Source organism: Mustela erminea, chromosome 12 (genome assembly GCF_009829155.1).
Source record: "Mustela erminea isolate mMusErm1 chromosome 12, mMusErm1.Pri, whole genome shotgun sequence".
In the NCBI taxonomy this organism is placed as follows: Eukaryota; Metazoa; Chordata; class Mammalia; order Carnivora; family Mustelidae; genus Mustela; species Mustela erminea.
In genome coordinates, this window is record NC_045625.1 from 12081994 (window position 1) to 12226172 (window position 144179).

Sequence of the window (144179 nt, forward strand, 5' to 3'; positions counted from 1 at the left end):
AGAAAGAAAGTGGTTACATATCCTAAATGTACATGTTTTCTATATTTATCTGGCAAAATATGCCTCAAATATAAGAAAATATGAATGAAGACTTTTCTAAATCAAAAAGTCCTGTCTGTTATGCTCTTCACAGTGATCACTTTTTTATCCAGAAACATTCCACCTTTTCCTTTCAACTTACCCACTGGTCCCCTTCAGCTGATATACCAGCATGAGACTGGAGAACCAGAGCAACGTGTCCGAGTTCCTCCTCCTGGGGCTCCCCATCCGGCCAGAGCAGCAGGGAGTGTTCTTTGCCCTGTTCCTGGGCATGTACCTGACCACGGTGCTGGGGAACCTGCTCATCATCCTGCTCATCAGGCTGGACTCTCGCCTCCACACCCCCATGTACTTCTTCCTCAGCCACTTGGCTTTCACTGATATTGCATTCTCATCTGTCACTGTCCCAAAGATGCTGATGAACATGCATACGAAGTACAAATCCATTCCTTATTCAGGGTGCATTTCACAGACATATTTTTTCATATTCTTTGCTGATTTAGACAGTTTCCTAATCACTTCAATGGCCTATGACAGGTATGTGGCCATCTGTCACCCTCTGCATTATACCATCATCATGAGTCAGAGCATTTGTGTCATGCTGGTGGCTGGGTCCTGGGTCATTGCTTGTGCTTGTGCTCTTTTGCATACTCTCCTCCTAGCTCGGCTGTCCTTCTGTGCTGACCACACCATCCCCCACTTCTTCTGTGACCTTGCTGCCCTGCTCGAAATGTCCTGCTCAGACACCTCCCTCAACCAACTGGTAATCTTTACTGCAGGATTGACAGCTATTATGCTACCATTTTTATGCATTATGGTTTCTTATGGCCATATTGGGGCCACCATCCTCAAGGTTCCTTCTACCAAGGGCATCTGCAAAGCCTTATCCACTTGTGGATCACATCTCTCAGTGGTGACTCTCTATTATGGGGCAATTATTGGTCTCTATTTTCTTCCCTCATCCAACAACACCAACGACAAGAACATAATTGCTTCATTGATGTACACAGTGGTCACTCCCATGTTGAACCCCTTCATTTATAGCCTGAGAAATAAAGACATGAAAGGGGCCTTGAGAAAACTCTTGAGTAAGAAAACATATTCTTTCAACTGATATTTCTATTTTAAAACATCCATATGATCTTATTTCCTCAATTACATGTAAATACAAATTATTGTAAAAATAGCTCACTGTCTTCCTTCCACAATGTCACTCAGAAAAACTTTGCAAACATTATTCTTTCACCTGTTAGGGAGAATAGTAAAATGGAACGTGGTTTATAGGACTTAATTTGCTCTTTTCTTGGATGATAAGATCACAAAATACTTTGAAGATGCTGTATCACTTTGGCTGGTATTATCAAATGGAAGCCATTGATGTCAAGTAATTTATTCTGTTTCCATAGAACAAACTCTGGAGTCCCAATCTTGGACTTTGGAGTCCCAAATTTGGCCTTCTGCCAAATTTCCAGTTTGTTACAAAATGTATTTGGTCTTTCAAACATACATATATATTTGGAATCTCTAAATTCTACCTCTGAAACTTGTAACACACTCTATGTTAATTAAAATGAATTCAAATTTAAAAAATTTTTTAAATTATATTGATCAAAAGAAATGGTCTATAAGATACTTTATTTTTTTAATTAAATTTATTTATTTTCAGCATAACAGTATTCATTAATTTTTTCACCACACTCTGTGCTTCATGCAATCCATGCCCTCTATAATACCCACCACCTGGCACCCCAACCTCCCACCCCCCTGCCACTTCAAACCCCTCAGATTGTTTTTCAGAGTCCATAGTCTCTCATGATTTACCTCCCCTTCCAATTTCCCCCAACTCCCTTCTCCTCTCTAACTCCCCATGTCCTCCATGCTATTTGTTATGCTCCACAAGTGCCTTCTTAGCGCAGTAGGCAGCGCGTCAGTCTCATAATCTGAAGGTCCTGTTATGCTCCACAAATAAGTGAAACCATATGATAATTGACTCTCTCTGCTTGACTTATTTCACTCAGCATAATCTGTTCCAGTCCCGTTCATGTTGCTACAAAAGTTGGGTATTCATCCTTTCTGATGGAGGCATAATACTCCATAGTGTATATGGACCACATCTTCCTTATCCATTCGTCCGTTGAAGAGCATCTTGGTTCTTTCCATAGTTTGACGACCGTGGTCATTGCTGCTATAAACATTGGGGTATAGATGGCCCTTCTTTTCACTACATCTGTATCTTTGGGGTAAATACCCAGGAGTGCAATTGTGGGTCATAGGGAAATTCTATTTTTAATTTCTTGAGGAATATCCACACTGTTCTCCAAAGAGGCTGCACCAACCTGCATTCCCACCAAGAGTATAAGAGAGTTCCCCTTTCTCCACATCCCCTCCAACACATGCTGTTTCTTGTCTTGTTAATTTGGGCCATTCTAACTGGTGTAAGGTGATATCTCAATATGGTTTTAATTTGAATCTCCCTGAGGACTAGTGATGATGAATATTTTTTCATGTGTCTGATAGCCATTTGTATGTCTTCATTGGAGAAGTGTCTGTTCACATCTTCTGCCCATTTTTTGATATGTTTGCCTGTTTCATGTGTGTTGAGTTTGAGGAGTTCATTATAGATCCTGGATATCAACCTTTTTTTTTTTTTAAGATTTTTTCTTTATTTATCTGACAGAGATCACAAGTAGGCAGAGAGGCAGACAGAGAGAGAGGAGAAAGCAGGCTCCCTGCAGTGCAGAAAGCCCGATGTGGGGCTCGATCCCAGGACCCCGGGATCATGACCTGAGCTGAAGGCAGAGGCCTAACCCACTGAGCCACCCAGGTGCCCCTGGATATCAACCTTTTGTCTGTACTGTCATTTGCAAATAACTTCTCCCATTCCGTGGGTTGCCTCTTTGTTTGTTTGTTTTTTTTTTTTGACTGTTTCCTTTGCTGTACAGAAGCTTTTGATTTTGATGAAGTCCCAAAAGTTTATTTTCACTTTTGTTTCCTTTGCCTTTGAAGACATTTCTTGAAAGAAGTTGCTGTGGCTGATATTGAAGAGATTACTACCTATGTTCTCCTTTAGGATTCTGATGGATTCCTGTCTCACATTGAGGTCTTTTATCCATTTTGAGTTTATCTTTGTGTATGGTGTAAGAGAATGGTCGAGTTTCATTCTTCTACATATAGCTGTCCAGTTTTCCCAGCACCATTTATTGAGGAGACTGTTTTTTTTTTTTCCACTGTATATTTTTTCCTGTTTTGTCGAAGATTATTTGACCATAGAGTTGAGGGTCCATATCTGGGCTCTCTACTCTGTTCCACTGGTCTATGTGTCTGTTTTTATGCCAGTACCATGCTGTCTTGGTGACCACAGCTTTGTAATAAAGCTTGAAATCAGGTAACGTGATGCCCCCAGTTTTATTTTTGTTTTTCAACATTTCCTTAGTGATTCGAGGTCTCTTCTGATTCCATACAAATTTCTGGATTATTTGCTCCAGCTCTTTGAAGAATACTGGTTTAATTTATTTTTTATTTATTTTCAGCATAACAGTATTCGTTGTTTTTGTACCACACCCAGTGCTCCATGCAATCTGTGCCCTCTCTAATACCCACCACCTGGTTCCCCCAACGTCCCACCCCCCCACCACTTAAAACCCCTCATATTGTTTTTCAGAGTCCATAGTCTCTCATGGTTCACCTCCCCTTCCAATTTCCCCCAACTCCCTTCTCCTAACTCCCATGTCTACCATGCTATGCTCCACAAAAAGTGAAACCATATAATAATTGACTCCCTCTGCTTGACTTATTTCATGTACATCATGTTTTTGTTGTAGTGTTCAACAATTCATTAGTTGCATATAACTAAGGAATTTTACATTTTGGTGATGATAAGTCTCCTTCTTCACTCAGACATCAGGGACTTTGAGCCCTTCTAGAACTTCCAAGAAGAACATAGTAAATCTTACTTTCCTTACATAATAATTGACACACTACTTTCTTGTTCTTCTGGAATACAACCCACATGTCCTTTCTTCCCAAACACACACAGATATTCAGCAACAAAATAAATGCCACTTCAGTTGTCTCAGGTACTGGTCTAAGAGCCTAAGATACATTAAAATAGAGTCAATTATCGTATGGTTTCACTTATTTGTGGAGCATAAGGAATAACACAGAGGAGATGGGGAGATGAAGAGGAGAAGGAGTTGAGGGAAATTGGAGGGGGAAATGAACCATGAGAGACTGTGGACTCTGAAAAACAATCTGAGGGTTTTGGAGGGGCGGGGGGTGGGAGGTTGGGTGAACCTGGTGGTGGCTATTATGGAGGGCATGTATTGCATGGAGCACTGGGTGTGGTGTATAAACAATGAATTCTGGAAATTCATTGAAATGAAATTTCAATGAGAAATTTTAAAAATAAATAAAAATTAAAATAAATAAAAAATTAAAAATAATAAAATTTTTTAAAAATCACCTAATTTAATTCTGACAACAACCCTAAGAGATATTTTGAGAAAACTCATGCTCAAAAAAATATTTTGGCAAAACTCATGCTCAAAAAAAAATCTTAACATCAGAGTTAGTGAAGGAAGATTTGAATCTTAGCTGTCTGACTCCAGAGTGATTGAGCATGGCACAAACTATATAATTGTTTATATGAAACACTGTGTCCAGGAGAGGAATAATTAGCTCAGCCTAGTGGCAGAGTACATGAAAGACTTCCCAGAGAAGGTGTTGCTTTATCTTAAACTTAACAAATCAGAATTAATCAGACACATGAAGTTCTATCTTGTCCTGTGATCACAGGAAGAAGGAACAGCATGCTCAGGATATTAAACTGGAAGTTTCAACTGAGGTACCAAGATTTGATAGACACAAGATGCCAAAGTGAGTTGTAAGATTTAAAATGTAGATGTTTATAGGAAATGCCCAATGCTCAATTTCATAACAATTGAGCCTCTCAACATAGACATGGGTCTAAAAAAATGCTAAGAGCTAAATATGAGAGGTTCTCATAAAGTAGTGGGGGAGTTTTTTTGAGAAAGCTGCACAGTGAACCCCAAATCCTCTCAATGGACAAGGAGATGCTTTCTTCCTCACTTCAAGCTTAGTGGGAGAAACTTCAAAAAACCATTTAGAGAATTTGATATGTATCTCTTACTTTGATGAGAGCAAAAACAATAGGAAAGATGGCATGGGGAGGGCGGGGAGAGGGGGAATTGGAATTAGGGAATAGAACTATGTTTGAGAAATTCCTTCACTTCTTTTCATGGTGGGGCAATAAAAGCAAAAATGTTTCCTATGTGTGGAATCACTATGCTGTACACCTGAAACTAATGTAACATAATGTGTTAACAACATTTCAGTTTTAAAAAAAATAGTTTCCTATGGATTATAGGTGGGTTATGTCAGAAAGAGACCTGGTGGGAAGCCATGTTTACTTCTCCCCAATAAGACCATGAGGAAGTCTAGGGAACTCAGAGAGAGAATAAGATATCTTGGGGAATGCACCACCACAAAACCAGGGGCTCTAGGGAGAAGCAATCCCAGGAAGAAATATACTTTAGTTATATCCCAGAGGATGTGGGGGAAGGCAGCCTGGGAGTCTCTAAGACAGGGAAGTTCTTTTTTTTTTTTTAAAATCCAGACATATTTCATTTAAACCACCCCAAAATCACATGATTTACTAGCCAGTGCCAGTATAAAGCCCCAATGGGGGATAGAAATCTCCAAAGTGCTGTAAAAACTGGATCCTGCTGAATTGTTATCAAAGCAGATACTATAGATATTCTGCTTTTCTGTTCTGATGACATTTAGCTCAGCTTCTTTTTACACAATATTAATTGTGTATTAAATTAATTAAGTCAAGGGTATGGGTTTCCCTCTAGAAACTCAACTGGTTTTTTCCCCCCAAAGGTCACAAACCTCCCTCATACTTTGAACAATGCCTTACATATTAGCTGTCAGTCATAAAGTTGTGAATGTGTAATGATGATAATCTATTTGAGTTTGAAGGACTTTTACTCTGACACCGATACTATAGAACCATTATCAGTCTTATAGTTTATTTTGTTAAACAGCTCTATCTATCCTTTGAAAAAGAGTAAGGGTCAACCCACCTAACACTGAATTAACTGCAGTAAATGGTTCTAGAGGGGATTCGTACACTGGGGTATTCTTACTATTTATGTAAATTCAAGATGTTCCCTTTGACAAGAAATCTGAATCTACCATTCCACAGCCTCTGAACTTTTCCTGATGCCAAATCCCTTTCTCATTGTCTATAAAACAGATTGATTGCCATTTCAAGGTGATTTTCTCAAGGAAACACTTAAAGTCAAGGACATAAATCATAAAATAAGGCATTAATGACTTTAATCACATTAAAATTAAGACATTGATAGGTCATTTAAAAAGCTAACAAGCTTCCAATAATGGAAGACATTTGCAACATATACAACTGAAAAAGGGTTAATTTCCAGATTATTCCAGACAATGCAATAAATAGAAGAGAAAAAATCAAATAGAAAAGCAGGGAAAATACATAATTATGTATTTCATAAAAGAAATGTTGTACCAATAAGGATAATGATGGCTGCTCTAATGGTCCAATGTGGGTCTTCTAAAGGGTTGATGACATTTCACTATGCAGTAATTTGAGAATCAGGTTCAATTATCTATCAGGGCAGCAATTATTTTTTTCTCAGACAATAGAGGAGAAAGTACAGACATTTCTCTAAAATTTTGGCCAGGAAAGTATAGACATTTTCTTCTTCTGGGGAGAATGTGCCACATAGCAACACTTAGATCACTAGGAAATGTGGCAGCTCTCTCCCACTGAAAACTTCACACTTAAGAAGAAGGTCATGAATTTTTGGTGGATAGCCAGCCATCTCTGTCACAAATGTCCAATAAGTAGGTTAAGATGCTCTACCTCATAAATAGAGAACCTGGAAGTAAAACCACAATGAGATGTCATTTTCTACTCACCAGAGTCACAAAAATTAAGAAATCTCTAAGTACCAAGGGTTCATCAATATTGTTAGTTTTCTACTACTTAAGCCTAGAGATTGTTAAATGAATATTTCTTTTAATATTATTCTCTAAAATGTGATTATGTATGTCACATGTGTAAAACACATACACACATATTCACATGTACAACATACCATGTACATATACACATAAATTTAAGACATATGTATGCCATATATGCTTTTATGTATGCTACTTCAATATTTTTTAAAGTTTAAATAAAATTTTCAGTAAAATGGCTAAAAATACTATTCCAGATAGAAAAATATTCAAGTGATTTAAAGAACTCGAGATTTGACCTCATACATACAGCATTGTAAGTACCACCTCTACTAAACACTCCTAGTTTGTGTCACTGGGCTACCTACTAAGCGTCTCTTAATATGAATTTCCTCCTTTGTATCGATTACTAGGATTAAATTAAATAATGAATATGGAAATATTTGTCACAGTTATCAGTTTATAGCAGTGAAATTTCTTAGTTATATCTGCCTTGAGTAGAGAGAGGTAGTTTCTCAAGGACTGAAAGCAAAATGAGCATTTCAGATGAAAAATAGGACACTCTATTTACGTACGTGGGACAGGGATGTGGTTTTTTTAGAATTAATGAATATTTTATTTTTTTAAGACAAAAGAAACAATTTAATAATAGTGTTCTTAGAATTATAGTTGTGGTTTTTTTTTTTAATCAGATATATTTGGATTAAACTAGACTGAAGTGCTGCCTAAGTTCACTTCAGGTCTAGGTTCTTCCTGATGTTCTTCCTTCAAGAAAAGGTGATTGTACAGGTATGTTTTTTCCCTATGACTCTAAAATTAACAAGGAAACTAAATAGAGAAGAAACCTAAGCCCAAGCTAAAACAGAGACTGAAGAACACCACATAAAATTTATTAAAAAGGAGCTATTCAAAGAGGAAAGGTTGCTCACATTGCATGTGCAGAATGGAACAGGTCTTGTATCTAATTAGTAGGGAAAACAGTGTTCAATATGGTGAAAATATTCCTCTTCTGAGTAGGTGTCCCAGAGCTCCTTTCATATCCCGATTCCTCAGACTGTAGATAAAGGGATTTAGCATGGGGGTGACCAGAGTGTACAAAACGGCCACAATGACATCCTTGTCATTGGAGTTTTTGGATGAGGGGAAGAAGTACAGTCCAATAATTGCCCCATAGTACAGAGACACAACAGAGAGGTGAGATCCACAAGTAGACAAAGCTTTGCAGATTCCTTTGGTTGAGGGAACCCTCAGGATAGTGGCCCCAATGCGGCCATAAGAGACCAGGATGCATATGAATGGCAGGGTAATGACCACTCCCCCTACAGTGATGATAACCAGATCATTGACTGTGGTATCTGAGCTGGAGAGCTTAAGCAAGGCAGAAAGGTCACAGAAGAAGTGGGGGAGAGTGTTGTCTCCACAGAAAGAGAGACGAGCCAGGAGGAGGGTATGCAAAAGGGCACTAGCACAAGATAGGACGCAGGACACAATTACTAGCCGGAAACACAGGCTCTGACTCATGATGGTGGTATAGAGGAGGGGGTGACAGATGGCCACGTACCTGTCATAGGCCATTGATGTGAGAAGGAAGCTGTCAAGATCCCCCCAAAATAAGAAGAAATACACCTGGGAAATGCATCCACCATATGAGATGGATTGAGTCTGTGTCTGCATGTTTATGAGCATCTTTGGAGCTGTGACTGATGAGAAAGAGATGTCAGTGAAGGCCAAGTGGCTGAGGAAGAAGTACATAGGGGTGTGGAGGCGAGGGTCCAGCCTGATGAGCAGGATGATGAGCAGGTTCCCCAGCACCGTGGTCATGTATATGATCAGGAAAAGAGTGTAGTATATGCCCTGCTGCTCTGGCTGGATGGGGAGCCCCAGGAGGAGAAACTCAGACACACTGCTCTGATTATCCATCTTCATGCTCTTCTTCTCTTTTGCTGGTGGGGAGATGGATATGTGAAAGAATAAGAAATCATTGTGATTGTCACATTATGGAAACATGGTATTGAATTAACCAGTACATGAATTTTAACCTGAATAGTTCCTGCTTTTCACCTCACTAATGGGCTATTGATGGTCTGACTTCAGGCTATTATATGTCCACCAAGAAACCAACACAGTTTCTTTTGGAGGAAACTTCAACATCCAAATGGTAATCGGACCAGATCAGCCTCAAACTTGAGGATTCCAGTTCATGATAGAAATTTGAGATTAAGAAATTAGGGTGAAGGGAGTTGAGGGAAATTGGAAGGAGAAGCGAACCACAAGAAGACTATGGACTCTGAAAAACAATCTGAGGGTTTTGAAGGGACGGTGGGTAGGAGGTTGGGGGAGCCTGGTGGTGGGTATCAGGGAAGGCATGTATTGCATGGAGCACTGGGTGTGGTGCATAAACAATGAATTCTGTTACACTGCAAAGAAATTAAATTTAAAAAAAAAGAAATTAGGGTGCAAGTCTAGGTCAGTAGCCAGTTATTGGAAAGGCAAGTAGAGGCTCTCCAACTGGTCTCTTGGCCTTTCTTAACCATCCCCATGCCTCTCATATGTGCTTTGGCTAATATTTTATCTCCATGGATTGGATCAAGACAAGACAACCCTATGGGCTGCTCTGGATCTCCTGATACCAAGATCTGGAGGCTTGGTGGAAACATAACCTCTTCAAGGCAAGGACATTAAGGACAAGAATCTTTGTCAATAACATAGAAGATCTATGACATATCTAATAATATAGCCATTAGTCCTTTCTTTAAAAAAATATTCCTTCTTGTTCCTCAACATTTTCTGTCTACCATCTCTTTTGCTAAAGAAATGTTCATGCAGCAAGGTCCACAATAGCCAAACTGTGGAAGGAGCCTTCAGCAGATGAATGGGTAAAGAAGATGTGGTCCACTTACACAATGGAATATTACTCAGCCATCAGAATGGGTGAATACTCACTATTTGCATCGACATGGATGGAACTGGATGGGATTAGACTAATTGAAATAAATAAAGCAGAGAAAGACAATTATCATATGGTTTTACTCGTATGTGGAACATAAGCAATAACACAGAGGACCATAAGGGAAGGGAGGGAAATCTAAAGGGGGAGAAATAAGAGAGTGAGATGAACCATTAGAGCTATGTATGGGAAATGAACTGAGGGTCTCGTAAAGAGAGGCATGAGGGGAGGGGGCAAAAGGATGATGGATATTAAGGAGGGCTCGTGTTGTGATATGCACTGGGTGTTACACCTAACTAATAAATCATGAAACACTAAATCAAAAACTAATGATATATACAGTGGCTAACTGAATGTAATAAAAAAAATTAACAAAAAATATTTTTTTTCATGCAATGTGAAGGGTTAGGAGTCCATTTCTCTTCCAAAGTCTCACCTATTCCCTGAGTTCTAACCAGATCGCTTTTATGCCAGTTCTCAGAATGCCAGGAAATACTTTGGCTTTTCTAATCATATCCTGGATCTGTCAAAGAATAAGCTTTTTGTAAGTGTTTGTCCAACAGAGGTTACCAAATAACCTTCTTTTTCACAGTTCCTAACCTAGGTTTTAGGCCAGTGATTCCTTACCAATTTTTTCTTGTCATGTTCTAGCATGACAAGTGTTCTAGCACTTCTTACCCTTTGCTAACACTGTCATTTCTCCCTCTTTTTTCTTCAGGCCAGTCTTAGACCTGCCCATGTGAACATTCACAAAATGAAAGGGGAAGGGAAAATGATGGTCTGTCTACTAAAATAGAACTCACATACTACATAAATACTTATTCAATTTAAAGTTCTTTTTTTCTGAGAGCTAAGAAAGTGTCTCAATATAGGACCCACATTCATCCTAGGGCTTAACTGAAGTTTACATTATGTACCAATTCTCCCAGTGTGACTGAAATTATCTCAAAAATTTCTACATTCTTCAGTCCACTACATTAAAAGTCCTGTTTATTTAATATGTTACCTGAGATGAAGCACACATTCAGTATAGTCATTACCATGTTAATGATAAATCAGTTTATCACAATGAAAGTGCTAACTAGTTGTCTGCTGGGCATTTTGGTTGTTTCTAACATTTTTCTATTTCCATCAATGTTTTAATAATAACATTGTTCATATGTCATTTTTCACATTATTTTCACATTTCACAGCATATCTAAAACAGAAATGGATTTGGAGGACATATATTTTTCACCATTTTTTAATTATTATGTTCAGTTAGCCAACTATAGTACATCATTAGTTTTTTCACCATTTTGATAGACGCCATTGAGTTACAAGAGGCTAAACTGGTGAGGAAACCTGTTTTCCTGGGTTCTTTGAAGGATCCCTGAATTATAAGAGCTTGTCATGGGGACATTACCAAAGTGGACATTCTGTTTAAATATTTGGCAAATAAATAAATAAAGAATCTTTAAATATTTGGAGAGGACAGGCTATGGTATTTGAGGAACAGAGAAAATTCAGGAGCATGGTCAGCATGGGAAAATTAAGGAGTTGGAGAATTATCTAGGAACCAGATTGTATAAGTCCTTTTCTGTATAATGGAAAGTTTTGATTCTATCCTCAGAGCAACAGAACACCCATGGAAAAGTTAAAGTAAGGAAGTGAAAGAAAAATTTAAAATAGTATGCTGGCTATTACATAGAGAACAGATTATGGCAAGGCAGTATTGTCAGCAAGAATGTAACAGGAGGCTATTGGCATAGTTCAGGTACAAAATAACACCTACTTACACCTGAATCATGGCAGAGGAGATGAAGTTAATTGGGATAAAATTTGGAGGAAAAACCAGTAAGACTTAATGGGGAAATAAAGTATAAGCAGGAGGAGGTATGTATTTCACTATCCTCTCAAAATTGGGTAGAGGATCATCAGAGATAAATTATTCTACATGGGCTGTCTGTTACACTCTGGTGTGAGGGGGTAGGGCCATGTTGGGGATCAGTAGCACACACTGGACACACACACACACACACACACACACACACACACACAATTGTGCAACTGAATATAAATTCTATTCCTGCTCTGACATTGCCCCTTAATTGGTGAGCACATATACCTTCAGTCAGAAGGTCTGGGAAGGTTCTTTCTTTTCTCTCATAAGACACCGAATACAATGAAGCAGGTGGAGTCTCTGAGGGTCTCAAAGATACATTGCAATGTGGAGAAGAATTATCAGTTCAAAACCAAATCAAATATATATATATATATAGTGATATACACTTGTTCACAATCCCTGGGCAATGGGAATGGATTATAGCTTTACAAATCACAGAGAGGACCCAGGGAGTATGGGAGGGGGTAACTCCCCACTCCCATCTCCAAGTTAGAGACAAACAGGATATAATTGCTTCATTGCCTTTGATTCCCAGGAGGGAAGAACTGTTGCTAGCAGGGAATAGGAGAGTTCACATTGGAGGAATGACGATGATAAGCACAAAGCAGCTACTAGGAACTTGGTGACCCACAAAGCTTTTTGCCTTCTCCAGTTATATTGGGAAAAATGTAATTCCAAGTCCATAACAAGCCAAACTGGTGCTTGAGTGTATTAATCAAAGTCTCTTGTTTCTGATTTCCATGTTATTCTAAGAACACTGGAAACTAATACTTTCACTCTCGGAACAAAAGATCAAGGGACTTTGTATCCTATTGCCAAAACTGGACCCTGAGGAATGGAATGCAGTTTCTATAAACCTTGATGTGACCAAAAGCTGTGGAGTCAGCCTTCTCTTGGTGCAAGTTTCTTATAGTACCATAGAATAAATCATTCAAGAAATGGTTTCCATTAACTCTCTTACAAAACTGATTCCAATTGTATTTCACACATCTCCAACCCCGCTTATTTGAAGCCAGATAGGAGGTGAACCATGAGAGACTATGGACTCTGAAAAACAATCTGAGGGTTTTGAAGGGGCCGGGGGTGGGAGGTCGGGGTACCAGGTGGTGAGTATTATAGAGGGCACGGATTGCATGGAGCACTGGGTGTGGTGCAAAAATAATAAATACTGTTATGCTGAAAATAAAAAATAAACTAAAAAAAAGAAAATGAATATCATATGCTTGTTATCTGAGGTGAAGATATGTGAGTAATTGTAAGTGTTATTATTTGTTACGTTTTGCATTAAAAATCAATCTGTACTTGGGATAGCTATTTGAATGAAGAAGTCTTGTTAGACTTCAGAATGGTTTCTAGGTCCTATAGATCATGGTTGATAATATTGCATGGGCACCTCCTTGTTTCCTTATGTGCATGGAGTTAAAAATAAAATCAATGACTCTGCTTCATTCTTCTATATATAGCTGTCCAGTTTTTCCAGCACCATTTATTGAAGAGACTGTCTTTTTTCCACTGTATATTTTTTCCTGTTTTGTCGAAGATTAATTGACCATAGAGTTGAGGGTCCATATCTGGGTTCTCTACTCTGTTCCACTGGTCTATGTGTCTGTTTTTATGCCAGTACCATGCTGTCTTGGTGACCACAGCTTTGTAATAAAGCTTAAAATCAGGTAACATGATGCCCCCGTTTTATTTTTGTTTTTCAACATTTCCTTAGCGATTCGAGGTCTCTTCTGATTCCATACAAATTTCTGGATTATTTGCTCCAGCTCTTTGAAGAATACTGGTGGAATTTTGATCAGAATGTCATTAAAAGTATAGATTAAAATACTGGTGGAATTTTGATCAGAATGGCATTAAAAGTACTGCCTAGAGTATAGACATTTTAAGAATGTTTATTCTTCTGATCCAAGAGCATGGAATGGTCTTCCATCTTTTTGTGTCTTCTTCAGTTACCTTCATGAGTGTTCTGTAGTTCCGCAAGTACAGATCCTTTACCTCCTTGGTTAGGTTTATTCCCAGGTATCTTATGGTTCTTGGTGCTATAGTGAATGGAATCGATTCTCTAATTTCCCTTTCTGTATTTTCATTGTTAGTGTATAAGAAAGCCACTGATTTCTGCACATTGACTTTGTATCCTGCCACGTTGCTGAATTGCTGTATGAGTTCTAGTAGTTTGGGGGTGGAGTCTTTTGGGTTTTCCACATAAAGAATCATGTCGTCTGCGAAGAGAGAGAGTTTGACTTCTTCCTTGCCAATTTGGATACCTTTTATTTCTCTTTGTTGTCTGATTGCTGTTGCTAGGACTTCTAATACTATGTTGAACAAGAATGAAACTCGACCATTCTCTTACACCATACACAAAGATAAACTCAAAATGGATAAAAGACCTCAACGTGAGACAGGAATCCATCAGACTCCTAGAGGAGAACATAGGCAGTAATCTCTTCTATATCAACCACAGCAACTTCTTTCAAGATATGTCTCCAAAGGCAAAGGAAACAAAAGTGAAAATAAACTTTTGGGACTTCACCAAAATCAAAAGCCTCTGCACAGCAAAGGAAACAGTCAAGAAAACAAAGAGGCAACCCACGGAATGGGAGAAGATATTTGCAAATGACAGTACAGACAAAAGGTTGATATCCAGGATCTATAATGAACTCCTCAAACTCAAAACACACAAGACAGGCAATCATATAAAAAAATGGGCAGAAGATATGAACAGAGACTTCTCCAATGAAGACATACAAATGGCTATCAGACACATGAAAAAATGTTCATCATCACTAGCCCTCAGGGAGGTTCAAATTAAAACCACATTGAGATATCACCTTACACTAGTTAGAATGTCCAAAATTAACAAGACAGGAAACAACATGTGTTGGAGAGGATTTGGAGAAAGGGGAACCCTCTTATACTCTTGGTGGGAATGCAGGTTGGTGCAGCCACTTTGGAGAACAGTGCTACAAAAGTTGGGTATCCGTCCTTTCTGATGGAGGCATAATGCTCCATAGTGTATATGGACCACAAATTCCTTATCCATTCGTCCGTTGAAGGGCATCTTGGTTCTTTCCACAGTTTGGCGACCATGGCCATTGCTGCTATAAACACTGGGGTACAGATGGCCCTTCTTTTCACTACATCTGTATCTTTGGGCTAAATACCTGGTAGTGCAATGACAGGGTCATAGGGAAGTTCTATTTTTAATTTTTTGAGGAATCTCTACACCGTTCTCCAAAGAGACTGCACCAACTTGCATTCTCACCAACAGTGGAAGAGAGTTCCCCTTTCTCCACATCCCCTCCAACACATGCTGTTTCCTGTCTTGCTAATTTTGGCCATTCTAACTGGTGTAAGGTGATATCTCAATGTGGTCATCATTACTTTTTGATGTAGTGTTCAGTGATTCATTAGTTGTGTATAACACCCAGTGCTCCTTACAACATGTGCCCTCCTTAATACCCGTCACTGGGCCAACCCATCCCCTCACCTCAGTTTGTTTCTTGGAGTCCATAGTCTCTCATGGTTTGTCTTCTTCTCTGATTTCTTCCCCTTCAGTTTTCCCTTCCTTCCCCTAATGTTCTCCATGCTATTGCTTATGTCCCACATCTGAGTGAAACCATGATAATTGTCTTTCTCTGATTGACTTATATCACTGAGCATAATCCCCTCCAGTTCCATCCATGTCGGTGCAAATGATGGGTATTCATCCTTTATGATGGATGAATAATATTTCACTGTATAGTGGAACTATACTATAAAGTATAAACTATACTATAAAGAAGAACCACATCTTCTTTATCCGTTCATCTGTTGAAGGGCATCTTGGCTCTTTCCACAGTTTGGCTTTTGTGGACATCGCTGCTATTAACATTGAAGTGCATGTGCCCCACCCTTTTCACTAAATCTGTATCTTTGGTGTTTTTAAAAAAGATTTTATTTTTTTTCATTTATTTATTTTCAGCATAACAGTATCATTATTTTTTTCACCACACCCAGTGCTCCATGCAATCCGTGCCCTTATAATACCCACCACCTGGTACCCCAACCTCCCACCCCCCCGCCACTTCAAACCCCTCAGATTGTTTTTCAGAGTCCATAGTCTCTCATGATTTACCTCCCCTTCCAATTTCCCCTAACTCCCTTCTCCTCTCTAACTCCCCATGTCCTCCATGCTATTTGTTATGCTCCACAAAGAAGTGAAACCATATGATAATTGACTCTCTCTGCTTGACTTATTTCACTCAGCATAATCTCTTCCAGTCCCGTCCATGTTGCTACAAAAGTTGGGTATTCATCCTTTCTGATGGAGGCATAATACTCCATAGTGTATATGGACCACATCTTCCTTATCCATTCATCCATTGAAGGGCATCTTGGTTCTTTCCACAGTTTGGTGACCATGGCCATTGCTGCTATAAACATTGGGGTACAGATGGCCCTTCTTTTCACTACATCTGTATCTTTGGGGTAAATACCCAGTAGTGCAATGGCAGGGTCATAGGGAAGTTCTGTTTTTAATTTCTTGGGGAATCTCCACACTGTTCTCCAAAGAGGCTGCACCAACTTGCATTCCCACCAACAGTGGAAGAGGGTTCCCCTTTCTCCACATCCCCTCCAACACATGTTGTTTCCTGTCTTGCTAATTTTGGCCATTCTAATATAGTTTCACTTTTTATTTCCTCTTCAATTTATGTATTATTTTTAACTGTGTTACTGAGTCTCCAAATATATGGAGAATTTCCAGACATCTTTTTGTTATTGATTTTTAATTTAACTACATTGTGGTCAGAGAACTCTTTGTGTGATTTAAATCCATCTAAATTCATTGAGACTTGTTAGGTTGCTCAGAGTCCATTCATCATGGCCTCTAATGCTACCATGCTGACATGAAAGGACTAAATCTCTTGTCTATATTATTCCAATTACCTTATAACTTCCCTACTTTTACACTTGTCTTCTTCCAGGCTAGTCTCAACAAAAGAGCTAGAAGGATGCTTTTCAAACTCAAGACATGATCTTGAAATTGAAACAGATCAAATCACCTCTCTGTTGATGACCTTCTGTTGGTTTCTCAGATCACGTATAGTCAAATCAAAGGTCATACTTGCCTATAAAGCTTTACCCAAAGAGATCCCTTGTTACTTCTAACCTTTATCTCCTACCAGTCCCCACCATACTGCTCACTCCCTGATAGTCAGTTTAGCCTCCTTTCAGTTTCTCCAACATGCCAACCACTCTCCCATCTCAGACCCTTGGCAGTTTCTACACCTTCTGTATGAAATGTTCTTCCCCTCAGATAAAAACAGTAACTTCTTTTCCTATCCCCCTTAAGCTGTTTATGTAAATTATTCCTTTTTACTGAAGCCTACTCTGACCACAAGACCACTTGTAATTGCATGCAATCCTCAGCACCCTTTGTCCCCATCACCTTGCTTATAATATAAATAGAGATTTATGTATAATTTAATATAATTAAATAATATAAAACTAATTATCTTATAATGTACTATATGCTTTACATATTTATTTTTTTAATGACAGTGTCTTCCTTCTATTATGTCCACTCCTCAAAGGGAGAATGTTTGACTCATTTGTATATAAAAGTACCTGGCACATAGTAGTTATAGAACACAAATTTATTTAATGAATGATATCCCATGCATACATTTATCTGTGCTTCAACTAGAAATGGGTTGTCTCAGTCTGGGTAGAGACAATACATATTTTTCCAAACAAGAAGGAAGAGGAATAAAGACAATCCCAATAAGAAAAGTTCTGTAGAGGGAAAAGACTTAGAATGAAGAAATGTGTTAAGATCAATGATTGCCCTATGCATCTCTGTTGGGTTCTTTCTACCATGAGTACAATAAAATTAACTAGAGAGGTCAAAAGTTTTGCATTTTACTGAGGTTTTAGGAATCTGTAATAAAATACTTTATTAATCAGTTACCTCATTCAGAAAACAAACATTTAAACGTCCTTTCTCTGAAAACTAGAAATTACACTATGTTTTTATAGCTCTGGGGGAAAAATAAATTAAAATATAAATTATTAATTTGTATACAACTATTTTATGGCACCTTAACTTCTTCTTTCAAAATTTTATTTATTTCAGAGAGAGAGAAGGGGGAGGGGCAGAGTAAGAGGGAGAGAGAGACTCTGGAGCAGACTCCACATTAAGTGTGACTTGATCTCACGAACCTGAGATCATGACCTGAGACAAAATGAAGAGTTGGACAGTTAACCGACTATTCCATCCACATACCCCATGACACCTTAGTTTCTAAAGCAACTCAATTTTATAAACGTTGAAACTAACTCAAGTAAGAGCTTAAATGCACATTTCACTCTTGGTTTAAAAAGTATCGTCTCACAACACATTTGACAGTTTCAGTGTTCAACTTGGGAGTTAAGAGTTTAAAGAATGAGGAGAACCTTTTGAAATTATATTGCACACTTTTAAGGCCTGGGAGTATAGGGATCACAAACAGGAGGAACTATTCAAAAGAGAGTGTATGGAGCAAAAAGTGAGGTTAGTCACCTGAGTACAGTTTTTGAGAAGATCTCTGGGTCAATAGATCAGTAGGTTGGATAAGATCAAGAGTAGGGGACTGTCCTTTAGGCATCTGCCTTTGGCTCAGGTCATGGTCCCGGGGTCCTGGGATTGAGCCCTGCATCAGGCTCCCCACTCAGCGGGAGGTCTGCTTCTCCCTCTCCCACTCCCCCTGCTTGTGTTCCCTCTCTTGCTATGTCTTTGTCAAATAAATAAATAAAATCTTAAAACAAAACAAAACAAAAGAGTAGGGGACTGTCACTTGGAGAACAGAATCTCCCTTCTGAGAAGTTTCCCCATGGCCCCTTTCATATCTCTGTTCCTCAGGCTATAGATGAAGGGGTTCAGCATGGGAGTGACCACTGTGTACATCACTGAAGCAATTATGTCTTTGTCATTGGAGTTGCTCGATGATGGGAAAAAGTACAGATCCATGATTGTCCCATAGAAGAGAAATACCACAGAGAGGTGGGAGCCACAGGTGGACAAGGCTTTATATATCCCCTTGATTGAGGGAAACCTCAGGATGGTGGCCCCAATGCGGCCATAAGAGACTAGAACCCCAATAAATGAAAGGATAATGATTAATCCCCCAACAATGAAGATAAAAATCTCATTGAGGGAGGTGTCTGAGCAGGAGAGTTTAAGCAGGGCAGCAAGGTCACAGAAGAAGTGGGGGATGGTATTGTTAGCACAGAAGAGCAGTTGAGCCAGGAGGATGGTGTGGGACAGGGCACTTGCACAAGAGAGGAACCAGGATCCAGCCAAAAGAAATATGCACAGCTCCTCCCTCATGGTGGTGGTGTAATGTAAAGGGTGACAAATGGCCACATACCTGTCATATGCCATCACTGTGAGAAGCAGGTTATCAATGCAGCCAAAAAATATGAAAAAATACATCTGCGTTACACACCCTGCATAGGGAATGGATTGATCCTGAGTATGCATGTTTATCAGCATCTTAGGGACAGTGACAGATGAGAAACAGATGTCAGTGAAGGCCAACTGGCTGAGGAAGAAGTACATGGGGGTGTGGAGGCGAGGGTCCAACCTGATGAGCAGGATGATGAGCAGGTTCCCCAGCACCGTGGTCAGGTACATGCCCAGGAACAGGACGAAGAACACACCCTGCTGCTCTGGCCGGATGGGGAGCCCCAGGAGGAGGAACTCGGACACACTGCTCTGGTTCTCCCTTCTCATGCTGCTTTTCTCTCTGCTTAGATTGAAGGAATATTGAGAATGTTCCAGACGATAAATAGGAAGAGTGGCAATCACGGTATGGTTATCTACTTCCTACTGAGGTATTCCTCAGGGTATTCTCACCTTCTGTGGCCTGAATCCTCACCCCCCACCAAAGCTCCAATGACCAGGAAAATCCCCTACAATGTAAAGCAGACGAAATCTGTTTATTTACTGAACAATGTGTTGGACACGGTATTCTTTCCTGGAGAAACAAGAAATATGGGCCTTTCCTTCAGGGAGCTCGCATATTAAGGAGTAGCCCATTCAAACACTGGTTCAGAGCAGTGTATCCATGACTAGACTTCTGGTAGGTTCTGACCCCACTTTCTAGCTAGTCCCCACCGCATACTCTGTCTTAGCCTTGGTTTGTCCTTCTGCAGGGTAAGCATAGCAATGCCTGCCCATCCAGTCTACGGAATTAAGTGATTCAGTAGGAGATATTAGAACAGAGTTCTTCATATAGTAAACACACAGATCTGTCATCTGATGTCTTCATGCCAGTGTAAGTGTCCAGATAAACCCTGGGTTAATCTTTAGAAATCCAATATACCAGAAATGTGAGGTTGGCATTAGCAAGAAGCAGGTAGCTGCTCTGAAAGTTGTGTTAACTGTGTGGTCTCTCATGTTCTCAAGGGAAGTACAGAGACACACACCCCAGAGCCTGGGATCAACTTCCTGATGAAGCGTAGCTTGACATATGTTATTTATTTTGGAAAAAATAAATTACACTTCACTCATCTCTAGTTTTGTTCATTTCTCTGCTTTTCTCTTTAGTGAATCAAACTGGCAGCGAAGCACCTGAGCATTTGCCCTGGGATCTGAAAACTGGTAGATGATGTAAGATTGGTGATGCCTATTAGAAATAATTATGCAGCCATCAAAAGAAATGAAATCTTGCCATTTGCGACAACATGGATGGAACTAGAGCGTATCATGCTTAGCGAAATAAGTCAAGCAGAGAAAGACAACTATCATATGATCTCCCTGATATGAGGAAGTGGTGATGCAACATGGGGGCTTAAGTGGGTAGGAGAAGAATAAATGAAACAAGATGGGATTGGGGGGGAGACAAACCATAAGTGACTCTTAATCTCACAAAACAAACTGAGGGTTGCTGGGGGGAGGGGGGTTGGGAGAAGGGGGTGGGATTATGGACATTGGGGAGGGTTTGTGCTTTGGTGAGTGCTGTGAAGTGTGTAAACCTGGTGATTCACAGACCTGTACCCCTGGGGATAAAAATATATGTTTATAAAAAATAAAAAAAAATTAATTAAAAAAAAAAAGAAATAATATTTACCTGGTTGACATGACTATATTCCAATTGTGGTCTTAATATAATTGAGATTATTGAACAAGCATCCTAATAGGTACACACAAAATGAAGGGATTTTTGCACATATACATTGCATACACTGCATCCAGTGTGTGTGTGTGCATGAGCGTGTATGTTGAGGCTAAGAGATGTTAAAAAACCAGCCCAGGGTCACACAACCAGTAACTGCCGGAGCCACCATTCTTTGCTCATTTCTTTAATTCTCTGCTCCTATTGAACACACTTCCTCCCCCTTCTGTCATTGAGCAGAAGAGTCAGTTCTTCGAGACATGTTTCAGTGTTTGAAAGAGGATCTGTGCTCAGTATCTCCTTAGCTATCAGCTCAGCTATCCGCCGTCACTCCTTCCTACAGCCTACAGTTTGCAGATGACCATCCCATACTTTCAATTATAGGCAACCAATATTACTGTACCTAAAAAGGAGAGAAGACTTTTTCCTTTCATTGTCCTAATATGAGAAGTGAAGTCACTTCAGCTGAGTATGTGGTGGGGGAACTTGATCTCAGACCAAGTCTTCAGATGCTCTTGTCACAGACCCCATGCTCCCCATTGCTGTGGGGGAAAGCGGCTAACAGAGTTCAGATTTCTACACATCTGGAGGAGGAAACTGTATTAACATATAGGGCTGCATGTCCAGGAGTAGATTCTTATTCTAGACCAGGGGGTTTCTCAGGGACACCAGGACACTGGGGGGATGGAGGTGACCTCACTCCCCTACTGAGGCCTGCTGATCATTGACAGTTGCTGAGTGGGAATTCAGCCAAGACCTCTGGCTTCTCTGGGGTGAGCTGTAGGGGGAATGATGTGGGCGCAGTGTTGCGGCATCAGGGACAAGCCACCAGGACGAGTACCTACACCTTGTGTTTAAGTGGCACTGTAACCTATACCCAACAGTGAAGCTTTAACCTAAGGTTTGAGACAGAATCCATGCCTGGGCTTGCTGTTACAGCTGACATAACATACCCTCCCATTAAGAGTTACCTGAATGGAGAGTCAGTTTAAGTCAGCATCCACTGGGGGATAATTACACAGCAGGCTGCTGTTTACTGGGTTCTTACTATGTGTCTGAAACAGATAAAACTGTAAACAGTGTCTTACAAATGCTATTATTACCCTCTTTCACATTTAAGGCTGCTGGCCTCAGATCAAATGTAAGGCTGCGGAACTCTCGCGTGGCAACCACCAGATTCTGAGGACACCTGCACCTGAACACTTAACCAGACCACCCTGCTCCCAAAGTGTAAAGATGGACAATGTGGAAGGCCGGAGAGAGAAATATTTAGGGCTCTGGGTGCATTATCAGAACGCTCAGCTCACCTAGTCCAGTGGCCCCAGTGGCACTTAAGGAAGCTCAAACTTAAAGCGAGTGACTGGGCTCTGGTCTGAGTCAAGAGGAACATCAGGAAGCGAGACTGTTCATTCAAAGGTGTGCACATGTGTGCGCGCACACACACACACACTCCTACACACATATTGTTGGATGATTTGCTCTTCTCTCTTACATGCCCTAGATGTAGATTGTCACGATGCAAATCTATGTCACACAAAGTTCTCAAATAAACACACTGTCATATATACAAAGCACTAACAGTGCACAGGATCATTCAAAGCACTGACAAACAACATATAATAGAAATGCAGACATACAGGTACTTTCAGTCACAGATATTCAAATAAGAACACACAGAATCACACAAAAAATACACAGACAATATAGATGTAATCCCTAAAGCACACACATTGCTCAAAGATTTCTAGTCTTGCCTGATTGATGCACATCCAGGTAGAAATTTTCTGTGCGTGTCAGTGACACACAGGAATAGAAATATACAGAACACATGACCTAGTCTTATATTACACACACACACACACACACACACACACACACACACACACAGGGGCAGAATCCTGGCCCCTTCTGTCCTAATGCCAGCTCTCCCTAAGCTCAAATACCTTCTCTTCTGGGCTATTAGGTTAGCCCTTGCTTTCTGTCCAAGAGATCCAGGAGCCAAAGGATGAGATATTGCCTCCCAGGCCTGAGGACCTTTACAGACTGTCTATTTACCAGCAACAGAACCATGGGCAGAAGGTTATTATTTTAGAACAGAAAGAAAACACAGGGGGAAAGACACTCAGTATCTTCAATAAACAAACAGTCATCATGAGCTAATTGAAAAAATTCTTGCTGGCCTCCTGGGGAGAAGCCTGCACAGGGGCCAGAGGGGCTGAGCCCCTGGAGCACTGGGAACAATGTCTCAGATGTCAGTGACACTGTAGGCTCCCTTCTGTCTGATCTAGTGGTTCTCTTTGGCAGGAGGGCTGAAGTCATTCTGGGCCTCTTAAGTATAAACAGAGATAGGGGAAGTCTGTCCCTATATCACAGAGCAAGGCTCTCATGCAAGCCTCCTCTGAAGCTCACAGATCCCCCCACTACCTGGAGAAGCTCTGTTGGGCAATGGCTGTGCCTTGCTCAGAAGGTGGAATGGAAATATGGACCCCATGGGATCTTGACAAAGAATCCTAGAAACGAGTTTGGACTCTACCAATTACTTGTGAGCTCCTGAACAATTCTGTTCTACAACATTCAGTCTGTAAGTGTAAAGTGGGAATAGTGGGATTGGAATAGTACCTTCCTCATGAGGTTGTTGTGAGGATGAAATGAGGCAATCTGCTTAGAGTTCTTATCACTTGTTGATACATGAAAATGTTCAATATATGTGAGGGTTTGTCACCAATAACTATTTTTTTGTATGTGCCTTTTTTTTCCCCCCAGCTTCATTGTTTTTGCACCACACCCAGTGCCCCATGCAATTCGTGCCCTCTCCAATACCCACCACCTGGTCCCCCCAACCTCCCACCCCCCGCCCCTTCAAAACCCTCAGATTGTTTTTCAGAGTCCATAACTTTTTAAATTTCAGAGCACTTGAGCATCAGATTATTAAATCAATACATTCATTCATTCATTTGTTCTTTTTAAAAAATATTTATTAAAGACTTCATAAAGGTGACAATCTAGTCTATGGAACACAGCAATAAATAAAATAGGAATACATCATCTAGCAGGGCTTACATTTTAAGGACAGGAAGCAAACAAAACCCAAAACAAATTGGTGCACAACAAAACAAAAATCAAAATGGTAAAATCCATGACATGGTAATTGGTAGAAAGTGTCATGGAGTACAACAAAGCAAAGAAGGGGCATGGAGCAGTTTGGATTTATCTATCTATCATCTATCTATCTATCTATCTATGTATTTTAGTAATCTCTAAACCCAAGTGGGGCTCAAACTCACAACCCCAAGATTAAGAGTCACCTGCACTCTGACTGAACCAGCCAGGTATACTAGCTCAGATTTACATAGTGTGTCAAAGTGGGTGTCCAGGGAAGGTGAAATATGATTTTAAAAATAGTTGATTAGAATGGTAATGTTTCCATTAACCTTCCATTATCTGATGAAGAAACCTCACACATCAGCAAAGAATTTATTAATTCTATAGAAAATTGACTAATAATGCAAAATCCACATTTTGCCCTACTATTCTCAATGTCAACTCACATTTATAAATTTTCCAGCACTGTAATTGCTAAGATGGCTGCCTCGGATATTCTCTTTCTCTCAAAATGCACAATTTTCTAGGTCCCGCTCAAGACTCTCAGTCCAGAAGCTTCCTAAATCATTAATCTTTAAACACATACATCTGCCCCCAGATATGATAAGGCTCATTCACTCTACCCCCAAAAGTTGACTTTTCTCTTTGCCCAATTGTCTGGCATAGATCCGGACACAAAGAAGGGACTCAATAATCATTGAAATCAGTAGATCAGCTCCCTTCCTACAGAAAAGAGGGGAAAAACATTAAGCCAGAATCCAACGCTGGCAACACCAAATGCTGGCAAGATTGTGGAGCAATAGGAAGTCTCATTCATGGCTGGTGAGAATGCAAAATAGTATGGTCATTTAGGAAGACAGTTTGGCTCTTTCTTTTAAAAAATACACTCTTGTATGGTCCAGCAGTTACACTCCTTGGTATTTACCCAAGTGAATCAAAAACTTATATCCACACAAAACCCTGAACGGATGTGTATAGTAATTTTATTCATAATTGCCCAAACTTGGAAGCAAACAAGATGCCGTTCAGCAGGTGAATGAATGCCTTGGGGCATCTGGATGGAGAGTCACAGAGTGCCTAACTTGGTCTTTCCTGGCTGTTCTAACAGAATACCACAGACTGAGTGACTTATGAACAACAGAAATTTATTTGTCACACTTGGGTCGCTGGCAGATTGGGTGTGTAGTTTGGACCTGTTCCCTATTTCAGAGACAACCATCTTCTGGTTGTGTCCTCACGTGATGGAAGCAAGGGTACTCTCTGGGATCACTTTTATAATCCCACTCATGAGGGAACCAACATCATGACCTGATCACCTCCCAAAGGCTCCATCCCCAAATACCATCACATTGGTGACTAGGTTTCAACATATCAATTTTGGAGGACACATTCAGTCTATAGCATATATTTATGAAGCAGCAGATTAGAACAATTCTTCTGAGCATTTCACATTATTTCAGTTGTTTTGAATGGTTTCCCATTTCATGTTAAACTAGGTAATACTGCTACCAAGATGACTTATCTCGTTTTCCTTTTCTCTGAATTTTTTGGATGTGTTTTTAAAGGCTATTTTCTATAATTTTTTTTTTTCAAAATAAGAAACTTTAGAGTCCTTTCATCTCTTTCTCAGCATTATTTCAGCCTTAAGTTTTTTTGTTTCTAAGACTTCTGTATTCTGGTTTCTTGTTAGGTTAAGCCATGTGAAACCTGAGATCATGATTCTCTCCTCCCTCAGGTTAGAGCTTGATTTGCCTACATTCTTCTCTGTATGACTAGCTCATTCTAGTGGCCTCTGGCTCACAGCTAGAACACTCATGGCATGTCTAACAGTGCTTTTGCTTCTTCATAGTTTTGTTCAGAACTGTGGTTAGTAACTGTTTCTCACCATCTCAACATTCAGAACTCTATAAGTTCTATAAGCACCTAGAACTCTAAGTAATAAAATAATTGATACCAGGCATTGCCCTTAATACAGACTCTCAAAATAGAATCCTGGGATGGAGTTGCTCATATCTTTGAAAAACCTTATATCACTTTCATGACAAGAGGGACAATTGAAGACTGCTAATCTTCGGGATATAATAACATTCCATATCTTCAAATTCTCACTGGTTGTGGCTAGAAATGGAAAAAAGAGATGGAAGGCAAAGCATCAGAAGATCAAGTGCCATGGCAGAAAGACACTGAGACAATAACAATCATCACAGTGTTTAGTGTTTATGGAGTGGGATAGCCGATTCTTCTGTCCAAACAGTGTGACCAAACAATCAAAAAACCTAAGGTTTTAAATAAGGACAAGCATCAGAGGGCATCTAGGTCACCATAAATAGAAACCTTTCTCAGGGTGGCTGTGGTTGAGAATCAGGCCAAAAGCACATTGTAAAGGATTGTCATGTTAAAATATGAATTAAATGCTGACACCCCCAGTTTTCTCACACTAATATAAAGGTATTGGTTGTGAAGAATATTAATTCTTACCTCATAAAAATCTTGGAAGAAAGGCTTTTAAGTTATTTCATGTTATCATGATGTGGTGGTTTCCTTAGATTTTTTAAGTAGATGCTATTTATCAGATTTGGTTCCATTTTATGAGTGTTTTATTACAAGCAGGTGCTGAATATATTGAACAGATTTTTGCACTTGTTGAGATAATTATATAATCATAATAGTTTTGTGTTATTGTGATGAATTACATTGATTTTTCCCTAATATTTAGTCATCCCTACATAAGTAGAATGCATCCCACTTGATCATGTTATATTACTCTTTTTATGTATTGCTAGATTTTTCTAATATTTTGTTATGACATTTGCATTCATGTTCAAGAGACAAGTTTATCTGTAATTTTCCTTTGCCAAGGTTATGTTGGACTCATAAAACAAGCTGGAATCTATCTTTTTTTATTGATTTGTATGAGTTCTTCACATATTTTTGGAATTAACACCTTATCAGACATATGATTTGCAAATATTTTTCCCATTCAGTAGGTTGCCGTTCATTGTGTTGATGGTTTCCTTTGCTGTGCAGATGTTTTTTAGTTTGATGTATATTCTTATTTTCATTGCCTTTTCTTTTGGTGTCAAATCCAAAAAATTTATCACGAAGACCAATGTCCAAGAGCTTATCGCCAGGAGTTTTGTGGATTCATGTCTTATGTCTAAGTCTTATTTGAGTTAATTTTTGCATATGGTATAAGATAGTGATCCAGTTTCATTCTTTTGCATGTAGCTTCCCAGTGTTCCCAACACTGTATATTGAAAAGACTGTCCCTTCCCATCTTTTGGTCTTGGCTCCTTCATCATAATAACTGGTCATATATACATGGGTTAGTTTCCAGACTTTCTATTCTGTTCCATTGACCTGTGTCTGTTTTTAAAAATTTAAAATATATATATGTTTAAAAAACAAAAAAAAAACATATTGCTTTGGCAAGCATGGACATTTTAGCAATATTGATTCTTCCAATCCATGACCAGAAAATATCTTTCCATTTATTTGTGTCTTCTTAAATTTCTTACATCAGTGTCTTACAGTTTTCAGTGTACAGATCTTTCACCTTTTTGCTTAAATTTATTCCTAGGTATTTTATTCTTTTTGATGCAATTATAAATGGGTTTTTAAACAATTTTCTCTTTCCAATAACTTGCTATTAGTGTATAGAAACACAATATAGTTCTTGTATTTTTATTTTGTATCATGCACCCTTACCAAATTAATTTATTGGTTCTAACAGCTTTTGGGTAGAGTCCTTAGGGTTGTTTTTTTAAATTGTGTTATGTTAGTCACCATAAAATACATCATTAGGGATATATATATATATATATATATATATATATATATATACATACATACATATATATATATGTGTATATATATATTGTGTTATCTGTCAATAGTGACAGTTTTACTTTTTCTCTTGCAGTCTGGATGCCTTTTTCTTGCCTAATTGCTCTGGTTGGGACTTCCAATACTATATAAGTGGTGAGAGTTAGCATACTTGTCTTGTTCCTAGTCCTAAAGGAAGTTTTCAGCTTTTTCCTATTGAGTACGATGTTAGCTGTGGGTTTGTATATATGGCCTTTATTATGTTGAGGTGTGTTTTTTCTATACCTGCTTTATAAAGAGATTTTTTTAAATCATAAATTAATGTTGAACAATCTGAGGGGTTTGAAGTGGCGGGGGGGTGGGAGGTCGGGGTACCAAGTGGTGGGTATTATAGAGGGTACATATTGCATGGAGCACTGGGTGTGGTGAAAAAACAATGATACTGTTATGCTTAAAATAAATAAATTTTTAAAAAAAATATTAAGAAATAATAATATCATAAAAAAATTAATGTTGAATCTTGTCAAATGCCTTTTCTGCATCTATTGACATGATCAAATGATTTTATGCTTTATTTTATTAATGTGGTATGTCACATTGATTGATTTTTGAAGGTTGAATCATTCTTGTCTCCTTGGAATAAATGCCACTTTGATCACGGTTTATGATCCATTTCATGTATTGTTGAATTCACTTTGCTAATATTTTGTGTAGAATGGATTTGTGATCAAGACAGTATGATACTAACACAGAAATAGACACACAGATCAATAGAACAGAATAGAAAATCCAAAAGTGGACCCACAAATATGTGGGTTTTGACAAAGCAGGAAAGAATATCCAATGGGGGGGGGGAAGATGGTCTCTTCACAAATGGTACTAGGAAAACCAGACAGCAACATGCAAAAAAATGAAACTGGACTACTTACTTACACCATACAGAAAAATAAATTAAAAATGAATGAAAGATATAACTGTGAGACAGGAAGGCATCAAAATTCTAGAGAAGAGCAGAATTTTGACATCAGCCTTAGCAACTTCTTACTAGATCTGTATCCTGAGGCAAAGGAAACAAAAGCAAAGGTAAACTATTGGGACTATATCAGAATAAAAAGCTTCTTCACAGTGAAGAAAACAATCAACAAAACTAAAAGGCAACCTATACAATGAGAGAATATATTTGCAAACAGTGTATCTGATGCCCTTCAATGGATGAATGGATAAGGAGGATGTGGTCCATATACACTATGGAGTATTATGCCTCCATCAGAAAGGATGAATACCCAACTTTTGTAGCAACATGGACGGAACTGGAAGAGATTATGCTGAGTGAAATAAGTCAAGCAGAGAGTCAATTATCATATGGTTTCACTTACTTGTGGAGCATAACAAATAACATGGAGGACATGGGGAGATGGAGAGGAGAAGGGAGTTGAGGGATATTGGAAGGGGAGGTGAACCATGAGAGACTATGGACTCTGAAAAACAACCTGAGGGTCTAAAGGGGTGGGGGCTGGGAGGTTGGGGGAACAAGGTGGTGGGTATTAGGGAAGGCACGTATTGCATGGAGCACTGGGTGTGGTGCAAAAACAATGAATACTGTTATGCTGAAAAGAAATTTTTAATAATTAATTAATTAATTAATTTAAAAAAACCCAACTGTATGTTAGTTACATCCCAATAAAACTGCAAGTGAAAGCAAAGAAATAAGAAAGAAGCAAGAGTGCCTTTGAACAACAGAGATATTTCCATTGAGATCTTTCCCTAATTATCTTAATTGAAATAAACCACACCAGAGAAAACTTCCCACACAAGTCTATTTCACAGCAAAATTTAACATGGAAAGACTACTTTTCTTCATCTTCATTTTTCAGAGCATTTTCCTTCAGAAGAATAAGCTTTTTCCACCCAGTCACAGTCTAAAGGATGGGAGACCAGGGTGACATCTGTTCTATTCCAATGTGTCCAGAAGGGATGATTCTTTATAGATGGTCTATGTTTCATTATCTACAAGGCTTTTAAGGAGAATAGGTTCTTTCATCTGTGTTGGAAAATTTTGGCAGGATATACTTCCTGGGTCATATCATATTGATTACCTATAACAATTCCCAGCATCGGTATAGTTGTTTAGTTTCAGTTGATTCAGCTACATTTGTTGCCCTAAATCAGTTAATCCAAGTGTTCTCAACCTCGGTTGCACATTAGAATCACCTGCCAGAAGTTTTGTAGTATATTTAGATTTTGGGAAACTGTGAGAAGTATTTAACCAGTCATCTACTCAATTAAGTAAACCAGAATTTTGCATGTCCCTATCTTAAACTTTGTAGCTAACTTGAGTTTTTGTAACTCTAGAAAAAAATGTTTTAAGAATTGAGAGTAAAACTAAGGAGAAAATTGCTAAAATATGGATTATCATTAATTTTTATACAACTATTTTAAGAGTATTCTAATTATCTGCACCACTAAGATTCATAAACATCTGAAACAAGTTCATATGAGGTCCACAGAAAGACTTGACATTTCCAAACCACAGCACATTTGACAGTTCCCAAAATTCTTCAACACGGGCATGAGAAAGGTAAAGAATGAGAAGACAGCTTATAAAAATGCCTAACAGATCCAAATAGCAAATAAATTTGAAGTCAAATGCCTTTTCCTTTAGGGCGCCTGGGTGGCTCAGTGGGTTAAGCCGCTGCCTTCGGCTCAGGTCATGATCTCAGGTCCTGGGATCGAGTCCCACATCGGGCTCTCTGCTCAGGAGGGAGCCTGCTTCCTCCTCTCTCTCTGCCTGCCTCTCTGCCTACTTGTGATCTCTGTCTGTCAAATAAATAAATAAAATCTTTAAAAAAAAATGCCTTTTCCTTTAAAGAGGAAAGCATGAATTTTGTGTGTGTGTGTAGTCTCAAATATAAGGCAAAACTGTAACTGTTAAGGATAATTCCCACTCCAGATTTATGAGTTTCGTGCTCTGAAGACAATTGAGATAATGGTGCTTCTGTATGTGCCAAGTCCCAAGACTTAAGGAAACCTAAAGAGGCATAAAATAAAGTTAAAAAAGAAGTTGGTTTACAGAACACAGATGGTTACAGCAAATACCACTCAATGTGTCTGTGCTTGGTGGTTTAAATGAACTCACTGGGTTTAGGAAGAGTCAGCGGGAAGAGCTGTCAAAGCAGGTCACTTGGAAACAAGAAAGTGGAGTGGGTGCCAGCAACAAGGATGGTCCTCTGCATAGTAATCCGAAGAGGAATGTCTGGCAGTGCCATTTGGTGAACTAAGAACTGAGAAGGGGAGGTGATTGTCACTTGGAGAAAAATATTTCCCTCCTAAAAAGCCTCCCCAGAGCCTCTTTCATTTCCCTGTTCCTCAGGCTGTAGATGAAGGGGTTTAGCATGATGTACACCACTGTGTACATCACTGAAGCAATTATGTCTTTGTCATGGGAGTTGTTTAATGATGGGAAAATGTGCATAACCATGATTGTCCCATAGAATAGAAATACCACAGAGAGGTGGGAGCCACAGATGGACAAGGCTTTACAGATCCCATTAGTAAGGGGAACCCTCACGATGGGGACATGAGACCAGGATGCCAGCCAGTGGTATGATGATTCCCAGTGCCCCCACAGTGAAGTTGACCAGCTCACTGATGAAAGTGTCAGAGCAGGACAATTTGAGCAGAGCAGCAAGGTCACAGAGAAAATGGTGGAGAGTGTTACCAGCACAGAAGGACAGCCAGGCCAGGCTGACATTGTGGGACAATGTGGGACACTGCACTGCTACATGAGAATAGCCAGGACACAGCCTGGTTGAGATTCACAGGCTTTACATGACGGTGGTATAGTGTAGAGGATGGCAAATGGCCACATACCTGCCATATGCCATCACTGTGAGAAGCAGGTTTTCAATGCAGCCAAAAAATATGAAAAAATACATCTGTGTTACACACCCTGCATAGGGAATGGATTGATCCTGAGTATGCATGTTTATCAGCATCTTTGGGACAGTAACAGATAAGAAGGAGACATCAGTGAAGGCCAAGTGGCTGAGGAAGAAGTACATGGGGGTGTGGAGGCGAGAGTCCAGCCTGATGAGCAGGATGATGAGCAGGTTCCCCAGCACCGTGGTCAGGTACATGCCCAGGAACAGGACGAAGAACACTCCCTGCTGCTCTGGCCAGATGGGGAGCCCAGGAGGAGGAACTCGGACACGCTGCTCTGGTTCTCCCTCCTCATTCCCCTCTTCTGTCTACTGGGGGTGAAGGAATAGGGAAATGTCAGAGACTTTGGAAGCTGATAATATCCACAATGGGGTTTCTTATTTTCTCTTGAGAACAAAACAAAAAAAAACCCAAAAACTAAAACAAAAAACTGCCTGGATTTCTGTCATACACTAGTGTCGCCAAAGCACAAGACTGATCCTCAATGCCCCAAATGATTCCTTTTGGTGGAAATGAAAACAAAATTATTATTTATTTTTTTTTTTAGAGAGGGAGGGAGGAGAGGAGCAGAGAGAGAGGGAGACAGAATCTCAAGCAGGCTTCATGTCAAGAAAGGAATCTGACACAGGGCTCCATCCCACAACCCTGAGATCATGACCTGAGCTGAAATCAACAATCAGATGCTTAACTGACAGAGCTACCCAGGCCCACCAAGGGTAAAATCATTCTAATTTGTTTTTAACCAACCATGTTCCTGGCATTGTGCTACCAGCTGGAGATACAAAAATAAATAGGTCACACAGGCCATCTTTCCCCAGGATGCTGATCCTCAACAGAACACCTGACAGAGGCCAGACTGAAGGTATGGGTTTATAGCCAGATGGTTCATGTTGAGAACCCAGCTCCACCACTTGCTGGCTATATGACTTATGGAGCTACACCTCTCTTGGCCACATGTGATGCTTCTGTAATGTAAAGATACCAATATTACACATTCATAAAGGTTAATAAGAGAACTCTAATTCTGTACATATTAGCCTCCAAGTACAGTCCTATATAAAATAAACACATGAAGTTTTATAGATTATTCTTATGACAAGATAAGTATCCAAATAAAACCAGGATCAAATTCAAGGATTTCATGAAATAACATTATGAGATGGTCAACACGAAGAACCAAGTAGCTGATCTAAAACCTGTGTTAACTTGTCTGAGTGCGCATACCCTCAGAGGGGTCCCTGAGTTCATATCCTATCACTGGGGGTAAATTCCCTGGTGGAACTTGACTTAATGCATGTTCAATTTTTTTGTGAAAAATAAATCTTACTTTAGTTCTCCATCTCTCTCCAACTGTGTCTGGTGCTTGAAGCTGATTCAGGTCTCAGTTTTTATGGGCAGGAAGATACCTGAGACACAAGACCCAGGATCTGGATGTGAGAAATACTGAAGGACTGGAGGTGTCTGTCAGATTTCACAGTTATGTGATTTACCATCACCGTTTCCTAGTATCTTCCTAGATCTTCACACTTAAAATAATTGACACTTAAAGAACACTGTGTCAGACAAATATGTTTTTGCACTATTGCCTTACTAAATATTTTTTCACAGTCCTACAAGGTAGGTGTTATCATAACTTTACCACACACATACTCAGGAGGAGTGAGAAACCAGCATGATCACATAGTAACTGCTATAGTCACAATTCTCTCTCATGTGTTTTTTAAAAATTTATTGGAATCTCTGTTCCTATAACCATACTCTTCCTTTCTCTCTTTAATTAGACCAAAGATTCAAGATCTTAAAAAATATTACTTCAGGATTTGAAGGAGTCCTGCTCAGGTAACTGCGGCCAATGATTCCTTCAGCCCTTTAGTTTGTAAAATACTTTCATGTTTCTTCAATTTCTCTCAGTCCATCAGTGTTTATTTTGTGTCTAAGAAAGAGAGAAGACAGTGAGGGTCTTTCCCTTTCATTTTATTAACAGGAGTAGGGAAATCGCTTGCACAATGTCACATAGATATTCCATAGTAAAGACTGCTCTTAAGAGTAGATTTTCACAAAATCTTTTTGCTAGAGAGAGAATTTACTGGAGGGGCTGGAATATAAGCCCTGACAGTTGTTTGTTTTCTGTGTTTTGTTTGTTGTAACACAAGTGCCTGGCTTAAGCTTTGTTGAAGCATCCATCTCAGAGGCATAGGCTACCTTGAATAAGTACTTGGCCAATACATGACCAGATAAATAGCTAAGCCACTTCTCCCCATGGAGGTTTCTTTGATTTCAACATCTTGCTTGATTTCTATAATGGACCATTTGGACAGCTTGTCTCTTCTCTTCCCTGTACTTCATATTTACCCTCTTATGCTTTTTTTTTTTTTTGTATTTAATTCTTTTAAAAATATTTTATTTATTTATTTGCTAAAGACAGCACATAAGCAAGGGGAACAGCAGAGGAAGAGAAAGAAGCATGCTCTCTGTGGAGCAGGGAGCCTGATACGGGTCTTGATCCCAGGACCCTGGGATCATGACCTGAGCTGAAGGCAAATGTTTCCAACTGAGCCACCCAAGTGCCTTATATTTAATTTTTTTTTTACTTAATCAATTATCTGCTTTATTAGAAAATCATGCTGTTGTTGTCATCATCATTGATATCATCATGCATCTTTTGAAGTCAATTTACATTTGTAAACCCCAGCCTTAGCTGTCAGCAGGACTCCAGCCCTATATCTCAGGGTAATTTTTTTAAATTAAATTTATTTATTTTCAGCATAACAGTATTCATTATTTTTTTCACTACACCCAGTGCTTCATGCAATCTGTGCCCTCTATAATACCCACCATCTGGTACCTCAACCTCCCATACTTTCAGGGATCATTTCTATAGTTTGTTACACTCTTATGCTTTAAATTCACCAATAACGCACAGGCCGTCAAAACTCTAGAACCCCACTCTCAGCCACAATAAAAGTAGGACCCCAGGCCTGCACTCTTTCTCTCTACTATGACCTCACTGTGTAGCCTCACATGTGCTGTGCGATTTCCAGGTCTTGTAAATAATAAAGCCCAATTTTCAAAATATTCCTGATGGTTGCTGCTAAAAACCATCTTTCAAGCAAAACAAAACCCACAAGGGCCAGTCCAACCACAACACTTGGGTATTGATAGGCTGAAACTGGTACAAAACATGAGTGAAACTACAGTCAAATGTTAAAATACCCATATGGTTGGTAGAGGAACTTAACATTCACATTGTTGTATGTCTGACAGTAAATGCTTGTTCCAGACCAGGAAGTTGCTGGGTGCCACTGGCTGGCCTGGTTCAGGGGCCATGAGGAGGGGACAGGTACTTCACCCTTCTGCCGAGGTCTGGCTTCTCACTGAAAGCTTCCAGGTCAGACTTAACCCAGGATCTCAAACCTCTCCTGCAGGAGACCCAGAGCATCTAAAGAAACCACAGAGCTACAATTGGAAGGGAAGGGAACAGATAAGATAAGATGAGGTGCTTTGGCTTAATCAGCACAATGCATGAAAGAGGTGGATGGGAAATGCTCAGTATTGAAGAGGGGAAGCTTCTGCCTGGAACTTGGGAGAGAGACTTGGGAGAGGGCCTAACTTTCCTGTCCTCTTACCAGATTGTGTCTCCTGAACAGTCAGGAAGTAGAGAGTCAGGTGTCTCAGCCCCCATGAGCCTATAATTTACTAAGTGTTTATGATGTGCCTAGTACTTGTTGAGCAGCTTACAGACAGTACCTTACAGCAATGAACATTATTCCCATTTGACAGCATCAGAGAGGCCACACCCAAGAACACAAAACTATTAAGCGGGAAAAAGACAAAGATTTGAGTGTGAATTTTTTTGATACCAGAAATGAGCATTTAGTTTCTGAACTGTGTTACCAAAATTGAAGAAGTGTCAAAAATATTGCACTTGCAGGGGCCCACCTACTCTACGGAAATCCTACTGTATGGAAATAACTGGCCCTTACCAGTTATTCAAAGTGGGTTTCCTGGGTTGGTTCTGGCCGCAGGCAAGTGAAGAGTCAGAATATGAGAATGTTAAACACAGACACATAAATGTTTGTATCTTGGTTTTAAGTCGCTATTCTACACATCTTCTATGTAAAGGAAGTTATGGGGTGAGTGTGTTGTACACAAAAGCACTCACACACTATCACAGACACATACTTGCCGAAGGGAGATTTATAGCCTTTTCCAGCTTATACTCAAACTAGGTAAATACAGTCAGGGTGTGAGTCAGCTCCATACACATCTATGCAAAATTCACAAACAAAATACACCCTTACATGTATGAACAACTGCACACACAGGACTATCAAGCACCCAATAGCCCACCCGTTGTAGTCACAAGCAGTCACATATATTCAAATTATAAGCAATATACAAGGTCTTACATACAAGTAACATAAATGCAAATAAAATAGGCATTCATGTGGCTAAGAGTAAATTTCCAGCATTCTCTGACTTATATATATCCTAGGTGAAGACATTCCTGTGAAAGTCAGTTATACACACATAAAGTCATACAACACACACACAGAGAACTGTGGAGATTTCGGGGCCCCTTCTGATCTATGCCAGTGCTATGAGTTCAGATACTCTCTGCTTTGTACTGTTACCTGAATCCTTACTTTCTGTCCAAAAGACCCAGGATCCAAGGAAAAACAGCAAACCTTGGTGGCCCATGGACTTTTACAGACATTCGTATCTGTTTACCAGCCTCAAAACAGTGTGCAAGAAGATCTCCTTTTATACATCAGAAAGTTAAAAAAAAAAAAGAAGGAAATAGAATGAAAGAAAGAAAGAAAGAAAAGAAAACAAAGGAACCCCGAGGAAACAGGCCCAACTTCCTGACTAGAAAAGCCATCATCTTGGACTAATTGTTCAACTTCCTCCTGGCCCCTTGGGAAAGAGCACATATAGGTTCCAGGGGGCTGAGATACATACAAGTGAAGTCACAGGAGAAAGTGTCCGTAATGTCAGTGATATTTGGGGCAGAGCAGGTCTCCAGATGGGAGGCACAAGCTTCCTCAGTTGCCCATGGCCTGTGCCTCATGAGTTCAGATTCTCTGGACAGTAGTACATGGTCCAGGCAGTATTGGGATCTCAGCAGGCTTCTGCAGGCTCCACAGCACCTACAGAGGCCTCTATTAGAGCACAAAGGCTCTTAAAACGTACAGGTCTCCCCACCGCTCTGTGAGGTTCTGTAGGGTAGGGTCTGTCCAGGATAAGGTCTGTCCCTCGTTCAAGAGTAGGGGGATTGAGTCTATGTATTCAGGGGGAAAAAAAAAAGATTCTGGGCTCTTTTTCTAACTAATAGGGCATACCTGAGCAAATTACCAAAAATCTCTGTGACTCAGGTTCTTCAAAGTGGAAATAATAATAGTACTTTTTGTGTGAGTCTGAGGGATAGTTAAAAGAGCACATTGTGGAAGCTTAATAAATGTTAGGGTTTATTGTCACTGTCCTTGTATCACTAGAGATCAGCCACAGCACACAATAGGTAATTGGTAACTGCTGAATGACTTCATTTACTCATTCACTCAATCGCTTAACAAATAAATCATTAAAGCTCTTAAAAAAGGAAGACCCTGATATATGCTCTAGAGACAGAGTGGTGACATCAGCAACCAAAAAAAGAAAGAAAGAAAGAAAGAAAGAAAGAAAGAAAGAAAGAAAGAAAGGAGAAAGAAAGAAAGGAAACTGCTATAAAAAAAGGAGCGTGAGGAGTGGGGTCAGGAATGCCAGAATGTGGGGCACCTGGGTGACTCAGTCAGTTTAAATGTCTGCCTTCAGATCCTGATTTCAGGGTCTTAGGATTGAGCCCTGCCTAGGGCTCCCTACTCAGCAGGGAGTCTGATTGTTCCTCTCCCTCTCACTTTGCCCCTCCACGCTACTCACACGCTCTTTCTCTCTCCTCTCTCTCAAAAAATTAAATAAATCATCTTTTAAAAAAGTTAATCATCTCCATGACTACATGGGGATAAAGTTGGGGGTCTTTTCCTTTTTTAAGTTGCATGCACAGAGCTTAGAAAATTACCTAGCTTATAGTAGTCATGGTAAATAATTTTGGGGAGCATGAGTTATGAATTCATGTATTTATCTTTTTCCTTCTTAGAAGTGGAAGCTTTCAGTTTAGGAACAAGACAACACTCATTTTCCCAAATTAAAACTAATCAGGCAGATAGTGGCTATTCTCTCCACAAAAATCCAACTTACAGTGGAAAATTAAAATCTTCCTAGAATGGAGAAATGAGGTAACTTGATGGACTCCACTGGGCTCCCCTATTAATTTCTTGTCATAGGCAAAATCAAATGTAAGTTTATTTAAGTTTTAGCAAACCATCAAAAACACTTTATTCTAGCTACTGCATTAAGAAGGTAGGCCTTCTGGACTTTCCAAAACTGAACATTAGAAACTTTACTGAGTATTTGTAGTTTTGGAAAATAATAGACAAGAAACAGGAAATAAGGAGCTGATTTATATCTCATTTACTTCAATAGATAGAAACTGTGGGTTATAATTAAAAGCTAAACATGACAAAACTGAAATGGGTCCTATAACATAACTGCTAATTTAAAGGGCAGTTGGGAGGATACAGGAGACATGGATAGTCAACACACAATTTTTCAAGATCTCTGACAAGGTCAGTGGGTGAAATAACACAATTAGGTGATTCTCACTAGGTGAAAAAGATTTTGTTTCTGAAAAGAATCCCCAGAGCCAATTTCATGTCTTTGTTCCTTAGGCTGTAGATGAAGGGATTCAACATGGGAGTGACCACTGTATACATCAGTGAGGCAATCATGTCTTTGTCATTAGAGCTACCTGATGAGGTGGAAAAGTATAGTGCCATAATTGTTCCATAGAATAGAGATACCACAGAAAGGTGGGAGCCACAGGTGGACAAGGCTTTGCAGATACCTTTGGTAGAGGGGACCTTCAGAATAGAGGCCCCAATGTGGCCATAAGAGACCAAGATACCACTCAATGGAAAAATGACAACCACAGCCCCTGCAGTAAATATGGCCAGCTCATTAAGAGAGGTGTTGGAGCAGGACAACTTGAGTAGGATGCGGAGGCTACAGAAAAAGTGGGGAATGATGTTGTCAGCACAGAAAGACACCTGAGTCAGGAGGAGGGTGTGCAAGAGGGCACTGCCACAGGAGAGAATCCAGGAGCCAGCCACCAGCAGCACACACAGGTCCTCCTTCATGATGGTGGTGTAGTGTAGAGGGTGACAAATGGCCACATACCTGTCATATGCCATCACTGCAAGAAGGATATTATCAACACAACCAAAGAGTAGATAAAAATACATCTGTGAAATACACCCAGGATAGGAAATGGACAAGTGCTGAGTCTGCATATTTCTCAGCATCTTTGGGACAGTGACAGATGAGAAAGAGATGTCAGTGAAGGCCAAGTTGCTGAGGAAGAAGTACATGGGGGTGTGGAGGTGAGAGTCCAGCCTGATGAGCAGGATGATGAGCAGGTTCCCCAGCACCGTGGTCAGGTACATGCCCAGGAACAGGGCAAAGAACACTTCCTGCTGCTCTGGCCGGATGGGGAGTCCCAGGAGGAGGAACTCAGACACGCTGCTCTGGTTCTCCCTACTCATGCTGCTTTTCTCTCCTGGGGGAATAAAAAGAAATGGGAAATGTCAGGCACTTAGAAATACTAAGCATAGCAATTACTGTGTGGTCACATTTCTCCAAGTGACTGTCAGCGTTCAGACAAGTATCGCCTCACGCTCATCCAGTCTGGAGGGAGGGATACAAAGAGATTTGTCTGTATCCTGACATAATCACTTGGGGGAAAGAATGCAACATCAGACTCTTCAATGGGTATAAGCAGATCATTCTTTTTTGCTGTTGTTTTTTTACACACATAGAGACACTGTGGTAGACACCAGGGAGAGTCATAGGTAAGACACAGTCCCTTCCTCTGGGGAGGCCACATTCCAGGGAGCAGCTGCACAGCCCTGATGAAGAGCCTGGCTCTGCAGCCAGACTGCTTATGAGCTTGTGTCTTGTTCTTGCTTCTCATGATTGCTGCTCACCGGGTCCATCTGTTTGTCTTTCTCTCACGCATATGCATGCTTGCTACTTACAGCACTGAGAAGATTAAAGAAATGTTACATGTACAAAATAAGTCTTCAATACATAAACTCACTTCACACCATTAGGATAACTATTATCAAAAAAAAAGAAAGAAAAAGAAAAAAGAAAAGGAGAGGAAAGGAAAGGAAAGGGAAGGGAAGGGAAGGGAAAGTGGGAAGGAAGGAAGAAAACAAGTGTTGATGAGGATGTGAAGAAATTGGAACACTTGCTGGTGGGAATGTAAAATGGTGCAGTCACAATGAAAAACACTATGGCAGTTCCTCAAAAAATTAAAAATAGAATTACCATATAACCCAGAAGTTCCACTTCTGGGTATATATCCAACATAACTGAAATCAGTTCTTAAACAGATATGTTAACACCCATGTTCAAAGCAGCATTATTCATAACAACCAAAAGATGGCAACAACCTGTGTCCATTGACTAATGAATGGATAAACACAATGTGGTATATACACCCTGTGGAATGGAAAGAAGGAAGTCCTGGCACATGCCTCAATGTGGATGAACCTTGAAGACATGCTGAGTACAATAAGCCAGTTACCAAATTATAAATACTGTATGACTCCACACACATGAGATCCTAGAGACAAAAAGAGAGACAAATTCATAGAGACAAAAAGTAGAATGGCAGTGACCAGCAGTTCCCTTCCCAGGGAAGGGAAGTGAGAAGTTATTGTTCAATGTATACAGTTTCAGCTTGGGAAAATAATAAAAGTTCTGGAAGTAGATGGTGGTGATGGTGTGAATGTACTTAATGGCACAGAACTGTATACTTAAAAATGATTTAAATGGCAATTTTTGTGTTATATATTTTACCACAATAAAAATGTTTTAAGTTAGAAGATATATAAATAAGAATTAATAAATTATTGACTCTAGGGGTATCTGGCTGGCTCCATTGGTGGAACATGCCTCTCTTGCTCTCAGTCAAACCCTATGCTGGGTATAGACATCACTTAAAAATAAAATCTTTTGGAGCATCTGGGTGGCACACTCAGTTAAGCATCTGACTCTTGGTTTCAGCTCAAGTCATGATCTCAGGGTCCTGGGATGGAGCCCTGCATCAGGCTCTGAGCTCAGCAAGGAGTATGCTTGGGATTCCCTCTCTCCCTCTCCCTCTGTCTTTCTCCCAGCTTGTATTCTCCACCCTCCGCACCCATCTCTCCAAAATAAATAAATCTTTGTCAAAGTCCTAATAAAATTTTTAAAATTTTATTCTTTCCATAGTTTGGCTATTGTGGACGAACCTAGATGTCCATCAACAGATGAATGGATCAAGAAGATGTGGCATATATACACAATGGAATACTATGCAGCCATCAAAAGAAATGAAATCTTGCCATTTGCGACAACATGGATGGAACTAGAGCGTATCATGCTTAGCGAAATAAGTCAAGCAGAGAAAGACAACTATCATATGATCTCCCTGATATGAGGAAGTGGTGATGCAACATGGGGGCTTAAGTGGGTAGGAGAAGAATAAATGAAACAAGATGGGATTGGGAGAGAGACAAACCATAAGTGACTCTTAATCTCACAAAACAAACTGAGGGTTGCTGGAGGGAGGGGGCTTGGGAGAAGGGGGTGGGATTATGGACATTGGGGAGGGTATGTGGTTTGGTGAGTGCTGTGAAGTGTGTAAACCTGGTGATTCACAGACCTGTACCCCTGGGGATAAAAATATATGTTTATAAAAAAAATTTTTTTATTCTTGCTTTTTAAAATTGTGTTATGTTAGTCACCATACAGTGCATCATTAGTTTTGGATGTAGTGTTTTATGATTCATTGTTTGCATAATAACACCCAGTGCTCCATGCAATACTTGCCCTCATTAAAACCCATCACTGGGCTAACCCATTCCCCCACCTCCTCCCCTCTAAAACCCTCCATTTGTTTCTCAGAGTCCGTAGTTTCTCATAGTTCATCTCCCCCTTTGATTCCCCACCCCCTTCATTTTTCCCTTCCTTCTCCTAACATCCTCCATGCTATTCCTTATGTTCCACAAACAAGTGAAACCATATGATAATTGACTTTCTCTGCTTGACTTATTTCACTCAGCATAATCTCCTCTAGTCCCGTTCATGTTGATGCAGATGTTGAGTATTCATCCTTTCTGATGTCTGAGTAATATTCCATTGTATATATGGACCACATGTTTATCCATTCATCCATTAAAGAGTATCTTGGCTCTTTCCACAGTTTGGCTACTGTGGCCTTTACTGCAATGAACATTGGGTGCATATGGCCCTTCTTTTCACTACATCTGTATCTTCAGGGTAAATACCCAGTAGTGCAATTGCTGAGTCATAGGGTAGATCAAGTTTTAATTTTTTAAGGAACCTCCACACTGTTTTTCAAAGTGGCTGTACCAGCTTGCATTCCCACCAACTGTGGAAGATGGTTCACCTTTCCCCACATCCTCTCCAACATTTGTTGTTTCTTGCTTTGTCAGTTTTTACCATTCTAACTGCTGTAAGGTGGTATCTCAATGTGGTTTAGATTTTAATTTCACTGATGGCTAATGATGATGAATATTTTTTTCATGTGTCTCTTAGCCATTTGTATATCTTCTTTTATTTATTTGACACAAAGAAAAAGAGAACACAAGCAGTGGGAGTGGCAGGCAGAGGGAGAGGGAGAAGCCAGCTTCCTGCTGAGCAGGGAACCTGATGCTGGATTCAGGACACTGGAATCGTGACCTGAGCCAAAGGCAGTTGCTTAAATGACTGAGTCACCTCAGCACTCCTAAAAAAATTCTTTAAAAAAATAAATGAGTAAAGGGCACATTCAAAAGGAAGGTGACTAAATAGGGCACATGATGTGAGGAGTACTGAGTGTTATATTCAACTAATGAATCATAGAATATTATATCAAAAAGGGCTGGAGGTAGGAGATTGGGGGAGCCAGGTGGTGGGTATTATGGAGGGCATGCATTGCATGGAGCACCAGGTGTGGTGCAAAAACAATGAATTCTGTTATGCTGAAAAGGTGGGTATTATAGAAGGCATGGATTGCATGGAGCACTGGGTGTGGTACAAAAACAATGAATACTGTTATGCTGAAAATAAATTTAAAAAATTTTAAAAAAAGAAATAAAAATAAAAATTAAAAAGTTTAAAAAGAAGTGTAAGATAAACAGAAGAAAAAATAAATAAATGCTCAAAAGTCCTCAATTTAAATGTGTAAAAAGGCCATGTAATTTATTAAAAAAAAAAACAAACAAATTAATGATGCACTATACCTTTGCTAATTGAATTTAAATAAAACAACAACAATAAATAAATAAATAAATAAATAAATAAATAAATAAACTTACTGTTTTGGCAGCATGAATGACCAAGATCATATGTCAGGAATTAAAGAAAACAGAGGTATATATAGGCCACCAGGGAAGATCAAGCAGCTTGCTGATAACATGTCTTTACTTCTGTGATCTTTCCCATATCCAGGAAATAGTGAAGGCACAGACCATGATCCCTGGTAATTAGAACATCCACAGCACTTAACTCACCACATTTTTAACAAATTTGCCAATAAATAACTTCCTTCATATCTGCTATTCTTTCTCTCCCCTTCATGCCTGCACTTCATAATGGCTAAGTTCTGAGTATACATGCAATGTAAGTGACATGAGAATCTGCCCAGTGGCCCCAGAGAACAATATATTATGGATGTCATTGGCGTAAGGAGCTATACCAGAATTCATAGTCATCTGAGTAACTAGACAAGGTTCCAGTATTAACTACACCATGTTACCCAAAGTGGAAATATGGAAATCACTGAAGGTCAATGAAGAAATTTGGGGGGAGGGGCGCTGGTGAATTTCACAGTAGCCTTCAAACCACATGGAGAAATTTCCATCAACTTTGCCTAAAGAGGACTTTCCTTGGAGGTTCCCGTTGTGTCTAGAGCTGAGACAAGAGAGGAGTCAGGCTGTAGAGCCATTTCCCCAGGTCAAGTGCACACACATCACACACACAAAACAGACACATAGAGTAACACAGAAACAAACTCAGGGTGCTGTGCTTTGGCCCTCTCTGACCTATACTCATCTCCAGTTGAAAGTATAGAACTTATATTCACTTTTTTTCTTATTTTCATTTTTAAAATAAAACATTTTGTCACACAAAACTTAAAAAAAAAACAGAAGGAACCCTTCTTCTTTTTTTAATTAATTAATTTATTTTCAGCATAACAGTATTCATTATTTTTTCACCACACCCAGTGCTCCATGCAATCCGTCCCCTCTATAGTACCCACCACCTGGTACCCCAACCTCCCACCCCCCTGCCACTTCAAACCCCTCAGATTGTTTTTCAGAGTCCATAGTCTCTCATGGCTCACCTCCCCTTCCAATTTACCCCAACTCCCTTCTCCTCTCTAACTCCTCATGTCCTCCATGCTATTTGTTATGCTCCACAAATAAGTGAAACCATATGATAATTGACTCTCTCTGCTTGACTTATTTCACTCAGCATAATCTCTTCCAGTCCCGTCCATGTTGCTACAAAAGTTGGGTATTCATCCTTTCTGATGGAGGCATAATACTCCATAGTGTATATGGACCACATCTTCCTTATCCATTCATCCATTGAAGGGCATCTTGGTTCTTTCCACAGTTTGGCGACCGTGCTAATGCTGTTGGTGGGGATGTAAAATGGTCAGCTGCCATGGAAGACAGTATGGTGTTTCCCCAAAACATTGAAAATAGAACTACCACATGATCTTGCATTCCACTTCTAGGTATATACCTTTAGAAAGGATTGAAATCATTCAAAAGCACTTCCATGTTCATTGCAGTACTATTCACAATAGTGAAGTTATGGAAACAACCCAAATGTCCATCAACAGAAGAGTGGGTAAAGAAAATGTGGTATAAACATACAATGGCATATTATTCCACCTTAGAAAAGAAGGAAATCCTTCCATTTGTGATAACATGGACGAACCCAGAGGACATTATGCTAAGTGAAATAAGCCAGTTCCATAAGGACAAATACTCTATGATTTCACTTTTATGAGGTATCTAAAAGAGTCAAACTCATAGAAACAGAGAATAAATAGTAGTTACTAAGGGGAGGAGGGGAAAAGGTATAGCTGTTATTCAAATGATATCAAGTTTCAGTACCTGAAAGAATTAGTTCTAGAGGCCTGCTCTATGGCATGGTGCCTGTAGTCCATAGTACTTTATTGTGCACTTAAAAATTCATTTAAAAAGTAGATCTCATTTTAAGTGTTTTTAATCCAGAAAAAACAGGGATCCAAGGAAATTTTTGGAGGTGATGGATATGTCTGTTACTTGATTGTGGTGATAGCTTCAAATATATATGCATATGTCCAAACTCATTAAATTGTGTGTGTTAATTTTGTAGTTTTTCTAACAATTGCACCTCACTAGAAATGTTTAAAAAATCATGCAAACACCACATCCAGTCATCCAGGCAACTCACAAACCACACACATACAACACACAGAACCTCACTACACACAATAAGAATCACTTGTAGTCTAACACAACATACAATTAACCTAAAAAGAAACAACATATACATACCCACACAAGCACACACAAGCACACATATATGCATTGCCAGGAGATTTCCAGATTTCCATGATCTATTATCAGCACTATTCAATAGAATGGTCTACAGTGATGGAAATGCTCTATATCTATGTTGTCCACTATAGCAGCAGTAACCCCCTGTGACTACTGAAGACTTGAAATAGAGCTACTGCAACTGAGGAACAAAATTTTGATTTCAATTAATTTCAGTTAATTTTAATTTTATGGCCACATGTGGCTAATAGCATCATAGAGGTCAGTGTGGAAGTCAGCCTCTAAAAACACAAGCAACATAAATACATTGTATCCTAGTCCTCAAATGCACATATCTAGGTCTAGTGATGTTTCCCCACCTTGTTCCAAACTATGCCAATTCTTGCTGGTCCAGGCTGCTACCTGAATACTTCTCTCTTATGCCTCCCTGGGCTGAGGGTTTTTACCACCTTTCATGCCTGTTCACAAGCACTAGAACAATGAGCAGGAAGATTCACATTTACCAATAAGACAAAGACCCAGGGGAACACAACCCCAAGCTTCTGGTTAGAGAAGAAGCCAACAGAAATAATTGCCCAATTTCTTGTCTCCCTCTTGAGATGGATCCTGTGCAGGGACCAAAAGAGGGTGAACCACAAGAGTCCCAGGAGAAAAGTGTCCCTAATGTCAGTGACATATTAGCCTCCCCTCTGCCTGGTCATGAGAAGGTGGAGAGGCCATGAATACCCTTGACTTGAAGAATACAGCAATGGACTCTGTCTCTCCATACATCATAGAAAGGCCCAGACAGAGTAGTACTGCCCTTATAGACTCCCACACCACTGATTCTACCCCCCAAATGTATTAGAGCACATACACCACCACCATTCTTTCCATTCTTAGAGAACCACAGATCCACAAAAGCCAAAGTAATCTTGAGAAAATTGAACAAAGTTAGAGGCATCACACCTTTTCTAAAAAAGATTTTTATTTATTTACTTATTTATTTGAGAGAGAGAGACAGAAAGAAAGAGCACGAGCAGAGAGGAGAGGGAGAAGCAGGCTCCCTGTCAGTAGAGAGCCCAAGAGGGGGCTTTATCTCAGGACCGAGATCATGACCTGAGCTGAAGGCAGACAGTTAACTGAATGAGCCACCCAGGTGCCCTGAGGCATCACACTTTTGACTTCAAACTATAATACAGACCTATAGTAATCAACACAATATGTTATTGGCATGAAAACATATAGACCAGGGAACAGAATACAAAGCCCAGAGATAAAACCATGCATAGACCATCAACTAAGCCTTGACAAGGGAACCAAGTGTATACACAATGAGTAAAGGATAGTCTTCAGTAAATGGTGTTGAGAAATAGGATATCCATATGCAACAGAATGAATATGAATCCTAAAAATGTGAAAATAGATGTCTGTGACATTCAGCACCAGGAGCCAAAAATGTCTGCAACCTTCATGGGCAGCAGAAGCACCATCCAAGAGCTGTTCAAGTGCATGTTTCAGAGCAGTTCATGGCCATGTTCAAGTGCAAGGCTTTCCTGCCCTGGTACACAGGCAAGGGCATGGATGAAATGGAGCTCACCAAGGCCAAGAGCAGCATGAATGACCTGGTTTCCGAGTGCAAACAGTACCAGGATGCCAGGGTCAAACAGAAGGGTGAGTTTGAGGAAAAGGTAGGGGAGAAGTTGGCCTAGAGTTGTCTGGCACCCAGTAAAGCATGGAAGCTATGTGAACTCTTTATTTACTCACAACCCATTATCTGATGGCAAGTCTCTCTGCGTGTGCACTGTTCTTCTCCCTGCCTTGACAGCACATGCACTAGAGCATAGGATATTTGTGTATGAAGTTTTCTATCTATTCCAAGTGGAGACTAGACCCTTTTAAAAATACATATAATTTTCAAATACTTTCTCCTAGTGATGATGAACATTTTTCATGTGTCTGTTAGCCATTTGTATGTCTTCATTTGAGAAGTGTCTGTTCATGTCTCTGCTCATTTTATTTATTTATTTATTTATTTATTTTCAGTGTAACAGAATTCATTGTTTATGCACCACACCCAGTGCTCCATGAAATACATGCCCTCCATAATACCCACCACCTGGCCATTTTTTTTATATGATTATTTGTTTTGTGTATGTTGTGTTTGAGGAGCTCTTTATAGGTCTTGGATATCAGCCCTTTGTCTGTACTGACATTTGCAAATATCTTCTTCCATTCTGTGGGTCGCCTCTTTGTTTTCTTGACTGTTTCCTTTGTTTTGCAGAAGCTTTTGATCTTAATGAAGTAGCTTTTATTTCCTTTGCCTTTGGAGACAAAAAAGGGGCACCTGGGTGGCTCAGTGGTCTAAGCCTCTGCCTTCAGCTCAGGTCATGATCCTAGAGTCCCAGGATCGAGTCCTGCATCACAGGCTCCCTGCTCAATGGAGAGTCTGCTTCTCCCTCTGATCCTCCCCCTTCTCCTGCTCTCTTTCTCCCTCATTCTCTCTCTCAAAAATAAATAAATTTAATAAATTAAAAATAAATAAATAAATAAATAAAATGCCTTATAGCTCTTAATATTTTGGTATATGGCCCATTTATTAGTTAACTTAATGTATAGTATGAAGTAAAGGTCTAAGTTGAAGGTTTTGGATTAGAATATCTGATTTCTCTAGCACCGTTTGTTGAAAAGATTGTCTCTCCCCCACTGAATTGCCTTGAACTGCATTCACACCTATGTCAAAAAACAGTTGATCACAAAAGTAAGGTTTGTTCCTTATGAGGTTTATTTCTGGTCCCTCAATTCTGTTGCATTGTTCTATATGTCTATCATTATGCCAATACTACACTTTCTTGATGATTGTAGCTTTACCGTAAGTTTTTAAATCAGGGCGTGAAATACCTCTGACTTTGTTCTCCTTTCAGTTACCTAACACACCTCTGTAGTTATAAACACCACCTCTAATTGCTCTGATTAGATATTCCAGTACTATGTTAAATAGCAGTGGCAAGAATGGGCATTCCTCTCTAGTTACTGGTCTTAAAAGAAAATCTTTCAGCTTTTCACTGTTAAGTATGACACTAGTTGTGGGCTTATATATAAATTTTATTATGTTGAGGGGCACCTGAGTGGCTCAGTTGGTTAAGTGTCTGCATTCCACTCGGGTCCTGATCCCAGGGTCCTGAGATTGAGCCCCATGTTGGGCTCCCTGCTCAGCAGGGAGTCTGCTTCTCCCTCTCCATCTGCCCCTACCCCCCCAAATCGTTCCCTCTCTCTCTCTCAAATAAATGTATTAATTAAATGTTTTAAAACTTCATTTTTAAATTAAATTAAATTAAATTTCTTATGTTCAATTAGCCAACATACAGTTATGTTGAACTGAATTCCTTCTATTCCTAGTTTGTTGAGAGTGTTTATCAAGAAAGATGTTGAATTTTGTCAAATCCTTTTCCTGGAAAAATGAAGGGGGGAATCAGAATTAGAGATGAATCATGAGGGACTATGGACTCTTGGAAACAAACTGAGGGTTTTAGAAGGGAGGGGCATGGGGGGATGGGTGAGCCTGGTGATGGGTATTAAGGAGGGCACAGATTGCATGAAGCACTGGGAGTTATATGCAATGAATCATGGAACACTACATCAAAAACTAATGATGTACTGTATGGAGATTAATGTAACATAATAAAAAAAAATTGAGGGGCACCTGGGTGGCTCAGTGGGTTAAAGCCTTCCCTTCAGCTCAAGTCATGATCCCAGGGTCCTAGGATCAAGCCCCACATCAGGCTTTCTGCTCAGCAGGGAGCCGGCTTCCCGCCCCTCCTCTGCCTTCTTGTGATCTGTCTGTCAAATAAATAAATAACATCTTTTAAAAAATTGAAATAATTTGTGGTTTTTCTTCTCTATTCTGTTAATGTGATATATTGCATTAATTGATTTGCATATATTGAACCATCTTTGCATCCCAGGGATAAATCCTACTTGGTCATGGTGTATGATCCTTTTAATGAGCTATTGAATTTGGTCTGCTAGTATTTTGTTCAGGATTTTTGGATCCTTGCTCATCAAGGTATTGTCCTTATTTTTTATTTTAATTTCAGTGTTGTTAAATACAGTATTATAGTAGTTTCAGGTGTACAGTATAGTGATTCAGCAATTCTATACATCATCCTTTGCTCATCACAACAAGTGTGCTCCTTAATCCTCATCTCACACATTCCCCACTCACCTCCCCTATGATAACCATCAGTTTGTTCTCTATAGTTAGGATTCTTTTCTTGGATTCAATCTCTCTCTACTCATTTATTTTGTTTCTTAAATTCCACATATGAGTGAAATCTTATGGTATTTGTCTTTCTCTGATTTATTTCCTTAGCATTATACTTTTTAGCTCCACCCATGACACTGCAAATGGCAAGATTTCATTCTTTTTATGGCTAAATAATATTCCTCTGTGTGTGTGTGTGTGTGTGTGTGTGTGTGTGTGTGTATGACCTCTTCTTTATCTTTCTTTTTGTTTAAATTTTTTATTTCTTTTCAGCTTAACAGTATTCATTGTTTTTGCACCACACCCAGTGCTCCATGCAATCCATGCCCTCTATAATACCCACCACCTGGTTCCCCCAACCTCCCAACCCCCGCCCCTTCAAACCCCTCAGATTGTTTTTCAGAGTCCATAGTGTCTCATGATTTACCTCCCCTTCCAATTTCCCCCAACTCCCTTCTCCTCTCTAACTCCCCATGTCCTCCATGCTATTTGTTATGCTCCACAAAGAAGTGAAACCATATGATAATTGACTCTCTCTGCTTGACTTATTTCACTCAGCATAATCTCTTCCAGTCCCATTCATGTTGCTACAAAAGTTGGGTATTCATCCTTTCTGATGGAGGCATAATACTCCATAGTGTATATGGACCACATCTTCCTTATCCATTCATCCATTGAAGGGCATCTTGGTTCTTTCCACAGTTTGGTGACCATGGCCATTGCTGCTATAAACATTGGGGTACAGATGGCCCTTCTTTTCACTACATCTGTATCTCTGGGGTAAATACCCAGTAGTGCAATGGCAGGGTCATAGGGAAGTTCTATTTTTAATTTCTCAAGGAATCTCCACACTGTTCTTCAAAGAGGCTGCACCAACTTGCATTCCCACCAACAGTGGAAGAGGGTTCCCCTTTCTCCACATCCCCTCCAACACATGTTGTTTCCTGTCTTGCTAATTTTGGCCATTCTAACTGGTGTAAGGTGGTATCTCAATGTGGTTTTAATTTGAATCTCCCCAATGAAGATGTTTTCATGTGTCTGATAGCCATTTGTATGTCTTCAGTGGAGAAGTGTCTGTTCACATCTTCTGCCCATTTTTTGATATGATTGTCTGTTTTGTGTGTGTTGAGTTTGAGGAGTTCTTTATAGATCCTGGATATCAACCTTTTGTCTGTACTGTCATATGCAAATATCTTCTCCCGATCCGTGGGTTGCCTCTGTTCTTTTTCAATACCTTAAAATTTTTTTAATTTACTTTTTATTTATTTTCTGTATAATAGTATTAATTATTTTTGCATCACACCCAGAGCTCCATGCAATCCATGCCCTCTCTAATACCCACCACCTGGGCCTCTTTGTTTTCTTGACTGTTTCTTTTGCTGTGTAGAAGCTTTTGATCTTGATGAAGTCCCAAAAGTTCATCTTCACTTTTGTTTCCTTTGCCTTTGGAGACATATCTTGAAAGAAGATATCGAAGAGGCTGATATCGAAGAGGTTACTGTTTACATTCTCCTCTAGGATTCTGATGGATTCCTGTCTTACGTTGAGGTCTTTTATCCATTTTGAGCTTATCTTTAGTTATGGTGTAAGAGAATGGTTGAGTTTCATTCTTCTACATATAGCTGCCCAGTTTTCCCAGCACCATTTATTGAGGAGACTGTCTTTTTTCCACTGTATATTTCTTCCTGTTTTGTCAAAGATTATTTGCCCATAGAATTGAGGGTCCATATCTGGGCTCTCTACTCTGTTCCACTGGTATGTGTCTGTTTTTATTCCAGTACCATGCTGTCTTGGTGATCACAACTTTGTAATAAAGCTTGAAATCCGGTAACGTGATGCCCCAGTTTTATTTTTGTTTTTCAACATTTCCTTAGCGATTTGGGGGTCTCTTCTGGTTCCATACAAATTTTTGGATTATTTGCTCCAGCTCTTTGAAGAATACTGGTGGAATTTTGATCGGAATGGCATTAAAAGTATAGATTGCTCTAGGCAATATAGACATTTTAACAATGTTTATTCTTCCAATCCGAGAGCATGGAATGGTCTTCCATCTTTTTGTGTCTTCTTCAATTTCTTTCATGAGTGTTCTGTAGTTCCTCGAGTACAGTTCCTTTACCTCTTTGGTTAGGTTTATCCCCAGGTATCTTATGGTTCTTGGTGGTATAGTAAATGGAATCAATTCTCTAATTTCCCTTTCTGTATTTTCATTGTTAGTGTATAACTGTACATTGACTTTGTATCCTGCCACGTTACTGAATTGCTCTATGAGTTCTAGTAGTTTGGGGGTGGAGTCTCTTGGGTTTTCCATATAAAGAATCATGTCATCTGCGAAGAGAGAGTTTGACTTCTTCATTGCCAATTTGGATACCTTTTATTTCTCTTTGTTGTCTGAATGCTGTTGCTAGGACTTCTAATACTATGTTGAACAAGAGTGGTGAGAGTGGGCAAAGAACTCAAAATGAATAAAAGACCTACCCTATGACCCTGCAATTGTAATTGTACTACTGGGTATTTACCCCAAAGATACAGATGTAGTGAAAAGAAGGGCCATATGTACCCCAATGTTTATAGCCACAATGGCCACAATTGCCAAGATGAGCCAAGATGCCCTTCAACAGATGACTCGATAAAGAAGATAAGGTCCATATATTCAATGGAATATTATGCCTCCATCAGAAAGGATGAATACCCAACTTTTGTATCAACATGGACGGGACTACAGGAGATTGTGCTGAGTGCAATAAGTCAAGCAGAGAAAGTCAATTATCATATGGTTTCACTTACTTGTGGATCATAAGGAATAACATGGAGGACATTAGGAGAAGGAAAGGAAAAGTGAATTGGGGGAAATCGGAGGGGGAGATGAACCATGATCTACTGTGGAGTCTGAGAAACAAATTGAAGGTTTTGGAGGGGAGGGGTGTGGCATTAGGTGAGTCCGGTGGTGGGTATTAAGGAGGGCATGTATTGCATGGAGCACTGGGTGTGGTGCATAAACAATGAATCTTGGAACACTGAAAAAATGAAATGAAATGAAATGAAATGAAACCAAACTTCACAGTGCTAACAAGGAATGTCTCATAGATATAAGGACATCTGAAAAACAATCTGAGGGGTTTGAAGTGGCGGGGGGTGGGAGGTTGGGCTACCAGGTGGTGGGTATTATAGAGGGCATGGATTGCATGGAGCACTGGGTGTGGTGAAAAAATAATGAATACTGTTATGCTGAAAATAAATTATTTTTTAAAAATTAAGTAAATAAAAGGACATAGAACACTTTAAAGGAAATTGATGGAAAAGAAATACCACATAGGTAGTAGCCACGTTGTAGTGAGCACTGGGTATTATACACAACTAATGAATTGTTGAACACTATATCAAAAACTAATGATGTAAAAAAAAAACTAATGATGTACTATATGATGGCTAACTGAACATAATAAGAAAAAGACATACCATGTAAATGCTAACCAAAAGAAAGCTGACACATCTATACTGATAATCAGAAGAAGTAGATGAGATGTTAAGCCAGGAGCTGCTGCTAGAGATAAAGAGAAATATCTCCTATTTATAAATGCAGTAGTGTGATGTTAAATGAATAAAAATAGTTCTCAGAGGAGCCTTGCTTTGTAGCATTTGACAATTACCATAGTGTAATTATTTCCAGTATGGCTGATTTCAATCTACCAAAGTGATGTCATTAAATGTGGAGTTGAAAGAGATGTTCACATTCAGCTTGAAGCCAATGCAAGCCAGCTTCAGCACACCACTGCATTAAAGAACCAGTACATAGAAGCAGATCATGATGTTAAATCTGCAGGTCCTCAATGACAGCTTATAAAATACACAAGCAATAACAGGGCATATCTAAAAGGGGAAAAATAAGTCCACAATTACAATTGTGCAGCAATGTTTCACATAAGATTTTGAACATATAAGAGATGATGAACAAGGAGGAAAAAATTAAGGATAAAGGATATTTAACAAACCAAGTAACAAACTTGACGTGGTGGACATATTAACAACACTATGACAGCAGAATGTATATTTGTTTTAAGTTACATAGAGTTGCCAATCATATTATAGTTTGAGGAGATATATCTCCATTGCATGACTGCAGTAACCAGATTTAGTGATTGTCACTTAAAAGTTAGCCCTCTTGACAAAGATTTCTAGGGCCTGTTTTATATCTTTGTTCCTCAGGCTATAGATAAAGGGGTTCAGCATAGGGGTAACTACTGTATACATGACTGAAGCAATTATATCTTTGTCACTGAAGTCCCATGATGTGGAGAAAAAGTTAACACCTGCAAGTGTCCCATAATATAAAGACACCACAAAAAGATGGGAGCCACAGGTAGAAAAGGCTTTAAAGAGTCCCTTGGTAGAGGGGATCCTCAGGACAGTTGTCCCTATGTGGACATATGAGCCCAAGATACTACTCAAGGGCAGGATGAAAAGCACTCCTCCTTCAGTAAAGATGACCAGCTCATTGAGAGAGATATCTGAGCAGCTCATCTTCAGGAGCACAGTGATGTCGCAGAAGAAGTGGGGGATGGTATTATCAGCGCAAAATGATAGTTGGACCAAGAGCAGGGTGTGCAGCAGGGCATGAATGCAAGAGAAGAACCAGGATCCAGCTAGTAATGAGATACACAGTTCCTGCCTCATGACAGTGGTGTAGTGGAGTGGCTGACAGATGGCCACATATCTGTCGTATGCCATCACTGCAAGAAGGAAGTTGTCAAGACAACCAAAAAGTATGAAAAAATACATCTGAGAAATGCACCCCACATAGTGAATGGATTGTTGCTGAGTCTGCATGTTCATGAGCATCTTTGGAACTATAATAGATGAAAGGGAAATATCAGAGAGGGCCAACTGGCTGAGGAAGAAGTACATAGGGGTGTGGAGGCGGGAGTCCAGCCTGATGAGCAGGATGATGAGCAGGTTCCCCAGCACTGTAGTCAGGTACATGCCCAGGAACAGGGTGAAGAACACTCCCTGCTGCTCTGGCTGGATGAGGAACCCCAGGAGGAGGAACTCGGACACGCTGCTCTGGTTCTCCCTCCTCATGCTGTTCTTATCTCTTCTGGCAAGTGGGGAAAATAGGGAAGGTCAGTCAACATGTCATAATGTTTTAATAAGTTCCTTTCTATGAAAATTCTTAATTTTAACTACCTTTCTGTTTATTTTTCACAACTGTTGGTGTATGAGATAATTTGTCCATCTCTAGCTCTAATGATACATGAAACTACACATTTACCAGTTTTTTTTTTTTTCGGAAAACAGCTAAAGGACAATTATTCTTTACTCAACAAATATTTATTGAGAAAAAGCTTTGTCCCATACTGAGTACACAGTAGTGAACAAGAAATAGGAAATCCCTATGTCCAAGAAGTCTATATCTTTATATCAAGCCAGGTTCAAACCCCAATAATTTACTAAGATCAAAATGTGAAATGGGCACCAGGAAAGAGATTATGCATCATTTCCTTTTAAAAAGGATGTGAAGAACACGGTCAAGATGGCGGAGAAGTAGCAGGCTGAGACTACTTCAGCTAGCCGGAGATCAGCTAGATAGCTTATCTAAAGATTGCAAACACCTGAAAATCCATCGGCAGATCGAAGAGAAGAAGAACAGCAATTCTGGAAACAGAAAAACAACCACTTTCTGAAAGGTAGGACCGGCGGAGAAGTGAATCCAAAGCGACGGGAAGATAGACCCCGGGGGGGAGGGGCCGGCTCCTGGCAAGCGGCGGAGCAACAGCGCACAAAATCAGGACTTTTAAAAGTCTGTTCCGCTGAGGGACATCGCTCCAGAGGCTAAACCGGGGCGAAGCCCACGCGGGTTCAGCGTGGCCTCAGGTCCCGCAGGGTCACAGAAGGATCGGGGGTGTCTGAGTGTCGCAGAGCTTGCGGGTATTGGAACGGGAAAGCCGGCTACAGAGACAGAGCCGACAGTAAGCTCACACCTCGAGGTTGCCTTGAACCAGCCACAGGCTCGGTGAGCTCGGAGCGCGGCCGGAGGTCAGGTAGACGGGAGTAACTGGCACTGTTCTCTGAGGGCGCACTGAGGAGTGGGGCCCTGGGCTCTCGGCTCCTCCGGGCAGGAGACCAGGAGGCTGCCATTTGTATTCCCGTCCTCCGGAACTCTACGGAAAGCGCTCAGGGAACAAAAGCTCCTGAAAGCAAACCCGAGCGGAATACTCACCCCGGCCCCTGATAAGGGCGGTGCAATTCCGCCTGGGGCAAAGACACTTGAGAATCACTACACCAGGCCCCTCCCCCAGAAGATCAACAAGAAATCCAGCCAAGACCAAGTTCACCTACCAAGGAGTGCGGTTTCAATACCAAGGAGAGCAGCAGAATTCCAGAGGAGGAGAAAGCAAAGCACGGAGCTCATGGCTTTTTCCCTGTGATTTTTTTTAGTCTTGCAGTTAATTTAATTTTTTTTCTTTTTCATTTTTTGTTTTTTTTCTCGCCTTCTGGTAAAATTTTTTTTTAACTTTTAGCTTTTTCTTTGTTAACGTTTTTTAACTAGTTTATCTAATATATATATTTTTTCTTTTTTATATTTTTCTTATTTGTTTTCTTTTTTTAATTCTTTTCTTTTCTTTTTTTTCCTTTTTTTTTCTTTCTTCCTTTTTGAACCTCTTTTTATCCCCTTTCTCTCCCCTCACGATTTGGGATCTCTTCTAATTTGGTTAAAGCATATTTTCCTGGGGTTGTTGCCACCCTTTTAGTATTTTACTTGCTCCTTCATATACTCTTATCTGGACAAAATGACAAGACGGAAAAATTCAACACAAAAAAAAGAACAAGAGGCAGTACCGAAGGCTAGGGACCTAATCAATACAGACATTGGTAATATGTCAGATCTAGAGTTCAGAATGACAATTCTCAAGGTTCTAGCCGGGCTCGAAAAAGGCATGGAAGATATTAGAGAAACCCTCTAGAGAGATATAAAAGCCCTTTCTGGAGAAATAAAAGAACTAAAATCTAACCAAGTTGAAATCAAAAAAGCTATTAATGAGGTGCAATCAAAAATGGAGGCTCTCACTGTTAGGATAAATGAGGCAGAAGAAAGAATTAGTGATATAGAAGACCAAACGACAGAGAATAAAGAAGCTGAGCAAAAGAGGGACAAACAGCTGCTGGACCACGAGGGGAGAATTCGAGAGATAAGTGACACCATAAGACGAAACAACATTAGAATAATTGGGATTCCAGAAGAAGAAGAAAGAGAGAGGGGAGCAGAAGGTATACTGGAGAGAATTATTGGGGAGAATTTCCCCAATATGGCAAAGGGAACGAGCATCAAAATTCAGGAGGTTCAGAGAACGCCCCTCAAAATCAATAGGAATAGGCTCACACCCCGTCACCTAATAGTAAAATTTACAAGTCTCAGTGACAAAGAGAAAATCCTGAAAGCAGCCCGGGAAAAGAAGTCTGTAACATACAATGGTAAAAATATTAGATTGGCAGCTGACTTATCCACAGAGACCTGGCAGGCCAGAAAGAGCTGGCATGATATTTTCAGAGCACTAAATGAGAAAAACATGCAGCCAAGAATACTATATCCAGCCAGGCTATCATTGAAAATAGAAGGAGAGATTAAAAGCTTCCAGGACAAACAAAAACTGAAAGAATTTGCAAACACCAAACCAGCTCTACAGGAAATATTGAAAGGGGTCCTCTAAGCAAAGAGAGAGCCTACAAGTGGTAGATCAGAAAGGAACAGAGACCGTATACAGTAACAGTCACCTTACAGGCAATACAATGGCACTAAATTCATATCTCTCAATAGTTACCCTGAATGTTAATGGGCTAAATGCCCCTGTCAAAAGACACAGGGTATCAGAATGGATAAAAAAACAAAACCCATCTATATGTTGCCTCCAAGAAACTCATTTTAAGCCCGAAGACACCTCCAGATTTAAAGTGAGGGGGTGGAAAAGAATTTACCATGCTAATGGACATCAGAAGAAAGCAGGAGTGGCAATCCTTATATCAGATCAATTAGATTTTAAGCCAAAGACTATAATAAGAGATGAGGAAGGACACTATATCATACTCAAAGGGTCTGTCCAACAAGAAGATTTAACAATTTTAAATATCTATGCCCCCAACGTGGGAGCAGCCAACTATATAAACCAATTAATAACAAAATCAAAGAAACACATCAACAATAATACAATAATAGTAGGGGACTTTAACACTCCCCTCACTGAAATGGACAGATCATCCAAGCAAAAGATCAGCAAGGAAATAAAGGCCTTAAACGACACACTGGACCAGATGGACATCACAGATATATTCAGAACATTTCATCCTAAAGAAACAGAATACACATTCTTCTCTAGTGCACATGGAACATTCTCCAGAATAGATCACATCCTCGGTCCTAAATCAGGACTCAACCAGTATCAAAAGATTGGGATCATTCCCTGCATATTTTCAGACCACAATGCTCTAAAGCTAGAACTCAACCACAAAAGGAAGTTTGAAAAGAACCCAAATACATGGAGACTAAACAGCATCCTTCTAAAGAATGAATGGGTCAACCGGGAAATTAAAGAAGAATTGAAAAAAATCATGGAAACAAATGATAATGAAAATACAATGGTTCAAAATCTGTGGGACACAACAAAGGCAGTCCTGAGAGGAAAATATATAGCGGTACAAGCCTTTCTCAAGAAACAAGAAAGGTCTCAGGTACACAACCTAACCCTACACCTAAAGGAGCTGGAGAAAGAACAAGAAAGAAACCCTAAGCCCAGCAGGAGAAGAGAAATCATAAAGATTAGAGCAGAAATCAATGAAATAGAAACCAAAAAAACAATAGAACAAATCAACAAAACTAGGAGCTGGTTCTTTGAAAGAATTAATAAAATTGATAAACCCCTGGCCCGACTTATCAAAAAGAAAAGAGAAAGGACCCAAATAAATAAAATCATGAATGAAAGAGGAGAGATCACAACTAACACCAAAGAAATACAAACTATTATAAGAACATACTATGAGCAACTCTACGCCAATAAATTTGACAATCTGGAAGAAATGGATGCATTCCTAGAAACATATAAACTACCACAACTGAACCAGGAAGAAATAGAAAGCCTGAACAGACCCATAACCAGTAAGGAGATTGAAACAGTCATTAAAAATCTCCAAACAAACAAAGGTCCAGGGCCAGACGGCTTCCCGGGGGAATTCTACCAAACATTTAAAGAATAACTAATTCCTATTCTCCTGAAACTGTTCCAAAAAATAGAAATGGAAGGAAAACTTCCAAACTCATTTTATGAGGCCAGCATCACCTTGATCCCAAAACCAGACAAGGATCCCATCAAAAAAGAGAGCTATAGACCAATATCCTTGATGAACACAGATGCGAAAATACTCAACAAAATACTAGCCAATAGGATTCAACAGTACATTAAAAGGATTATTCACCACGACCAAGTGGGATTTATTCCAGGGCTGCAAGGTTGGTTCAACATCTGCAAATCAGTCAATGTGATACAACACATCAATAAAAGAAAGAACAAGAACCATATGATACTCTCAATAGATGCTGAAAAAGCATTTGACAAAGTACAGCATCCCTTCCTGATCAAAACTCTTCAAAGTGTAGGGATAGAGGGCACATACCTCAATATCATCAAAGCCATCTATGAAAAACCCACCGCAAATATCATTCTCAATGGAGAAAAACTGAAAGCTTTTACGCTAAGGTCAGGAACACGGCAGGGATGTCCATTATCACCACTGCTATTCAACATAGTACTAGAGGTCCTAGCCTCAGCAATCAGACAACAAAAGGAAATTAAAGGCATCCAAATCAGCAAAGAAGAAGTCAAATTATCACTCTTCACAGATGATATGATACTATATGTGGAAAACCCAAAAGACTCCACTCCAAAACTGCTAGAACTTATACAGGAATTCAGTAAACTGTCAGGATATAAAATCAATGCACAGAAATCAGTTGCATTTCTCTACACCAACAGCAAGACAGAAGAAAGAGAAATTAAGGAGTCAATCCCATTTACAATTGCATCCCAAACCATAAGATACCTAGGAATAAACCTAACCAAAGAGACACAGAATCTATACTCAGAAAACTATAAAGTACTCATGAAAGAAATTGAGGAAGACACAAAGAAATGGAAAAATGTTCCATGCTCCTGGATTGGAAGAATAAATATTGTGAAAATGTCTATGCACCTAAAGCAATCTATACATTTAATGCAATTCCTATCAAAGTACCATCCATCTTTTTCAAAGAAATGGAACAAATAATTCTAAAATTTATATGGAACCAGAAAAGACCTCGAATAGCCAAAGGGATATTGAAAAAGAAAGCCAACGTTGGTGGCATCACAATTCCGGACTTCAAGCTCTATTACAAAGCTGTCGTCATCAAGACAGCATGGTACTGGCACAAAAATAGACGCATAGATCAATGGAACAGAATAGAGAGCCCAGAAATAGACCCTCAACTCTATAGTCAACTAATCTTCGACAAAGCAGGAAAGAATGTCCAATGGAAAAAAGACAGCCTCTTCAATAAATGGTGCTGGGAAAATTGGACAGCCACATGCAGAAAAATGAAATTGGACCATTTCCTTACACCACACACAAAAATAGACTCAAAATGGATGAAGGACCTCAATGTGTGAAAGGAATCCATCAAAATCCTTGAGGAGAACACAGGCAGCAACCTCTTCGACCTCTGCCGCAGCAACATCTTCCTAGGAACAATGCCAAAGGCAAGGGAAGCAAGGGAAAAAATGAACTATTGGGATTTCATCAAGATCAAAAGCTTTTGCACAGCAAAGGAAACAGTTAACAAAATCAAAAGACAACTGACAGAATGGGAGAAGATATTTGCAAACGACATATCAGATAAAGGACTAGTGTCCAGAATCTATAAAGAACTTAGCAAACTCAACACCCAAAGAACAAATAATCCAATCAAGAAATGGGCAGAGGACATGAACAGACATTTCTGCAAAGAAGACATCCAGATGGCCAACAGACACATGAAAAAGTGCTCCATATCACTCGGCATCAGGGAAATACAAATCAAAACCACAATGAGATATCACCTCACACCAGTCAGAATGGCTAAAATCAACAAGTCAGGAAATGACAGATGCTGGCGAGGATGCGGAGAAAGGGGAACCCTCCTACACTGTTGGTGGGAATGCAAGCTGGTGCAGCCACTCTGGAAAACAGCATGGAGGTTCCTCAAAATGTTGAAAATAGAACTGCCCTATGACCCAGCAATTGCACTATTGGGTATTTACCCTAAGGATACAAACGTAGTGATCCAAAGGGGCACATGCACCCGAATGTTTATAGCAGCAATGTCCACAATAGCCAAACTATGGAAAGAACCTAGATGTCCATCAACAGATGAATGGATCAAGAAGATGTGGTATATATACACAATGGAATACTATGCAGCCATCAAAAGAAATGAAATCTTGCCATTTGCGACAACATGGATGGAACTAGAGCGTATCATGCTTAGCGAAATAAGTCAAGCAGAGAAAGACAACTATCATATGATCTCCCTGATATGAGGAAGTGGTGATGCAACATGGGGGCTTAAGTGGGTAGGAGAAGAATCAATGAAACAAGATGGGATTGGGAGGGAGACAAACCATAAGTGACTCTTAATCTCACAAAACAAACTGAGGGTTGCTGGAGGGAGGGGGTTTGGGAGAAGGGGGTGGGATTATGGACTTTGGGGAGGGTATGTGCTTTGGTGAGTGCTGTGAAGTGTGTAAACCTGGTGATTCACAGACCTATACCCCTGGGGATAAAAATATATGTTTATAAAAAATAAAAAATTTTTTAAAAAAGGCAGAAAATTGTATGATAAAAAAAATAAGAAATAAAAAGGATGTGAAGAGGAGAAGGGAGTTGAGGGAAATTGGAAGGGGAGGCAAACCATGAGAGACTATGGACTCTGAAAAACAGTCTGAGAGTTTTGAAGGGGAGGGAGATGGGGAGGTGGGGAACCAGGTGGTGGGTATTAGAGAGGGCACAGATTGCATGGAGCACTGGATGTGGTGCAAAAACAATGAATACTGTTACGCTGAAAAGAAACAAAAAATTTAAAAAAAAAAAAAAAAAAAAAGGATGTGAAGAGCAATGACCACAGTCGCCAAACTGTGGAAAGAGCCAAGATGCCCTACAATGGACGAATGGATAAGGAAGATGTGGTCCATATACACTACAGATTATTATGCCTCCATCAGAAAGGATGAATACCCAACTTTTGTAGCAACATGGATGGGACTGGAAAAGATTATGCTGAGTGAAATAAGTCAAGCAGAGAGAGTCAATTATCATATGATTTCACTTTTTTGTGGAGCATAAGAAATAACACAGAGGACATGGGGAGATGGAGAGGAGAAGGGAGTTGGGGGAAATTGGAGGGGGAGATGAACAATGAGAGAATGTGGACTCTGAGAAACAATCTGAGGATTTTGAAGGGGTGGGGGGTGGGAGGTTGGTGGGTATTATGGAGGGCATGCATTGCATGGAGCACTGGGTGTGGTACATAAACAATGAATTCTGGTACACTGAAAAGAAATTTAAAAATAATAAAATTAAAATAGTTAAAAAAAAAAACAGATGCAAAGATCCCTAAGTTGGAACAGAATTACTGAAGCTTTATCATATTCTTTCAGTACAATTGGCTGGGTTCTGCCTGTTTTAAGTTATTTCAAATTCCCTACTACCAAAAATGTCCATCCAGTTTTTCCAAAGCAACATTAAGAACAGCACCAAGCACTATTTCAAGTGTTTTACATATACCTTCAGACAGAACCTCACCATAGTCCTTACAAATGGTGTCATTATAGTCATTTTAACTATGAGACAACAAATATGTACATTATTTAAATGTGCAAAGTTACACACAATTAAGTGCAATAGATAGAATCACAACATATGTCTGACAGAGTGCATACTTTTAACCACTCTGCATAGAAATCATACTCTCATTAGAATGTCCAGAGAAGTTATGTGTCAACTACCTTTGTCCAAAATGTCCTTAACTCCCTCTAAGAAAAATTTAGCACTCATGTTTATACAATTTACAAAGGATTTTCACATGCTTTGACTTCTCTGAAAACAACAAGTGTATATTTAGGGACTGTTTAGTACACAAGGCAAACTTCATGTCCTCAATTTATAGATATAACAACTGAAACAAAAAGATTACTGACTTACCCACCTTGACTCTACTCTGGTGGTAGATTCTAGATTTATTATCTATTTGGACATTCGACTAAAGGTTAGGATAAAACACATACCCTCAAAGAAAGAATCAAGACTGACATTCTCACTCAAGTGTAGGAACAAGACAGTGAGTCCTACTTAAGGACCAAGATACCTTGCTCAGGGACACAGGTATCTTGGTTCATGGCTACCAAGAAGGAAGTGACTTGACTTTTACGTGGAGGCATGCCTGTTCACTGCCATAACCTGTGTCAGTCCTTACTGAGAAATCAGAAGAAAACAAGAGGGCTAGGACCAATCATGAACTTTGATTCAGGCAGGACCTTTAGATGGAGACAGCTGGGCCTATAGCCATGGAAAGGAGGTCAGACTGTGACCTTGAAGTATGAGAGGAAGCCTTTAAATGGATCTGTTTTCTCAGAATTCTACCTGTCCTACCTTAGACAATGATGAAATAGGAACCTTCGTGACACAAACATCAGATTCAGCGAAAGCTAATAAAAATTCCTTCCATTCCGCCTATTATGCTACAAGTATGGTGCTGACTTATTTGTGTGCGTTGCCTCATTTATCCTTAAAATAGCATAATGAAGTAAGAATAGTTACCTTTCCCTTGCCAGTGAAGAATCTGAGGCTCAGAAAGATGAAGTCACTTCCTAAGATCACAAAATATGTAAGAGCGAGACTGAAGTTTGGGCCTCAGGCTACTATACTGCAGACACTGAGCTTATACCCATTGGTATATAACACACGTCCAGGACTGGAAATGCATGTGAACCCACACACTTAATGCAGTAGTATACATATGACCACTATTGAAACATAGTTTAAAAAGTAGTTGAGTTCAAAGAAAAGAACCAGAGGAACCTAAGATAAGTACATGAAACATACAATAACAACATACTCTAAACATTTGGAACGATATAAAATATAACTTATAAACAAAATGCGGCATTACACATAATCAAACACTGAGGTGACATTTTAAGACCTCTCACCTGTTGCTAGTCATGAGTAAATTCATGAAACTTCTCCCCCAGGTTGGGGAGCACATGCGTTTCTCTTCAGACTACACAATCTCACTTAACTATGATGTCTGTCCAAGGATGAAAATATGGGAGTTATAAAAAGAGAGGGGGCAAACACTTGATCTCAAAGGGACTGAGGAGACCCAAGATCACAGACACAGATTCCCTGCACTTGTTTAAAGGGGCAACACTTATTTAGACTTCTATGCCCTTGTCTAAGAGAAGAAAAGGATAAGACCAGCAGTCAATCACACACACACACACACACACACACACACACACACACACACACAATTCATGAACAAAACATACCTATATCTGCATTGTACAAGCAAGGAAAAACCACACAGACCCATACATATGTAGAACTCTAGACACAGAGACACACTTTGCCCACCTAGAATTCCCAGCTCTCTCTGACCTGTGCCACTTCTTAGTGAGCTAAGGTACCTTCTAATACAGTTTCTTGAGTCCTCAGCTTCTGTTTAGAACACCAGGAACAAAAAGTAAGAAGAAAGCCTTTGTGAGCCCATAACCTCATGAGCTCTCTGAGACTGTCCTTGAGCTCCAGGGCAACAGGCAGGAGATAACCATTTTACAAACCTCGGAGAGGACTCATGGGAAGTCCCTAAGCTCCTGGTTAAGGAAAGAGTCAAAGCAGACTAATGGCCACAAATTCCTATCAGACCTTGGGGAGGAACATGTTTAGGGGCTAGAGGGACTGAGCTGCTAGAGTCACCTGAGAGGGTGACCCAGATCTCAGGGACACTCTTGGCTCCTCCTTGCTCATACATAGTTCCAGAGGGGAAGTAGGAAAGTCTTATTCAGCCTCCATCACCAGAGTTGCCAGTGCACTGGGTCAGCCTCTCCTGACAGCACATTATGGTCCAAGAAGAGTAAGTCTGGCTCCTGCGAACTCCCACACCACTTGCTACCATGAGCACTCAAATCTAGCTTTAACTTCACATCTTGCAGGTCCCCTCTCTCCCTAGGGAGAGACTTCAGGGCATGGAAGTTCGCCTGTTCCAAGAGAGTGTAGAGGGGGAAGATTGAGTCTTTGGGCTCAGCTCTCAGAAGAATTGAGTCTGGTCTATACCACACATTAATTTTTGGCCCTGAGCACAAAAGGTAATTCCCTAAGATCTGTTACATCAGCTGTAAAGTGTGGACAAAAATATATTGTCTGCAGAAGTTTTTCTTGAAATTAAATTAGATGTTTCATGCTAAAACACATAATAAATGCACAACAGATATCAGTTCTTGTGATCATTATCTTTGTATCTTCCCAAAAAAGAAAATGATATCTAGAATCACTGTTATTGCCACGGGATTGCTATTAAATGAATAATTGAATTAACTAATTAATTAATTCTTCCAATCTAATAGTAAGAATTTATTCCTGCCCTAAAAGATTAAATGAGTTAAAACACATGGTGAACTTAGAACATTGTCTGGCATTTTGTAAGTCCTGAACAAACTTTGACTATTTTGTTGCCATGGTTTACAAACTCATTACCTTCAGCTGCTCACATGTACACATATTTTTTTCATTAACATCTTAGTTACTGATAACTCCATGTTGTTCAAACCAAAATGTAGGAACCTGTTAGCCATCAGAGGAGAGCTGGGTTGGGGGACAGGTTCAGTAGGTGATGGGGATTAAGGAGCACCTTTGTTGTGATGAGAACCAGATGTTGTATGGATACATTGAATCGCTATATTGTACACCTGAAACTAATATTACACTGTATTTTAACTAACTGGAATCTAGATAAAAACTTTTTTTAATGTAGGAATCCTTGACTCCTACCTTTCTCTCACACTCTCAATTCATCAGCAACTCTTGTCTGTTCCAAAATACAACAAAAAACAGTATTCACCAATTTTTTACTACTTTCCCTGCTACCATCCTAGCTTATTACTTCTTTTTTTTAAATATTTTATTTATTTATTTGACAGAGAGAGAGAGATCACAAGTAGGCAGAGAGGTATGCAGAGAGAGGAAGGAAAGCAGGCTCCCTGCTGGGCAGAGAGCCTGATGGCATGCAGGGCTCGATCCCAGAACCCTGAGATCTTGACCTGAAGGCAGAGGCTTTAACCCACTGAGCCACCCAGGCGCCCCCTAGCTTATTACTTCTTTTTTTCTTTTTTAGACTTGATTCTTACACATTTAATAGACTTACACATTTATACATTTATATATAAATGTATAAATATATATATATAAATAAAATTTAACTTCTTCCAGATTGTATTTTTTTTTCTGTAACATTAAAAAAAAGACCAAAAAAGTGTTTTTCCCCCTTTCTCTTAGTGGTATATAAATATAGGGTTAACTATAAATCAAGTACTTTTTTTTAATTATTAAATTGATTTATTTATTTTCAGAAAAACAGTATTCATTATTTTTTCACCACACCCAGTGATCCATGCAATCCGTGCCCTCTATAATAACAAATATCATGGAGGACAAGGGGTGTTAGAGAGGAGAAGGGAGTTGGGGTAAATTGGAAGGGGAGGTGAATCATGAGAGACTATGGACTCTGAAAAACAATCTGAGGGTTTGAAGTGGGGGGGAGTGGGAGGTTGGGGTAGCTTATTACTTCTTAACTGCACTGTTGCGGTAGCTCCTAGGTGGTCCCCCTGCTTTCACACAGCCCTCTTCTCTAGCCAGAATGATCCTTTTTAAAGCTGAATCATGTTACTCTTTTGGTGAAAAACTTCCAAGGGCTACACAAATAATTCACAGTAAAAATCAAATCACAAAGCCTAAAGGACCTAGGCCCTGTTGACTTTTTAAAATAAAAAAAAAATTATCCCCTCAATACAAAAATAAATTAAAAAAAAAACAAAGCCGCACACATATGTAAATATATCTCCTCCTGCTCTTCTGCATGCTCACTGCCCTTCAGGGAAGAATCTTTTTGTTGCTTGGACATAGCTGGCATTGTCAAATTTCATAATGTTGCAGTTGCTAAATCTGTTCCCTGAAATACTTTTCCTGCAAATATCCCAGTGGCTCTGTTCCCTGCTGCCTTCAATTCTTTGTTCAAATACCACCTTCTGGGTGAGACCAGCCATCATTACCATTCATCATAACACCACTTAAAGTTGCAGCCTCTACCTTGTATTCCTGATTTCTCTGCAAACTACCTTTTATGTCACTTAAAAACCATGAAACTTACTTACATATTAAGTATATTTTCACTGTCTCCCCACTAGAATATAAGCTCCACAAAAGGAAAATATTTTTTAAATTAATTTATTTTTTTCAGCTTAACAGTATTCATTGTTTTTGCACCACACCCAGTGCTCCATGCAATCCGTGCCTTCTATAATACCCACCACCTGGTTCCCCCAACCTCCCAACCCCCACCCCTTCAAAACCCTCAGATTGTTTTTCAGAGTCCATAGTCTCTCATGGTTCACCTCCCCTTCCAATTTCCCTCAACTCCCTTCTCCTCTCCATCTCCCCTTGTCCTCCATGCTATTTGTTATGCTCCACAAATAAGTGAAACCATATGATAATTGACTCTGCTTGACTGATTTCACTCAGCATAATCTCTTCCATTCCCGTCCATGTTGCTACAAAAGTTGGGTATTCATCCTTTCTGATGGAGGCATAATACTCCATAGTGTATATGGACCACATCTTCCTTATCCATTCATCCATTGAAGGGCATCTTGGTTCTTTCCACAATTTGGCGACTGTGGCCATTGCTGCTATAAACATTGGGGTACAGATGGCCCTTCTTTTCACTACATCTGTATCTTTGGGGTAAATACCCAGTAGTGCAATTGCAGGGTTATAGGGAAGCTCTATTTTTAATTTCTTGAGGAATCTCCACACTGTTCTCCAAAGTGGCTGCACTAACTTGCATTCCCACCAACAGTGTAGGAGGGTTCCCCTTTCTCCACATCCTCTCCAACACATGCTGGCAGGTAAAGCGGAGTGGGAAAGTTGGACTGATATCGGAAGATAAACAAAAGGGGGAGGGAGCCACCAGAGATGACCCATTGGAAAGTAATATCCCAATACGAGAGTGCCCTGCGTCTGGGGACCAGCATTAACTTGGGAGTCTGGTAGAAAGCACTCAAAAAGAGCAAAGGATCACGGGGGTGGGGGGTAATTGTGGGAATCAGGACATTAGGGACAGGGGCTTAAGTCCCCAGACCCAGGACAGCCACCTCTGGCACAGAGCCAGAGAGAGTGCGGCAGAGAAAACAGGTCTTGGTCCCTGAGCCACCAGCGCGCCTGAGAGGGCGTGGGACCTGGCTCCCATGAGGGGCTGGGAGCCTCACCAGCCAACAGAAGCACAACCTTTTTGCAGTCCCCACGCAAGTGCCCTGCCGTGCTATCAGAGTCTGAGACGCGCCCTGTGCCCTCCACTGAGAGAGGGGCACACAAGCACCAGCCCGGTGCTCTCAGACCTGGAAAGACCAGGCACTCCCAGCTGGGGCCAGCAGAAAAATCTCAGTGTGCAATCACTGCTTGGAACCTCTCTGGCAGTCTGGAGCTGCCCAGACAGCCGCTTCTGCCATGGTTTTGGGTGCAAGGAAAATATTTTTGTCTGAATTGTTCACTTCTAGAATTTTCCATAAACATAGTAGACACATTAAAAAGAAAAACACCAAAAAAAAAAATTATCCAGCCACTGTAGCCCACGGACCTCAATGTGGGCAGTGGCCTCATCCAACAGAGACCATAATAGCAAGTCTCACCTGCTCAAGTATGCTACCAACTGACCTGTCCACAGACCCAAGCTGAACTGACTGGTGAAAGACTGTCCTTGCCAAATAAAATCTGTGAAGTGTAGAGGAAGAGCCTGCTTATTCAAATATACAGATACCAAGGCAAGGAATTAAGATCATGAAGAATCAGGTAAAACCAACACTACCAAAGGAAACTAATAAAGTTCTAATAACTAACCAAAAGAAATAACATAATAAACTGTTTGACAAATATTTCAGAATAATCCTCTTAAGGTTTAGTTAACCACCATGAGAAGGTAGGGTTTATCCCTGGGCTGCAAGAGTAGTTCAACATATGTAAATCCATCTGTGATTCACCAGATTCATAGACTAAAAGATAAAAATAATTTGATTCTCTCAGTAGGTGCAGAAAAATCAATTGATTAAATGCAAACTCCGTTGTGATAAAAACCTCAATAAATTGTGTAGAGAACGAACATCTCTCAACATAATAAAGGCTATTTGACAAGCCTGCAGCTAACATCATACTCAGTGGTCAGAGGTTGAAAGCTTTTCTTCTAAGATTGGGATCAAGACAAAGAAGCCCTCTCTCATTACTCCTATTCAGCATTGTACAGAAATCCTATCCAGAGCAATTAGGCAAGAAAAAGAAATAAAACGTATCAGAATTAAAAAGGTAGAAGTAAAAGTGTCTGTATTAGCAGATGATATGATCATATATTTAGAACATCCTGAAACTCTACCAACAACTATAATAATAAATCTGAATACAGTAAAGCTGCCAGGGACAAAATCAACACAGAAAAATCTGTTGTGTTTCCATACACTAACAACAAATTATCTGATAAATAAATAAAGAAAATAATACCACTTACAATAACTAGACAATAAAATAGGAATAAACTTAACCAAAGAGGTAAAATATCTCTGTGCTGAAAACCATCAGATATTGATTTTTAAAAAATTGAAGACACAGACAATTGGAAATATACTTAGTTTTGCAAAAAGGGAGGTGGGTGGCAGATGGGGTAACTGGGTGATGGGCATTAAAGAGGGCATGTGATGTGATGAGCACTGGATGTTATATGCAACTAATGAATCATTGAACATTACATCAAAGACTAATGATGTACTACTATATATTGGCTAATTGAATTTAAAGAAAATAAATAAGGCACAATAAAAAATAGAAAAGTTAACAACTGGAACTACATAAAACTAAAATACTTCTGTACATCAAAGGAACAATTAAAAAAATGAGAAGGTAACCTACAGAATGGGACAAAGTTTTTGCAAACCACATATCTGATGAAAGGTTAATATCCAAAATACACATGGAACTCATACAACTCAATAGCAAAACTAAAAAAACAGGCAAAGTACCTGAAAATACATTTTTTCAAGGAAATAATCCAAATGGCCAAAAGGCACATGAATAGATGCTAAACATTTCTAACCACCAGGGAAATGTAAGTCAAAACCACAATGAAGAAAACCCAGAAATGAACCCACAACTATATGGTCAGTTATTCTCCTACAAAGCAGGAAAGAATATCCATTGGGAAAAAGACAGTCTCTTCAACAAATGGTGTTGGGAAAGTGGACAGCAACATGCCAAAGAATGAAACTAGACCTCTTTCTGACACCATACAAAAGAATAAATTCAAAATGAAAGAAAGACCCAAATGTAAGACAGGAAACCATCAAAATCCTAAAGGAGTACATTGGCAGAAACCTCTTTGACAATGGCCAGAGCAACTTCTACTAGATACATCTCCTGAGGCAAGGGAAACAAAAACAAAAATAAACTATTGGGACTTCATCAAAATAAAAAGCTTCTACCCAGTGAAGGAAACAATCAACAAAACTAAGAGGAAAAGATATTTGCAAATGACATTCTGATAAAGGGTTAGTATCCAAAATACATTTTAAAAAACTTAAAAACTCAACACTCCCCCCAAAATAATCAAGTTCAAAAAAATGTGCAGAAGATATGAATAGACATTTTCCAAAGAAGACATACAGATGGCCAGACACATTAAAAGATGCTCCATATCACTCATCATCAGGGAAATAAAAATCAAAACGACAAAGAGATATCACCTCACACTGGTCAGAATTACTAAAATTAACAACACAGGAAACAAAAGTTGTTGACAAAGATATAGACAAAGGGGAACCCTCATACACTGTTAGTGGGAATGCAGACTGGTACAGTCACTTTGGAAAACAATATGAAGTTTTTTCAAAAAATTAAAAATAGAACAGCACTACAATCTGGCAACTGAACTACTAGATATTTATCCAAAAGATACAAAAGTATTGACTCGAAGGGATACATGCATTCTGATGTTTATAGCAACATTATCCCAAATAGCCAAATTATGGAAAGAGCCCAAATGTCCATCAACTGATGAATGGAGTGTGTGTGTGTGTGTGTGTGTGTGTGTGTGTGTGTGTGAATAATATTACTCAGTAATCAAAAAGAATGAAATCTTGCCATTTGCAAAGGCATGGATGGAGCTAGAGAATGTTAAGTCTCTACACAAAGTAAGTCAGAGAAAGAAAAAACCATATGATTTCACTCACATGTGCAATTTAAGAGACAAATAGATGAACATGGGAAGAGAGACAAACCAGGAAACAGACTCTTAACTATACAGTTAAGAGGGTTACTGAAGGGGAGGAGACGGTGGGGGGGGGGGTTGTTAAATGGGTGATGGGTATTAAGGAGTGCACTTGTTGTGGTGAGGACTGGGTATTCTAGGTAAGTGTTGAATCACTAAATTCTATACCTGAAACTAATAATACATTGCATGTTAACTAACTGGAATTTAGATTAAAAACTTGAAAAAATTTAAAAGTTAAAAAAATTTTAAAACCACAATGAGTTATCACCTCACATCTGTGATGATGGTTATTATCAAGAAAGCAAGAGACAACAAATGCTGAAGCAGATGTAGACAAAAGGGACCCTTGTGCAGTGTTGTTGCAGTCACTATGGAAAACAGTGCAGTCATTATGTAAAATAGCTTGGAGGTTCCTCAAAAAATTAAAAATAGGGTGCCTGAGTGGCTCAGTGTGTTGAGCCTCTGCCTTCGGCTTGGGTCATGATCTCAGGGTCTTGGGAGCAAGTCCTGCATCGGGCTCTCTGCTCAGCAGGGAGCCTGCTTCCCCCTCTCTCTATGCCTGCCTCTCTGCCTACTTGTGATCTCTCTCTCTATGTCAAATAAATAAATAAAATCTTTAAAAAAATTAAAAATAGAACTATCATCTGATCCAGCAATCCCATGCTGGGTATATACATCCAAAAGAAATAAAATCACTATCTTGAAGAGCTGTCTGCATATCTATGTTCATTACAGTTGTATTTAAACAGTCAAGACATGGAAAAAAAAAACCTAAATATTTCTCAATGGATGAGTGGACAATGAAAATTGGAAATATAAGGGAATATTATTCAGCCATAAAAAAGAAGGAAATCTTGCCATTTGCAACATGGATGGACCTTGAGGACATTATGCTAAGTGCAGTTAGAGAAAGACAAATACGATGTGGTCTCACTTATATGTGTAATCTAAAAACAAATAAACAACAACAGAACTCAGAGAAACACAGACTAGGTGGATGGTTTCCAGGAGTGAGGAGAGAGGGTGGGAGAAATGGATGAAAGCACTCGAAGAGTACAAACTTCCAGCTATAAGATGAATAATTTCTGGGGATATAATTTACAGCATGATGACTATAGATAATAAGATTGTATTGTGTATTTGAAAGTTGCTAAGAGAGTAGATTTTAAAAGTTCTAACTGCACAAAATATGTTATAACTTGTGAGGTCATGGATGTTGCAATTAATATGATTGTGATAATTTTGTAATCTGTACATACATAAAATTATTGCACTCTACACTTTAAACTTGTACAATATTCTGTGTCAGTTATATCTCAATAAAGCTAAAAAAAAACAAGATGGGAGGAAGGAAGGAAGGAAGGAAGGAAGTTAGGAAGTTGAATGAATGAATAGAAAGCACAGAAGTAAACTCTAAATGGATGAAACTTCAATGTGAGATAGGAATCCATCAAAATCCTAGAGGAAAACATGGGCAATAATCTCTTCGACATCAGCCACAGCAACCTCTTTCAAGACACATCTCCAGAGGTAAGGGAAACAAAAGTGAAGATGAACTTTTAGGACTTCATCAAGATAAAAGCTTCTGCACAGCAAAGGAAAGAGTCAACAAAACAAAGAGGAAACCCATGGAACGGGAGAAAATATTTACAAAAGACACTACAGACAAAGGGTTGATATTCAAGATCTATAAAGAACTCCTCAAATCCAACACCCAAAAAACAGATAATCAAGTCAAAAAAATGGCCAAAGGACATGAACAGACACTTCTCCAAAGAAGACATATGAATGGGTAACAGACACATGAAAAAATGTTCAACAACATCCTTAGCCATCAGGGAAATTCAAATCAAAACCACATTGAGATAACACTGGAGCACTGGGTGTGGTGCATAAACAATGAATTCTGTTACACTGAAAAGAAATTAATTTTAAAAAAAGTTTTTAAAAAAACACTTTACACCAGTTAGAATGGCAAAAATTGAAAAGGCAAGAAACAACAAATGTTGGAGAGGTTGTGGAGAAAGAGGAACCCTCTTATACTGTTGGTGGGAATGCAGGTTGGTGCAGCCACTCTGGAAAACAGTGTGAATGTTCCTCAAAAAGTTAAAAATAGAGCTACCCTATGATCCTGCAATTGCACTACTGGGTATTTACCCCAAAGATACAGATATAGTGAAAAGAAGGGCCACATGCACCCCAATGTTCATAGCAGCAATGTCCACAAAAACCAAACTGTGGAAAGAGCCAAGATAAACAAATGGATAAAGAAGATGTGGTCCATATATACAATGGAATATTATTCAGCCATCAGAAGGGTTGAATACCCACCATTTGCATTGACATGGGTGGAACTGGAGGGGATTATGCTAAGTGAAATAAGTCAAGCAGAGAAAGACAATTATCATATGGTTTCACTTATTTGTGGAACATAAAGAACAGCATGGAGGACACTATGAGAAGGAAGGGGAAAATGAAGGGGGGGAATCGGAGGAGAGAGATGAACCATAAGAGACTATGGACTCCGGTAAACAGAGGGTTTCAGAGGGGGGAGGGATGGGGGGATGTATTAACTAGGTAATGGGTATTAATGAGGGCATGTATTGTATGGAGCACTGGATGTTATACTCAAACTATGAATCATGGGACACTACATCAAAAACTAATGATGTTACTGTATGCTGTCTATCATAACATAATAAAATAAAATTTTTTTAAGAAGCTAGTCACATGAATAGGCAGAACTCTAACACAAAACTTTCTGTCTCTGTATTATTTACTCTTTTTTGTTTTTTAAGGGTAACCTAATCTATATTTGTCCTCCCAGGTGACACATGTATTTTTGTGTGTGTGTGACTTTTTATTATGTTGTCGGTTGCTCTTAAAATATAGATTAAAATATAAATATTCATCTAAAAGCTAAGGAAAAAGACTAATATATTATGTGAGACAGTGATTTACTGAGGGCAATAATAGAATATGTTTTATTTCCTATACATTGTTATAGATGATGCTTTTCATGATACACAATATTCTCTACATAAAACCTAAAAGGAAATGTTCTTTGATTTCAGTGCCAAGGGTTGTTGTGATCCTCATTTTTCACATGAAGAAATTCAGACTAACAGACAATAAGTAACATGCTAAAAACAACTAACTTTACTGGTAAGATAGGAATTCTATTGAATATCTTCTTTCTTCAACCATAACCTTAAAAGACCACACTGAGCCTAAACTCTGAAAACACGTAAATATTTTTCCAAATTCCTTTTGCTAAATATGACAATAACTGTTGCTCTATCCTGTACTTTAAACATATATAAACTGACACTAGTTTATATAGAAATCCCACATAGAAAAGTTTGAATCCACATGCGTGCCAACATACTGGAACACACCAAACACCACTGATCTACCCTCCCTGTATCCCCTGAAAACTGCAACCTCCCCAGTTCTAGAATATACCACGTCCATACCTGACTCCCTAAACATAATAATATTCACCCACATAAATACTTGTTCACCCTTGATAACCCAGAGTTGGGGAAATGAAACACACCCTTGAGATGTTGCACTGAGGTTAAGAAGCTCTGGGATGAGTTCCCACACAGAGACAGGAAGCCTCAGGGCTCCTCTTTCCCCTGGAGTCAGCCCTGCTAGGTGTGATTCCCAGTCTGCTTACTCTGCTTTGAACAATCACAGGAGCAGCTCTCTTGAGAGATCTATCGCACCACAACTTCTTCAGCCTAACAAGGACTCTGGAGGCCAGCAGAGCAGAGCTCGGACTCAGGAGATGCTGCCTGGGCTTTCACAATCAAGAGGGTCCTTGCCCCTTGAGTCAGGACTTCTCTGCTTTCTGAGATGGGGAGATGGGAAAGCAGCAGCATGCTGGGGACCAGACATGACGTGTTGGAGGCCAGTGAAGGGAAACATGTTATCCTTCCCAAGTAACATATCCATTTGCCTGCCTTTCCTATTCCTCTCCTTGTTCACCAGCTCAGAATGTCATGGGAGACACATGAGGTGGCTGTGCTTGGCTGAGAAGCAGACTGGCAGCTGACTAGCAGGTGTGGTGCAGACCAGCTTCTGGAAACACTGGGAAGGAAAGAACAGCATCTGGATATAGAGGTGAGCTTCAGTAACCTAACCACCTGTGTGGCTACCCCAACCTCTGGCACCTACACTTTCCTTCCTGATAGCTCCAAATATTTCATGGGTGAAGCAGTCATAGAGTCCAAGTGAAACCTCCATCTGGCTTTTAGTTTTCAGTCCATCCATTTTGACCTTTTAGGCAGTTTACACTGTGGGCTTTCGTGGAAGGAAAACACCATCAGGAAAGGAAAGGAAAGGAAAGGAAAGGAAAGGAAAGGAAAGGAAAGGAAAGGAAAGGAGAAGAGGAGAGAAAGATAGAGAGAAAGAAAGAAAGAAAGAGAAGAAGAAGGAGGGAGAGAAAGAAAGAAAAAGAAAGGAAGGAAGGGAAAGAGAGAAAGAAGAAAGGGAGGAAAAGAGGGAGAAGGAAGGAAGGAAAAGAAAGAAAGAAAGAGAGAGAGAGAGAGAAGGAAGGAAGGAAGGGAAGAAGGGAAGAAGGAAGGATGGAAGGAAAGAAAGAAAATAGGAAAGGGAAAGAAAAAAAAAGCTGTGTATTTCCAGCCTCACCCACTCACCTTGTGCTTTGATTCTTCCTGAATCTTCTTCCTGATTCTCAGATTGTAAAAACCTTCCTTTTTCCTAGTCATCAGAATAGGTGATCCTCCCATCTATGACCTGGATTACCCAACCTCATTAATTAACCCAAATTTCCACTAATTTCTGATTTCCACAGGCAGCCCTTTCAAAAATGGCTCCTTGTGTAATATTGACCTGTGTTTGACAAATTGTTTTGCAGACATGGTATCTCACTTGCTATTCATAAAACATCAGAAATCAGCTTAAGAACAAGTGACAGAGGGCAAATCAAACCCCATCCAGAACACTACCCAGCACTGACCACAATTCCACATGACAGACATACCCCAGCCATGCATGGCCAATTTTTTTCCAGCTGGTTTAGGCCAGATAATCATGGATGTTCAAAACTTCAAGTCCTCCAACTGCATAACACAGAAAGATAGGCACCTCCCTAGCCACTGCAAGGAGAGATTCTGAATATGGAAGAAGAAAACTTGTCAGTTAAGGGGGATAGAAGGTACAGTCACGTGGGAAATGACCACCATGAGGCAAACAGTGTCTGTGTATGATTGTGACCCAAAATGTAGACACACAGACATGAGCAGGTGTAGCCTAAGGGTTAAGAGCATGTGCCTCAGAGTGATTCAGCGTGGGGTTCAAATCCTGATTGCTACTCACTTCTTTGGTGACCTTGAGCAAACCACAGCACTGCTAAGCCTCAGGCTCCTGTTAAGAACACATGCCTCATGGTCCCTCATCATTTGTGGCATCTGTGAGGTCCTTAGCACAAGCTTGACATGTAGAAAAATTTTCAATGATACTGGTTATTGTTATTAACTTTAAGTACTGGTTCACTCAAATCATGCAGTGCATGAACTAACATTTCTTCTGTAAGCTCTTGCAAAAACCATGAGATTAGTCTGACAACTTGGCAGTGAGAAGGATATTTTAAGCATGTGTGTTAACTGATTTTGAGGACAAACAGCCATAGCAGATAAGGGAAGGTGACATTGAGACTTATGATGATCAAGAGTTTCTCTTGAGGGGCACCCGGGTGGCTCAGTGGGTTAAGTCTCTGCCTTCGGCTCAGGTCATGATCTCAGAGTCCTGGGATCGAGCCCCACATCAGGCTCTCTGCTCAGCAGGGAGTCTGCTTCCTCCTCTCTCTGCCTGCTGCTCTGCCTGCTTGTGATCTTTGTCTGTCAAACAAATAAAATCTTAAAAAAAAAAAAAGTTTCTCTTGAGTCAGGGCACCTGGGTGGCTCAGATGGTTAAGCATCTGACTCTTGATCTCTGGTCATAATCTCAGGGTCATGGGATTGTGCCTGCTTCAGGCTCCACACTGGGCAGAGAGCTTGCTTAAGATCCTCTCTCTCCCTTTGCCTCTGCCCCTCCCCTGCATGCCTTCTCACTTTTGAACACTTTCTCTCAAAAGAAAAAAAAAACATAAGCATTCTTTTGCAATTTGCTTTCTTAACAACCTCCACGTATGCAATAAATGATCAGTTACACACATAACATCATTTAATTGTAATATAATTGCTGCACTTTAATTGTTTTTTTCTTCTTTTTTTAAATTTATTTTTTATTTTCAGCATAACAGTATTCATTATTTTTGCACCACACCCAGTGCTCCATGCAATCCGTGCCCTCTCTAATACCCACCACCTGATACCCCGACTTCCCACACCCTGCCCCTTCAAAACCTTTAGATTGTTTTTCAGAGTCCATAGTCTCTCATGGTTCACCTCCCCTTCCAATTTCCCCCAACTCCTTTCTCCTTGTTTTTTTTAAGATTTTATTTATTTTTTTGAGAGACAAAGATCACAAGTAGGCAGAGAGGCAGGCAGAGAGAGAGGAGGAAGCAGACTCCCTGCTGAGCAGAAAGCCCAATGCGGGGCTCGATCCCAGGACACTGGGATCATGACCTGAGCTGAAGGCAGAGACTTTAACACACTGAGCCACCCAGGCGCCCCTGCATTTTAATTATTTAATTAATACATTAATATTTCAATGTTAAATAAATTAATATATTAATTAGAATAACAATACTTAATCTATGAAAAGTTCGATGTAAAAGGATGATGAAAAAGGTGTGAAAGAATATGGTGTTTCTAAAATTATTTCAAAGACATTAGTGATTTAAGTATGTTCACTATAGAGATTTTTATGGTAAGTAGGAATATATTAATAACAATATCTCAAACCATTTGAAAATCTCTATGTAATATGTCCACTAATGAGGTATAGATGGATATGCTGACTCTAAAAAGTTGATTTAAGGGGTGCCTGGGTGGCTCAGTCAGTTGAGCATCTGCCTTTGGCTCAGGTCATGATCCCGGGGTCCTGAGATAGAGCCATGCATTGGGCTCCCTACTCAAAGAGGAGTCTGCTTTTCCCTCTCCCTCTGCTACTCCCCTTGCTTGTGCTTTCTCTTACTCTCTCTCACACTATCTGTCAAATAAATAAATAAAATCTTTTTTTAAGTTGATTTAAAACACTTTGCTTATATAAGATTTCTCATTACACAGCTTTTTGTTGTAGCAGGAAAATGGAGGCCACGTTGATGTCAATCACCAAGTAGCTGGATAAGGCTGAAAAAAGCATATTTCAACACTTTATAAAAAATTACTTCGCTAAGCATGATACGCTCTAGATCCATCCATGTTGTCGCAAATGGCAAGATTTCATTTCTTTTGATGGCTGCATAGTATTCCATTGTGTATATATACCACATCTTCTTGATCCATTCATCTGTTGATGGACATCTAGGGAAATAAGTCAAGCAGAGAAAGACAACTATCATATGATCTCCTTGATATGAGGAAGTGGTGATGCAACATGGGGGCTTAAGTGGGTAGGAGAAGAATAAAGGAAACAAGATGGGATTGGGAGGGAGACAAACCATAAGTGACTTTTAATCTCACAAAACAAACTGAGGGTTGCTGGGGGGAGGGTGTTTGGGAGAAGGGGGTGGGATTATGGACATTGGGGAGGGTATGTGCTTTGGTGAGTGCTGTGAAGTGTGTAAACCTGGTGATTCACAGACCTGTACCTCTGGGGATAGAGTATTATGCCTCCATCAGAAAGGATGAATACCCAACTTTTGTAGCAACATGGACGGGACTGGAAGAGATTATGCTGAGTGAAATAAGTCAAGCAGAGAGAGTCAATTATCATATGGTTTCACTTATTTGTGGAGCCTAACAAATAGCATGGAGGACATGGGGACTTAGAGTGGAGAAGGGAGTTGGGGGAAATTGGAAGGGGAGGTGAACCATGAGAGACTATGGACTCTGAAAAACAATCTGAGGGTTTTGAAGGGACGGGGGGTGGGAGGTTGGGGTACCAGGTGGTGGGTATTATAGAGGGCACGGATTGCATGGAGCACGGGGTGTGGTGCAAAAATAATGAATACTGTTATGCTGGAAATAAATAAATAAATAAATAAATAAATAAAATAAAAAAAAAAAACAGACTCTTAACTATAGAGAACAAACTGAGGTTTGCCAGAAAGAAGGTGGGCAGGAGGATGGGTTAAGTGGGTGATGGTTATTAAGAAGTGCACTTGTGATGAGTACTGGGTGTTGTATGTAAGTGATCAATCACTAAATTCTGCTCCTGAAACTAATATTACACTATATGTTAACTAATATTATACAATATGTTACACTATTTGTTAATAATTTAAATTAAATTTTTTTCTTAATGTAGGAATCCTTGACTCCCTTTCTCTCACACTCTCAATTCATCAGCATCTCTTCTTGATTTCAATTTAAAACCAAATAGAGTATTCACAGAATTTTTACTACTTCCTCTGCTACCATCCTAGCTTATTACTTCTTAACTGCACTGTTGAAGTAACTCCTAGATGGTCCTCCTGCTTCCACACAGCCCCCCTCTCCAGCCAGAGTGATCCTTTTTAAAGCTGAATCATGTTACTCTTTTGGTGAAAAGCCTCCAAGAGCGGGGCACCTGGGTGGCTCAGTGGATTAAAGCCTCTGCCTTCGGTTCAGGTCATGATCCCAGAGTCCTGGGATCGAGTCCTGGGATCGAGCCCTGCATCGGGCTCTCTGTTCAGCAGGGAGCCTGCTTACCCCTCTCTCTCTGCCTGCCTCTTTGTCTACTTGTGATCTCTGTCTCTCAAATAAATAAATAAAATCTTTAAAAAAAAAAAAAACTTCCAAGGGCTACACAAATAATTCACAGCAAAAATCAAATCACAAAGTCTAAAGGACTTACACCCTGTTGGCTTTAAAACTATCGCCTCAAAAATAAAAACAAAAGAGCAACAACAACCAAACCCCCCCACACACACACACATATATAAATATATCTCCTTGTGCTCTTCTGCATGCTCATTGTCCTTTAGGGATGAATCTCTTTTTTTTTTTTTTCCTGAACATAGGATCCTAATCATCACATCTCAGATATGTTGCAGTTGCTATACCTACTCCTTGAAATATTTTTCCTGCAAATATCCCAGTGGCTCTGTTCCCTGCTGCCTTCAATTCTTTCACACTCTTGGTGAAACCAATCCTCATCGCACTCCTTTAAATTGCAGCCTGTCCCCTGTATTCCTCATTTCTCCACTACACTACATTTTATAGCACTTAAAAACCATGAAACTTGCATATTAAGTCTATTTTCACTGTCTTCCCACTAATATAAGCTCCACAAAGGAAAATATTTTTGTCTGATTGGTTCACTTCTAGAAATTTCCATAAACACAGTAGATTCATAATAAACATCTGTCAAAAAATCATTTACTTTAATATATATTTATCTTTTTCTTTTCTACAAATCAGGTCATGCTGTTTGTGAAGCAAAACATAACTCATTGTCATAACCTAGAATTAAGAAGGCCTAAGTAAACTGTCCCCACAAAGAAAGTTCTAGTTAAAAAAAAAATATATATATATATATATATACAGTCTAAATTGGTTTAGGGAATTTGGAAATGAGATTTAATGTACTGCACTCCTCTGTTGGATTTTTGTCACAGGCAAAAACTGATTTAAGGATAATAAAGCCAAAATCTTTGCAATATGTTTAGATTTGGGGAAACAATCAGACACAATATGTAACTAGCAACTACATTACAAATGCAAACATTCTCAACTTTATTACTCTAAGCACTTGCAGCAACACATACTCTGTATAACTACAGGACATGATAGACAAAAGGACAAAGAAACTAAAATGTTTATTATCTCATTTACAAAAATTGATGCACACTATGAATCTTCATTAAATATATTAGCCATTTTTATACAAAAAATAACATTTATTTGCCACTTTTTATTTTAATTCCAGTATAGTTAACATAGTTTTATGTTAGTTTCAGGTGTACAATATAGTGTTTCAACAATTATATATATTACTCAATGGCTAATATATATATTAGCCATTTTAATGACTTCTTGTTTATCTAAAACCATGTTTCACAAAACTTCATACTAATTCAACTGTAATGGTCCAGGTGTTAATTTTGTTCTAAAAACAAGTAGCAAATCACATTTGAGAATTCTTATATTTTCAAATTGGTATCACTAAGAGGTAAGAAGATATAACTTATACAAAATGCAACGTTATTCAGACCTCTAATCTTAGTTTAAGATTGTTCCTCTTATCTTCCTTCAGAAAAAATAGTTCATGTATTTTGATATCATGACAAGTTATTCTTACCTCTTCAGATGGATAAGGAAGTGTCTTAAGATGTTGACTTTGCAAAAATGAGAGCTGCTGATAGTGCCACATACCAAGGGTTATGTGAAAATAATGAGGACAAGAAGAGATATACCTGAACCAAAGCAATAGATTATGGAGATCATAACCTGAATATTTTTATTTCAATAGGTTCTAGAAAAATAGGCAGGGAATACAATCCAGGCAGGGATCCAAAAAGGGGGAAAGACCATTGAAATCAAGGAAAATTTGGAGGACACCAGTGTATCAGTTAGCTTTTAGTGCATAACAAATCATCCTAAAACTTAGTGGTTTACACAACAAACTTTGTTTATATGACAATTTCATTGGCTGACAATTTGGGCTGGGAATATGTTCAGCTGTATGGGGCTTCTTGTCTGGGTTTGGTTCAGTTGATCTTAACTAGGGCTCACTCATGACTCTGCTATTACCTGCCAGGTCACCTGGGAGCTGGTTGATTGTTAGCTGGAGGATCTTGGTTCTCCTCCATGTGGCTCCCATCTTCACACAGACTAGGTTGGACTAGTACACATGCTGGTCTCAAGGTTCCAAGAGCAGCATCAACAGTGTCTGCCTAGGCTTGGAAATCTCACACCACTTTCACTGACTCTGTCAGTCTAAATCAAAAAGTCCCACCCAGATTCAGTGGGTAGGGGAAAAAACCCGACTTGCAAGGAGGTATTGCAAAGTGACTTGGCCATTTTTGCAATTTACCACTGTCACCTCCACAATTTTTCAAGGACATGTCCCTGGAAACATCACTAGGAAAATTAAGAACATGGTATTAAGGAGAGTACATGTTGTGTACATGTGTACATGTGATGAGCACTGGGTGTTTTATGCAAATAATGAATTATTCAACACTATAATAATAATGACGATAATAATAATAAAACAACTTTTAAAATAAAACTTTAAAAAATAAAGCTTGAAAATTAAAATAGCAAAAGAAAAAAGAATTAAATACTGAGAAGTGAGTAAACAACTCAATATTGCACAGGCCAAAGTAAGACACACATCTCCTCCCTCACAACAGAAGTGTAGTGGAGTGGCTGACAAGTGGCCACATACCTGTCATATGCCATCACAGCAAGAAGGAAATTGTCAAGACAAACAAAAATTATGAAAAAATATATCTGTGTTACACACCCTGCATAGGGGATGGATTGATCCTGAGCATGCATGTTTATCAGCATCTTAGGGATGGAGAGAGATGAAAAGGAAACATCAGTGAAGGCCAAGTGGCTGAGGAAGAAATATATGGGGGTGTGAAGGCGAGAGTCCAGCCTGATGAGCAGGATGATGAGCAGATTCCCCAGCACCATGGTCAGGTACATGCCCAGGAACAGGGCAAAGAACAGGCATTGCTGTTCTGGCCAGATGGGGAGCCCCAGGAGTGACTCGGACACATTGCTCATGTTCTCCCTCTTCATTTTCTCCTTAATCTCTGGATTAAAAGAGTAGGAAATATCGGGGACTGAGATATGGTGGTTGTCATTACTGTGTGCACATTACAGCCACATGCTTGGTTTTTTTCCCCCCAGAGACTGTGAAAACTGAGACAAATCACAAATTTTGCTGTCTGACTCTTCTGTCTGCCCCCTTCTGGTCACAGAATGCATCAGACTTTCAACAGCACACAAGAATTCCTTTAAAGGAGACCAGAATAAATTTCTTCACTTATTGAGCCATGTTCCAGATGCTTTCTTGGCACTGGGAATAGAAAAGAAAATAAAACACTCAATCCTCTTCCTTCTTGGAGCTCACAATTATTGAGCACATTTTAGAGTACTGATCAAGCTTTGTAGCCAGAAATCTTGAATTGGATTCCAACCTCAACAATTTACTACCTTAGTGACCTTGGCCACTTGCTCTATGTCACTGCAGAGATCCCAGTCTTCACCACACCATTCTGCTCTTCCTGCCCTTCATTCATTTGGCAGAAAATCCTGGGCCATGTTTGGAATTGCTTCAGGGCTTCTAAATTACCCCAGCGCCTGCTTGATTATCTACATATACCCATACATATGATGACCCTATATTTTATTATCCAAGCCAGGACACTTGAAGACTGAGAAGAGAAGTTACATAATAACTATACTAGAACAACAGGTCTACACCAAGATGTTCCTGGGAAAGCCAGAATGTGCAGTACCTACTTATACCACACTTTCCAATTTGCAAAAGACTTCCACACGCACTTACTTACATTAATTAGTAAACATTTATGGAATGCCTGTAAAGCAGGCATTCCAACTGTTAATTCTTTCATGTTACTATAGTGGAAACAGGTGTGAAGTCATATACTCCAGAGTGTATACAAGTTGATGGACCCTGATCTTAAGCATAAGACTTCTGATAGACTTTACACTAGAGGAGGCCAGGCAACCCCTTCACTGGAAGATAAATCAGAGTTAGAGCCCTAGAACGGAGCCCAGTGAGACAGCATCCTTCTAAGTCACAGGGATCTGATAGAAGAGCCTTTTCAAAGAACAGAGATGAACTCAGATGAACTTTAAGCTCATTTCAGTCAATGGGACAAGAAGGAGGGCAGATACTTAAACCTTTTCCTAATACGTGGCTGCTCAGTGACATTGATTGGGTAAGACTTCTCTTTGGAACTCAAGCATTTGGGGGTGAAATCCAAAAGTTTTGTGTCAAGTAGGATCTTCATATTCAGTGACTGGATGAGGAAGAATAGAGCTCTGACGAAAGCCACCCCCACATGAAAGAAACAGCTGGCTACATGCTCAGGAAGGAGGGAAGGAAGCTGTCAGCTGGCTCTTTGGATGTTTCCTCTGCTTTGCACAAAATACTCTAAACAGTCAAGAAATGACTAGTGAGTTTAAAATCTCATGCATTTAGGAAATAATCATGATGCTAGCACCCACTTAGTGCATGCTTATAGAATACTCCCATCACATTCTACAGTTCAGACATCTTAGCCTCACAGAGATTGAGCCCAAGGTCCAAAAAGAAGTTTTGAAAATAGGATATTTGAATCAAAATGTGTGTGACACCAGAGCCCAAACACTTAACCACTACCATGTTCTCAAGAGTAGAAATACAACACTATGCAAGGCCAATGAAGAAACGTACACTTGGAGCACTGTAGGGTCTTCAAATCCCATGGATAAATGGCTTACAGCCTGGCTTGGGGATGATTCTGCTTGGAGTTGCCTGTCTCTGAAATAGGAGGAGATAAGACATAAGAGGAGAATGTAGCTATAAGTCTGTTTATCCAACACACACACACACACACACACACACACACACACACACACACACATTGTCTTATCATGGTTTTAGTTCTCTTCCTTATACACCCATTTGAAGTTAAAAATAGTCAAAGTGTGATTGTTTTATACATAAAAACACATATGTGGCCACACACACATACACACCAACATAGACCTCAGATCTATACTCATCCTCTTCATGACCTATACTCATTCTAGGTAAAAAAACAAACAAAACCAGAGCTTGTGTTACTTTTACATGAATTTATACACAACTGATAAATGGAACACTGTCACACACACAATAGAATACATAAACATCACTGTCATCTGGACAAAGCACAACCTACCCAAAAACCACATACCGTAAAATACACAGGTACACATCCAGACACATGAACATACCATAGACAAACTTAAATCTAAACAGCATGTGCATACACACAAGTGCACACATACACTAACAAAAAGAGCTTTCCTTCCATAATCTATTGAACCCCTTCCTACAGGAGCAGAGTTGGTATGTGAGTCAGTTAACCACCAAGTACACTGGGTTATACAAACAACACAAAAACCACACACGCATACACATTCTTGCATAAACATACATGTCCAGTGCCAGGTGGTGATTCTATATCTTCCTCTGACCTGAGACGCTCCTTGGTAAGCTCAGACACCTCTGGTCAAGGGTGTTTCCTGAGCCTTTACTTTCTGCTCATATATATATGACAGAGAGAGAAAGAGAGATTTTAAGAATTGGCTTATGCAAGGGGAAGGGTTAAGATGGTGGAGAAGTAGGAGCTCCTAAGTTCATCCGGTCCCTGGAATTCAGCTAGATAGTTATCAGATCATTCTGAACACCTGTAAAATCAATCAGAGATCTGAGAAAATAAATGCTGCAATTCTATAAATAAAAAAGTGACTACATTTTGGAAGGCTATGGAGACTTGAATCTGGAGTGATCTATCAGAGGATAGGGCAGTGGGAAAAAGGTTGCTGAAGAAGGCTACCATAAAGTGTTATAAGCAGCAGAGTGCAAAATTGGAGCTTTTAGAAGTCCACTACAGTGGAAGATGTCCCTAACTTAAAGGTGCTCAGGTGGCAAAGAAGGTCAGAATCCCAGGTCAAACAGCATGCTCTCAGGACCCCCAGTGTCACAAGAATAGGAGTGCCTGAGCATGGCAGAGTTCCCAGGCATCACAGTGGGGAAGCTGGCTGAGTCTAGGCACCAGATTTCTGCTTGGTGTTGCTATAAACTGTGAACTGCTACACGGTAACACAATTGCTCTCCATGTCCAGCAAGAGGCATAAGTGTGGGGGTGAGACCTCCTCTTCCTCCCCGAGGAGGAACAGCTGGAGTCCACACTACTGGAGTCTATAAAATTTGGCAACCTGAAGCCCAGTTGTATGCCTGAGATAAAAATGCTCAGTTACAGGCTGGGTGAACACAGAGTTCTGATGGAAAACAGGGAGACAGAGTGATTAACTGCTTTTTTGTTAAGGCTCACTGACGAGTGGGGGTGTGCAAATTTTCAGATCTGGGGCTAGAGATTGGGGAGTCGCCATTTCCATCCCCCCACCATTGGTGCTGAAAGCCTTCAGGGAGCAAAACAGCACCACATAGTGAAATCTGGAACTGCTTGCATTGAGAACAGCCCCCTGGCAGAGGAGGAGCATTTCCACAAGTGCAAGGGCACCTGAGAATCAAGGCAACAGGTCCTTCCCCCAGATAACCAGCAGGAATACATGGCTAGCACCGAGTTTACCAATCACAGAGAACTGCAAAACTTCAGCTCTTAGGGAAAACAGTATAGAGGGTTTTAAAATTTTCTTTAGTCTTTCAGTTTTATTATTTTCAGTTATTTTATTTTTTCAGTTCTTTTCTGTTCTTTTTAATTTTTATTTTTATATATACATTAATATATATTTTATTTTTGGTTTCCATTCTTTGTATTTTATTATATATATGTATGTGTGTATATATATTTGTGTACACACACATACACACATATATTTCTTTCTTTCTTTCCTTTTTTCCTATTTTGGGATCCAGTTTCTTTTAATAAGCATATCAAAATATACCCAGAATCTAGTTTTCTGTTTTGTTTCTTTGATTTTTTTTTCCTATTTTGTTTTGGTTTTGCTTTCTTCTATTTTTTTCCTCTGTTGCCATTGTTATTGTTGGTTTTTTTCCTCTCTCTTCTACTCTTCTCTGGACATAATCTCAAGTTGGAGAAATTCACCCAAAAAGAAAGAACAGGAGGTAGTACTCACTTCCAGGGACTCAATAACACATATATAAATAAGATTTTTGAACTAGAATTTATTTTTTTATTGTGTTATGTTAGCCACCATAAAATACATCATTAGTTTTTGATGCAATGTTCCAAGATTTATTGTTTATGTACAACATCCAGTGTTCCATGCAGTACATGCCTTCTTTAATACCCACCACCAGGCTCACCTATCCCCCCACCCCCTCCCTTCTAAAACCCTCATTTGTTTCTTGGAGTCCACCATCTCTCATGGTTCATCTCCCTTTCTGATTTTCCCCAATTCACTTTTCCTTTCCTTCTCCTAATGTCCTCCATATTATTCTTCATGTTCCACAAGTAAGTGATACCATATGATAATGGACATTCTCTATTTGACTTATGTCACTCACTAGAAATTTAAAACAGTGATTATAAGTATACTAGGTAGGCTTGAAAAAAGCATAGAAAACACTAGAGAATCCCTTACTATAGAAATAAAAGAACTAAAATCTGATCAGGCCAACACTTAAAATGCTATTACTGAGATGCAGCCAAAAATGTAGTCTTTAACAACAAGGATAAAAGACAAAATGTTGGAAAATAAAGAAGCTGAAAAGAAGAGAGAAAAAAACAAGTACTGGATCATGAAGAGAGTTTTTGAGAAACCAGTGATTCCATAAAGTGAAATAATATCCAGATAATAAGGTCCCCGAAGGTGGGGGGAGGTTTATTTGAACAAATTATAGCTGAAAACTTCCCTAATCTGGAGAAGGAATAGGCATTCAAGTCCAGAAGTCACAGAGAAACACCTCCATATCAATAAAAATAGGTCAACACCTCAACATACAATAGTGAAGCTTGCAAATATCAGAGAAAAAGAGATCATCTTGAAAGCAGCTCTGGACAAGAAATCTTTAACCTACAAGGGTAGACACATAGGGCTGGCAGCATACCTGTCCACAGAGATCTGCCAGGACAGAAAGCACTGGCATGATACATTTAATGTGCTAAATGGGAAAAATATGCAACTGAAAATACTTTATCCAACAGGGCTGTCATTAAGAATGAAGGAGAAATGAAGAGTTTCCAAGACAAACAAAAACTAAAGGAATTTGTGAACACTAATTCATCCCTATAAGAAATAGTAAAGGGGATCCTTTGAGTGAAGAGATAGCCCAAAAGTAATAAAGATCAGAAAGGAACAGAGACAATCTACAGAGACAATGACTTGACAAGTAATACAATGTCACTATTCATATATTTCAATAATTACTCTGAAAATAAATGGGCTAAATGTTCCAATCAAAAGACATAGGGCATCAGATAGGATTTTAAAAAGAAGACCCATAAATCTGTTGTTTACAAGACTCAGTTTAGATTCAAAGACACTTCCAGATAGAAAGTGAAGAGGTGGAGAACCATTTATAATGCTAATAGACATCAAAAGAAACCTGGAATAGCAATTCTTACATACATCAGACAAACTAGCTTTTTTTTAAAATAGTTATTTTAAATGACAAACTAGCTTTTAAGCCAGACTGTAATAAGAGATGAAGAGGGACACCGTATCATAATAAAAGGGTCTATCCAATAAGAAGATGTACAGATTGCAAATATTTATACTCCTGCTTGGGAGCAGCTAAATATTTAAACCCACTAAAAATAAAATTAAAGAAACAGATTGATAATAATACAATAATAGTAGGGGACTTTATCACCCCACTCAAAACAATGGACAGATCCTCTAAGCAGAAAATCAACAGGAAACAAGAGGTTTGAATGACACACTGAACCAGATGGACTTCACAAATGTATAAGGAGCATTCCATACTAAAGCAACAGAATACTCATTCTTCTCGAGTGTGCAAGGAACATTCTCCAGAATAGATCACATAATGGGTCACAAATCAGATCTCAATGGTACAAAATGATCGAGACTATACCATGTGTATTTTCAGATCACAATGATTTAAAATTTGAACTTGATAACAAGAAAAAATCTGGAAGGAACACAAATACCTGGAGATTAGGAGCATCCTACTAAAGAATAAATGGGCTAACAAGAAAATTAAAGAAGACTTTAAAAATATGTGGAAACAAATAAAAATGAAAACAATATTTCAGAACCTTTGGGATTCAGCAAAGGTGGTCCTAAGAGGGAAGAGTAGAGCAATACAGGCCTTTTTCATGAAGCAAGAAAAGTCTCAAATACACAATCTAACCTTACACCTAAAGGAGCTAGAAAAATAACAAATAAAGCCTAAATCTAGCAAAATAAGAGAAATAGGAAAGATTAGAGCAGAAATCAATGATACAAAAAAGCAAACAAACAGTAGAACCAAACAACAAAACCAGGCGCTAGTTCTTTGAAAGAATTAATAAGATCAATAAACCCCTAGCCAGACTTATCCAAAAAAGAGAGAGAGAGAGAGAAAGAAAGGACCCAAATAAATAAAAACATGAATGAAAGAGGAGAAATCACACCAACACCAAGGAAATACAAACAATTACAAGACACTGTTATGAGCAATTATATGGTAACAAACCAGGCAATCTGGAAGAAATGGATACATTCCTAGAAACATAAACTACCAAAACTGAACCAGGAAGAAATAGAAAATCTGGAGAGACCCATAACCAGCTAGGAAATTGAAGCAGTTATCAAAAACCTTCCAAAAAACAAAAGTCCAGGGCCAGATAGCTTCCCAGGGGAATTCTACTAAACAATTACAGAAGAAATAATACTTACTCTACTGAAGCTGTTTCAAAAAAGAAAAACTTTCAAACTTGTTCTACAAGGCCAGAATTACCTTGATTCCAAAACCAGACAAAGACTCTGTCAAAAAGGAGAATTACAGACCAATATCCCTGATGAACATGGATGCAAAAATTCTCACCAACTTACTAGCTAATAGGGTCCAACATTGTATCAAAAGAATTACTCACCACAACCAAGTGGGATTTATTCCTGGGATGCAAGAGTAGTTTAACACCCATAAATCAATCAATGTGATATACTGCATTAACAACAACAGCAAAAAAGACAAGAACCATATGATCCTTTCAAAGTATTCAGAAAAAGCATTTGAAAAATACAGCATTCTTCTTAAAAAAAAAAAAAAAACAACTCTCAGCAGGGTAGGAATAGAAGGAACATACCTGAATATCATAAAAGCCACATATGAAAAACCCACAGTGAATATCATTCTCAATGAGGAAAACTGAGAGCTTTTTCCCTAAGGTCAGGAACATGACAAAGATGTCCACTCTATCATTGCTGTTCAACATAGTACCAGAAGTGCTAGCATCAGCAATCAGAAAACAAAAAAGAAATAAAAGGCATCTAAATCAGCAAAGAAGAAATCAAACTTGTTCACTTCACAGATGACATGATACTCTATGTAGAAAACCCAAAAGACTCCAGCAAAAAATTGTTAGAAGTGATACAGGAATTAAGCAAAATGGAAGGATATAAAATAAATGCATAGAAGTCAGTTGCATTTCTGTACACTAACAACGAGGCAGAAGAAAGAGAAATCAAGGAATCAATCCCGTTTACAATTGCACCAAAAACCATAAGATGCCTAGGAATAAGCCTAACCAAAGAGGTAAAGGATCTGTACTCTGAAAACGATAGAACACACACACAAAAATGGAAAACCATTCCATGCTTATGGATTGGGAGAATAAGCATTGTTAAGATGTCTATGCTACGCAAAGCAATCTACACATTCAATGCAATCCCTATCAAAATGCCATCAACATTTTTCACAGAGCTGGAACAAATAATCCTAAAATATGTATGGAACCAGAAAAGACCCCAAATAGCCAAGGGAAGGTTGAAAAAGAATACCAAGCCTGGAGGCATCACAATTCCAGACTTCAAACTGTGTTACCATTTGGTGCTGGCACAAAAACAGACCATAGATCAATGGAGCAGAATAGAGAAGCCAGAAATGGACCCTCAACTCTATGGTCAACTAATCTTCAACAAAGCAGGAAAGAATATCCAATGGAAAAAAGGCAGTCTCTTCAACAAGTGTTGGGAGAATTGGACTGCCACATGTAGAAGAATGAAACTGGACCATTCTCTTACAACATACACAAATATAAACTCAAAATGAGTGAAAGTCCTAAATGTGAGACAGGAATAAAAGTCCTAGAGGAGAACACAGGCAGCAGCCTCTTTGATCTCAGTTGCAGCAACTTCTTACTAGACATGTCTCCAAAGGCAAAAGAAACAAAAGCAAAAATGAACTATTGGAACTTCATCAAGATCAAAAGCTTCTGCACAAAGCATGATACGCTTTAGTTCCATCCATGTTGTCGCAAATGGCAAGATTTCATTTCTTTTGATGGCTGCATAGTATTCCATTGTGTATATATACCACATCTTCTTGATCCATTCATCTATTGATGGACATCTAGGTTCTTTCCATAGTTTGGCTACTGTGGACATTGCTGCTATAAACATTCCCCAAACAGAGAAAGACAACTATCATATGATCTCCCTGATATGAGGAAGTGGTGATGCAACATGGGGGCTTAAGTGGGTAGGAGAAGAATCAATGAAACAAGATGGGATTGGGAGGGAGACAAACCATAAGTGACTCTTAATCTCACAAAACAAACTGAGGGTTGCTGGAGGGAGGGGGTTTGGGAGAAGGGGGTGGGATTATGGACATTGGGGAGGGTATGTGCTTTGGTGAGTGCTGTGAAGTGTGTAAACCTGGTGATTCACAGACCTGTACCCCTGGGGATAAAAATATATGTTTATAAAAAATAAAAAATTAAAACTGGCATTGGACAATAAAAAAAAAAAGCTTCTGCACAGCAAAAGAAACAGTCAACAAAACAAAGAGGCAACCCACAGAATGGGAGAAGATATTTGCAAATGGCATATCTGATAAAGAGTTAGTATCCAAAACCTATATAACTTATCAAGTTTGAACTTGGGTGGCTTATTCAGTTGCATCTTCCTTTGGCTCAGGTCATGACCCCAGGGTCTGGGGATCGAGTCCCACCTCTGGGGGTCCCTGCTCAGTGGAGAATCTGCTTCTTCCTCTCCCTCTGCTCCTACCTCCTGCTCATGCTCTCTCTCTCTTTCTCACACTCACTCTCAAATAAATAAATACAATCTTTTTTAAAAACTGAAAAAAATAACCTATCCAACTACATACCCAAAAAAACAAATAATCCAGTTAAGAAATGGGCAGAAGACGTGAAGAGACATTTCTCCAAAGAAGACATACAAGTGGACAATAGACATATGAAAAAAAATGCTCAATATCACTTGACATCAAAACCACAAGGAGATACCACCTCATGCCAGTCAGAGTGGCTAAAATTAACAAGTCAGGAAATAATTGATATTGGCAAAAATGCGGAGAAAGGGGAATCCATGTATACTGCTGGTGGGAATGCAAGCTGGTACAGCCACTCTAGTATAGTATGAACATTCCTCAGAAAGTTAAAAAGATAGCTAACCTGTGACTCAGCAATTGCACTACTAGGTGTTTATCCAAAGGATACAAACATAGTGATTCGAAAGGGCACATGCACCCCAATGTTTATAGCAGCAATGTCCACAATAGCCAAACTGTGGAAATAGCTGAGATGTCCACTGACAGAGGAATGGATAAAGAAGAGGTAGTGTGTGTGTGTGTATGTGTGTATATATATGTAGGTATATATATGTAGGTATATATATATATATATATATTACCCAGGATCAAAAAGAATGACATATTGCCATTTGCAATGATATGGATGGAACTAGAGGGTATTGTGGTAAATGAAATAAGTCAGTCAGAAAAGGACAAATATCAAATGGTTTCACTCATGTGGATTTTAAGAAATAAAACAGATGGGGTACCTGGGTGACTCAGTTGGTTAAGCAACTGTCTTCAACTCAAGCTCTGATCTGATGGTCCTGGTGTCAAGCCCTCATCGGGCTCCTTGCCTAGTGGGGAGACTGCTTCTCTCTACCTCTGCCTACCACTCCCCCTGCTTATGCTTTCTCTCATGCTATCTCTCTCTCTGTCAAATAAATAAATAGATAAATAAATAAATAAATAAATAAATAAATAAAATAAATCTTAACACAAAAAATAGAAAACAGGGGCATCTGGGTGGCTCAGTGGGTTAAAGCCTCTGCCTTTGGCTCAGGTCATGATCCCAGGGTCCTGGGATCGAGCCCCCGCATCGGGCTCTCTGCTCAGCAGGGAGCCTCCCTCCCTTCCTCTCTCACTGCCTGCCTCTCTGCCTACTTGTGACCTCTGTCAAATAAATAAAGAAAATCTAAAAAAAAAAAAAGAAAGAAAACAGAGGAACATAGAGGAAAGGAAGGACAAATAAAATAAGATGAAAATTGAGAGGGAGACAAACCATAAGAGATGCTGAACTCTAGGAAACAAACTGAGGGTTGCTGGAGGGGTAGTGGGGGTCAGGGGAGGGATAATTGGATGATGTGAATTAAGGAGGGCACTTTATGTAATGAGCATTGGGTGTTATATGCAACTGATGAATCACTAAATTCTACCTCTAAAACTAATAAAAACACAAATAAAATAAATAAAAAGAGTTGACTTATGCAATTGTGGGAGCTGGCAAGTCCAAAATCCACAGCTGCAGACAGCTCTGCAGGCTGGAAACTCAGGCAGTCTTGAGCCAGAGTCTCTTCTCCAGGAAGCCTCAGTTTTTGCTTATATTCTGAAGGCCTTAAGTAAAACATTTTACTTTATTTACTTAAATTACATTCCTTTACTTAAAGTCAACCGATTGTAGATGTCAGTCATATCTACAAAATACCTCCACAGCAAAATATAAATTAGAATTTGGCTAAATAAGTAGGCACCATAGCCCAGCCATCTTGACACGGAAAATGAATCTTTACAAGTGGTGAGGTCAGAATGTCTGTCAAGGAAACCGCACCAGGGAAGAATTATGGAGATGGAGTGGCTAGATCAGCAACCAGTAAGGGGTATTGCTCCATATGAGGAGACTGAGTGTACTCAATAAAACATTCTAGTCCCTTGCTTGGTTTTTAGACCTGAGTCACTTTTTAGTCCCCAAATCCACTGACTGATGGAGAGCCCACATCTCAAGGAGGAAGAGCCATGTAACAACACAGGGGTATACCCATGTCTTCCCCAAGGGTACATATAGCATTTACCTGGCAACTTTAAATGGGGAAATGTCATCATGATTTCACTGTTAGAGAGAATGAGTATGGACAGGGTACCAAATGGAGTACTGACCCAAATCGCTTATACAGTGGGTCCGCTTAATCTACAGACCCACCATGTGATTTCACTAGTTTCCTAATATATAACTACAAAGATATGCGTGGCAGTTGGCACATCCTCAACATTCAATCCCTGGCCTGTGAGAAGCTCCTGAAACTGCCCATCCCCAAGTCAGGGTAATAAATCAAAAATAATATATCGCAGGGAAATGGCACAGAAAGCATACCAAGTTGAATGTCCATTATTTCTCCCCTTGATTCACCATTTGAGTTCCTATGAAAAACAGACAGAGCCTGGAAGGTGACAGTGGACCATTGCAAAGTCAACCAAGTAGTAGGTGCAGTATTAGCCATCCTTCAGATGTGGTATATTTGCTACCAAAGACTAGTATTTGGCCTCAGGTGCATGATTTGCAGCCACTGATCTTGTGGATGCATTATTTTCCACCACTCACACATAAAAGGATCAGAAACAGTTTGCATGCACTTGGAATGAAAATGGTATATATTTTCATCAAGACTCTATTAACTCTTCTGAATTCTGTCATAGTAGAGTCCAAACAGTCCATGCAGACTGTTTGCATATCCCATAGGACATCACACTACTCCATTGTATCAAAGATACCATGGTAATTGGACCAGATAACCAAGAAGTTGCTAGCAAGTTGGAACTTTAACAAGACACAGTCTTGAGGGTAGAAGCTAAGCACTGTAAAGATGCAGGGGATATAAAGAAGCACTGTAAAGATCCAAGTGATCTAGAAGAGGGTTTGGAAAGCAATGGCTGCATAGAATTTTCCCTTATAACCAGCTGACAGAGGAGGGAAATGCTTGAGCATGGTTCACAAGTGGGTCAGCTCACTGTTTAAGTGCAGGTCAAAAATGGATAATGAGTGCACTATAGCTCATCAAGGGTGGCCTTGTAAGGTAGTCCTCAGCTTTAAGCTCTCTTTGGACATGACCTCAGCTGAAAGAAACTGCTACATCTGAGTATCCTTTCTTCCAGAAGCACCCCACTCCCAATGATCAACATGGGGATATAAAGAATTGTCCTCCTTGACATCCTAGCTCCAGAGCTCCCAGTAAGGTCAGCTGAGACCTTCATGAGGACTGTATCACAACCCACCTTTTCCCTCTGCCCAGCTCTGCTTCCTTTCTCTCCCTCCCACAGATGGGGATTCCTAGAGCACTCTGTAATGAACACCTTGCAGGCTAATCTCCATCTGAAAGACTGCTTCCTGGAGAACCCAAATGGTAGCACTCCCTACTCACTGAACACACACACACACACACACACACACACACACACACACACACACGTGTGCAGAACCTATCACCTTTGATTACCCTACACTGAGGACACTAAAGCATGCCCTGGAGATGTTATGGTAAGTTTAAACGGCTCTGGAAATAGCCTCAATCTTAAGAAGGTGGCCTCAGGAGTTAATTGTCCCCCTGAGGGCAACTCCACTCAATTCTGTGGCCATTGTGATTTCTGTATCAAGAGAGAGTTCACAGAGCAAATTCTCTTGAGGAGTCAGGTTGGAATGAGCACTCCAAAGCTCTCTCAGCACAAGAAGGACCCAAAGGTGTCCAGGAGAGCAGAGACAAACCCATGAGAAGACCATAGGGTTTCACCAACCAGGAGAGTTCCTGCTACAGTGAGTCTGGGCATCTCAGCCTTCTACAGTGGGGAGCAGAAAAAAACTGAATGATGCTGAGAGACAGAGGATGAGGAATAGATAGGGATGGGATCCAGAATCAGGAAAATATTTTTTCCCTCTGGAATCCAGAGGAATCTATCTTCTCTTTCTTCCTTCTTCCCAACCCCTCTTGCTCATTGCTGGCTAGAAAATCAAAAGGGCAGCTTTGACTGATAGGTAAATGTAACCAATTTGGAAAAATGGCTCAGGAGAGAGAAAATATTTTTTTTAACTGGGAAAAGTGAGAAGATATCTGGATATGGAAAGTGAACATCATCATACTCACTGACCATCCACCTCACCTGGATATTTATTGCAGCCTCTATTTGGCTCCTCTGGCTCCAAAAATCATATGGACACAATATATCAGAGATCAGCCTAATAATAAGTCTGGCTTTGTATTTTGTGACCACCCTATTTGATCTGTGGTCCAGTGTGTATCATTATCCCATGGTTTCCAGGAACCAGATTCTCAATAGGTGCAGAAGAGGAGTTTAGTAGAAAAGATACACACACACACACACACACACACACACACACACACACATACACACACATCCCCTTCCCTGACACATCCCAGGTTTTTAGAATAATTCCCTAGGATTCTCACTTCCAAAACTTCCTTCCATTTTATCAAGTACTCAACCCAGATAAGACACAGGGACTTGTAAGATAGTCCTCAGCCTTAAGCGGTCTTTGGGGATGACCTCAGCTGAAAAAAACTTTTAAATCACTTTAAATCTTATCTCATACTCCCCAGTCATCTCCTTCACAAATAACTTATTTTTTATGTATATATTTTACAAGCTGTACTTATATGTTAAGTTTCATTAGCTCTTTAAAATACCTAAAATCACACAGGGCACAGGTGACAGTATAAACCTCCACCTTGTGCTTCCAGGTCCAGCCCACTTTCTACCACACTCTCGACTCAATACACATGTAATGCACCAGCCATCCAAGACCAAATTCCTCCTGTTGCCAGTTAATCACGTGTATTAGAATTTTCAAACTCTGCATTCTGTTGAACACAGAAAAACTAGATTTCCCATTGTAAAAGCAAAGGTCTGTTTTAATGTGGGACAAAAAAAAATTTTAGGAAAAAATGGTGGGACATATGTGTGTTTTAAAATAGAAAATAAAAAATAGAAAATGGCTTTAAAAAAATAGAAAATGATCAAGCATGCACAGATCCTGTGCATGGCTATTTCAGATATATTTTATAGCTTTACAAAAACATGAGAAGACACATAGTGGTTAAATCCTGAAATCCACAATTAGTCCTGAGTTTGAAACATATTTCTGCTATTTACTTGATATGTGAGTTTAGCAAATTATTGTTACTCTCTCTATCTGTTTCCTCATCAAAAAAAAGAAAGCTGGGAATAATAATAGTTTATGTTTCATAAGTTTACAGTGAGGATTAAACAAAGTCCCACTTATATGGGATAAGAGCTTAATTGTTGATTTACTCACAGATTAGTCAAAGCATGGACAAATGCATCTTCTAAAAAGGCTTTGTAGATTCATATTAAGGTCAGTATGACCATTAGAGCATTAAAGTGTGGGCTAGGATTATTTTAGTATTCTGACTCATTACTTTTGAGAATGTGTACAGATACCTAGCTGGGGAAAAAGTCATTGGCACCAATGGTGATGGGAAAGAGAAGACAGTATTATCAAATACTTACTTTCTCTCTCTCTCTCTGGAACTATTCTAAGTGCTTTGGGCACATTATATCATGAAAATCTCATAAAAATATTATGGAGAAAATATTAATATAGCTATTCACAGATAAGAACACTGAAATTTAAAGATATTCAATTACTTGCCTGCTATTAGCCAGCTGGAAACTAGACATTTAATTGTTGTATGAACAAATGAATAAATAGCCATTCTTTGAATTGCTATTAAAGTCATGCCTATCCATGTTGATCTTCTGCTTAGATGATCTGTCCATTGCTATGAGTACAGTGTTGAAGTCTCCTACTATTAATGAAGCCAAAAAACAAACAAGCAAACAAACCAAACCAAACCAAACCAAAACAAGTCTATCCAATGTGCCCATTCTCAAGGTCTGGATGAATAATTTAAAACACTCCGTAGACACGAGGATATCTGAATATATGCTGTTTATGGCAGCAAAGAGTTAGAGGACATAGTAAGTCAGGTGAGCCACATGATACAATGGAAAGAGTTAGAACCAGAACATAGATAGATATCCAAAAAATTATATACAGAGAGAAAAAAAACAGAATGAAATATATGCCATAGTATTTTTAAGTAATTATTGAAGTAAATGGAAGAAAAACATACCTAAACAAAGCAATAATATATATTTTTCAATTATATATATATATAACTAAATAAACAAATGGCTGCTGGCATGGAAAAACATATGCTTGCTTAATGGTTGGATATCCAAGATGTGAAAACATGATCTGACTTAGGAAACGAGAGGAAAAATAGAAAGTAAATTTAAAACAAGGATTTATATGGACTGATACTGATAGGTTAACATTCACTAAGGAATATGAACTTCTAAATAAGTACCTCTAAAGATAAACCAAGCATGACAGTAAAACTTTGCTGACCTGGGTTCATTATTCCTCTGATTTCCTTATTGAATATTTCATCAAATCCTTCTTTTTGGCAAGGAGATTCAAAGATAAAGCTCAGCATGACATAACTGAAAATTTGTTCTGATATAGACAGAGAAAAATGAAACCATCTAATCTAAAATAAATTCCCAACCCTACCTTTGTAAGTCTCTATCCTCTTATGGGATTTATATTTCCTTATACACCATAGAACTATCTGATGGCAGATAGATGATAGATAGGTAGATCAATAGGTAGATAGGTAGATATAGATCCTCCATGCCTGGATTGTCTCTGTCTTTTTCACAGTGGTGCCCCTACTCCCAGAGAGTATTTTACACAAAGTAGGTACTCAGTTAGCAATTATTTTTAAGATTTGATACTAAGCTGAAATAGTTAAGCTCTGTTTCTGAAGGAAAATTCTTCTTCTGAAAGTCCATGCTATCAACACCAGTAGCATGTGAAGTCAGCAAGCTGAGACAGGGCAGCATCAAGGACCACAAATATGACAAGTTGTCCACATGGTAGCTAATGGGTGGAAAGTAAAAGAAAGCTTTAAGGGGGGAAAGTAATAGTAGGTAGAAACATACTTACTGCCTTGTTTGTGATTACGGTTGTGAAAGAAATGTTTGTGTGTTAAGGGGTAAGATCTTCTCTGTTTAGTTGGCGATGTGACCATGGAAAAAGTCAACCAAACCAGCAGTGTCTCTGAATTCATTCTCCTGGGGCTCTCCTCCCGGCCTGAAGACCAGACACCCCTCTTTATCCTCTTCCTCACCATGTACCTGGTCACCATAATTGGGAACCTACTCATCATTGTGGCCATCCACTCTGACCCCCAGCTCCAGACCCCCATGTATTTCTTCTTGAGTTTCCTGTCCTTCACTGACATTTGCTTTACAACAACAGTTGTCCCCAGGATGCTAGTGAACTTCCTGTCAGAGAAGACCATCTCCTATGCTGGGTGTCTGACACAGATGTATTTCATTTATGCTCTGGCCAACACTGATAGCTGCCTTCTAGTGGTCATGGCCTTTGATCGCTATGTGGCCATCTGTGACCCCTTCCACTATGTCACCACCATGAACCACCGCCGCTGTGTCCTGCTGGTGGCCTTTTCCTTCTCACTTCCTCACCTCCACTCACTCCTACACACCCTACTTCTGAATCGCCTCATCTTCTGTCACTCCAATGTTATCTACCATTTCTTCTGTGACATCAAGCCTTTGCTAAAATTGTCCTGCTCTTCCACATTTGTCAATGAAATCATGATAACATCAGAAGGCTCCATTGTTTTGGTGACCCCCTTTCTGTGCATTACTTTCTCTTACATACGAATTTTCATCACAGTTCTCAAGATTCCCTCAGCTGCTGGGAAACGCAAAGCTTTCTCCACCTGTGGCTCCCACCTCACCGTGGTAACTCTCTTTTATGGAAGCATCTTCTATGTTTATTTACAACCCTTGTCCACATACGCTGTTAGAGATCGTGTGGCAACACTTGCCTACACAGTTCTGTCCTCCATGCTAAATCCTTTTATCTATACTCTGAGAAACAGAGACATGGAAAGGGGCCTGAGGAAGCTGATAGCCAGGAGGAAGTCCTAGCCAGAACCTCTGGGAGCGTGTTCATGAGGGTCTCTGCTCCCCTGGACCCTGTTTCTGCTGGTCAGCAGGCATAATCATATCTGTCATGAATGTTGGGTTGTATCCATGTCTTTACATTTGCAGCCATCAACCACTGAGCCTATTATGATTCAGCAAATTGTTCAAGGTCAGCCAAGTTCCTGGGTTCCAGTTTTCACATTTCTACCTCTCTCCTCTTCTCCAGGAAACCACATCTTTTTCATTCTCCCAAGGGCTGTTGAAACCTCTGTTTTCCACAAAAATTGGTGGACCTAACTCATATCTATTCAATGACTTTGATTCCCTTAGTATCCTTCTTACTTTAATGAACTTTTGTAATCAGTTTTGCTAGCTTTTTCAAGGTCATTACAGTAATTTAGGAAGAGAAAGAGATACAGAGAGACAGAAATTGAGAGTTTCCTATATTTGAAACTTCCACAAAAGCAAAGAATATGTCTGGCCTGTCAGTTTATACAGGGATCATGCCTCTTCTTTCTTCTCTATCACTGATAGGAAGATATTCTGGGGTCTGTAGTGAACACAAGCCCAGCTCTTAGACCTGATTAGCTAAATAACTTAGAAGTTCAACACACAACTGAACCTATGAACAGGCCAGTGTGCAAGGGCCAGAGTTGCTTCCGGGTCCTTACCCTGGTCATCTGGTGCTTATCCTTCACAGACAATCACTCCCCTTCTGACCTCTCTTACCTTCAACTCCCCTTAGAGATCCCTCAATTTCTACCATTCCTACCACTCTGAAGTCTGTCTGCTTCTCAGGGAAAGATTTATTGTAACTACTTAGAATTAGTCTCAGTATCTTTTGAAGAGAGACTCAAAGCCCATATGTGAACATTGCAAGCAGATATAACTAGGAGCTTCCAGAACTAAACGTAGAGGCTCTGGGATGTAGAGTTATCCAGTGCTACAGGCTAGTACTTGATTCTGTATACTGTTGTTTTCATTCTTTATTCTCTATTACTGTCTCAGGGATTTTAGTCTTTACTGTATTTTCTATTTTAATATTTTGCCACTTACTATTGTGTATCATTTCCAAAGATATTACTCAGCAGGTCTCACATGGGGCCTGTGAACCCGAATTTTAATAAGCATCTCCCCCTAAAGAAAACTAACATGGCCTCATGTGAGAAGCTGAATATTTGAAAATTTCTGAGCATTCCATATCTCTATGTTTTATTTCTAGGACTCATGTCCTAAAGTAATAGTACATCAAATTATAAAAATGCATGTACACAGACACTTTTTGATTACAGCATTGTCTATAATAGTGAAAAGTTAAAAACAATCTAAATGTCCATCAATAGAATAGATAAATGATGGTTCAATTTTTCCGTAGAAATAAATAATATGTGGTCAGTTTAAATAATGATGCCTATTTCTATCACTGCCCTGAAAAGCTATTATGAATGAAGAGCAAGTTGAAAATAAAATGCTTAAGAATAAGCCTGGGAAAAATAAAGGGGAGGGGGATCAGATGGGAAGATGAACTATGAGAGACTATGGACTTCAGGAAATGAACTGAGGTTTCTAGAGGGGAGGGGAGTGGGGGGATGGGTTAGACCAGTAATGGGTATTAAGAAGGGCATATATTGCATGGAGCACTTGGCGTTATACACAATCAGTGAATCATGAAACACAACATCAAAAACTAATGATATACTGTATAGTGACTAACATAACATAAAAAGAAAAGAATAAACCTGGGTGTTATATGCAATTAATGAATCATGGAACACTACATCAAAAACTAATGATGTACTGTATGGTGCCTAACATAACATAATAAAAAAAAAGAAGAAACCTCTTTTGAAAAAGAATAAACCTATTAATAAATGATGATAAAATACTTAATAATAAATCTGTATTTTAAGAGTGTATATATATAATGATTAAGTAATAGTATATATTCAGTAAAGAAATCTCCTATTGAATATGGTTAATTCTAGGAGATGACATGGAATAGAAAAGGAGATGATGTCTGTTTTTAGCTTCTACATATCTGGAATATTTGAATTTATTAAAATGGGACATATATTTTTTGTAGAACTAATCACTAATTAAAATGTAATATAAGATTGCTCTGTTGTTCATATCACTGACTTTCGTTCAGGTCATGATCTCAGGGTCCTGGAATTGAGCCGCATGTCTGGCTCCATGGTCAGCATGGAGTCTGCTAGGGATTCTCTCACCCTCTGCTCTTCCCCCACTCTCTCTCTCTCTCTCTCTCTCCCTTTCTCTCTTTCTAAAATCAATAAATTAAATCTTTTTTTAAGGAATATCACCAGCTCTCCTTTTATTTTTTTAAGGATTTTATTTATTTATTTGACAGACAGAGATTACAAGTAGACAGAGAGAGGAAGGGAAGCAGGCTCTCCACTGAGCAGAGAGCCTGACGTGGGGCTCGATCCCAGGACCCTGGGACCTGAGCCGAAGGCAGAGGCTTTAACCCACGGAGCCACCCAGGTGCCCCAAACTAAATCTTTTTTTTTTTAAAGTAATAATATTTTGTCATGGTAAGAAAGAGTTGATATAAAGGAGGTCAGATCACCAAATAGACCCTCCATTCAGTGTCCCAATACTTATTTTGGAGAAGCAGATAAAGAGGAGACACTCTATGTTTGAAGCATCTCACCTTCAATCTATAGTTGCCTTTTATTACTATTAACCCTTTGGCCTTGGAAGAGAAAATTTGGTAATTTTTTTCCAAGAATGAGTATAGCCATAGACCTATGACCGTGTCCCCTAAATATATCACTGGTGAGGCTCAGTGATTTGCATTTCTGACAAATCCCCAGGTAATGCTTATATGCTGATTTAGAAACAGTATTTTGAGAATCACTAGCAACCAGTTATCAAGACCTCCTATGGACCTATGGTAAATAAAACTATATGGATATTGCTGAAGCACTAGACAAAAAAGATATCAGTATTTAATTCATGGGTAGAAAGCCTGAAAATATACCCAAAGACTGGTATACACTTGATTTATGAATGAGGCAATGGAGAGTATCTTTTCATAAATGGAGCTAAGATATTTGAGAAGTCACACAGAAAAATGATTTGGATCCCTACCAACACCATATGGAAAAACTAACCCCTGATGAATTCTAAACTTGCATATGAAAACCAAAAACTATACTTTTATATAAAAGAATTAGAAGAATATCTTTGTCTCCTTGAAATAGAAAAGTAATTCTTAAATAAGACATAAAGAGAACTGACATAAAATAAAAGAATAGCAAATTCACTGTGTTAAAATTAAATACTGAGGAGCACATGGGTGGCTCAGTTTTTAAGCATCTGCTTTCAGCTCAGGTCATGATCCTGGGGTCCTGGGATCAAACCCTGCATCAGGCTCCCTGCTCTGCAGGAAGCCTGCTTCTCCCTCTCCCACTCCCCCTGCTTTTGTTCCCTCTCCCAGTGTGTGTGTCTCTCTCTCTGTCAAATAAATAAATAAATAATATCTTGGAAAAAAATTAAATACTGATGTCTGTTTATCAAAAGACATTATAGAGTAAAAAGACAAAAGATCATTGAAATTCATAAAACATACAAAATGCTCAAATTAAGAATATATAAAGATCCCTGGAAGTCAATAAGGAAAAAGAAGTGAGGGGGTAAATTATGAAAAGGAAGTAAATAAGCTTTTCACACACATACACATTTATACACACACACCCACAGAAATCCAGATGACCAAATGTGATTACATTAAAAGATACTGAGTTTCATTCATGTTAAATCATAATGGGAACCCATTGAGTACCCACCAGATAGACAAAAATTACAATTCAGAAGTTAAATATCAGAGAGGAGGGAAAATGGCAGTAGAGTAGGGTACCCTTGTTTCATCTGGTACCTTGAATTCAGCTAGATATCTGTCAAATCATTCAGAACATCTGAGATCCAAGAAAAGAATTGCTGCAGTTCCAGCAAAGGAAACAGTCAAGAAAACAAAGAGGCAACCCACAGAATGGGGGAAGATATTTGCAAATGACAGTACAGACAAAAGGTTGATATCCAGGATCTATAATGAACTTTTCAAACTCAACACACACAAAACAGGCAATCATATCAAAAAATGGGGAGAAGATATGAACAGACACTTCTCCAATCAAGACATACAAATGGCTATCAGACACATGAAAAAATGTTCATCATCACTAGCCATCAGGGAGATTCAAATTAAAACCACATTGAGATATCACCTTACACCAGTTAGAATGGCCAAAATTAGCAAGACAGGAAACAACATGTGTTGGAGGGGATGTGGAGAAAGGGGAACCCTCTTCCACTGTTGGTGGGAATGCAAGTTGGTGCAGCCTCTTTGGTGAACAGTGCGGAGATTCCTCAAGAAATTAAAAATAGAGCTTCCCTATGACCCTGCCATTGCATTCCTGGGTATTTACCCCAAAGATACAGATGTCATTAAAAGAAGCGCCATCTGTACCCCAATGTTTATAGCAGCAATGGCCATGGTCACCAAACTGTGGAAAGAACCAAGATGCCCTTTAACAGACGAATGGATAAGGAAGATGTGGTCCATATACACTATGGAGTATTATGCCTCCATCAGAAAGGATGAATACCCAACTTTTGTAGCAACATGAATGGGACTGGAAGAGATTATGCTGAGTGAAATAAGTCAAGCAGGGAGAGTCAATTATCATATGAGAGTCAATTATCATATTTCACTTATTTGTGGAGCATAACAGATAGCATGGAGGACAAGGGGAGTTATAGAGGAGAAGGGAGTTGGGGGAAATTGGAAGGGGAGGTGAACCATGAGACACTATGGACTCTGAAAAACAATCTGAGGGTTTAGAAGGGGCGGGGGGTAGGAGGTCAGGGTACCAGGTGGTGGGTATTAGAGAGGCACGGATTGCATGGAGCACTGGGTGTGGTGCAAAAACAAGGAATACTGTTATGCTGAAAATTAAAAAAAAAAAAAAAAAGAATTGCTGCAGTTCTACAAATAGAAAAGTGACCACTTTTTGCAGGATAAGAGGTGCAGAGATGTGATTCTAAGGGGATACATTGGAAGATAAACCACAGGGGGAGGGAGCCTCTATAAACTGGCGACCAGAAAATGATTTAGCAGTGGACTTTAAAATTGGAACTTTTATAAGTGTGCCCCAGTGGTGGATATCCCTACCTAAAAGGTGCTCAGGTGATGATATGAGGCAGAATACTGGTGAGACAGTGTGGTCTCAGGATCCCTGGGGTCACAGAAAGAACAGGGGGCCCTAAGGGCAGTCTTCCTAAGCACTGGAGAGGGGAAGCTGGGGAATCAGTGAGCCTGGGAGTGGAATCTCAGTTCATTGTTGCCATAAGCCATGAACCACTGCACAACTGGGCAACCACTCTCTGAACAGGGGCCCAACAAGTGACAATCGCTGTAAGACCCTCCTCCCTCCCCCCAGAGGAGTGGTGCAGGTGCATGCATGATATGGTGAGGGGCCCAAGAGCAGGGGCCCAGCAAGCAGCAGAACCATGAGGAGACCTCCTTCCTTCCTTAGGGAGGATCCACATGGGTGTGAACCACAGGAGTCTGCAGAGTTTGGCACACACAAAAGTGATTGACTGCTTTTACCTGAAGGGGTCCTGAAGAGTGGCGGCCTAGACCTTTCAGCTCCAGGACTGGAGAACAGGACACCACCATTTTTATTTGTTTATTTATTTTCCTCCTTTACAGGGGAACGAAAGACCTTCAGGGCACAAAACCACGTATAGCAACTAGAAGCAGCTTATACTAAGCCTGGTCCACTGGCAAGGGATGGTGAAACTGCCTAAGTAAAGACACTTGAGAGTCAGTGCAACAGGCCCCTCTCCCAGAGACCACTAGAAACATTCATCAAATACGATATTTAAGATCACACAGAACTGAAAAACTCCTGCTCTAGGGGAAAATAGTATATTGAATTCAAGGTTTTTTCTCACGATTTTTGTCTTTCTGTTTAAAATTCTCTTTTTCATTTTTTCTTTTTTCACTTTTCAACTACTTATCTTGTCAACTCTTTATTAAATCTTTTTTAGTTTTCATTTTTACATTTACATCTTATAGTTATATTCTTCATTTTCAGATTCCTTTCACTGTATTCAGTTTTATCTATCTATCTATCTATCTATCTACGTTTTTCTTTCATTAAATTTTGGGATCTAGCGTATTCTAACATATACATGCAGGACAAAGTGTGTGATCCTGTTCTGTCCACCTGTGAGATTATATTCTTTTTTCATTTTTTTTTCTTTTTTGGTTTCTAATCTCTTTTTATTTGTCTAGTGTATATTTTGCTAGAGTCATGGTTGATATTTTTTATTTTGTTCTCTCATTCATCTATTTTTCTCTGGGCAGAATGACTTGAAAGAGAATTTCACAACAAAAGAAATAATTGGAAGTAATCTCTACCATAGAATTAATTGATATGGATATAAGTAAGATGTCAGAATTAGAATTCAGAATAAGATTGTAAAGATACTAGCTGGGCTTGAAAAAAGGCCTAAAAGACACTAGAGAAACCCTTAGTGCAGAAATAAAAGAACTAAAATCTAATCAGGCTGAAATTAAAAATTTTTTAACTGGGATGCCCTTTAAAATAGACACTCTAACTACCAGGGTGAATGAGGCAGAGAAAGTCAGTGACATAGTAGACAAAATGATGGAAGGTAAGGAAACTGAGGAAAAGAGCGAAAAACAACTAATGGATCATGAAGGGAGGCTTTGAGAAATCAGTGATACCATAAACGAAACAATATTAGAATAATTGGGTTCTCAGGGGAAGAAGAAGAGAGGGACAGAATGTATATTTAAGCAAATCATCCTGGAAACTTCCCTAATGTGGGGAAGGAAATAGGTATTCAAGTCTGGGGGTAAAAAGAACCCCCCTCAAAATCAATAAAAGTAGACCAATGCCCCAACATACAATAATGAAGCTTACAAATTTCAGAGATAAACAGAAAATCCTGAGAACTGCTTGAGACAAGAGATCTTTAGCATACAAGGGTAGAAACATTAGACTGGCAGGAGACCTATCCACAGAGAACGGGCAGTCCAGAAAGGGCCAGCATGATATACTCAAGGTACTAAATGAGAAAAACATGCAGACTTTATCCAGACCAAGAAGACTTTATCCAGAAAGGCTCTCATTTAGAATGGAAAGAGAGATAAAGAGTTTAAAATATTAAAAATGCAAAAATATTAAAGAGGATCCTGTAAGCAAATACAGATCCCAAAAGTAACATAGACCAGAAAGAAACAGACACAATATACAAAAACAGTGACTTTACAGGAAATACAATGACACTAAATTCAGCCTAACTCACTGAGCCATCTAGGCGCCCCTAATTTCTTGTTTAAATGTTTGGTAGAATTCCCCTGGGAAGCCATCTGGCTCTAGACTCTTATTATAGGGGAGGTTTTTTATTACTGCTTCAATTTTGTTACTGGTCTATTCAGATTGTTGATTTCTTCCTGTTTCAGTCTTGGTAGTTTATAAGTTCCCAGGAATGAATCCATTCCTTCCAAGTTGCTTAATTTGTTGGCATATAGTTGCTGGTAGTAATTTCTAAAAATTGTTTCTATGTCCTTGGTGTTAGTCATGATCTCTCACTTTTCATTCATGATTTTATTGATTAGGGTCCTTTCCATTTTCCTTTGGATAATTCTGGCCAGAGATTTATCAATCTTATTGATTCATTCAAGGAATCAGCTTCTAGTTTCATTGATCTATTCTGTTTTTCTGGATCCTATTTCATTAAATTTCTGCTCTAATCCTTATTATTTCTCTTCTTCTGCTTGGTTTACACTTTATTTGCTGTTCTTTCTTCAGGTCCTTTAGGTGTAAGGTTAGCTTGGTCTAACTGAAAATAATAGTAATAATAATAATAATATCTAACAATTGTAAATATTTATGCTCCTTCTTTGGGAGCAGCCAATTATATAAACCAATTAATAACAAAATTAAAGAAACACGTTGATAATAATACAATAATAGTAGGGGAAATTAACACCCCACTCGGCAATGGACAGATCATCTAAGCAGAAGACCAAAAAGGAAACAAGGGCTTTGAATGACACACTGAACCAGATGGACTTCAGAGATATATACAGAGCCTTCCTCCTAAACAAAAAAATAAACATTCGGGCGCCTGGGTGGCTCAGTGGGTTAAGCCGCTGCCTTCGGCTCAGGTCATGATCTCGGGGTCCTGGGATCGAGTCCCGCATCGGGTTCTCTGCTCCGCGGGGAGCCTGCTTCCTCCTCTCTCTCTCTCTGCCTGCCTCTCTGCCTACTTGTGATCTCTCTGTGTCAAATGAATAAATAAAATCTTTTAAAAAAAATTAAAAAAAATAAACATTCTTCTTGAGTGCACATGGAACATTCTCCAGAATAGATCACACACTGGGTCACAAATCAGGTCTCAAATGATACCAAAAGATTGGGATTATTTCTTGCATATTTTCAGATCCCAGTGCTTTGAAACTTGATCTCAATCTCAAGAGGAAATTCGGACAGAACTCGAACACTTGGAGGTTAATGAGCATCCATTCTTTTTTTTTTTTTTTCAGCATAACAGTATTCATTATTTTTTCACCACACCCAGTGCTCCATGCAATCCATGCCCTCTATAATACCCACCACCTGGTACCCTGACTTCCCACCCTTTCCGCCACTTCAAATCCCTCAGAATGTTTTTCAGAGTCCATAGTCTCTCATGATTCACCTCCCCTTCCAATTTCCCCCAACTCCCTTCTCCTCTCTATCTCCCCATGTCCTCCATGCTATTTGTTATGCTCCACAAATAAGTGAAACCATATGATAATTGACTCTCTCTGCTTGACTGATTTCACTCAGCATAATCTCTTCCAGTCCCATCCATGTTGCTACAAAAGTTGGGTATTCATCTTTTCTGATGGAGGCATAATACTCCATAGTGTATATGGACCACATCTTCCTTATCCATTCGTCCGTTGAAGGGCATCTTGGTTCTTTCCATAGTTTGGCGACTGTGGCCATTGCTGCTATAAACATTGGGGTACAGATGGCCCTTCTTTTTGCGACATCTGTGTCCTTGGGGTAAATACCCAGGAGTGCAATGGCAGGGTCATAGGGAGGCTCTATTTTTAATTTCTTGAGGAATCTCCACACTGTTCACCAAAGAGGCTGCACCAACTTGCATTCCCACCAACAGTGTAAGAGGGTTCCCCTTTCTCCACATTCCCTCCAACACATGTTGTTTCCTGTCTTGCTAATTTTGGCCATTCTAACTGGTGTAAGGTGATATCTCAATGTGGTTTTAATTTGAATCTCCCTGAGGGCTAATGATGATGAACAATTTTTTCATGTGTCTGATAGCCATTTGTATGTCTTGATGGGAGATGTGTCTCTTCATATCTTCTGCCCATTTTTTGATATGCTTGCCTGTTTCATGTGTGTTGAGTTTGAGGAGTTCATTATAGATCCTGGATATCAACCTTTTGTCTGTACTGTCATTTACAAATATCTTCTCCCATTCCGTGGGGTGCCTCTTTGTTTTTTTGACTGTTTCCTTTGCTGCGCAGAAACTTTTGATTTTGGTGAAGTCCCAAAAGTTTATTTTTGCTTTTGTTTCCTTTGCCTTTGAAAAGAAGTTGCTGTGGTCGATATCAAAGAGATTACTGCCTATGTTCTCCTCTAGGAGTCTGATGGATTCCTGTCTCACGTTGAGGTCTTTTATCCATTTTGAGTTGATCTTTGTGTACGGTGTAAGAGAGTGGTCGAGAGCCCAGATATGGATCCTCAACTCTATGGTCAATTAATTTTTGACAAAACAGGAAAAAATATACAGTGGAAAAAAGACAGTCTCTTCAATAAATGGTACTGGGAGAACTGGACAGCTATATGTAGAAGAATGAGCATCCATTCTTTAGTCGGATGGGTCTACCAGGAAATACAGAATTAAATAATTTAAAAAAAAAACCTCATGGAAGCAAATGAAAATGGGAACATAACTATTCAAAACCTAAGAGTCCTAAGAGGGAACTACATAGCAATATAAGCCTTCACCCACCCCCTTACCCCTCCCGTAAAAACCTAGAAATGTCTCAAATACACAAGCTAAACTTACACCTAAACGTGGTTTCACTGAGGTTAAGAAGCTCTGGAATGAGTCCCAACCCTGAAACAGGAAGCCTTGGGGCTCCTCTATCCCCTGGAGTCAGCCCTGCTAGGTGTGATTCCCAGTCTACTTACTCTGCTTAGTGTAAGGGCCTGGTTGGCCAGAGGGAGTCATTTTGTGTTTATGTAGTGAACTTAGATTGACCCTATGCAGTAAACTTAGATTGCCCCTGCCCCTCCCAGAGGAACTTACTTGCAAAGCCTAGATACAAGGGCGGGTCAGGCCAGGTGAAGACATCCAATCAGTTGGGCGTGCATATATCTACTAGGATAAATTGAAATTCAATTGGCCACCCGTGTGTTACCTAGCAGTTTATTTTTCTGTGTGTGGCAGACGTAGCATGACTGTGCAGTTTTCTCTGTGTATTGCAATCTCATTGGCCACCTGTGTATAGCCTGGCTAAACTACCTCTATAAAAGTTAGTCTGTGAGGCTGGGAGGGGTCTCCTCTTTGCAAGAGACAGCCCTGACCGGTCAGTTTGATTCTCGATGCTTGGCGTGAAATAAAGTTTTGCTTGACCTTCGCTTTGTATCAGTCTTGCTCCTTTGATTATGGACCCTAACACTTATAATGATTACAGGACCAGCTCCCTGGAGAGATCATCAAACCACAACTTCTTCAGCCTGACAAGGACCCCTGAGGCCAACAGAGCAGAGCTCAGACTCAGGAGATGCTGCCTAGGCTTTCACGATCAAGAGGGTCCTTGTCCCTTGAGTCAGGACTTCTCTGCTTTCTGAGATGGGGAGCTGGGAAAGCAGCAGCATGCTGGGGACCAGACATGACGTGTTGGAGGCCAGTGAAGGGAAACATGTTATCCTTCCCAAGTAACATATCCATTTGCCTGCCTTTCCTATTCCTCTCCTTGTTCACCAGCTCAGAATGTCATGGGAGACACATGAGGTGGCTGTGCTTGGCTGAGAAGCAGACTGGCAGCTGACTAGCAGGTGTGGTGCAGACCAGCTTCTGGAAACACTGGGAAGGAAAGAACAGCATCTGGATATAGAGGTGAGCTTTGGTAAACTAACCACCTGCTTGGCTCCTCCAACCTCGCACCTACACTTTCCTCCCTGATAGCTCCAAATATTTCATGGATTAAGTAGTCATAGGGTCCAACTAAAACCTCCAACCATTTTAGTTTTCAGTCCATCCAGTTTGACTTCTAGGCAGTATATACTGTGGCCTTTGGTGGAAGGAAAACACCATCAGGAAGGAAGGAAGGAAGACAGGAAGGAAGGAAGGAAGGAAGGAAGGAAGGAAGGAAGGAAAAGAAAGAAAGAAAGAAAGAAAGATGAGAGAGGAAGGAAAGAAAGGGAGAGAGAGAGTAAGAGGGAGGGAGGGAGGAAAGAAGGAAGAAAGGGAGGAAGGAAAAAAGGGAGTGAGAAAGAGGGAGGGAAGAAGGAAGGAAGAGAGAGATAGGGAGAGAATGAAGGAGGAAGATAGAAAGAAAGAAAGTAGGAAGGAAGGAAGGGAAGAAAGAGAGAGAAAAAAGGAAAGGGAAGGGAAGGGAAGAAGGAAAAAAGAAAGAAAGAAAAGAAAGGGAGGAAGGGAGGAAGGAAAGAGAGAAGAAAGAAAGAAAAGAAGAGAGAGAAAGAAAGAGAGAAAAGGAGGGAGGGAAGGAAGGAAAGAAGGAAGGGAGATGAGAGAGAAAGAGAGAAAGGAAGGGAGAAAGAAAGAGGGAAAGGGAAAGAAAAACAAACAAACAAACAAACCCATTGTATTCCCAGCCTCACCCACTCACCTTATGCTTTGAGAATTCTTCTTCCTGATTCTTAGATTCAAAAACCTTCCTTTTTCCTAGTCATCAGAATAGGTGATCACCTGGGGCGCCTGGGTGGCTCAGTGGGTTAAGCCGCTGCCTTCGGCTCAGGTCATGATCTCAGGGTCTTAGGATCGAGCCCCGCATCGGGCTCTCTGCTCCTTCTCTCTCTCTCTGCCTGCCTCTCAGTGTACTTGTAATTTCTCTCTGTCAAATAAATAAATAAAATCTTAAAAAAAAAAAAAAGAATAGGTGATCACCTAATCTCATTAATTAACCCGAATTTCCACTAATTTCTGGTTTCCTCAAGCAACCCTTTTACAAATGGCTCCTTGTTTAATACTGATCTGTGTTTGACAAATTGTTTTGCAGACATGGTGTCTCACTTGCTATTCTTAAAACATCAGGAATCAGCTTATGAACAAGTGACAGAGGACAAATCAAACCCCATCCAAGAACACTACCCAGCACTGACCACAACTCCGCATGGACATGTCCCAGCCATGCATGGCCAATTTTTTTCCACCTGGTTTGGGCCAGTTAGTCATGGATGTTCAAAACTTCAAGTCCTCCATCTGTGTAACACAGAAAGATAGGCACCTCCCTAGCCACTGCAAGGATAGATTCTGAATATGGGAGAGGAAAACTTGTCAGTTAAGGGATAGAAGGGGTGGTCATGTTGGAAATGACCACTGTGAGGCAAACACGTGTATGATTGTGACCCAATATGTAGACACACAGACATGAGGAGATGTAGCCTAAGGGTTAAGAGCATGTGCCTCAGAGTGATTCAGCTTGGAGTTCAAATCCTGATTGCTATTCACTTCTTTGGTGACCCTGAGCAAACCACTGCACCTATAAGCCTCAGGCTCCTGTTAAGAACACGTGCTTCATGGTCCCTCATCATGGCATTTGTGAGGTCTTTAGCACAAGCTTGACATGTAGAAAATTCTCAATGATACTGGTTATTGTTATTAACTTTAACTACTGGTTCACTCAAACCATGCAGTGAATGAACTAACATTTCTTCTGCAAGCTCTTGCAAAAACCATGAGATTAGTCTGACAACTTGGCAGTGAGAAGGATATTTTAAGCATGTGAGCTAATTGATTTTGAGGACAACCAGCCATAGCAGATAAGGGAAGGTGACACTAAGACTTACGATGAAGAGTCTCTCTTGAGTCAGAGCACCTGGGCGGCTCAGCTGTTTAAGCATCTGACTCTTGATTTTGTCTCTGGCCATGATCAGGGTCATGGGATTGGGACCTCTTCAGGCTCCACATTGGGCATAGAGCCTGCTTTAGATTGTCTCTCTCCCTCTGCTGCTGTCCCTTCTCTGCTCTCCTTCTCACTCTTGAATGCTCTCTCTCTCAAAAGAAAAATAAAATAAAATAAAATGTAAGCATCCTTTTGCAATTTGCTTTCTTAGCAACCTCCAAATATGCAATAAACTGTTATTAACCATAATCACTGTTATGCACATGAATCATTTATTAATGTAATTACTGCATTTTAATTGTTAAATTAATCAATTATTAATATTTCAATGTTAATTGAATTAACATATTAGTTAGAATAACAGTATTTAACCCATGGAAGTTCCAATGTAAAAAGATCATTGAAAAGGTGTGAAAGAATATGGTGCTTTTAAAATTATTTCAAACACAGGGCGCCTGGGTGGCTCAGTGGGTTAAGCCACTGCCTTTGGCTCAGGTCATGATCTCAGGGTCCTGGGATCGAGTCCTGCATCGGGCTCTCTGCTCAGCAGGGAGCCTGCTTCCTCCTCTCTCTCTCTCTGCCTGCCTCTATGCCTACTTGTGATCTCTCTCTGTCAAATAAATAAATAAAATCTTTTAAAAAAATAAAAAAAATTATTTCAAACACATTGGGGATTTAAGTATGTTCATTAGAGAGATTTTTACGGCAAGTAGGAATATATAAATAACCAATATCTCAAACCATTTGAAAATCTCTATGTAATATGTACATTAATGAGGTATAGATGGATATGCTGACTCTAAAAAGTTGATTTACAACATTTTGCTTATATAAGATCTCTTATCACAGTTATTTTTAGTAGCAAGAAAATGAGGTCACTCTGATGTCAATCACAAGGTAACTGCATAAGACTGATATGTATATCAACACTTAATATATTAAAAATTACTGTGTTCTCATAAGTATTTTTGCTTACATATATGACTGGTGAATTATAAAGCATAAGTTGAATACTCAACAATGGATGCCCATCCTGTACAAATGTGATTTAGGACAAAATACTAAAGAAAGGAAAAATAATTTACAGGAAAAGGAAGATTGCACAGACTCCTCAGAGGAGAAAAAACCCACTTTGTTGAAATGGGTTCACATTCCCCTTAAATTTTCCCTGTCGGTTATTTTGATAAATGCATCCCTCAACTATCTCCATCCTTTATGTACTAGTTAATGCCCTTTGTTGATGATCTGTCTCCCCACCTAGAACATGAGCTACACAGTGGAACTGCCTGTTTTTAGTTGCTAACTCTCCAGCAAGTGAGCAGTGCTTTCACAGAATAGAACTACTGAACTGGAATCAGTGAGGTCCATCTCTAATGGTTTATAAAGGAAAATTCTTCTTCTGTCCCTCCAGCCTCGCTATATAGCTTTGTGATGCTATGAATTTGGAAACAGAGGACCACATCAAGGGAGATTGACAAGGGCCCCTGCATAGCAGCTAATTGTGACCAGAGAAAACAAAGACTTGCTGGGTTGTGGACTTGGAGTAAGGGAAATAACAAAACATTGTGTATAGAACTAGACCCAAGCCAGTGGCAAGAGTCAACCAAACCAGCAGTGTCTCTGAGTTCATTCTCCTGGGACTCTCCTCCCGGCCTGAAGACCAGACATCTCTCTTTATCCTCTTCCTCACCATGTTCCTGGTCACCATAATCGGGAACCTACTCATCATCCTGGCCATCCACTCTGACCCCCAGCTCCAGACCCCCATGTATTTCTTCTTGAGTTTCCTGTCCTTCACTGACATTTGCTTTATAACAACCGTTGTCCACAGGATGTTAGTAAACTTCCTGTCAAAGAAGACCATCTCCTATGCTGGGTGTCTGACACAGATGTATTTCATTTATGCTCGGCCAACACTGACAGCTGCCTTCTGGCAGTCATGGCCTTTGACTGTTATGTGGCCATCTGTGACCCCTTCCACTATGTCACCACCATGAACCACCACCACTGTGTCCTGCTGGTGGCCTTTTCCTTCTCACTTCCTCACCTCCACTCACTCCTACACACACTGTTACTGAATCGCCTCGTCTTCTGTGACTCCAATGTCATCCATCACTTCCTCTGTGACCTCAGTCCCCTGATGAAGTTGTCATGCTCCCCCACCTTTGCCAATGAAATTGTGATACTGTCAGAAGGTTCTGTTGTTTTGGTGACCCCCTTTCTGTGCATTATTTTCTCTTATCTATGAATCCTCATTGCAGTTCTCAAGATCCCCTCAGCTGCTGGGAAACGCAAAGCCTTCTCCACCTGTGGCTCTCACCTCACAGTGGTAACTCTCTTTTATGGAAGCATCTTCTATGTCTATTTACAGCCCCTGTCCACCTACACTGCCAGGGACCACATAGCAACACTTGTCCACACAGTTCTGCCCTCCATGCTAAACCCTTTTATCTACAGCCTGAGAAACAAAGACCTGAAACAGGGCCTGAGGAAGCTGATGGGCAGGAGGAAGTCCCAGGCAGCACCCTCTTGACAAACCCACACATGTAATCTGCTCCATGCAAATCTGGTCTCTACTAGATCTTCATGAAAACTGAACTGTTGCAAGTTAACTTGTGCTCACATCCATTGATGACAGCTGACCTATGGTCCCTGCCTCTGCTGAAATCATGATAATTTTCCTCACTATTCCTCCATTTTCCCACAAAGATTCATCATGTTCTCATCCTCCAAATGCTGCTTTAAACTAATCATTTTCCAACATATATATCCTGAACAAATTGCTCTCCTTTTATAAGACTTACCCCTCTGGGAGGGGCAGGGTCAATCTAAGTTCACTGCAACAAAATGGCTCCCTTGGGCCAACCAGGCCCTTACAGTAAGAATATGTAGCAAGTTGGAAGAATCAAATGGATGTTTATCCCCTGAAAGCCATTAGGTGGAAAAATGAAGATCTGTAACAAGTATAAAACTGAATTCATTGTTCTTAAAGATTATATAAATATATATGTGGGCAAAGTCAATGCAGTAGGTGAGAAAGAGGGAGAGAATTTCTAATTAACACATTTATAATCTCTGATTTGTTTAAAATAACACATGGAATATAAGCCTCTTAATAAATCAGATGACTAATGTAATGGTGAAAGACTTTCTTTGTAAGGTCCAAAGAGGTGAAATTTTCTATATGTATGCCTATCTGAAACATGTCATTATTGGGCTCTTTCACTTGAGTTATAATTTGATAGTATATAGCATTCTAGGTACCAAAACTTGTGAAAGTTTAAAGATATATCTGCATCACCCTACTGCATCAAGCGTTTTTGTTGAAAAACAGGAGGTCACTGTGATTTGTGTTCCTTTGTGACCTCCTCCCCTACCCACAGTCAACAGATACCCTACACCAGACCAGGTTGCCACTGTGGGCTGTGGGAGAGCAAATGCTGATTCTACCCACTTTACTCCAAGCCTGAGCCCTGGGACCTGGTCATTTTCCTTGGAAATTGACAAGCCCATTTTAAAATTTAAATGAAAATGAAAACACCCTGGAATAACCAAGACAATCTTGAAGAAAAACCACACAGTTGGAGGAAACACATTACCAAATTTCAAGACTTCAACAATGCTAAAATAATTAATATAATAAAATATTTTTATAATAGGGGAGAAGATAAAACAAGAAAAAATCAGAGAGGGAGACAAACCACAAGAGACTCTCAACCATAGGAAACATACTGAGGGTTGCTGGAGGGGAGGGGGTGGGGAATGGGGTAACTGGATGATTCCCATTAAGGAGGATTTGCATAAGGAGGTTCATTAAGGATGTAATGATCACTGGGCATTAAATACAACTGATAAATCACTTAACTCTACTGTTGAAGCTAATAATACACTATATGTGAATTAATATGATTTAAATTTTTAAAAAGTGAACAAAAAATTTGAGCAGACACTTTACAAAAGAAGATATTCAAATGGCCAATACCGCCACTCAACATATGAAAGACACTCAACATCATTACTTATCAGGGAAACATAAGTTCAAGTCACAACGTGATACCACTGAACACTCAATAGACTGACTACAATTAAGAAGACAATACAAAATTTTTGTAGGATTTGGAGCAACTGAAACTCTCATATGTTGATGGTGGGAATGTAAAATTATGTAATCACTTTGGAAAACAGTTTGGCAATTCTTAATAAAATTACACATACAACAACCATTTGTCTATAAAAAATCTTGTATAAAATATTCACAGCAGCTTTATTCGTAGTAGAACAAACTAAAAACAACTTCAGTGTTCATCAGCAGGAATTAGATAAACCATCAGTAAAAGGCTGTACACTTACGATTTGCATTATTTTACTATATGTAAACTGTACTTCAATTTTAAAAGAAGTTGGGTGACCTAGAGATAATGAAAAAAGGCCTGGGACTATTAGCACTGGTGCACAGTATAGATTAATATCGTGCAAATATGTGCTTCATCTGAAATTAAGGGACAGTATAAGAAGAATATCTTTGGAAATTCAAGGAGGTGCAGAGATGGGAATGAGAGGGACAGGGATGATGTTACCTATCACCTCACAAAAAACATCTCCACCTTACAAAATGTCTGTGTCTTGTGAATCCAACTGGCTTGACTTGAGTCCAAGGCAACATCTGCAGTCCAGACTAAAGGAGACATTGCTGCTCAGAATTCTACCTACATTCCTCTAAATTTTCCTGTGCATATTCCTAAAGGAAAAATGGACTGAATAGTAACTTCACTCAGTGATACTAAGTTAGGACTGACCATAGGTGATGCCTCTCTCTTTCCTGGTAGAGATTGGCCCATCATCCTTTGCTATTTTACTCCTTCCTAAAAATGAAAAGCAGCAGCTCTGGAGAGCCTAATCCTGCCACATGCCTCTAGAGGGCAGTATAGCTGAACCAGTGAAGTCCAATCTGGGGTAAGACAGGTAGAAACTGGAAAAATCAGGAGACCTGTGGCAGTTGAAAAGAGGTCACATAATGGGAAATAATGGCAGGAAAGGGAGTTATCATTCTTTCCTTAAAAACCACCTCAGCACAACTAATAGTCTCAGTTGTTCCTCTCATATGTGGTGTTGGGTCATGGCCAATATAAGAAGCTACTCTTGGACTACTAGAAAGCAAAAAAAAAAAAAAAAAAAAGAACTGGTAGAGGGCGCCTGGGTGGCATTTTCCAGTTTCTACCTGTCTTACAGTTGGTTAAGTAACTGCCTTCAGCTCAGGTCATGATTTCAGGTTACTGGGATTGATTCCCACATCGGGCTCCCCCTACTCTGTGGGGAGCCTGCTTCTCCTCCCTCTGCTTGTCACTCTGCCTGCTTGTGCTCTCTCTCTCTCCCTCTCCATCAAATAAGTAAGCAAGTAAGTAAATAAATAAATAAATATTTATTTATTTTTAAAAAAAGAAGGACAACTGAACCAAAGCCACACCTCAACAGTATTCTGAGACCTTATATACACTGTCTGAAGAGAAGACATCACTCAGAGTTCCTTGATGAACTGCCTAGATCATCATAGGTTGGAAATATCATTTTAGTTACATGTTACATTTATTATTTTGATTCCTACCTTTGAACCTCACTGGGCATATTGTGACTGTCAGCTAACAACCACTACATTATGTTTCTGTAAACCAGGATGACACCCTGGTTAAAGCAAGTACCTGGGTATGAGAGATGCATGTTGTTGTCATCTGCTGATATGTTGGAATGTAATTTGCTCTTTTAACTACATCAGATATGAGTGTGGATGGAAAACTATACAAACAGGCACTTAAGGAATTATAATGATGGCCAAGAGGAGGTTTTTTAAATGATTTTGTTTATTTATTTATTTATGTTTAATTTCCCTTTTTTTATTGGTTTAAGAGGTAGAATTTAGTGATTTACCAGTTGCATATAATACCCAGTTTACATAAAGTAATGTCCCTCCTTAATGCCCATCACTCAATTATCCCTTCCTCTCTCTTCTCCCCCAGCAATCCTCAGCTCGTTTCCTAGAGTTCAGGGTCTCTTACGGTTTGCCTCCCTCTCAATTTTCATCTTATTTTTCCTTCCATTCCCCTATGTTCAGCAGATAATTTCTATTCCACATATGAGTAAAATCATGTAGTATTTGTCTTTCTCTGACTGACTTATTTCACTTAACATAATATTCCCTAGCTCCATCCACATTGTTGCAAATGGCAAGATTTCATTCTTTTTGATGACTAATATTCCATTATATATATATACAGTATACACACACACACACACACACACACACACACACACACATCACCTCTTTATCCATTCATCTGTTGATGGACATCTGGGCTCTTTTCATATTTTGGCTATTGTGGACATTGCTGCTATAAACATTGGGGTACATATACCTGTTTAAATTACTGTGTATCTTTTGGATAAATACCTAGTAGTGCAATTGCTGGGTCATAGTGTAGGTCTATTTTTAACTTTTTGAGGAATCTCCATACTGTTTTCCAGAGAGGCTGCACCAATTTGCATTCCCACCAACAGTCTAAGAGGGTGCCCCTTTCTCTGCACCCTTGACAACATCTGTTGTTTCCTGAGTTATTCATTTTAACCATTCTGACCAGCATGAGGTGGCATCTTACTGTGGTTTTGATTTGCATTTTCCTGATGCTGAGTGATGTTTTGAGCCTTTTCTCATGTATCTGTTGGCCATTTATACGTCTTCTTTGGAGAACTGTCTGTTCATATCTTCTGCCTATTTCTTTTTTAAATTTTATTTATTAACTTGAAAGGAAGAAAGCACAAGTAGGGGGAGGGGCAGAGGGAGAGAGAGAAAGGAGCCCAACTTGGGGCTCGATCCCAGGACTCTGGAATCATGACCTCAGCTGAAGGCAGATGGTTAACAGACTGAGCCATCCAGGTGTCCCCTCCTGCTCATTTCTTGACTGGATTTTTTGGTTTGGAGGTATTGAGTTTGATAAGTTCTTTATAGATTTTGGATACTAGCCCTTTATCTGATAAGACATTTGCAAATATCTTCTCCCATTCCATAGGTTACTTTTTAGTTTTGTTGACTGTTTCTTTTGCTATGCAAAAGTTTTTTATCTTGATGAAGTCCCAATAGTTCATTTTTGCCTTTGTTTCTCTTGCCTCTGAGATGTGTCTAGCAAGAAGTTGCTGCAGCTGAGATCAAGGAGGTTGCTGCCTGTATTCTCCACTAAGAATATTTTTTAAAATATTTTAATCCCATATTAAGGCTAAGTTTTAAGGGTATGAAAAGGAACGGAAAGAAGAACAAGAGAAGACCTAAGAACAAGAGGTGAATGTTGACATGACAGAGTTTGTCACATACCAATGATGACTTCACTCTGGAACTTCTAAAAAAATGAAAAAGGATTGTGAAAAAGGCTTTGGATATTTGAACTGAATTGCACCAGCTGCGTGAATACGATCACCTGGCAATCCCTTGAGGAACACAAAGGTTTTTGGTGAACATAGTGTACTTGAATTAGTCTTGTGCCACAGATACACATGGCAACAACACTTGTGATCATGCAACATTGGCTCTGAGGACTAAAAAGGATTTAAAGGGTCAGGAGCTTGGCTAAGTGTGTGGACTCAAGGAAATTACTGTTTTGAAGACTCATTCTAGTCACTAGAGGGAAGTCTTCTTCTAGGAAACTGGATGAACTTGACATTTGGTCCAGAAATATGATGGGGCAGTATTTTGATGGACTATGCATTTACTGAGCTGACTCAACATCTTGCTGATTGATAACTGGGAAAGATCACATACCCTCCTCACCCAGGAAGGAGCAATTGCCATGTTGACAGCAATACTATCTGATATAAACAGCAATGGCAAGGCTCAGAAAAGAGAGATTCACTTGTGGGAACAGTACGGCCAGCCTAAACCATGACAAGATTTAACTCCTAAGCATGGTGTTTACTGACACCCCTAAAAAAGAACTTTGGCTCTCTATGATACATTTGGAAATGTTAAACAAGTGAAGGATCAATCTTGGATCGTCCCCATGGGAGATAAATGTGTGGTGCTCCACAACGATACCTAAGTCCTAAATCAATATAAAACTTGTTCTTTGGTGAATGAAATATATTTATGCCCCAGAATTTACTTCTAGAAAAATGACTTATGTAACTGAATTTCTCTGATAAAGCTTGTAAAAAATACAACTTGTTGTGGGGGGAGGGGGAAGGGAAAGAAATAGTCCAGCTGGAAAAGGTATATCAGAAATCGTGTGAAGTAATGTACTCCTGGTTCAATGTGATTACTGGGAAGGAATACCACCTCTTCATTGGATAATACAGGTCCTAGTGTTGCAGAGTTTTAAAACATCTATTTTTAATACATCAGATATATGGAAATTACTGTTTTGAGAATATTTTAATACCTAAGAAATATATAGCAAGTAAGTATTCATAATTGCCAGCAGTTAATTGGAAGGAAAGAATTAATGGGTAGACTATAACGATGTCTTCATCCTCCTGAAAACCTGAGGACTTAGCTCTTATATCCCCATCTTATAGCAGTAATTCAAAGAATGTGTAAGAATATACCAGCTCTAAGATAAATTAGGATCCTGCTATGTAGTAAACCAGTGTGCTGTGACTCTTTGTCAAGATTGCCTGTTGGGTAACGAGTAATGGACAAGAACAGTTCCACAGAACAATAGGGGTTAGAAACACATCCCGCCTTTTGCCTCGTTTTATCTGAGAGAGAAAGATGGGTCAGTAAGAACTCTCCAGGAGCCCTCTGAGGGAATTTGGCCAGGGTTCTTGTTCTTGCTGCATCTGCTCAAACCGACATGGACTGATCCACACGTGTAGCCTCAATATGTGCCACCAATATTTTCATCAGTACGTGATAGATAGGCTTCATTACGTTGGATTAAGTGAACTTCCTCGAATGGGTCATCCAAGATAACCACCTTAACAGCAGATATCTAAGACACCTACCTTAATTCCAACTCATTGCACATAAAATAAAAATGCTTCCATTTAAAAAGGACAGAAACACATCCCAGAGAGGACTATATGATCATCAAGATATAAAACCCAAAGAGACCCCAGATCTGATGCAATTCTTAATCTGTGATAGTCTGGCTCATCTCTTTACATTGACCATCTCTTTACATGACCATTCACATTCTAGTGTGAAATTACTGTGGACATAGAGAGATGCATAGAGGATAAACAAGACTTCTACAGTGCTTCTGAATGCATGATATACTGTCCAGCATTTATCCTATTGTGAAACCATGTCAGTTTGAAGCTGGGTGTATCTTGTTGTGGCTCACAGATTTGATTGTCAGATCCTACCCAAGACCCAGCCTTAGCGATCATGCAGAATAGGCACTGCAATACTTAAAAGGTTGTTACAAGAAAAAGAAAAATTAGAGCTTAATATCACTCCTGAACATCTTAAACAAAGCATTTAGTAAAATAAATTCAATATACTATATAAAATTAAAATGACATATCTGATAAAGGGTTAGTATCCAAAATCTATAAAGAACTTACCAAACTCAAAACCCAAAAAACAAACAGTTAAGTAATGGGCAGAAGATAGGTATAGACATTTTTCCAAAGAAGACATACAGATGGATAACAGACACATGAACAGATGCTCAACATCACTCATCATCAGGGAAAATACAAATCAAAACCACAGTGAGATACCACCTCACACCTATCAGAATGGCTAAAATTAACAACCAGGAAACAACAGGTGTTGGTGAGGATATGGAGAAAGGGGAACCATCTTACACTCCTAGTGGGAATGGAAGCTGATGTACCCACTCTGAAAAACAGTATGACGTTTCCTCAAAAACTTAAAAATAGAACTTCCCTATGGCCCAGTAGTTGCACTATGAGGTATTTACCCAAAGGATACAAAAATACATCAGCACTTCTATGTTTATAGCATCATTATCAACAATAGCCAAACTATGGAGAGAACCCAAATGTCCAACAACTAATGAATGGATAAAGAAGAGGTAGTATATATATACAATGGACTATTACTCAGCCATCAAAAAGAATGAAATCTTGCCATTTGCACAGTGTGGATGGAGCTAGAGGGTATTATGCTAAGCAAAAGAAGTCAGCCAGAGAAAGGCAAACACCATATGATTTCACTTGTATGTAGAATTTAAGAAACAAAACAGATGAACTTATAGGAAGGGAAGAAAGAGAGAGAGAAGCAACTCATAAGAGACTCTTAACAATACAGAACAAACTGAGGGTTGATGAAGGGAGGTGGGCAGGGGGTGGGGTAAATGGACGTTGTATTAAGGGGGTCACTTGTTATGATGAGCGTTAGGTGTTATATGTAAGTGATGAATCCCTAACCTGAAACCAATTATTAATTTTGCCATATACTTAACTAGCTAGAATTTAAATAAAGACATGAAATTTTAAAATGATTATATTTCCATAAAGTGATCAAAATGAATTTTTAAAAGAGCTTATTTAAATAAGCATTAAAGATCAAATACATAGAGATAAATCAAATGAAGATGTGGAGGACCTCTACACTGAAAATTATAAAGCATGATTGGGTAAAATTTAATAAGATGTAAGTGAATGGCAAGACATACACAAGTTCACAGATTAAAACATGGACTGTTTCAATTATGCCATTCTCTCCAAATTAAACTATAGATTCAGTAAAATTCCATTCAAAACCCAAGCAGGGGGCACCTGGGTGGCTCAGTCATATAAGTATCCAACTCTTGATTTTGGCACAGGTCATGATCTCAGGGTTATGGGCTCAAGCCCTATATGGGGCTCCACATTCAGGAAGGAAGTCTGCTTTTCTCTCTCTCTCTCTCTCTCCCTCCCTCTGTCCCCTCCTCCTGTTTGTGTTCTCTTTCTCTCAAATAAAAAAAATAAAAATAAAAAAATTTTTTAAACCCAAGCAGGTATTTTTGATAGGCTGATTCAGAAACTTACATAAAAGGGCAAGAAGTCAAGATTAACCACAAATGAACTTGAAAAAGAGTAACAAGGTGGAAAACACGTTCCATGAGATATCAAGACTTATAAAATGACAATCATTAAGTTAGAGTAACATTGGCTTAAAGGTCATCAGGCAGACCAAAGGATGAAAGAGACACCCAAAACAGACCCTCACATTTATGCTTGGTCATGACAGAGGAGGCCGTGCAAAGCAATGGTAAGAGGCTATCTTTCCAAGAAACAGTTCCGGGTTACTTGCAAATACATGCAGAAGGGGAAACCCCTATCTCACATCATATAAAATAATTAAGTCACACTTGTAAACCTAAGTGTGAAAGATAAAACAATACATTTTATAGAAAACATCACAAAAGAGTGTCATTATGCCTTTGGAATAGGGAATTTTTTCGGAAAATAGAAAATGAAAGAAACACAGAGGGAAAAAATAATAAATTACCTTAAAATCAAGAACTTCTGTTCATCAAAAGAAACCACTGAGAAAAGGAAAAAGCAAGTCACCAGGTGGAAGAAAATACTTGCATTACCTATAACCCCATGGTTATGGATATATCTTATCCATAATACATTTTTAAATGCCTTGAATTAGTAAAATAAAATAAAACAAAACAAAATAAAATAAAATAAGAGGCCACCCCACAGGAGGTGAGCAATATACTTGAACATGTGCTTTACAAGAGGATTTGCGATGACTGGGAAACATGAGATAGGGCTCCATCTCATTAACCCCCAGAGAAGTAGAAAATGAAACCACACATGTTGGTAGAGAGAGCACAAGAACGCATATAGTACTGCAGGGGCTAAGTTCCAACAAGCACACTGGAAAAATGATTTGGCATTATCTATTATAATTGAATATATGCATACCCTACTATCCTAGTATATGCCCGACAAAAAGATGTGTAAATGGGCTCCCAGTCTTTACAAGAATATTTATAGCAACCGATATTCATGTTTGTCGTCAGAAGAAGCAAGAGCCAAAAGCAATCCAAATGTCCATTAACAACAAAATTACTAATTAAATAGAAAGCTAATGATATAAAAGAATGCTAGAAAACAATGAAAATGAGCTAGCTACAGCTACACAAAATAAAAATCTCTAGGGGGAAAAATATTCTGCTAAAAATCTCTGAAACACAACCTTGAACAAAAGAGGCTAGGTGCAAAAGAAAACTTATGATATGATTCCATTTATGTAAAGTTCAGAAGTAGGAAAACCTGATTATAGTGGTAGAAGTCAGGAAAGGGGTTAACTTTGGGAGGAGGAAAGAGGGAAGTTCAGTGATGACCAGGGGCATGAGAAAGAAGGCTTCTAAGGTACTGATAAGGTTCAGTAGTGGTTAAGTGGACATTTTCATTTTGTGATAAATCTCTTATGACTTGCATGATTTCTCATATGTGTATCACACTTCCATAAAATAGTTTTCAATCAATTCATAAAGCACACTGAAATCAACAAGTTACTTGGAAATTATTAAAATAACTTGACAGTCTTTGCCCTTCAGCTTGTAATGTTCTCTTATAATACTTATCAGGATTCAGCAAACTGTTCTGCAAAAGGCCACATAGTAAATACTTTGCAGGTCAGTGCAGTCTCTGTCACAGCTACTCAACTCTGCCACTGTAGTGTGAAAGCAGTCACAGACAATATGTAAGTGAATGAGTGTCCCGTGTTCCAATAAAAAGTCATTACAGACACAGGTGGTAGACATACTCTGGCGAGCAGCCATAATTCAGGGACCCCTGATGTATACAGTTAGGTTGAGTTAGGCACTAAATGGAATATATTTTATATTTATAAATTAATTTATATCAGTGGTTGAGTTATTAGATATTTTTAATATCAGTGCTGTTTATAGGAACTGATAGAATATTCCATGGGAAGAAGAAGTTGAGAACAATACAAACAGCAAGGCTTTATGTATATACGTGTTTGTGTATAAAGGGAAGAGTTCAATTGGGCATGGAAGGGGACACTCTTCACTGTCACTAACTAAACTTCTAAATTATTTGAGTATCTTACCATGAGTGCACACTACTTCTGAAATTTAAAAACAGAGCTACAAAAGGAAAGCTCCAGCCTAAAATTACGGTGCTTTTGGCACAGAAATGTGGTGACCTTGATCGTTATGTTAGAACAGATTCCAGATTCCTTTTTACGGGAGGCTTGGACTTACCAGGGGAAATTTCCAGGCTCACATTCAAGCAGGGGTGAGTTAACCTACTCAACAGATTGGTGTCCTGTCCCACTTCACAGGATCCTAGGCACATTTGCTAGAATGTGCAAAGGCCCCTGTCCTCATTAGGCTTCCTAGCCTCAGCAAGCACATCTCAGTCCTAGCCCAGCATGGCTGATGTGAAAGCTGATGTCTCAGCCCTCACCAGACACTCAGAGGAGTGACCCTCTGGGCACCTGCTAATCCAGAACTCATCACCACTAACACAACTCGCAAAACCTAGTGGAGAAAAATGACGTTCATGGAGGACTTCCTAAGCTCCAGTCCTCTGCATGGAAGGCTCAGTCTATTTTAGCTCAAGGATCCATGGGAGAATCTCATGAGAACAGTGTTAATCATCCTCAGAAAGGGGGGGAAGCACATTTCTTCATACATAGGAAACAAACACCCCATGTCAGGTGGCTCTCAGTCTCTTGTAGCCCATCTAACAATGCTCTGGGGGAGTCAGGCATGCTCTACATGAAGAACCGCCATCCTTAAGTCAAGACTAACATTGAAGCAAGAGAGACCATCAGGGGGCTTCCTGCCTGCCTACACTGCAGATCCCCAAGGATCACTTTGCCTAAATTGGGTCTTGGCAGGATGCCCCCTGAGCTTCCACTGAGGCTTCTTAGAAGAATTCACGGTTTCCTCTAAGGGTCTTGTGAAAGTTTTCTTCACAGTGCACTGTAATCTCTTCCTGAGAACCCACAAGGGATATTTTTCTCAGATCAGAGAGCCAGAGTTGGTAATGTGTCTCCTATATAACTGATGTGTTTTTATCTTTTGGATACTGAAAGTCATATAAGTGACCTTCTCACCCTCTCCACTTTGGTCATCAGCAAGCTCAGAACGAAATGAGCTTCCAGAAGGAGTATCAGTGCTTGCTGCTGATTTTGTGCTCTCTCTCATGCTGTCTATCATCTTCTACACCTTACTTTTTTGCTTCTTTTCCCTTGGCTATTTTTTATTTATTTTCTAATTAATATTTAGTTTTAAAATATATTGATTTTCTCTATGTTCATTGTTTCTTTCTAAACAACCCCATACTTTTCAGGAGAGGATGAAGTAGGAAAGAAAGAAAGAAAGAAAAAGAAAGAAAGAAAGAAAGAAAGAAAGAAAGAAAGAAAGAAAGAAAGAAAGAAAGAAAGGAAGGAAGGAAGGAAGGAAGGAAGGAAGGAAGGAAGGAAGGAAGGAAGGAAAGAGAGGAGTAAAGAAGAAAAGAAAAAAGAAAGAAAGGGAGGGAGAGAAGGGGAGGGGAGAGGAGGGGAGGGGAGGGGAGGAGAGGGGAGGAGGGTAGACCGCAAGCAAGGAAGGGAGCCAAATACTTGACTAGTTTTTTGTTTGTTTGTTTTTTCACAGGTGACTCTGGAGTAATGCAGGGGGTAACTTGCAGGAGCCCCAACATACAAATTAATAGAAAATCTAGTCTCTCTCCTAAACATGCCCCTACCTCCTCTGATCTGTACGGAAAATTCTCAAGGATGCTTTCCAGCATCCAAAGAGCCATGCCTGCAATTCCTCAACTGAAGAGCCAGAGGTACTCCCAGGAGTGCAGACGACTCCACATCAGCCGGGCCACAACTCCAGCTGAAACCGGAACAAGGCTAAGAGGGCCTGCAATGGATAAACTGTGTCAAATGTTACTCTGACTCCAAATCCAACACTTAGGAGCCCCTGGTATCTTCAACACTCCCTGAAACCAAAGAACCTGATATTACCCTATAAACCAACAGCAGACTTTAATCTGTCTTCATCACTTGTCCTTGGGTGAGCACCAGCACACACCCAAACACGTGCTTATGTGCACACATATACACACTTTTCCATTGTCTGAAAACTGCTGGCCCCCTATCTATACTTCGCCCCTCCAAAATAAAAATACCAAGTCACTTCCACTGACATCCCCATCTTCCAGAATACCCATCATTGCTACTCAACCCTTAGTCACCTACAAATGGCAAAGCTGAATCACATCTATGAGACCTGACCATGAATCTGAGCAGGCTCTGGGAATAGTCTCAACACCAAGTAGAAGGCCCCTGACATTCCGCATCCCCTTGGGCTGTGATTTGCTTTCTAAACCTGGAAAGGGCACAGAGAAGATGTCCCCAAGGGAACAGTAGGCAAAGAGAATACCCTATTCCCTCAGAGCACAAGGGGTCCCAAGGAGGCCTGGTGAAGGGAGTCCAAACCATTACAGGCTGAGAAAGGTCTCTGGGCACGTAAGTCCTCATCTTGGTAACTCTGGGTAACAGTCTTCTGAAGGGAGTAGTCGGGCTGGGGCTGGGGATGAGAGGTGGGGATGAGAAAGAAATTTGAAACCCTGTGGGGGAAACCTGCTGACCAAGCACGTGGCTCCTCCTTGTTCTCCTTGGTTTCCTGGAGCAGAGGTAAGGGAGAGGGTAAAGGGGCTGGGCGCTTGAACTGAAGTGTGGATCCTAAATAAATTTGCAGACATCACCCAGAGACATCTTCTGCATCTAGAGAGGTTGCAGTGGAGAGAAAACATCTGGTTGCAACAAACAACCAGGTTCACAGTCCACGCTTACCAGGCATGCCTTCCCCGTCACCCACCATCTGAGAACAGTGAGTTCCAAAGGGTTTGTGTCAAAATCCCCCAAGGACTTTGATAAGATGTCCATGAGTCAGGAAAGGGTTATCCATGTGTTTTTGTCAAAAAGAACCCAACCAAGTCAAGCGCTGTGTGCGCACAAAGAAACGGGTGGTCCCTATGACTAAAGCCTCTGGCTTTCACATGTTTGGTTAACCTAAGTGCAGAACACGCAACCTTCCAGAATTTGACCATGCCTGCTTATTTGCTTTATCAAAACATTTTCCCCCCATCTTGGAGTCTAAATTGCTCACTCTGGGGGCGGAAGTGCTGACCCTCTGCAGGGCCCTGTGCTTTCACGTGTTCACCGAGCCAGCAGCGCTGTGAGACAGGTTTTCCTATTAGTCCCACTCCACAGATGGGGAAACTGAGTCACATAGAGGTTAAGGAACTTGCTCTAGACCGCTTTCCTGGCAAGGATAAGACCCCATACCTAGAAAGTGGGCCCTATCCCCCATGTGCAGTGTGACCCCTGCCACAGGGAGAAGCCAGGAGGCCTGTGTTCCACTCTTGGTTCTAGCAATTCAAACATCACAATGACTAAGGTTCTTCCTCCCAGCAGGTCTCAATCTTCCCCCTCCTTCAAGTGAGAAAGCTGGACTACATGATCTCTAAGTTTCTCTGGTGCAGATTCCCTACGAGTGTGTCTCAAAGCTGAAGGAGTAAGAAACCAAGGGGAACCTTCCAGGAGAGAAGGCTCCTGTCCTTCCTGTCTGGTCCCGGTCCCACCGGCCGTGAACTTCACGGAGTGCTGTTCCCTAGACAGTCACGTGAGGGCCGCTGCTTTTCTTCCTTCCATCTGTTCAGAATCCGAAATGAACATCCAGGCATTCTTTCATTCCACAAATATTTATCAAGGGACTACTATGTTCCAGGAACCACGCCAGAGGGGGTTGGTGTAACAAAGAACCAGACGTGGTCCTCATACTTGGGCAGCTCACAGCCTAGTGGGGAAAGCAGTGTTGTCAATACTAAGATTCAGTCCTAATCCATAGTGTGTGGGCCGGAGGGTCGCCGGGGTCTGAAAGAATGTACTGCTGGAGGTTGGAGGCTAGAGGCTGGAGGCTGAAGGGGGGGACCTCCTGCCAGGGTAACAGACAGGACTAATGGATGATTCGGGCGCATAGAGAAGTAAGTCCCTAAGGCAAGAAGAAGCAAAGACTGCGGCGTTACAACTGGAGCATGAAATGTGAGAGGGCAGGGCGGGAAGCCGGAGACGAGCCACAGAGCCCGCAGGAGCCACTTCACGGGAAGCTCAGTAAAGCCACAGGAAGGAACTGGCCCTCAGTCTGTGGGTAATGGGGAGACTCATGCATCAGGAAAGTGCCAGTGATGGGTTGGGTCCCCCAAAAAAGATACCTTGGAGTCCTAATCTCCAGTACCCCAGAATGTGACCTTATTTGGAGATAGGGTCTTTGCAGAGGTAATCAGATTAAAAGTGAAGTCGTTAGAATGGATCACAATCCAACATGATCAGTGTCCTCATGACAAGGGGAAATTTGGACCCAGAAACACACGGGCATCAGGGAAGACAGTGTAAAGAGACGAGAGAGAAGACCAGCATCTACAAGACAAGGCGAGCGGCATGGGACAGACCCTGCACAGCCCCAGGAAGGAACCAACCTGCCGACTCCTCTAGAATTGAGAGAAGACACATTTCTATTGTTTTAAGCTACCTGGTCTGTGGCCCTTTGTTATGGCGGCCCTGGGACACTAACCCCGACTTTAACATGAAGAGTTGGGTGATCATGTTTTTATTGTTAAAAGAACACTGTTTCTTCAGTGCAGAGAATGGTTGGTGGAAGGGGCATCCAGCGGGGCTGCGGGAACCCAATACATCACAGGGACGATACTGGAATAATGTAGGTGGGAATGATGGTTTTCACCAGAGTGCTGGTGGGGAAATGAAAAGGTCCACAAGATTCAAGGGATTTAGGAGGTCAAACCAGGGAGATCCCTGGAGAAGCAAAGTCCATGCTGATGAGCCCTAGACAGAAAAAATGGAAAAATGATTCTGATTCTGGCAACACCGGCCCCCTGCATGCTTCTAGTCCCAGCCCCCTCTGCTCTCACAGCCAGATGTCCGTCCCTTCCCCTCTGTGTTTGGTCCAGCCCTGCTTCTCCTTCCTGGCCACCAGCTTCTTCTTTATCAGACACTTCCCAGTTGCCCCCATGACGTATATTGTGTTTTGTGGCTTACAAGCTGCTCCCACATACACGTCCCGCACGTTTCTCCTGAGAGCAGGCTTTAGTCTGTCTTATGTATGAAGAAAGGGAAACAGCAGGGAAGGGATTTCGCCAAAGACATGTTGTGAGTCGTGGAGCCAGGATTCGAGCCCACAGCTGCTCTTTCAGCATCCCGAGTGTTTTCCTGTGCCCTGCCACCACTCAGGTCAACACGGGGCTTGAGAGGGGTCCTGTCTCTAGCAGTTACAATAGAGGACTCCATACAACATTGATTTTGAAAGCCTGTCAGTTGCTGGAATAAGGACATTACGGTAGAAGGTTTCCACAGTGAAAAAGAACATCCCTGCATATTCGCTTCTGGCATAATCTTGTTGAAGGTTTGCTAAAGTGTGAGGACATACCGTTTTGTGTTTAAGACCATCCTAGTTGGGATCCAAGTTCTGGCCCATGTGGGCTGCATGATCTTGAGAAAAGCACTCAATATTTTTCACCTCAATTTTCTTTTTTCCTTTTTGTAATTTAAATTCAGTTAGCCAACATATAGTACATAATTAGTTTCTGATTCTTCTGTTGCGTAAAACACCCAGTGCTCATCACACGTGCCCTCCTTAAGGCCCATCACCCAGTTACCCCATCCCCCCCACCTCCCCTACAACAACCCTCAATTTATTTCCTAATGTTAAGAACCTCTTGTGCTTTGCCTCCCTCTCTGATTTCTTCCCATTCACTTTTCCCTCCCTCTCCCTATGATTGTCTTTGCCATCTCTTATATTCCGCATACGAGTGAAGCCATATGATAATTGTCTTTCTCTGTTTAGTTCACTTAACATAACAGCATCCAGTTCCATCCACGTTGAAATAAATAGTAGGTTTTCATTGTTTCTTATGGCTGAGTAATATTCCGCTGTATATATGAACCATATCTTCTTTATCCATTCATCTGTTGCAGGATATCTTGGCTCCTTCCAGTTTGGACAGTGTGGACACTGCTGTTATAAATATTGGGGTGCAGGTGCCCCTTCTTTTCACTACATTTGTATCTTTAGGGTAAATATTGGCAGTGCAGTTTCTGGGTCATAGGGTAGCTCTATCTTCAACTTCTTGAGGAACCTCCATACTGTTTTCCAGAGTGACTGCACCAACTTGCATTCCCACCAACAGTGTAGGAGGTTCCCCTTTCTCTGCATCCTCGCCAACATTTGTTCTTTCTTGTCTTGTTAATTTTAGCCATTCTGACCGGTGTAAGTTGGTACCTCAATTTTCTTATCTTTTAAAAGGGAATGCTGTTCAGAGCCAGATCAGAGTTGTTTGGAGTGATATGCATGGAGTATTCAGCTTAGTAGTGCCTGATACACAGTAAGGACTCGATATGTCTTGGGCACAACTGCTATTATCTGCCTTAATTTCATACTCATTTCCAAATCCTGAAAGCACACAAAAATACTTCTTTCTCAACATCTCAGAAATTTAGGTGAAGGGTTTTTTGTGTTTTGTGGCTTTCACTCAAACAGTGAAAAATCTAAAGGCTGTGAGATTTTGCAAAGAAATCAGGAACAATTGCTTTCAAGAGCATCCTGGAACACCTGACAGAGAAGAGTATTAAGGCAGGAAATAAAGGAAGAACTAAAGCAAGTGGTGAAGGAGAAGTAGAGGAGGAGTGAGAAGCTATGTACTACCCCCAAAAAATTATTGAGAAGAACACCACAAATCAACATATTAGACAATTGGTCCAAGACCACACAGACAGAAAATGAAGGAGCTGATTTCAAAATGTGTGCTTTTTAACAAGGACACCACACTAAACTCTTTTCTTTCCAGGACGTCTCTCACTATACCTGCAGCATTTCATTGTGCTTATTTGTTTAAAGATTCCTTTCCCACTAGACTCTAGCTACCTTAAGAACAGGAATTGAAAATGACTTATTTTCATAATCTCAGTGTTGGGTTCCCAGTGAGCATTTAATTTAACAGCATTGAATTATTGTGCAGGCACAAATCCCTGATGGCTAAGAGTGTTTCAATAAAGAGGTTCATATATAATAGAGGTTTTTCCCAGCTTTTAATGAAATGCTCGCTCTGAAAGGGTGACTATGAACACTTTTTGCCTAGTTGGCATTCATCTTACTTACCTGATTCACTTAGCTGTTTGGGGGTTTTTTGTTTGTTCATTTGTTTTCTTGCTTTGTTTTGTTTGCAAGGGTAGTAGAGAGACGAGCTTCAACCTGACATACATGAATAAGTATTTATGGGGAGGGACCCAGAAAAATAGGCATCACTGAGGTCCACCTGGAATTCTTTCTGAAAGGAAATCCTCTCTGATGTCTCTGCATTTAACATAGGCTAAACTTTTGTATTGTTCAACTTCTTGTGGACTGTAGAAGGGTAGACAGAATCATGGACAATTTATAGGAATCCTAGGAGAGAGAGGAATAAATTGAAACTCGTTGAATTGAAAGTTCTATAATTTTCCGTATTCACTGGCACAGGCAGGATTATGGAGAGAGTCAACCAAACCAGTAGTGTGTCTGAGTTCATCCTCCTGGGACTGTCCTCCCGGCCGGAGAACCAGAAGCCACTTTTTGCCCTGTTCTTCATCATGTATGTGGTCACACTGGTGGGAAACCTGCTCATCATTCTGGCCATCCACTCTGACACTCAGCTCCAGACACCTATGTATTTTTTCCTCAGCATCTTATCCTTCACTGATGTTTGCTACACAACAACCATTGTTCCCAAGATGCTAGTGAACTTCCTGTCAGAGAAGAAGTCCATCTCCTATGCTGAGTGTATGACCAGATGTATTTCTTCTCAGCTTTTGCCAACACAGAAAGTTACCTCCTGGCGGCCATGACCATTGACCATTTTGTGGCCATATGTGATCCCTTCCACTATGTCACCATCATGAGCCACCACCGCTGTGTCCTGCTGCTGGTCTTCTCCTGCTCCTTCTCTGACCTCCATTCCCTCTTACTAGTTCTCCTGATAAATCATCTCACCTTCTGCAACTCCAATGTTATCCCCCACTTCCTCTGTGACATCAACCCTCTGCTGAAATTGTCCTGTTCCTCCACATTCGTCACTGAAGTTGTAATTAACACAGAAGGATTAGTAATCCTGGTGACCCCTCTTTATATGTGTTATCATCTCTTACTTCCAGATCCTCATTGCTGTTCTTAAGATCCCCTCAGTTGCTGGGAAGCGTAAAGCTTTCTCTACCTGTGGCTCCCACCTCACCATGGTGACCCTTTTTTATGGAAGTATTATTTATGTTTATTTCCGACCCCTGTCCAGCTACACCATCAAGGACAGGGTGGCTACGGTCCTTTACATGGTTCTGTCCTCCATGCTGAAGCCTTTTATCTACAGCCTGAGGAACAGAGACATGAAGTGGGGCATGAGGAAGCTGATGGGCAGGAGGAGGTCCCAGGCAGCATCTTCCTGAGCACACTCAGGAGCAAGTCTTTGAGCCCTCATTTCTGCTGATTCCGGGTATACATATCCAGTTACTAGAGGCTAGCATACCTAAGTCGAGTATTCGTGGGAAATTGTACGAGTGATCAGACAAGAATATTGTACCTGTTTTTTCATATTCATAATTTCTTAAATTTATTTTACAGTATAATAATATATCATATATATGATATGTATATACCCACCAATTAAAGCCACCTCATTAGGGCTCCCTTGCTAACCCAGGGTCTTTTTATCCATTTTTCATTCGCAACCCCCATTCCCTTTTCCTATTCACTTCTTCCAAGTGTAGCTGAAAACTTCTTATTAATTTTCCTTTACCAAATTTCTCCCTGTTCAATAACTCTGAGTTCCCGGTATCCTTGTGTAATTTAAGAAACATCTTCAATTAAATGTGGTACATATATGCAATGGAATATTACTCAGCCATCAAGAAGAATGAAATCTTGCCATTTGCAATGAGATGGTTGGAGCCAGAGCGTATACTGCTAAGGAAAATAAGTCAGTCAGAGAAAGGCACACGCCATATGATTTCACTCATATGTGGAATTTAGGAAACAAAATGAACAAGCAAAGAGAAAGAGAGGGGGCAAACCAAGAAACAGAGTCTTAACTAGGGAGAACAAACTGATAGGCTACCTGAGGTGAGGGAGGTGGGAGTTGGGGGAATAGGTAATGGGAATTAAGGAGGGCACTTGTGTCATACCAGGTGTCATATGGAAGTGTTGAATCACCATGTTGTATACTTGAAACTAATATTACACTGTATGTTAACTGGAATTTAAATAAAAACTTTTTTGAAAGAAACATCTTCAATTAGTTATTTGAACTGCAGTAATTTCAATGCCTGTGAAATTACTTAAAGGGTTCTGTGTGTGTGTGTGTGCGTGCGCGCACGCACACGCGCACGTGCAGGTGCATGTACATGTTGTCTTCTGCATAAGATTAAGACCTCCCCAACAGCGGAGGCCATTTTTGCCACTAGACAGAGAATAGATGATGTCTCCCCCAGTTTTGGGCTCTCTCTCAGCACAATGTCCTAGGTCCTGAACACAGTGTAGAAACAAGGGTCGGCCCTAAGGAGCTGGTTGACTTAGCAGCTTCAGTCCAGCGCTCCAGGTGACCTGGTCTGCTTCTGTATGTCTTCCCTGGCATCCTTCCCTTTGTCTTCTGACAGCTTTTGGTCCATGCCCTCTTCCTGAGCATCTTTTTGATGTCATTCACCCTGGAAGTACCTGCATTTTTTACATCATCACTAACCATTGGTCTATTTTCTAAGGTGAGAGGACAAATTTTTTATAACGAGGTTTATTCTGAGTGGTGTTTGAAGATAGAACTAGACCCAATATTTGGGGTTTTTTTAATTTATTTTTTCAGTGTTCCAAGATTCATTGTTTATGCATCACATGCAGTGCTCCATGCAATACATGCCCTCCTTAATACCCACCACCAGGTTCACCCATCCTCCCACTCCCTTCCCCTCCAAAACATTCAGTTTGTTTCTCAGAGTCCGCAGTCTCTCATGGTTTGTCTCCCCCTCCGATTTCCCCCAGCTCCCTTCTCTTTTCCATCTCCCAGTGTCCTCCATGTTATTCCTTATGCTCCACAAGTAAGTGAAACTATATGATAATTGACTCTCTCTGCTTGACTTATTTCACTCAGTATAATCTCCAGTCCCATCCATGTTGATACAAAAGTTGGGTATTCATCCTTTCTGGTGGAGGCATAATATTCCATTGTATATATGGACCGCATCTTCCTTATCCATTCATCCGTTGAAGGGTATCTTGGTTCTTTCCACAGTTTGGCAACCGTGGCCATTGCTGCTATGAACATTGGGTTACAGATGGCCCTTCTTTTCACCACATCTGTATCTTTGGGGTAAATACCCAATAGTGCAATTGCAGGGTCATAGGGAAACTCTATTTTTAATTTCCTAAGGAATCTCCACACTGTTTTCCAAAGTGGCTGCACCAACTTGCATTCCCACCAGCAGTGTAAGAGGTTCCCCTTTCTCCACATCCTCTCCAACACATGTTGTTTACTATCTTGTTAATTTTGGCCATTCTAACAGGTGTAAGGTGGTATCTTGATGTGGTTTTTTGGTTTTTTTATTTCAATTATTTTATTATTTTTTTAATATTTTTAATTTATTTTCAGCATAGCCATATTCATTGTTTTTGTACCACACCCAGTGCTCCAGGCAATCCATGCCCTCTCGAATACCCACCACCTGGTTCCCCCAACCTCCCACCCCCCCAACCACTTCAAACCCTGATGGCTAATGATGGTGAACATTTTTTCATGTTAGACCTAATATTTGTAAGCATTGGGAAAGTAATTCCCGTCACAGTATAGGGAAGAAATTCAAAAGTCAGAGTTATCGAAAAGTGACATCCACCCTCTCTGGAGAAGGGTCTTGCAAAGACAACTCATATATCAGACTGGAATTGAGCTAGATGACATTCAAGGTCACTTCCAACTCAGAGACATTACTTAATACTTAACAGTTTCAGGTTCCTCATTTTCAAAACTGACAACAGTATTTTATAATAAGGTATATGTCCAAGTAAGATTGACTCTAGAAAATGTCCTAGCTTTAGATATTTTGTTTTAATTTTATTGGGCCATAGGGCTTAAAAAAAAAAATGTCACACTCTTGATTATCTTGGGAAGATATTATTCCGGTGGCAAGAAATGAAAATTTGAATGGGTTAGAAAATTTCATATTTAAGTGACCATTCAAGAGTAGAAAGGTTAAACGTCATTGCCTGAGGCAATGCTTCTTTCCTAATCTCAACCTTTTCTTCCACCTGAAGAGAGTTGAGTTAACGTATTACCTTGTTTGTTTGTTTTCACCCTATTTCTGTTTCTACCCCAAGGAAGATGAGTCTCTTATCTGATTGGTAAATGTGAGAAGCTTGTGTTTGGCATGTATCAAAGCAAATGTGGCACCAGGCAAAGTGAAATGGGCAAGGAAGACTTTATTCAAGACTCTCGCAATAGGGGGAGGGAGCAGAACTCAGTCTGAAAGGAAGGGTGGTAGGTTGTAAGCTCTGGGCTGAGCTAGAGGAAAAGTACTAGAGGACATTAGGAGAGTCATACACCATCTGTGTTTGCTAATTGGCTTTATCTAGAGGGAAAATAAACTTCCCGTTTCTCAGTGACTGAAGACAATTTTGTAACTTGGCATAAGGCACCCAGAGACAATGGGAAATGGGACGCGATCTTCTTTGATGATTACATATCAGAGGGTTGGCTCCGGGTCCTTGAGAAAGGGGTTGCAGAACTGGCAAGAGGCTTTTAAAAAGATTTATGCCTCGGGCGCCTGGGTGGCTCAGTGGGTTAAGCCGCTGCCTTCAGCTCAGATCATGATCTCAGGGTCCTGGGATCGAGTCCCGCATCGGGCTCTCTGCTCAGCAGGGAGTCTGCTTCCTCCTCTCTCTCTCTCTGCCTGCGTCTCTGCCTACTTGTGATCTCTCTCTGTCAAATAAATAAATAAATAAATAAAATCTTTAAAAAGATTTATGCCTCAAAGAGTCAGAGAAAGAACTTGCAAATTTTCTATGAAATAGAAGGTGAGGGCCCCAGAGTCAGGAAGAAGATGACCATTGAGTCAAGCTGAGGAGAACAGTGAGGCCATCTTGGTCACCTGCTTGGCTCAGTCCTCACCTGAGGGGAAGGAATTCTCCACTTCTCTGAGCCTGCGGATGAGACAGCCTCATTTTCCCTCCATTCTCTCCTGACCTTTGTTAGTATAAAGGTGTCTCCACCTGCCACCTCCTCATCCTATTTCTCAGGCCTCCTCGGAGAACCCCCACAATCCTCGGAGAACCCCATAATCACATCCGGGTTCTGAGAGCTTTTTGCAGATTGTTCCTGGAGACAGAAACACACTTGCCCAAGCCTGTCTGTTTGGTGCTGGTGTCAGTGAATCAATAGTAATGTTCTCAGCTAGAAATAATCTGTGACACTCCCCTGGGCCCCAGTGAGCTTCCCAGAGACATCCCCCCTTTCCAAACCAATGTTATGACTGGAACAACACTTCTGGTACTTATTATGATTGCAAGACACGCTTCAGCAGCAACCATCAGGAAACACTAAAAAAGCAAAGGCTTATCACTTATTACTTACCGGAAATCACACAACACACCTGGGGCCCACAGGAAGGCACGAGGCAGAGAGTGAAAGGGGAGGAGAGAAGCACCGGCCCCCAGTTCTGCTTTTACTGGGGTGGAGGGAGGGGGCCTAGGGCTTCAGTGGGCTCACTCTTGGTTGGTGAATTTAATACATAGGAGCAGGAATTCAAAGCAAGAGAAGAGAAAAGGCAAGTGGCCTAACGGCCCATTTGATCAAAATCAACCAAGACGCCTGGGTGGCTCAGTGGGTTAAGCCGCTGCCTTCGGCTCAGGTCATGATCTCAGGGTCCTGGGATCGAGTCCCACATCGGGCTCTCTGCTCAGCAGGGGGCCTGCTTCCCTTCCTCTCTCTCTGCCTGCCTCTCTGCCTACTTGTGATCTCTCTCTGTCAAATAAATAAATAAATAAATCTTTAAAAAAAAAAAAAAAATCAACCAAGACATCTAAAACAAAGGAGCCTCGCTGAGAGAGTTGTCCTGTCTCTTTATCTGGTCCTGCGGCTGGCAGTGTGCTTATCTGAAGTGGATGGTTTTTTTTTTCTCATTTATTTATTTTCAGCATAACAGTATTCATTATTTTTTCACCACACCCAGTGCTCCATGCAATCCATGCCCTCTATAATACCCACCACCTGGTAACCCGACCTCCCACCCCCCTGCCACTTCAAACCCCTCAGATTGTTTTTCAGAGTCCATAGTCTCATGGTTCACCTCCCCTTCCAATTTCCCTCAACTCCCTTCTCCTCTCTAACTCCCCATGTCCTCCATGCTATTTGTTATGCTCCACAAATAAGTGAAACCATATGATAATTGACTCTCTCTGCTTGACTTATTTCACTCAGCATAATCTCTTCGCGAGTCTCTCTCGTCCATGTTGCTACAAAAGTTGGGTATTCATCCTTTCTGATGGAGTCATAATACTCCAAAGGCAAAAGAAACAAAAGCGAAAATAAACTTATGGGACTTCATCAAAATCAAAAGCTTCTGCACAGCAAAGGAAACAGTCAGCAAAACAAAGAGGCAACCCATGGAATGGGAGAAGATATTTGCAAATGACAGTACAGACAAAAGGTTGATATCCAGGATCTATAATGAACTCCTCAAACTCAACACACACAAAACAGGCAATCATATAAAAAAATGGGCAGAAGATATGAACAGACACTTCTTCAATGAAGACATACAAATGGCTATCAGACACATGAAAAAATGTTCATCATCACTAGCCCTCAGGGAGATTCAAATTAAAACCACATTGAGATATCACCTTACACCAGTTAGAATGGCCAAAATTAGCAAGACAGGAAACAACATGTGTTGGAGGGGATGTGGAGAAAGGGGAACCCTCTTCCACTGTTGGTGGGAATGCAGGTTGGTGCAGCCTCTTTGGAGGACAGTGTGGAGATTCCTCAAGAAATTTAAAATAGAACTTCCCTATGACCCTGCCATTGCACTCCTGGGTATTTACCCCAAAGATACAGATGTCGTTAAAAGAAGGGCCATCTGTACCCCAATGTTTATAGCAGCAATGGCCACGGTCGAGAAACTATGGAAAGAACCAAGATGTCCTTCAATGGACAAATGGATAAGGAAAATGTGGTCCATAGAATATGCATTTTGGTGTATTCGAGTTGCCAGAACCTGAGGTTCTGATAAATTATTAAATTTCTGGTCGTATGTTCAGATATGTTTTTAAAATTCTAATGATGTCTTTTGAAAGTCCTGGTTGTTCACAATCTGTGCGCGGGGGAGTTGGGGAGATGTCTATATTAGCCACTCATGCTTTCTTCTGAACCATAAACACTGATTCTACATGGCTAAGCACACAGGGGATGTGGGACTAGACACAGGTGAGGGGAACACCTTCTCCTTCTAGGGGTCTTCACAGACACTTTGGCTCTGCCCCCGGGGCATGACAAGGCCTCTGTCTCAGTGATGTGGGGGCGTGAGATGTTTTTGTCTGAGTTGAGACAGGAAGCCCCCATCCCGGCAAGGGTTCCTAGGGGGAACTTGGGGCCTGTGCCATCCTTGTAAGGTGGTCTCTGTGATGTAATTCTCTTTCAGCTTTCCTGAACCTTCAGAAAAATGTCAGTCACAGGTATAGCCTTTTCTTGACTCTGCTCTGGCCACCTAGGAAAGCTTCTGTACCCAGGGAGATGGAGTAGGATTCAGCCGAGTTTCCTTCCTTCTAACCAGACTGGAGGCAGAAAAAGCCTCTGGTCAGAAGCATCCACGCAGCAAACCCACAAGGGGCAGCCTCATGACTTGAAGGCCAGAGCAGTCCCTATTGGACGAGGTAGTTCCTGGGGAAACTCTCAGAAAGATCTGGAAAACAGAGAAATGCAGCCCTCCGGGTCCCATCCCAGACTAGCTGACCCAGACTACAATCTCCAGAAAGGGGCCCAGGGATTTTAACGGGCTTCTCAGATGATCTGAGGCAACAGACTCCGTCCTATGTTGTGCAACAGCATTTAGGAATGACCGCTCATTCAGGAATGACCACTCCATGCCAGGACATGTCCAGCTACATGTGCCAGGAGAAAGACTCTGTCAGAGACAGAAAATAGAACATGCCAGAGTTGAGCAGCTTTAACTCCCCGCTGATGGCCCCAGTAGGCCCCCGATTGCTGTTCTAATATATCATCAGTAGACTTGGGTACACCTATCAGCACCCTAGTGACATCTCCAGCTCCTTCTCCCACTTCCCTTCCCAAGCCTACTGGCTCCATCTTGATCCTTTCTTCCTGGATCTGCTCTTTATCTCCGCCTACCTCCCATTGGGCCCATATGTTTGCAGAGCACAGTGCCCAAAGACCGCACTTTTATCATACCCCGAAGAAAGATGGGCCTTTAGAAAGGTCATGACCCATCATTCAAGTCAAATTATATCTAACATCTGCTCTTTTAGAAGGAAGAACAATGTATAAATCATTTTAGAAGATCATTTACGAAAAGACCGTTTATGCTCGCCCTCAGGGGTAATTAGCAAAAGATACATCGAAACCACAGTGAGATATTTCACACACAACAGATTGGCAAGGCAAAAAAAAAAAGACGTCTGGCAATCCTGAGTGTGGGTCAGTAAAGGGAACAATGAGTGACCTTGAGAGTGCCCCCAGGAGGATAATTTAGCTTGGTTACTTTGGGAGAACAATTTGGCATGTTTCCTCCATACTAAAACTGAATGTGTGCACACCAGGGAAACCCTGGTTTGAGCTCAGGGTACGACAGAATAGTTTCACTGCCCTAAAAACCCTATTCATCTCCTCCCTTCACCATACAAACCAACTAACAAAATCTGCAACCACTGATCTTTGTAACTGGCTCTATAGTTTTGCTTTTTCCAGAAAATCATAGAATCATAATCATAGAGTATGTAAGGTTTTCAGACTGGCTTCTTTCCCTGAGCAAATATGAGCTAAGCTTCCTTTCTCTTCTCACGACTTGATAGTTCATTTCTATCGGTTACTCGATGATAGTCCATTGCATGGATGGATCACGGTTTGTTTATTCATTCAACTCCTGGTAGTTTCCATTTGGGGCAATTATGAATAAAGCTGCTGTAGACACTCACGTGAGAGAAGTTTTTGTTTTAAATTGTCAAAAACTAGGGGCGCCTGGGTGGCTCAGTGGGTTAAAGCCTCTGCTTTCGGCTCAGGTTATGATCCCAGGGTCCTGGGATCGAGCCCCACATCGGGCTCAGCAGGAGCCTGCTTCCTCCTCTCTCTCTGCCTGCCTCTCTGCCTACTTGTGATCTCTGTCTGTCAAATAAATAAATAAAATCTTAAAAAAAATAAAAATAAAATAAAATAAATTGTCAAAAACTGGAAGCAGCTCAAACTTCTGTCATCAGACAGACATAGAAATTGTGGTGTACCTATTTATAGGAAATATTCAGCATCTTATCTTACTATGATTGTGAAATGGGGTCATTCCTTCCACTTAAATCCATACCCGTTGTATAACAGGAGGCACTGTTGCAAGCCCACACAGAGCGAGTAGCCTGAAACTTATGGAAACCAAGTTGGCCTTGCTTTAGAAAGCCAGAGGGTAGCCATGTAGGCATTAGCTGAGATATGGCCTCTGTAGAATTCATGCACCAAGTTCATGCCTCAGGTAACGTAGTGACTGAATGCTTACATCCTCCCAAAATTTATATGTTGAAATGCTATTCCCCAGGGTGCTGGTATTCAGACGTGGAACCTTAGGTGGCGATTAGGTCATGAGGGTGAAACCCTCTTGGATGAGATTAGTGCTTTTATGAAGGAGCCCAGAGAGCTCGCTTGCCCCTTGTATCATGTGGGGACACAACAAAGAGACAGCCATCTGTGCAGGAAACCAGTCTTTGATCTTGGACTTTCCAGCCTCCAGAACGATGAGAAATAAATGTTTGTTGTCTAAGCCATCCAGTCTATGGTATTTTTGTTAGAGCAGCCCAGATGGACTAAGACAGGAAATTATCTCTACAGTCTATTCATGTACAATTTCTGTTGAGGCTGAAAAGAGACTGAAAAGCTGAGAGAGACCCCCCTATCCCCACCCCCCACACACATACTGGAGATGCTTGAAAACTTCATCATGGACCAACATTGGTCTGCAGGCTAACATCTCTAACATGAGAGTCACTGATGTGGAATACACTGGAACCTGGGAGGCAGTTCAAAATTTTGGTCCAGGTTGAGATTTTGCTTGGATCCTAAAGTGAATCTGGTGGGTGCTACCTCAGCTCCCCTAAAAACAGATGTCTGGTAGCATTCTTTTGTAAGCACCAGTCCTTATTCTGTCCCTCAGCAAAAAAAAAAAAGGGGGGGGATGATAATGATAATAATAATAACTATCCTTTATTGAATATGACTCTGTACTAGTTATTGTGTTA

General features: G+C 40.0%; 8 protein-coding genes and 1 pseudogene across 8 annotated transcripts; 4 read left to right on the plus strand and 5 right to left on the minus strand.

Moving 5' to 3' along the window:
* The first annotated feature begins 211 nt into the window (after positions 1-211).
* LOC116570972 (olfactory receptor 1J1) lies at positions 212-1153 on the plus strand. The gene has a single exon (XM_032308629.1). The coding sequence runs from the start codon at positions 212-214 to the stop codon at positions 1151-1153; it is 942 nt and encodes a 313-aa protein (XP_032164520.1).
* A 6893-nt stretch (positions 1154-8046) lies between these two features.
* On the minus strand, positions 8047-8988 carry LOC116570906 (olfactory receptor 50-like). The gene has a single exon (XM_032308524.1). The coding sequence runs from the start codon at positions 8986-8988 to the stop codon at positions 8047-8049; it is 942 nt and encodes a 313-aa protein (XP_032164415.1).
* A 9720-nt stretch (positions 8989-18708) lies between these two features.
* Positions 18709-19650, minus strand: LOC116570973 (olfactory receptor 1J4-like). Its single transcript, XM_032308630.1, has one exon. It carries the CDS (start codon positions 19648-19650, stop codon positions 18709-18711), a length of 942 nt encoding a protein of 313 aa, XP_032164521.1.
* An 11612-nt stretch (positions 19651-31262) lies between these two features.
* LOC116570907 lies at positions 31263-32195 on the minus strand (annotated as a pseudogene).
* A 6403-nt stretch (positions 32196-38598) lies between these two features.
* On the minus strand, positions 38599-39537 carry LOC116570974 (olfactory receptor 1J1-like). The gene has a single exon (XM_032308631.1). The coding sequence runs from the start codon at positions 39535-39537 to the stop codon at positions 38599-38601; it is 939 nt and encodes a 312-aa protein (XP_032164522.1).
* A 14449-nt stretch (positions 39538-53986) lies between these two features.
* LOC116570908 (olfactory receptor 1J4-like) lies at positions 53987-83290 on the minus strand. The gene is made up of 4 exons (XM_032308526.1): positions 82856-83290; positions 63248-63263; positions 60365-60411; positions 53987-54925 (listed from the first exon to the last, which is right to left on the minus strand). Exons 1-4 carry the CDS (start codon positions 83288-83290, stop codon positions 53987-53989), a joined length of 1437 nt encoding a protein of 478 aa, XP_032164417.1.
* Positions 83291-99578: 16288 nt separating this feature from the next.
* On the plus strand, positions 99579-100508 carry LOC116570975 (olfactory receptor 1L8-like). The gene has a single exon (XM_032308633.1). The coding sequence runs from the start codon at positions 99579-99581 to the stop codon at positions 100506-100508; it is 930 nt and encodes a 309-aa protein (XP_032164524.1).
* A 7102-nt stretch (positions 100509-107610) lies between these two features.
* LOC116570911 (olfactory receptor 1L8-like) lies at positions 107611-116206 on the plus strand. The gene is given in 3 exon segments (XM_032308527.1): positions 107611-107624; positions 115253-115578; positions 115581-116206. Coding segments are annotated over 3 exon segments (966 nt in total).
* Positions 116207-134188: 17982 nt separating this feature from the next.
* LOC116570912 (olfactory receptor 1L3-like) lies at positions 134189-135136 on the plus strand. Its single transcript, XM_032308528.1, is given in 3 exon segments — positions 134189-134483; positions 134486-134817; positions 134819-135136. Coding segments are annotated over 3 exon segments (945 nt in total).
* Positions 135137-144179: the final 9043 nt, after the last annotated feature.

Coding starts and splice junctions, on each gene's coding strand:
- LOC116570972 (XM_032308629.1), top strand. CDS start 212: ATGAGACTGGAGAACCAGAGCAACGTGTCCGAGTTCCTCCTCCTGGGG.
- LOC116570906 (XM_032308524.1), bottom strand. CDS start 8,988: ATGAAGATGGATAATCAGAGCAGTGTGTCTGAGTTTCTCCTCCTGGGG.
- LOC116570973 (XM_032308630.1), bottom strand. CDS start 19,650: ATGAGAAGGGAGAACCAGAGCAGTGTGTCCGAGTTCCTCCTCCTGGGG.
- LOC116570974 (XM_032308631.1), bottom strand. CDS start 39,537: ATGAGTAGGGAGAACCAGAGCAGCGTGTCTGAGTTCCTCCTCCTGGGA.
- LOC116570908 (XM_032308526.1), bottom strand. CDS start 83,290: ATGAAGAGGGAGAACATGAGCAATGTGTCCGAGTCACTCCTGGGGCTC. Junction 54,926..60,364: donor TCCTGCTTTGTCGAAGATTA/GTTGACTATAGA, acceptor AGAAGAGATAAG/AACAGCATGAGGAGGGAGAA.
- LOC116570975 (XM_032308633.1), top strand. CDS start 99,579: ATGGAAAAAGTCAACCAAACCAGCAGTGTCTCTGAATTCATTCTCCTG.